This window comes from Rhyacophila brunnea, unplaced genomic scaffold (genome assembly GCF_057557595.1).
Source record: "Rhyacophila brunnea isolate RB1 unplaced genomic scaffold, BYU_Rbru_1.0 scaffold_10, whole genome shotgun sequence".
In the NCBI taxonomy this organism is placed as follows: Eukaryota; Metazoa; Arthropoda; class Insecta; order Trichoptera; family Rhyacophilidae; genus Rhyacophila; species Rhyacophila brunnea.
The window spans coordinates 14,521,459-14,665,637 of record NW_028232752.1 but is presented as its reverse complement, the minus strand read 5'-3'; the positions used below and the strand labels follow the sequence as shown (position 1 = coordinate 14,665,637).

The 144,179-nt window shown below is 33.4% G+C and overlaps 3 protein-coding genes and 1 non-coding gene across 5 annotated transcripts in view; 2 read left to right on the top strand and 2 right to left on the bottom strand.

Annotated features, from left to right (window-relative positions):
• Positions 1-67,612: 67,612 nt before the first annotated feature.
• On the bottom strand, positions 67,613-67,696 carry TRNAL-CAG (transfer RNA leucine (anticodon CAG)). Its single transcript has one exon. It is a non-coding gene; the product is annotated as a tRNA-Leu (tRNA).
• A 1,637-nt stretch (positions 67,697-69,333) lies between these two features.
• LOC147078906 (putative chitinase 2) lies at positions 69,334-80,937 on the bottom strand. The gene is made up of 7 exons (XM_085951352.1): positions 80,811-80,937; positions 76,467-76,753; positions 76,118-76,225; positions 73,715-73,975; positions 73,125-73,302; positions 71,149-71,297; positions 69,334-69,539 (listed from the first exon to the last, which is right to left on the bottom strand). Exons 1-7 carry the CDS (start codon positions 80,902-80,904, stop codon positions 69,405-69,407), a joined length of 1,212 nt encoding a protein of 403 aa, XP_085807478.1. The 5' UTR covers positions 80,905-80,937; the 3' UTR covers positions 69,334-69,404.
• On the top strand, positions 79,219-131,749 carry LOC147078905 (carcinine transporter). 2 transcript variants are annotated; one of them, XM_085951336.1, is made up of 9 exons: positions 79,219-79,268; positions 107,538-107,790; positions 116,277-116,383; positions 120,265-120,427; positions 121,267-121,593; positions 122,916-123,137; positions 126,202-126,416; positions 127,778-127,965; positions 131,489-131,749. In XM_085951336.1, exons 2-9 carry the CDS (start codon positions 107,561-107,563, stop codon positions 131,738-131,740), a joined length of 1,704 nt encoding a protein of 567 aa, XP_085807462.1. In that variant the 5' UTR covers positions 79,219-79,268; positions 107,538-107,560; the 3' UTR covers positions 131,741-131,749. The 2 variants fall into 2 exon arrangements, with proteins under 2 accessions (XP_085807462.1, XP_085807451.1); XM_085951325.1 differs by lacking the exon at positions 79,219-79,268 and adding an exon at positions 103,016-103,292.
• Positions 131,750-141,349: 9,600 nt separating this feature from the next.
• The window catches only part of LOC147078904 (uncharacterized), a 13,555-nt gene continuing 10,725 nt past the window's right edge, over positions 141,350-144,179 (top strand). Inside the window, exon 1 of the mRNA XM_085955387.1 lies at positions 141,350-142,760. Coding sequence (XP_085811513.1) covers positions 141,350-142,760 — 1,411 coding nt within the window. The remainder of the gene's footprint in view (positions 142,761-144,179) is intronic.

The following is a 144,179-nucleotide window of genomic DNA, read 5'->3' as shown; positions in this document are numbered from 1 at the left end:
TACTTCTTCAAAGATGATGAAGAGCGACCACTACAGCCAATATCGTCCGCTATAGGCAAATGATAACTGACCAGGATAACTGACTGTGCCCGGAAATGGAGTATTTCGATTTGGAAAACATCTGCCATATATCTCGCGAAATACTAGCTTTATTGAGTGTAAAAAACAAATTCGTACCAGAACTTAGATAACAATTTATATAAGGAGAACAGAGACAAGATAATGAATACGAGTACAAAATTCTAAAATGTTTAGCTCTGTAAACGCAAACCAAGGCATCAGTGGGATAAAATAACAGTAGGTGTAACTATTTAGACATCCCTGTTTTGAAACGAGTCACCCATATTGAGAAGGCATCCCTGACAAAGACGGTTCGAGGATCCTTTAACCCTCCCCCGGACCACCCTGTACCCTCAATAACCCTCACCCACTGCCTAGCTCGAGACCTCTTATTCAGTGGCGCAACGATGTTTTATTGAGTTTTTTTATTACATTGTTTTAAAACACGTTAGTATGTACCTATTACATAATATTTTTCTATTGATGAAATTAAATTTTCAATTTGTGTAAGTATTTAAAAAAATCAATTTCTTAAAAAAAAAAAAACCAAAAATAGTCCCAAAATAAAATGTATTCTTAAAACAGAAAAATTACTGAATTTTGTGTAAGTAATTCTATCTCCTTCTGTAAATCAAATTAGTAATATTATTACCATGACTTTAATTACGAAGAAGTTAACCATTTTCAATTGGATTTGAAATCACTTTTAATACCGTAGTCATTGCGTAATATCTGAAACTTTAGTAATTAGAACAGTACCTAGGTTAGTGGTGATACCTACCGATAACCGAAAGAAGTGTGTTCGAATCCCACTATGCCCAAGATTTTTTTAAATATTGTGTATTTCTGAAGATTTACGAAGCTATTGTATAATATAATATGTAATTACATTTTTGTAATCGTGATATAAACAAATATTACATTGAGTAATATTGGTTATTCTAGACAATGCTTGATGACGAAATGAACAATTCGATAATTGAGGGACGATGACTGCTCTGCCCTTCTTAGGAAGAAGGCAGTAACTCGCAAAATTTGTGAAATTGAGTTATGAATGCCATCCGTTAGGTAATTTTGAAAGCTATATATTCTGTTCACTTTAAAATCAGTATTATCACTAAAATACTGTTTAAATCCTTCGTGAAAAAATAGACACCTAAAATAATACATTTTTTTAGCAAAAAGGCAGTAATTGCACATATTCATTGCAGTTACTGCTTGTTTATTATTGATTTGTTTGTATTTTAACTTCCTACTCATAAAAATTAGAACCATTTTTTTATTAATTCACAGTATTAAAGTTTAAGATAAAACACATTATGTCATTTATCTCGAAAGTGTGTGAGAGTCAGTTACTGCCTTCTTCCTAAGAAGGGCAGTGCTGTCTATATCTCAAACTATGTCGTATGTCATCAACGACTGCCCAATACTATAAAGGAGCAGCGGACTCTCGGAACTCTATATAGACAACATAATCAAGAAGTTAACCTCCAAACACTTCACGAAATACTAAATAACAAAACAACACAAGAGCACTACACAAAATATTTGATTCTGGCCGTAAAAACTATAATCGATATAATCAAGCATTTTTTGAATATCATTATAGATACGAATATGTAAATGACTCAATTTAAATAACTCTCTCAACCACCGTGTACGAAAAAGCAAGAGCATGGTTATTAAAAAAAAAATCTCGTCGCGATGCATTGCACTCGCGGTGTGTTAAATGGAATAAAGGCGCCGGATGAAGTCTTTGAAGGATATCAAGAAAAAATGATTATCAAATTTTTGTATTTTTCGGCAACTATGCCCCTCTTCAATATGTTTGCCGCTGTTGAAATCGAGAGCGAGAACACCGGCGTAACGAGAAAAGAGCAACAACACTCGTTGTGCGAGAAGGGCGGCGGCGAAAGGGGGGTCAGGATAGACGCTACGAGATGATTCGGCGTAATAAACATGATAAATTCTTGGCCGGCGTCTTCTTGCGTCGACACCCTTCGCCTGATACCGACCCCCCCGATTGCCCGTCCTCGCACGCTACTGATATCAGGGGCTCTGAACCTTCAATTGATTAATAATTTATGTTTCATATTTAGACAACGTCCGATTGAAGGTGATAAAGTATAGATTGAAAAAATTAACAGGAAATGTAAACTACATCAGATGTACAACAGATTCTGTTATTTGTATCTAAAATGTATTTTAAATGCTAGTGGTACCCTTTAACAAATACATCATAATATTTAACTAGCAAAATGTGGCATTGATACTTCGAATTGGAGATTGGTAGTGTCACCTCCTAAAAGTATCTCCCATTAAGAAATAATCTCCGTCACCAGCTTCTGGCAGTCTTATAGCAAGTATAATCAGAGTTAGCTGAAATAATATTATAAAGAACATTAATTTTATACATATTTGTGTTAAGAAAATTTATTGTAAAAACGTTTAGAATTAGTTTTTTTGGATTTAATGTTATTTATTATAATAGCATGAAGTCCGGAATCGAAACTAATACTAACATTTAGTTGTCATCATTAGCTGTAAGTTTTATAGACACCAATGTTCATCTGGTAGGCGGCTCTCATGGTGCAGTGCGTAAAGAGCGGGCCTACCACTTGATGGTTCTGGGCTCGGTCCCGGTGAGGACACAATATTTATATGTTTTTCTCAAAGCCTGGGTGTTTGTGATTGTTCAAAAATTAATAACAACCACCTTGTACGAAAAAGCAAAGACATGGTTATTAATAATTCAAAAAAAATGTTCACCTGGTTGCGAAAATTCCGATAAATGAAGGCTCAGCAGGTAAGGTACGGTGCTCTGGCAACAGCAAGGAAACGCCTTCGTTCACCCGTAAATCAAGAGTGACGTGTGATGAATAAATTAGGAAGATATCCATCAATACGTATTTTATACACACAATTATGTTTTATTCGTTTTTCTTTTTTTAAATAAGTATTGATTAATTAAAACACTTTAATAGATTAGGTTGATTAAAATAAATTGTCTCAAATTCCACTTCCATAATATGTTTCTGCTAGGTACGATTGGTAGGTTGAGCGTTCGAATTAAGACATTTTCAATATTGTTATCTACCGTTTCATTAAAACAAATCATTTTGGTCGTCAATTTTGATATGAAAATATTTTTTTCGTAACACAAATATAATATCGCTAAATTTCAAAACCTACTATAACACTTTTTCATTATTTTGAGAAAATCATCAAAAACTTTTTGAACTAAAAAGGTTTTTGAGTGTTACACGTAGTGTTATAGCGGGAATTGATTGTCCCATAAATGACAGTCAATAGTAGAGGCGATAAAAGTTTCGTGTAGAGATTTTAAAAACGAATCCATTGATAATTATATATTATATAATATCTTAATTATTTCAAAAAAGTGTTAAGGATAGCGGGTTTTGAAATTTAGCGACACAATTATAATGTTTGCTCTGAGATCCAAATCCTCCAATGTATAACTATATATTAAAACGCAGTGACGTCCCTAGACCAAATGTCGCCCCTAGGCAGTGCCAAAATACCGCTCCATTTTTAAAACTTTTTATCATCCTTTCATGACTCCGATATCTAAAAAATGTGTTGATTGGATACGTCATTGCTATCAAAATAATATATACCCACCACTAAAGTATACAAAATTAAATTCATACTTAAAAAAGCGGGATTTTTTTTGACGTTGGTATTACAATGGCTTCTTATATGTAATTTTTGCGATACATTAATTAATTTGCTCTCTGTCTTGAGGAATTAAGGGCGATCCGTGTGGATTTGCTACTTCACAAAACTTGGCAACATTTGTAATAATATTTTTAGCTTGAGAGTGAGATCGTAAACTTTTAGGCGTTATTAAATCGATAATGACGGCGCGACGCTTTGATACAGAATAAAATCGTGGACCAGGAGCGGTAGGTGGGATGCTCTGTAAAAGAGGGGTGCATCTTTATTTCGACGGCCAACGCAACTTCTATGCGCACTGGTTAATCTAATTATTCGCAAATCTGTACGTGTCGTTTCTGGTTACCAAGGATGTCGAAGGGCAGCGGAAGTAAACTAGACACCGCGAACCCAACAAAAAAATTAGAGACCTGTTAAACTTTTTATGTTAATTAATACATTCTGTTTCCAACCAGTGAGCTGAATTTTTAATTTAAGATATTTTTGTTATTAGGTAGTAAGTTTAGGTAGCTATTTCTATATATACCAAATGAATCCCTTCATTTGCCGCCCTTCGAGTAAGTGCCACCCCCAAGCGACGCTCGATCTGCCTACCCCCACTGGACGCCACTGTTAAAACGATGTTACTTACATTTCGCGAGTTTTAACTGTGGTGGGAACGATGTTATAATGTATTATGTTTTATTATTTGTGAGGTTAACTTATTTCAAATATTTAATATTCTTTTGGACGAGCGTTTTGGTTGGACTAATAATTTTATATTATTATATTTCGATGTTTGCAGCCCGACATTTGAACATGACTGTTTTATGCGATAGTGATGACGGTCGGCCTTGAGTTGAACACGCCGGAACTGCGAAAAAGCCGTTACAATTCAAATAAGAAAGAAAATGTTTTCCGGTGGTCGGAAAACGCTCGGAAACGTTTTCAAAGATTTCCACTGATTCGGCTCTGATGCGATTGAAACATTAATTTCTTTCAACTCTAATTATGAAACAATTGTCATTATTTTCACTGCTATTGTTTCGATGCTTTTTGAAGGCATCGCTTGGCATTCATAATCTTCTACGCTACACAGTATCCAATACAATTGTAGCTTTAGTATATATTTGTATCCGAATCTTAATTGTATACTATCTAAAATCGTATTGATTATGTTCAAAAAACACAACAAAGCTCAATTATTTTTCATTAATAAACACTAATAATAAAAAACATATTTTAACCGGATTTTGTTCGCGGAAAATTGACCTTAGTCGATAAGTACGAGAATATTAATTATATAATTCCAAGATTTTACCATTTTATTTATTATTACAACGTTTTTTTAGCTCGTATTCTTATTTGTCCGGTACAAATCTTGCAATCGATTTTTAACTAACTTCCCGACTAGCTAGACATTTGAAACTTTTAATATATATTATCAGAACATGATGCCAATGCATTTTTTAAAATACTTTTAGCCATCTTTAAGTAGAATTGAATTAATTTTCAGTTAATTCTGTTTTGTATGAAAAGTTATTTCGACACCATTATTGGTTCCTAGGGGTCTGGGGTCCTAGCAACTAAATTATTAATATATACCTACGTGCATTACTATGGAAATCAATATGATATTTCAGTAGATATTATTTCTATCAAGTAAAAATTTTTTTGATCGTTTAAGCTAGTCAAGTCAAGTTTATATGATTCAGCAGAGAATTTAAAAACGTTGTATATAAAAAGTTGTTTTTATCTTGTAATTATTTTTATATTATTTTGTTTATTTTTTATTATTTAAAAAAAGTCTAATCTAATAAATATGTTTAATCACAATAACTATATTATCATGATGTGAAATAACCAGAGAGTTGGACATGACCCTGTCTTGCGTTGCTTCGCTCCGGAACCTAAGGCCCCGTCCAGCGTAGGCGCGTTCGGCGGAGGGTTGAGCCGCGCGCGCAACTCAAACGTATGTCTTTCATTATCTGCCTCTTCTGTTAAAAAAGTGAGGTTATTTATCACTCGAAGTGTTTCAAATAACTCCAGTGTAGCAAAGTGTCAAATTGTCAGCAGTTTTGTAGCACTAGAGAGTCGATGATGACAATTAATTCATGAAGTTGGCATATATGCCAATATGTATTACATTTTATATATTATTAATATTCTTTCTGACTACAACACAGTGCCTTGACTTCCTTTACCACCCAGTTCTGATAGTCATTGAGCCTATTATAACTTCTATAGTTTTCAATTACGATTACAATTACATTATCCACCCATCTTGTACTTGGCTAGCCAATACTTTTCTGTCAACTAGCCCATTTATCTTGAAACGTCCTAGTCTATTGGCTTTATGTCCCGTTTGTTTGAACGTGAATGGATTGACTGCTGACAGTACGTATTATCGCGGCAATAACAAAAAAGTGTACATGTAAATACGTAGTATCGTGCAAATTGCAAGATTTCATGCATAGATTAAAAAACTTCAATGAACTTTCACGCGACAAATGGATTGTGCGATATTTTCGCCTGCGCAGTAGACCGATAGTGGCGAGCCTGCCGGTACAAAAACAAACTACACCGCGCAGACTCATTACGAGGTTAACATATTTTCACGACCTGTCAAATAGTACCATACACTACAATGACCGTAGACAAAGAAACTTCTTTACGGTACAAATTAACCATGCAAATTTCAACAATCTCAATAGTTTTTAGGAATAAATTGCTTGTACACGTGCATAGAATAAAATAATTACTGGTTACAATAGCTTGTAAATTAAACTATCGCGACAATACCTGTTTATACACAAAAGTAATGACTCTAGCCAATCTCATTCTTTACAGGTTGTGAAAATCACTAAATGCATGCACAGATATATCACACAAGTTGCAACTATTGTGTAAAAATTAAGAAGTCGCTGAACTTGCTTTAATCCATGCATGCAGTCTTGCAACTTGCACGATAATAGGTACCTATGTATTTATACTTAAAATTTCTTGTATCCTAGATATACTTACAGAAGGTAATACAATAGTGCCAATAAAAAAATATTAATTTTAATTATTTTTATTCAAGATTTATTTAACAAGATTAAAGGGGGGACATGCTCAGCGTAGGTCAAAATGGAGCTTTTATTCTATTTTCAAAGCATGATCCTGGACATTTCTTAAACGTTGTAGATAAATTATTTATATAATTTTGAAGCCTTATTATCTTTTATATTTATTTTAAACATTTGATGATTGCATAAAGTATTTTTATTACATAAAATAGTATTCTTTTAAACCTCGCGCCCCAATGTTTTAGAATATAGTCATATTTCAGTACATCCATGTGCAGTGGTGTAAAGATTTTTTAGATTTATTAATTTTTAAACGCATTTACAAAACCATTAGTAAAATTAATGTTAACATTATAGAGCGATATATTTACGATAAAAATTATATTTTATAATCTTTTTATCCCAAATTTGACAAGAATTAGGCATTTTATTATTCAAAGATGGGCACGATTAACACATTTGAAGATAATTCTAAAGACACTGATTATAAGCTATGTCTTTGACCATTTAAATGTGATAAACATCCCATGAATAATGTTTGCTTTATAATAATAATTATTGCCCTAAGAATAAGGTAGTATTTTCTGAAATACGCCATTTCTATTGGTATTTCCCAGTGGCTAAGCTACAAGAAACGGCCGTAGCCATAAAGGATAATAAGGCTTCAAAATTATATAAATAGATTATCTACAACGTTTAAGGAATGTCCAGGGTTATGCTCTGAAAATACCATAAAATCTCCATTTTGACCTACGCTGAGCATGTGGGCCCTTAAACAAAACACAATCTGGCTAACAACCAATCGAACGAAAAGGTCTAGTAAGATATATCCCATAAAGTGAAATTTATATAATGTATATAATATTATATTATTATAGTTTATCTGAGAATTGTAATTTACCTTTTTGATAATGTAATTATATCCATTATACGAAGGTTCGTAGACTATATGCATAGCATAATATTTCATTAGTAAATAATACCACACTATAGTAATATTTGCGATTAAGTGAATTTATTAATTTAGTCGGAAAACTCGTGCCAATCATTGGCTTCGTTTCTTAAATAGCCTAGTAAGTACATAGTGAAGTGTAAACAAGTTCGTCTCATGATATGCCGGTAGGGTGAACCGAAACTATAGTCATTATGGAAACTATTAATTTTATGTTTTATGTTTAAACACATAAACCGTTTTTATACAGAATTATTACTAAATAATTTGAATCAAATCCAAGAATCGACAAAGCTGACCACATTGTGAAACCTACGATTTGTTTTCTAATGCGATGAACTATCTTACGACCTTGTCGAAGGCATGCTAAAAATTACGGGGTCTTAATTGATCTATGCTCTGGATATGTTTAACTGGATTAAATTAATAATTATCAAAATGCTATGAATAATTTAAATAATGCGTGTGCCACTTAGCTGTATTGGCCTCAAAATTTATAACTAACACAACCGGGTTGCGCCAAATATGGTGGGCGCCATTCCTTATTCCCCCACCTACCTAACATCCTTTTATTTTTTTCAAATACCAGACGACGAGCAATTACGGGTCATAAGACGGCCGTGATTGCGAATAACATTCAGTTAGCTGAAGACTACGAATCGGTGCGTGTTTCCGCAAAACTACTTAAAACATATATTTTAGACCTTCGTTGGACTAAGTATGTAACGGTTTGAATGAATGTCGCGTCCATCATTCATACAACCTATCATCATCACTCATCAACCACATATATCATCCATCATAGACCGAACCGGCCCCAGCACGCGCCAGCCCTCTCAACATAAAGGTAAATGTCTGGAATCCTGTGTAACCCACGCCTCCTAGATCCGTTATCCACCATCCACCATTACCTTCAATTTACAGTCCACTGCTAAAGGTGCCACCACCACCTATTTATTTATCTTCATTAACACTACAATAAAAAAAATGGATTTTCTGGTTAAGTCGACCACAAAATGTGGTCGTAAATGTCGTTCTCATAAGTATCTTGTGATCGATCATATTATGTTTTTTCCCCTCAAGATAAGTAGGTACGGAGGTCGCAGTTCATGGAAACGTAACTTTATTTTTAGTAAGCCTAGTATTATTGACCATACAGCGTGGTCCTTGTGATTTGGCCAAAGTCAAATCGAATTTCATATCTTCAAACTTTTGTTTTTCGGTAATATTATAATATGCTTTTAATATGAATATTATTTGAGCTTTCGCCATAGGTAAGATACACGTGAATATTGACGTAAAAAGGTAAAATATCAAATAGGCAAGTACGTTGATTAAGTTTGTATATTATATTATATCTTCGACATCTTTATTTCAATATATATAACTATTTTCCATTTGAAAATTTTTCAAACGAGTATTTTCCAACTAGCTGTCTTTTAATATCGTGAAGCTCCCAGGTCTCTTAAAGCATTTTTTCTTTCTCTCGCGTGATATAGTTTCCAATCCTGATATTCTGGAAAATTTTAATTTATATACACCCTATAATTACATGAGTAGTCGCATGACCTCTTTTGGATGAAAACTGTTTCCTCGTATCAGGGTCATCAGAAGCCCAATCCACGCCCTAGAGACGTACTTATACATTTTAAGTGATGCTCTCTCTATGTGTTTTGCTTAGAAAATTATCATTCATTGTTGTTTCTTATTTAATTTTTTTTTGGTAAAAGATTATTTGTTGGCTTGTTTTTGATTAAACTTCTTGTGAACGTCTTGAATTAATAATATGCTATGTATTGAATATTTAAAAAAAAATATTAGAATGTTCCCATCTATTAATATTAATTATCTATAACATACATATGTTCATTTAAATAACTTGTAGAGGTTATATTCAACCCTACTTTTGTCAAGTTTATGGTCATTGATAAACCATAGACAAAAAGAACAAACGGAAACAGCTGTGGTTATTAGCGCCTTCCAACGAATAATCGATACGTGGCACCTTTTCTTTGTCTCTCAATAATATATCAAAATTCAAAAATAGAATATAAACTTTTATATATAAGAAAACAAGCATGTCATTTGTTTTGGAAGAATACTTGTAATAAAAATGTATCGTCAGTCAAAATATATAAGTTGAATATAAAATAGTGTTTTCAAAACAACCTTATACTAACTAATATCACATACAATAAGCAACCTTCGTACAAACATTATAATATCGGGACTAACGTTATTACAACGAAGTACAATCTCGATAAACTATATTTAGATGTTTATAACTATGGACATGGCCCCAAGGCTTGCGCTGAAAGCTCTCTAGGCAGGGGCCAAGACTCAGGAGGGCCCGGTGTGACAGGTCAACTAGATAAGTGAAATATCATACGTTACGCATTTCCTCTAATAGTAAAAAAAAGTCGCCTGCGCCCTATTTTACTTCAAGAGTATTAAAAATTTAACATATGTGATTGTGGGATACAATTTTTGATTATTGTGTATCAATACTCACCAACTTATTTTATTCTTTACCTGACAACTAACCATAATTCAAGTGGGTATATTAAGCAATACAAAAAATGCTAAAAGTACAGTGAATACCATTCATTTTAACTCGAACACAATCCGGAAAACGCTACTGTAACGTACTACCCTTAACCTTAGCGGTAAATAGGGGGCCCAGCCAAAGTTACTGGCCTGGGAGTCCGCTTCAGGATGTGGGCCATGCCTAACCTAAAATTAATATAAAATGCATTTTTTCAATACAATACTATAAGTATACAACTTTAATTAAACAGTTACACCGCTTCTCGATCACCCTGTACTCGATCACTTGGGAAAGCCATAATGTGGCGTTTGAAAAGCAACTAGCGGAAATATTTTAATAATAGATTAGCGTCTCTGGTTTTCATTATTTTTAATAGTGTTTATAATAAGTGTCAAATCATTTTCATTATTGCGTTTTAACAGTATATCCAATTCCATAGATAGAAACCACATAACAAGTATTAGATTGAATATACGATATATACGACCAACATGTCTAGGCAATTCATAGTCCTAAATATAGTGTAACTGCAAAGGACAGAAGCGGGAGTCAGGATCACATGTATGTACGTAAAGGGTGGGAAATTTATAGTTCATTAGATCGCCGCTATGAGATCCGCAGTTCTGATAATAATTGTGTTATTATTATTTTCATCATTTCGAATATCGTCACTGTTCTGGCAGAAGACACTAATTCGAAAAAATGACATACTTATTGAGTTAGTTATACCAAAATGTTCCTTATTTCAAACTTTACCGTCTGGAAACCTTCTTAATAAATAAAGAGTCTTTATTTTAAAGTCATCCTTCTTACGATTACTTAATAAACTCACATGATAGACCATTTCAAATATTTTAACAACTTCAAAGTCAAATTACTCAAAGCTAGTATTCTCCAGTTAGTGTGTTCTGCCAGAACAGAGACGATATGCTTTAATAAATACCTAATATTTTTATTTAAGATTTTTTTGATGAGTATGAATCATAGGCTTTCCTAAGTCGGATAATTTCTGCGCCTTAAAAACAGGACATGTGTTATTACTATATCAACAGGAGAGAAAACATATTAATGACTTCCTTTTAAACTATGGACACTAAAAACGCCTGTGATAGCCGATCAGCTTAAGCGTCGGTTTATAACATCGTGGGTCCCAGGTTCGAATCCTGGGTCTGACAAATACACATATTGTTTTTCAATTCATGTTTGAGCCGGAGCATGGACCTAATATGTTGAGCAAGTGTCTAACATCCATTTCTCGTAAAAACAAAAATCCGTTAATACAAACCTCTCTAACGATCCATATGATCGTAATAGATCGGACATGGTCAAAAAAAAATTATGGACATATTTTTTAATATAATTCCAGCATATATTCTATCCTATAATAAGACTATTTTCATGTATTTTACTGTAATAGAATTAAAAAAATAATATTATGAAAAAAACTAAATCCTTGCACTCGAAAAAGAAATCACGATAATAAATATTTATCCCCAGCAAAAAAATATCGATAAGAAACCGCGATTACTTTGAATTTAGTAGACGATATTATGATAATCAGCATTCTGACATTCATACATTTGCGTAATCAGAAGATTACATATAATATTTTATTTTTTTTGAATTTGGAATTTGGAATTTAGTATTTGAAATTAACACTGTACTTTGTAAGCCTAAGTACCTTATTAAATAAAATATTGCACGAAAGCTTCATTGAAAGCTTTTGACAAACTTTCAGCGAATTAAATTTGTCGCAACGGCAGTGACCAGATGCAAGGAAAAGTATTCTTGATTCGTTTTCAAAGAAGAATGCATTCATCTCAGTCGCATATGATTTAATTTCAAGCTCGACAGACATCCCAGAAGGATATCGCCGTCCGTTATTTCTGTTTTAAATTAAATAAGTGATACACAATACAATTTACGATGAATTTTGTGAACTTTTCCGCAGTGATACACAAACTTTTTTATAAGACATGCTCATCAATCAATACCACTGGTGCAGATTGAACTATTATCATGGTAAAAAGATAAGTAATTTTGCAACTTTTGGTTAACTAATACAATGATATGGAATTACTAATTATTACTTATAACAGAAGAAAAAAAAATCAAAATAAGTGTATGCAATTGTATTAAATTTGAATACACAATCATAATATTTTGGATTATTTTTTGCCAACACCTAGGTTCTGCCGCAAATGGAAAATCCTATATTAATAGTCTTATTTTTAAATTAGTTGTACTACAACCATGCCAACAGGGGTAAGCATTCGATTTACGCACGTATCTTCTCACAGGCTTATTTCCTTTAGGGCCAGGAGAGCATGTTGTAATCTCGAGCCCCTTTCTATAGGTAAAAATCACTTCTATAACCGTGTATAATTAATTATCATATAAATTTGATTCGTCAAATGTGTTAATTAGTACTGAAATAAATGTATTTGGTCGGATTCGACCGTAAATGAGGCACCTACCTTTTATCAATTACCCACTCCTCGAATCGAAATCATGTAGAGTTTTCTGTTATTCACTGTAAAATACCAAAATCCCTAAGTGACTTACTGTAAAAATATATTTACTACTTCAATATCTCTTGACTCCATACAGTTTTTCTACGTTTAGCTACGTTATCTTGGCTTATTTAAAACTTCTTATTGCTAACTTGATCATACCTGGACATCTACATCATACACCGATACATAAATACCTTAAAAACCTTCAGTGTTCTGATGGTTCGTTTCTTTTACATTCAAATTTCGACTTCGTAAACCAATACGGATACAATTCTCAGATTTATACCTCAACTGTTAAACTTCGGAAGTTATTCTTACCATTTCAATTCTGTTATTGGTATCATGGTCCTGGGCTCCAGTCTTCTTGTAGACAACAATAATTGAAGTATTTTACGCAGTTCATTTTCAATACCAGCTTGCCTTCAAGTTACAGGGGTGGAGTCTCATTGATAACGTGCTTATGTCAGGGAATCTACATCTATCTATGTAATACACCGATACAACTACATTTCAAAAACCTCCAGTCTTCTGATGATCCGTTTTGTTCTACATAAAGATTTCGACTTCGTATACCAGTACGAATAGAATTTAGTACAAGATCACCCTCATTTGAGGGCCCAAACTTGTGTCTCAATTGTAAAACTTCGGAAGATCTTCTTATCATTTCAATTCTGTTCTTGGTCTCATGGTCTGGGCTTCAGTATTGTACTTAGTTTATTTTCTATAATTTATTTTATTTTGTTAACTGTCAATTCAAGGTAGAACTGCATTGTATTATTATTTTATTGAATAAAACGCATTTTTTTGTAGTACTTATTCCACTTTTAATCAATAAATTAGGACCAGTTTCGTCCGCCTCAGAGAGACATTTTTAACCCATGTTGAAAATGTCCCTCTGAGGCGGACGAAACCGGTCCTAATTTATTGATTAAAAATGAAATAAGTACTACCAAAAAATGCGTTTTATTAGATAAAACAATAATTCATTTTCTATACTGGCTTGTCTTCAAGTTTCAGGGGGAAATTAATTTCGATCATGCCTACGCAAATTATATGCATAAACAATATGGAACAAAAAAAATCTTACACAATATTATGTACCTAATAAATAATAAATAGGGTCATGAAGGACACGATCAAAACTATGTTAGAAATAGAAAGCATCAGTTGTTTATTCTCCCAAGGTGCATAACCAACCTGCCACTGGTAATGCCAATCGGGAGGGCGATAACTATGTTCAACGAAATTGCTTCGGGTGTTGATATATTCCACCTACGCGAGAATGAGTTTAGGTGGTCGAAGTTTTATAAATTCTTTAATTAAATAGGGTCTGCTTAACTCATCCGGTGTACTTCCTTATACCTATCTAATTTATCTACTGATCTATCTTTTTTTTATGTAGGTAATACTGTTTTAGAGTGGCGAAGGGTGGAGGTAAGCTGTTAATATCCGCCATAAATATTGCACACGAAACTTTGTCAGTCATACGTATTTGTTTTCATTGAAATAATACAACAATTTACAGATGGTATAGGTTAGTTTTTAAAATTCAATTAAACCTTGCGAAAACCAAGCCATAATAGACAATAGTGAAAAAATCCTCGTCTATCTATAAATTATTTAAAATTATGCAATTAAATCTTACGTAACTTTGGATATTTTATAGACAGAATAATATTTTTTATCTATTATAGTTTGGTTTAGACAGGGCTTAATGAATTTTAAAAATGAACCAACAATATGTGTAATAATATGTATTCTTAATTCAACGAAACGAATAGGTATGAATGAAAAAGTGTCCACAATTTTGTCATATCACCCAAAATATACCAATATTATTATGGTTTGGTTTAGGCAGGGCTTAATTGATTTTTAAAAACTAACCAACACCATCGGTAAATTGTAGTCTTAGTACAATAAATATAAATACGTATGACTAAGAAAGTTTAATGTGCACTATTTTTGTGCGGATCTTAACAGCCTACTTCCACCCTTCGCCGCTGCTGTTTTATATATCTTTGTTTCTAAATGTCATGTTGTGAACACCTTAAACTTATAATTTGTAATGTCCACAATAAGTTAAAAAAATAAATAAATTGAAATTGAAATTTAAAAATTTAAAAAAAAAGAAAAAACAGGTTGTGATCAACAATAAATTTTATTTAGTTTATTATCATTGTACCTACTCGTTTTTAAGCAATTTTTATAAAGGTTGCTTTTAACTGTACCGTACTGATAATAATGCGGAGTTGCTTTACTCGGGGAAAGGTTTATTTGGAACCATTCCAGAAGTCTCCGCATGTTAAGTTTTCGCATTGGTATAAGTAGGTACACCTTGGGAGTTTTAATGGTAAGATATGAGAATTATACTCTATTATATTTTAGGTACGCAGTTAATAAAATTTATACGTCTATATACTACGCACGTTTATTACTATAGTTACTGTGACACCCCCGTATGGTCCCCATTTGGGGATGTCTTTGTGTATCTGGAGACGCCCGAATCGGTATCAAAGCCAACAAATAATAAAGCGCTGATTACGAAAATTAAATAATAATAACAGAGCCGAGCCGGCAATGCCTTAGAATAGATTATAATATGTTGAATGGCAACAATGCCATAATAAAACCGTTGACGATTTGCAACGTCGCCTTCTTTCACCAACGGCTCTCGTTGAAAAAAATGAGAAGATGGCGCTGAGATCGCGACAAGCAGCAAAATCGCGAACGCGTACATTTCGCCCTCCGTAGAATTAAATTAAAAAAATGTAACCATATAGTATAATAAACGTAAATAAACTCGTCGCTTCCATCACAATTCCGGTGCCTCAATTATCCACCTTCATCCCAAATACAGACGATAAAAAAGAAAACAAAACACAAAGTGACAGTTGAGAAAATTTCACATACCAAAATGGAGGGGAGTGATAAGTGGCCCCAGTCAACGTGGGACTACGCTTCTTGATTTTGATCGTCTGGAATCAAGAAGCAGGTGAAATTTCTTTCACCCGAACACACCCTGAGATCCAAACACCGGAATAGGAAACGGCGAGGAAAAAAACGTCCAGAGGCTTGCCTCTGGTGGCGCTCAACAAAGTATAAAATAAAAAAGCAGTAGAAAGAGGATGCTGCCAAAGCCAAGCCAGTGAAGAAAAGAGCAGAAACACCCGGATTGCGAAGTCATGGCTCCCGATGTACTCCCGACCAACTGCATCCGCCAGCGAACTTGGCCCACGGACGAGTGTATCGGGCAAGACCCTGGCTCCAACGAGGGAAAACGGCATCAAACGCCCTGCATCATCAGCCGCTTGAGCCCTCTTCGTCAACAGCAGCGTGTCTGTGAGCCTTGCAATCAGCCCTGGCCCAGATGCACCAGGATGGAGAGAGCTACAAAGCGGCCTTCTTCAGCTGAGCAAAGCAGCCTCCATCAGCGGAAAGCAGCCAAGCAGCATCCTCAGCCATTAGCATCATAGATTAGTTAGTTTTAAGTGTTTTGTGTTTGGAAGCGATGTATAATAAGTTATTTCAGTGCTCGAAGTGGAAAATTTTACAAGCCGGAGCGGTTGTATGAGGCAGAATGGCGTTCCGGTCCATTTCGGGCCCTGATATATTTTTTAAATTATTTTTATGAACTTTAAAGCCATTTTAAGTATTAAATTAAGTTTTCTGCATATTATATTAGTATAATATCAGTGTAGTGCGTGTAATTCGATAGCCGCGGCAGGGCAAGCGAGCAAAAAAGGGGGTCGAGTAATGCGCCGGTATGCATTTTCGTGAGGGATCGACTAATTTTCGGACGGTCGCTGTTGGGAAGGCTAGGTGCGACGTCCTCTCTCAGCATCCGCCCGTACGGTAGACATGGGGAGCCGCGAACCACTACGCCCACAAAGCGGCGTAGTGCTGCATCCGAAACTCTCTGGTTGCCGACGGTCCGAGGGTGTTGAGAGGGCTGGGCGCGACGCCCTCCTCTCTCAGCAGCTTTACGGTAGGCCTGGGAACCGCGAACCACTATGCTACAGTGCTGCATCCGAGTCTCTCCAGCCGCCGACGTACCGGGAGGGCTTCGATCCTTCAACGTCTAGAGACGCAACCACCCCTTATCAAGCCGCCGCACTGTCCAGTTACACACGCTATCGTAATCAGCCCTTAGTTGGCCCGATCCCCATTCGGGCCTTTCCGGAGAGGTGCGCTTGTGACACCCCGTATGGTCTCCATTTGGGGATGTCTTTGTGTATCTGGAGACGCCCGAATCGGTATCAAAGCCAACAAATAATAAAGCGCTGATTACGAAAATTAAATAATAATAACAGAGCCGAGCCGGCAATGCCTTAGAATAGATTATAATATGTTGAATGGCAACAATGCCATAATATAACCGTTGACGATTTGCAACGTCGCCTTCTTTCACCAACGGCTCTCGTTGAAAAAAATGAGAAGATGGCGCTGAGATCGCGACAAGCAGCAAAATCGCGAACGCGTACATTTCGCCCTCCGTAGAATTAAATTAAAAAAATGTAACCATATAGTATAATAAACGTAAATAAACTCGTCGCTTCCATCACAATTCCGGTGCCTCAATTATCCACCTTCATCCCAAATACAGACGATAAAAAAGAAAACAAAACACAAAGTGACAGTTGAGAAAATTTCACATACCAAAATGGAGGGGAGTGATATTACAATATCAATAACCATTGTGCTAATTACAAATCATATCGCAATATATATTATCATATACCAGTGGCGAAGACTCCATACTAGGCGATTATTTAAAGCTTACCTTCTTAAGAAAAATAATTTTTATTTTCATGTTGCCGTATTTATAAAATCACAAATAATAATACATTCAATATGGCCAAAGACATCTATCGTATAATTGTCATAATTTTACGATCTTTTCCCATATTTCAATAACCACCATCTATGACATCTCTCGAAAGTTTAAAAAAATAGAACACACCGCGTTTCTCTTCACATATTATATATTATTTTCGCGTGAATCGACGGGTTTTTCAATATGAAGTTTTTTTCTCATTATTTCAAAATGTCTGGCGTCCCGCATACAAATGTACAAGCTGTTTCGTTAGCGCTTACGTCGCGAGAGCACATTTATTCAAAATAATTAATAAGATAATTTAAAAAATAATTTCTATGGGATTCAATCACATAAATATGTATTGATTGTTGTTAAAAATATAAAATAATTTATCTCGTGATTTTTATTTATTTATTAGTTCACTCATTAGACAACTTAGATATCGGATATTGTACCTACCTATGTCTGTGTTTTAAATATAATTTTAAAATGTCTAGTTTTACGGGTTCAATTATAAATTGTTATGAAACATAATACATATACAACAACGGATATTTTCATAGATGATAGGTAATATATTTTGAGCGTATGTTACGTTTATAAATCTTAAGGAAAATACATAAGTAATTCAAACTAATTGCTTATTTTTATGAACTAATTATAACAAACCAATTAAGCTTTTGAAATTTCTTCGTTGTAGCGTACCTATTCATCAGTAGTAATATTGGGTTATCTTCTTATTTTCCGCGAATATATCTGACAAGCATGGTTACTCCCACAGCCTACCTCTTTCAAAAAGTCACCCTTTGCCACTGTCATATACCACGTAGAGACCATTTAGTCTAATGATTAACAACTTTCTTTTCACGAAGGTTTAATTAAATATATAAAAACTTTTAATGGACCAAATTACAGGTAGGTACTAACTATCAGTGGCAAAGGGTGTTTTTGGAAAGGGGTAAGTTTTATAAATAAGAGAAAAAGAACACACTTGTTAGGTATACTATACGAGTAAAAAGAAAGATAATATATTATTACTGATGAATATGTACACACTAGTGACAATGACACACTAAATCGATGAAATTTCAATAGTTAACTGACGATATAAAATTGAGCGATGAGATTAAATATTATGTATCTTTCTAAAAATATTGGATAACATTTATTTTTATTTTTAAAAACAATCAAAATTTATATGTGATTGAATGCCATAGAAATATATTTTTTAATTACCTTTCTATTAATTATTTTGGACAAAGCTGCAGTCATAAACAATTAATAATACTATGCGCAAATGTATAAGGTTTAGCGTTTTGAGCCTACCGCATTGTATACATTTCGGTAGACGAGACTGAGGTCACGTGACCTGACGGTTATAAAAAATAAATCTGAATTCCTAACAAAATAATCGTAAAAATACAGACAGATGGCGCTGTCGCATATTTTTTACTTTTGATGTGAATTTAAAATTCAATACTTTAAAATTCTGTCAACAGATGGCACTGTTTATTTTTAACTTTATAATGACGTGTTTAGTATATTTTTCATAGAATGTATGAGTATAGAGCCATCAGCCATATACATTCGTGAGTATTGATTGCACACATTGGTTGAACACTTTCCGTTTAAGATACAATTGGACGTCACCTTTGAAGACACAAAATCATGCGTTCCAGCCACCTATCTATACATAACATAAAAAATATTATTCATTTTCCCAAATTCCCCATAAAAATATGTATTAGAGCGGTTTCACACGGAGGATTCACGTATCCGATACGGGTATGATGAATTCTGAATTTATTAACGTGCTTTGACATTTGGATACACACACAGCAACACACGTTTGCAATAATTTAAATAACTAATGAACAATGTGTACAGTACATTTATTATTATACACTGCTGCTTCTACTTCCGGTACAACACCTCACGGTGAACTGTGATACAGAGAACTGCATATGTACAATTTTCCGGACTCGGATACTAAAATTCTGTATGACGATACTGTATCGTGGAAGTATCAAACAATTTTTAAAAAATTAACTGTGAATTAATAATTATTTGAATTTATTCTGCAAATATAATTCACACTATAGGTATTAAGGTGAACAATTATTCGAGAATTTCAAATCTCGTATTCCCGCTTCCAAAACATTGGGTTCTTAGTAACCTATGTTTATGAATTATAAAATGAAGCTCTGATGAAAGGACGCCATAATGATAGCGGGATGTAGTGGCTACATAATTATTATGAAGTTTCCTTGCTGCCTAACAATAAATATCAAGGAAATAAAATATTAAAATTATAAACATTGCATTTAAAAAACATAATAATATAGTGTCTTATAAGCCAGTACAAGGTAATACAAAAATCATCATTTTAACTATACACTAATTTTATATTTATTTATGATAACATTACATCCAATTTTTATTTCTTAATACCTATATAAATATTGTATCGAATGTTGATTTAAAGATTAAATTCTGAGAAAATAAAAATGTAGCAGACTCATGATTTCCATCGGTAGTAAATTTTGACAGTCGTCAGTTTTTTTCGGGATTCGTATAAATAAAATCTTACAGGTAAAATGCCAATTGTTTTTACTATACCGGGATTCCTTTTATAAAATCCCGCATGTTATGATTTAATATTAATAATGTGCATTATGACAATCATTTAAAATAATTCTATTATGTGATGAGCGATTATTTCAGCGAAGTGAAATGGTGACAACGATATTTTAAATAAATTGTACCCCTGTACATTGAGACTTTTTTTGTGTACGCATTTTACTTGAATTAACAGTACTGCATTTACTGTTACGAAGTCTACGATCAGATGACAGCGCCAAAGTGTGTTTACACTTGACAGAAAAATGTATAATATAAACCTATTTATTACCGCTTAATAAAACATTAGATATAAAGTTTGTTTCATTGTGCATTTCAGTGTTAAAATTCGACATTTATAGTGCACAATAAACTTTATCAATCATACTTATTTGTTTTTATTGAACTAATAATATAATTGCAGATGGTGCCTAGACACAAACCATATTAGTTTGGGTTAAAATAATAGCCGATATTCTGGATTATTTGTTAGGTTAGGTTAGATTTTCATTCTTGAATTATTCCTGAATTTTATCAAAATCAGCTATAAAAATTGAATTAATTTTCATATTGAATCTAATCAAATTGGAGACCGTCTAATATACGGTCATCTCTTTTCGATAAGAATGCTCACGGTGAACTGTGCCACGGTGAAATGTTTTACGTACAATTTACATGTACCCAAATAGAACGGGATCCCGGAATCTGAAATTCGGTACCTATTCCCGGATCGCACACCCTAACAGTCTAACAACACTTACGTGAAATATTTACCGTCGAGCTTAAATTTAATCTGCCCCGATACATTCCCAATTATTTTATAAATACTTGCCAAACTTACGTAAAGCACTATTCGGAACGTTTTGTGTGAGTGATCGTTATTAGGTGTTATTAATAGTTCGGTTATTACGCAGTATTTTATAACTATGCTTCGTCGATATTGTTCTGATTTTGAAAGTTTGTTTCGTTATATTATTACAGTGATGCAAAACCCAAAATATTTCAAAAGTTTTCTTTTCTGTAAAGATATATTTAGCACTTGCAAGAAGTCATGCCTATTTAGTTGTTTTCATTTATTGGACGGTAAATATTATGGTTGCATGTAGATTGTACGTAAAAAATTTCACCGTGGCACAGTTCGCCGTGAGCTTTCTATCGGCAATAGATGACCGTATACTATACGGTCTCCAATTTTATTAAATTCAATATGAACAATTTTATTCAATTTTCTTAGCTGATTTTGGCAAAATTCATGAATTCAAGAATGAAAACCTAACCTAAAAAATAATAAAATATATCAGCTAATTAATTTGACAATTTGTTTGCTGCTGGCTTCCTGTAAAGTGTAAGCCAACAATAACCGTGTTTTTAGACATGAATTTTATGTCAGTACTATATGACCCAAAGAGGTTGGACGGTTTTTAATATACGGCCATATATTTCCGATTGAAATTCGAAATTCAAAATTCGAAATTCAAAATTCAAAAAGACTGGAAATTGTCTAAAGATTTTTCAATATAAATTATCTAGATCTTACCGTTTTTGGAGAACAAATATATTATAACATACATAATTTGAAAACATCTCATGATATATAGAAAAAATCTTTTTAGAAAAAAATACGACACCCGACTAGACATAAACCTATAACCGCTAAATTTGCGTCATTGTGCTTTTCCAATTAAGCTACGGTCATCCTATTTAATTACAACAATTTTAACGAGTAGTTCTTACATGCTTATCGAATTGCGTTACAATGTTGGCTGTCGGTTTTTGCATATTAAATTAAGGTAGAAATCAATTAATTCCTAAATTACTAACCGACGTCACGGATCACTCCAATATTTTATTTTGCGTACTTAGACTTGCTGATAATTTAATAAACTTTTATAACATACCTTTTGAATTATACTATTAGTAGTTTTGTATTCTATATTAATTATACTTAATTATATTTTGAAGTCTTATTTTTTGCCAGAATATTTTTACTACAATCATGTCAATAATTAATACCTGAATGTCATAGGTGCGCCATCGCTGTTATAGAATTAAAACCACAGTGGCGCTACGGTGTGAGCCTAGTCTAAGTGGGTCAACCGGAATCTCCCGTTGGATGCTTTGGATAATGATAGAGTGGCGTACGAAAATGGATAGAATATGGAGATACTCATATTGACACCATAATCGGGATGTAAGAAAACATATTTTATTACATCATATCAGTAGTAGACAAAAACATTTCATACGTGGTATGAATTCAAGCTATTTGACAGGAAAAACGCTAGATTTTGTAAAAATAAAATTTCAAGTAAATTTACTAAATATTCTACCAAGAATGAAGTCAATACCTTCGTTCTCGTGTATCGAAAAAAGTGCAAAATCGAACAGAACGTGTTTAACGGAAATATATTTCAAAATTGACAACAAAAACCGATATTACATCAATGGCGTTCGAGTTTTGTTTTACGTTTGAAGACTAGAGCTTCTTTCTTGTAGAACATACATAGAACATTAAAGAACATACCTTTTAGGTGAATAACAATGTTACATTATTATTTCATATACGCGGAAATTCGGAATAATATACGAAATCATTAAAATAATGCATGAAACTGTTTCATCGTGCTTTATTTCTCACGAAAATAGTTACCGATCTACCTATATTAAGTATCTAATAGTCAGAAATTTGATGCGCATGAAAATAAATAAACTAAATATCTAGCGTTTTCTTACAATGTTTCTCTGGGTATTCATTAGGCGATAACGCATTTAAATAAACCCCTATTAACGGCCCACATGCTCAGCGTAGGTCAAAATGGAGCTTTTATGCTATTTTCAAAGCATGATCCTGGACATTCCTTAAACGTTATAGATAATCTATTTACTTATTTAATTTTGACGCCTTATTATCCTTTATATTTATTTTAAACAGTTGATGACTGCATAAAGTATTTTTATTACAAAGAATATTATTCTTTTAAAGCTCTCGCTCTAATGTTTTAGAATATAGTCATATTTCAGTACATCCATGTGCAATGGTGTTAAGATTTTTTATAATTATTAATTTTTAAAAGCATTTATAGAACCATTGGTAAAATTTATGTCGACATTATTATAGTGAAATATTTACGATAAAAAATTATATTGATAATCTCCGTGATCCCAAATTTGACATGAATTAGGCATTTTATCATTCAAAAAATGAGCAAGATTTACACATTTAAAGATTATTCAAAAGATACTGATTATACGCTCTGTCTTTTACCATTCAAATGTAACAAACATTCTACGAATAATGTTTGCTTTATAATAATTATTGGCCTAAGAATAAGGTAGTATTTTTTTGAAATACGCGATTTCCTAGTGGCTAAGCTACAACATACGGCCGTAGCCATAAATTGACAAACGATAAATGAAGTAGAGAGTAAGATCATGTTAACGCGCGTGTTTGAATATGTACCTAACCGATTTTTTTTTTAAAAAGGCTTCAAAATTATGTAAATAGTTTATCTACAACGTTTAAGGAATGTCCAGGATCATGCTTTGAAAATAGCATAAAAGCTCCATTTTGACGTACGCTGAGCATGTCTCCCCTCAAGATTTCAGTCCACCGGGAAATGAACTATAGTATTTTGTTATCATGGTGGGCATATGGTTACTCTCGCGATTTGGGAAAAATTATATGTTATAATTTAGGTATTTTAATGACAGTTTAGGTCATGTTTTCCGTTTTATTCTTCATATGTATGAAAAGGAATGAAGTTAAATAATAGGTACCTAAGATTATCCACATTGTAGAAATCCATATTTGGATCTGAGATGGTGATTGCATAAGTATATCGACTTTCCAAGATACTTGTGATTATTATGGTTCTTATCTGCAAACAAATTCATCAATGGCCTGATCTGAATCCAGAAACAACTGGGGGAAAATCGTGTGAAAAATATGAATTACAAAGCAACGGTTAAAAATCATTAATAAGAACATTTATAACCTATATGTACTTTTATACTAGACTGATTACGGGTATAGTAACTAGCCATATTTTATATACTTATCCTTATTTAAACATCACTGACACTCCACTGACGTTATATTTAAGGGACTGCACTGCGTTAAAACTTACACTCAAAAGCTTTAGGCAGCCTTTAAAAACTTTTTGACATTTCTTCTGCATTACTGCACTAAGATTTGTAGAGTTTAAACCACTACATTGACTCCAGTACTAAAAACATTCAATTATAAAAATTTTAAAACTTTAACACGAGTTTAACTTTTCATTAAAGCTCATTTTATATATACATATATATTGCCATTGTTATTGAATATAATAAAGTAAATACTTTTTTTCAAAATACTTACGTAATTTAGAAAACCCATTAGAAACACACCTAAAAATTTGGAATAAGGGGGATTTGAACAAACATATTATTTCACCTTCCAGGTGATGGTTCTTATCAATTAAGCTGTCATTCTTTCGAATAATTACTACCAACTTGCATTTCTGTGTAAACATCTGCTGATTTTCCAGCAGTTTAGATGAATTTAGTGTTAAATTAAAAAAAATATTTAAGTATATAAAAAAACTATTTTTATTTGTAAACTGGCCGTCATATTCTCGACAGACCTTCCAAAAGATTGAGAGATAGCTGGCAATAGGAATAAAATAAACCTTTTTAGAGAACATGGAATACACATGGGTATAGATGGTGTTATATTCAGCCAATTCAGAGGTCAACGATGTATTCTGGGATGTCCAATGCCATTTAATGCAACACGTGCTAAGGTATTGCTGTGAGACGAGGCATTTTAGTGAAGTCCAAATTTTGTGTTTTGAGCTTTGAGACACTCTGCATCATCGTGGCACAGCGGCACGCATGCAGACAGTGTGGTTGACCCTCTCTCTCACTTACATCATTACTTGCATCGGTACTACAAAAGTGATACAAGGTTCAAATACATTATGATCACGCTATATGCTGTCACGTGATGTCACAATAAGCTACCACTACAGGAAAAGGTGTATAATGTCGTTTTTATTGGTGTTTAAAATGTTATCAGACTGATGCTCCCATCTTTAACCATTAAACGAACATTTCCAGTTAGCAAAATCTGCCGAAATCACCAGAACAACAATGAGGTCACCTCACACGTACCGACACATCGACACCCGTATGACTCAATGAACTTATTTATCATTTTCTACATGCCTACAAATTTTCGACTCATGACAAAATATTTTTGTTTTTAGTGGTTGGCACTATGTATTTATATAAGAATGTTGTCTGTTATCCATGATCTGCAGGTTGGGTTCTATTCAAAAGATTATCTATGAATACAACATCGCAATTAATTTTAACGCATGCACACGTAGAAACTGTTAAAATTAATATTTGTTAATTAGCATGAATAATGAATATTAATTCGAAATACTAATACTTACATTAACGTTGGCACTCTCCATCATTGAATTTATATAGATAATGATCGTTCAAAATATTCTGTGGAATGACGAAATAGACCAAATTTATCGCCGTGACAGCATATGACAGTACGCGACGTGCATCATAATGACGTGTAAGATCATGTGGAGTGCGATGAGTAAAGTATTTGCAATGACATTAATATGGACGAAGCATCTGGAACAAAAAAATGACACTCACTTTTTTGTCGGGTCTGCCGAATGGCATAATCTGTTCTAGCGCCATTACAATAAAGGTGATATTGTTATAAATTCCCGATGTTTTTTGTCGGGTCTGCCGAATGGTTCGGTTCAAACGGGTTCGCTCAAATGAACATTGACACTAGAAACACTGTTCTAAGGCCATTACAAAGTAGGTCATATTGCTATAAATTCCTGATGCGTGATATCGCATAATGGAAATTGCGTGAAGTCTACCGATACATGTGCGAATGTCGCTATGCGCGAATTTACTTGCTAGCTACTGTATTGAGTGCGTTGTCCATTAATAATGTCATTGAATATTTGTGATAACAAAAAAGAAGAAGAATTATTACATATCCAAAATAGTATTATTCATTATGTATATCATTTATGTGTATGGATAATATTACAAAATGAACTTCGTTTAATTTTAATGAAGGCAGCAAGCTAGGTAGGTATCTCCAAAAACATTTTCGCCAAGAACATTCTAATATTATTATTTTAAAAGTAAAGTTTTCGGATATCGCCGCACAGCGCCGCTGCGTACAAGTCGACTGATTTGTGAATCGACAAAAATCACGCAATGCGACTCCTCATAAATTGAAAAACTTACTTTCCTACTTTTACTTAGTAACAGTGTATTTTTTTTTGTTGTCACAAAGGTTAAAATAACAAGACCCGCGTAAATAATGCAACATGATACGATCTACATTTAAAATAAAATTATAATATTGTAGTACATTGAAATACGTAAATCAATTAACATGGCAAGGCCACTAAAAAGTTTTAACGTTGCTTATTCTTCTAGTAGAGAGCATAAAATTTTTGTAATCAAACAACAAAAATTATTTAATTACACATTTGAATATTATTTTATATTATTCGAGTGTTTCTTAAACTTACAATATACCAGTACCCTTTTTGAAATATAGATTTCTCTGGATAAACCCACTTACAAATTATGATGAATCCTATTTTTGTATCTACTGAACAGTTTTTAAGTAGTTTATTTTCATATCAGGCGTGAAAACTTTCTACTAACTACATAGACAATTTTTTATCAGATTCACTATAGTTATATGTACAGAATTTTGTATTCCGGTATCATTCATATCACTGAATTGTACTGGAACCGGCTTTTGGCAGTCTCATAACGAGGATTAGCTTAAATTTTGTAATAATAATATTAAGTTTTGTGTGTTTAACGTTAAGATTAACTTTAAGGATTGAAAATTGTAACCATCTAGCTGTTTAGGTGGACTAAGCTGGCCAAATTCCGAGAAGGCAGATGACAGCTGTGAAGCCGTTACACAGCGCTCTGAGAATGGTGAAATATCGTCAGTAGGATCTTGCCTACTACCTGGGAGGGTCGCTCGATTTTAACTCGTAAATATTTGTTGAAACCCAATTTTTAAAATTAATACCCTTTGGCCAAATTCCGAGAAGGCAGGTGACAGATGTGAAGCCGTGCTATTACACAGCGCTCTGAGAATGGCGAAATATCGTCAGTCGGACCTTGCCTACTACCTGGGAGGGTCGATCGATGTTAACTCGTAAATATTTGTTGTAACCCTATTTTTTTTAATTAATACCTTTTCCCGTTCGACAGACTTAGAACAGGCGTCAAATATCAAGACTGTATGACAAGGGCTTTGACCGGCATCTGTTTATTATGATGATAATGTGTATGGCAGGTCCAATAGTCAAAGTTGCGGCGTAGAACGATTTTTATTTTAAAGAAAATTTATAACTTGACACTGTCTCAATATTTTATGTAGTCTCACAGAAACTATCTCTGACGCAGAATAAATACAAAGGGTCGGGTATCGATACGCATAGGCTGACTGGTATGGCTTGTCTTTCCGGAATTAGTCAGAACAGGCCAGGCTAAGCAAGTAAAATGTTTGTTACAAACCTTACAGAATTAACATAAAATACAGAATAAAGCATATTTTTATTCTCTAATATATGTATGTCATATTTTTTTATAATCAGTATATCGAAGACGCCTCAAAAAGTAAGGAAAATAATGTTTTCATCCAAATAAAAAATTCCATCTTATAAATAATAATACAGTTCTTCAATTCTTCGGCCATCTAGTCAGAAGGGAAAAATACAATTTGGAGTGTCTCATCGTCAGCGAAAATATTAATAGTCGATATGGAAGAGAGGGGACCTCTACTAGATGGTCCAAACAAGCGATGGACACTATAAACATCTGAAAACGTTAATTTACGTAGACGACGGAATACAGGGGTCGATGTAAATGCAATCAATACGCACATGTGTGATTTATTTCCGTGCACACGAAGTTAGCGGATCTAATGTATTTATTGTATTAGGTTGTTATTGAGAGCTTTTTCAATATCGCACCTGTTGTATCATCTCGTCTTGTTTTAGTGCACCTCTCACTCTCTCTTGTTTCATATCCAGATTATCAAATATTACAGGTTATTCGGCACTTTTACAGTAGGTATCTATGTATCGTTTATTTTTATTCTCACAACAATATCAATTGAATGAATTTTTACATTTATTATGTTCTGTATTAATTGTACGTTGTATAAAAAGTTGACACCGCATTTTCCTATAACCCTATATAAAATTATTTAATTCACTGGAATCTATATAACTTTGCCGAGTTCATGATTATTTAATATTAATTTCACATAAAGTTATATTGAAAAATAATTCAAAGGTATTCACTGTAAATATTTGAATATGTTCTAGATAATAGTGAATAATCTAGCGTCATAATAGGGTATTACTTAATCACCGTTGAAAACGAGATTCCCAATAGTGGGCCACAATTCCCAAAAGAGTTACGACATTTCAATTTACCAAGGCAAGTGGAAAATGGAATTAGGATTGAGCGGGCAACACATAACGTAGAAAATATTCGTTATACATTACGGAAACAGCCGAACAAATCCGACCGCTCACGAAACCCTGTCGTATTGATTAGGTGCGGTGTGCCTGCCTACGAAATCGAGCGCTCCCGTGCGCCGAAGACCCAAACCAAAATCAACCTTTCTCTGTATCAATTTCCCTACGCAATAAGGCAGGTTTTTCCTGGAAACAGAGCGATGAGTTATAACTTCATTTCGCTTTAATGGCAACACATCCACTACCTAGTACCAAATTGAAGTTCCGAGGTATTCAAGAAGAATTTTAATCGGGGATGTTTTACACGTTTAAAGTTTTAATATATTCCATCCGCGGCGGCACACCGTAGCGGAAAAGCAGTAACAGATGGCGTTTTAATAGTCCGGGTTTATTTTTTCCACCGTGAATACGGCGGGAAAGCGCGCGAAAGGGGGCAGACAGGCGAATTTGCGATTCTAATCAACAGATTGCGTTTGTTTTTAAGGTCTATTTTTGCGCGTCGCAGGCAATGATTTGTGAGTTTATCGCCGTGGAGCGGTGTCGGCGGTTAATGGCTGGCGTTCCCTTTTCCCGCGCAAAACTTTATCGCGGCGCAAAAAACGCGGGAAAAGAGGCTGTAGGTGTTGCCATAACAATGAATAATATTTCCATTTGTAGGGAAATTCGCCGCGTTGACAGATATGAAAGAGTCACTATGGTTTTAGCATAATGCGTATACGCTCAATAAGTCACCTCACTTTGAAAACAACCAATATTATTAGCGTAATTTTCAGATCGGTAAACATTTTCATTCATACAGAAAATCTGTTTGAACCTTTTTCAATTTTCTCAAAACTTTTCTATTATTTATCGGAAATGTTTCGTATTTGAATTGTAAAAGAATTCATTTATTGTCTCAACGAGCAAAATAATAACATTATTATACCAATTGAGTTTAAAGACTTACTCACTATAATCGATCATATCGTTATTTCTTATAAGAACCGTATCGTATGAATCAGCGATATTCAACCTTTTTTATTGGCGCACCCTAAAACGCCCCGTTCTTTTATTTATATACCCATATATCATAAACAGTCTATTGTATGTTATTTTACTGCAAATTAAAATTGAATTCAAAATACTTAGAATATGTTTCAAGTTAATTATATTTAAATAATCAAACAGATTATTAATTATGACTCCTTTTATGCGCATGTGTGACAAATTATTGAATATTTTCCAGATTTTAGATCAATGAAAACAGAATAAGTATATAGTTAAAGCTAAGACAATAATATATCACTGATTCTACATGAAAATTTCTATTCCTAATTTGTTCTAAGGGATTCCAGTACCGATATTCTAAAAGCCGGAATCCCGTTATTTCCGACACAGAAAAACCGTTTTTTTTATTTATTTGAAATACCGGTACCTACCGATATCAAACTGCCGGTTTTTTTAAATTCTAAATACCGGTATTTTCGGTATTTAATAAATCAACCACATATTTTTATAAAATCATTCGCGAAGAATTAATATACTTCGAATAAGGGATTAAACGTAACTAATATTAATTGCAGTTTATCTATAATTATTTGACAACTATGCGTTTAACAATTGTTGAATCTCCGAGGGCTTTTTCTGCAGCAGAACTTTTTTGAAGATAAGATTAAATCAAAACTAACAGACTCCACTCTTCATAAACAAGTTAATCTTTTTAACAACATTTATCAACGATAAATACAAGATAACTATTCGTTAAGATCAGCATTTCTACTTCTATTACGATTTACATAATATTGTGTGGAGAAAGACAGATTCTTCTGGAATTGCAGCCATGACGAAATTATTTTGGCATGGTGTTAGGCCCGTTTCACACGGGACACCTGTCTCCAGCCACCGTTGTGTCGAGATCCGCATTTACATACAATATATATAAATGAACGCGACACTCGTGTGTCTCCGTCTGAACGCGCCCATTTATTTATGTGTAAATGCAGCCACTCGACACACCTTTGGCTGGACACATGTGTCCAGCGTGAAACGGCTCGTAGTGTCATTTGAAAGTAACGATACCAACACCTAAATGAGTTGCCTGTACTGCCATAAGAATTTGACACCTGTAGTTTTTTCTATAAAATAGTAATGTATCAAACATAATATATTTATAACTTAATTATTTATTTATTGATAGACATTTCTATTTTTTTTAATAATTCATGTTTTGAGATTTACCTTTTTTTATTATTTCTCGAGAATTCGAGACGAGAATTTTCTAGCGAAACATTTACTTTGTATGTCATATGTACCGTATGAATGACAGTAAATTACTAAGAAAAAAACAGGGCGAAGAAGAATTATAATATACATATGAACAATTCGCTTGATAGATGTAGCCACCGATAACTGCCGTATGCTCAGAGTATCAAATAAGAAAGCACTTCGAACTTGATGTTTCTATACATAGGTAATTTTTTTTATAAAGATACCAAGTGAAATATAATATGACTTTGTCATAATTATTATGAAAAAGTCAATACAAATTCTATTTGTAAAGTAATATAAAATTATCATTTGCCATACACCAGTTTGTCCAAATACTCTCGGTATTATAATAACTCAGTGAATGCTAACTCAATAAAACATATTTGAAACATATGTGACAGGCGAGATTAATTTGTATAAAATCAGATTTTGTATGGGTAAGTAGTCGCTGAGTTTAGTTATTTAACACCGCGCCGGGTTTGGGCTGGAAACCGATATTGGCACGGAAAAGTTAACTTGCCGACCCACATCTGTTCATGAATATTCAAACGCTTCGGGCTCGTACAAAATGCCTTTGCGATGTATATACAACAGCCAATTCGCCCCTGTATCTTCTGTACACTTTTCGCAAACTTAAACAAGTGAACTAGGTGAAAATTGGCCAAATAAATATGAAAAGTACAGAAGCACACTGTCTATGTCTAATAAATTTGGTTGCAGTAGACTACTTTACCACTGACGCTAGGCCTCACCGGTGAACAGTGCCTGTTGAAGCAAAGTAAGCGATGGATTTCCGAAAAAGTAGACACAGAATAGCAGTACCGATGGCTGGAGGTAGGCTGTTAAGATACGCCATAAATAGTGCACAATAAACTTTGTGACTAACTAAGACTACAATTTACGTACTATGTAGTATGTATGTATGTATGACTTTAGATATTTTATAGATAGATGAGTATTTTTTTACTAATGTGGCTTGGTTTTCGCAAGGCTTAATTAAATTTTACAAACTAATCAACGCTACTGTAAATTGTAGTCTTATTTCAATGAAAACAAATACGTATGACTGATAAAATTGTGTGTGCACTATTTATGGCGGATCTTAACAGCCTATCTCCACCCTTTGTCACTACTTGATAGTCATAATAATATATACGTTGAATTTTGTTTCACCTTTAGTTTACTGACTACTATTTCTACTCGGGGTCACCACTCAGGGGATGATGAGTGTAGAGAGAAAGTCTATTCGGAATTGCTCGGATGAATCGAGGAGAGAGTTTATTTACTGACACAATAATAAAAGAATACAATAATTGTTAGGCTAGAGTGCTTTAGCCGCCTGAATAATGTCTTCATATAAGTTACCTCCCAACGCGCCTAAAGCTCAAAGTTTTCAACTAGTGTGTGCTTCCCGTAGTCACATATGCGTATTAAACATGGACCCTAATGTAAAAGAGAGATCCATAAAATTAGAGAAGCATGCTGGGCACAACACGAAGAGACAAAAAGAGGAACGAGTGGATAAGGAAACAGACAAGAGTTAATAGTATGTAATATTACGATGTAATCGAGTTCGCTAAAAACCTCAAATGGAAATTTTATTTTATTTTATATATGCTCCTAATATTGAAGCTCGATTTGATATAAATAAAAAGCATTTCAAGTTATAAATATTTATATTTTTATAAAAATCGATATTTTTTTTAAATAAACACAAAAAAATATTAAAACTATGAATTAGTCAAAAATCTCTTAGATTAATTAAGCTTAGAAAACGTAATAAACCAAATTTTAATAAAAAATATGACCATAAAATATATGTAATAACAAATTCACATTTTATTACATTTTTTAACAATTATATCTAAGTTTATCTTTGACTTAAAATAAAAAATATTTTTCTTTTTAATGTTTTCAGATACATATTTATTAATTAATACAGTTGAGCAAGCTTCGTATTTTTCCGCTAGGTGCCTCTAGTAGGTAAAGCCTTATGTGGATGAAACCAGTCCTGACTAATAATAAAATAAGTCTAACTACATAATATTGTGTTTTATTTTATTAATGCAATGCAGTTCTACCAAGAATTGACGGTTAACACCTTAAAATAAAATATTTTTTTAATTATTACAGGCGAGTTTCAAACCAAACGTTTGCAACGGACGAACACGACCGCTGTCTGCAGATTAATTTTTCGTATAGTTTTGTTTATCTGGTTATATAAATAATGTGAATATGGCTAATTAGAAATAATTAGTAAATGATTTGATGCAAAAAAGACGATAACATTGCAAACTCCAAGAGAATAATTAATATACTCAAAAATCTTCATTGAAAAATTATCAACAATAAAATACATTTTTTTATTCCTCGATTATTAAAATTTATATTGTTAAGATAACATTTTTGGTATTATAATGCTAATTATACTGTAGCTGCATACTGTAGGTATACTATAAACCAGGGATGGCCAGTGCGTCGATCGCGGAGGTATTTTTGGTCGATCGCAGACATAATAATAATATATTGATTGAAGATACTATATTATCTTGTTCAAACTAGTCAAAACTACTCGACGTAAACACAACACAAACCACAAATTTGCTCGAAGAGTAAATAAGTCGCCTGCGGCGCTATTTTCCCCGAGGGATTTTTAAATTTTAAAATACATGGCTGTGCGATGCAATTTGGTGTGATATGATTAATGATGTAATTAAATTATAATTCATATTGTATAGAATTTATTTTAAGTATGTTTCCTGGCGAAGGGTTGCATGTTACTTGGCTACTACAAAATTTCTAATATTCGATATACAGGTAAATAGTGTAACTATGTCGAAATTAGATACAGTTAATGTGTACCTACTTCATTTTTTTAGAAGTGAAAGACATAATAATATTACTTAAATATATTATTGTCGTTAATTCGATGATTCTGTATCGTTATTTTTTATATATCTGTTTTTGAAATACATATTTGAATAATTATAAAAAAATGGGTTTTTATTGTTCTCGCATGATATAATTACAAGTGATATCAGTCGATCCTAGAAAAAAAAAGTGTGGCCACCCCTACTATAAACTAACGTTATACGCACGACATAACTCCGAATGTATTGCATAAGTGGGTACATAATAATACCCCGGCCGTCCAGCAGCAGTTCTCCCGGTCAGTATAGTTATCCCGCAGTGATCTCAAACATCCCTAGTGTTAACCACATCCGTCATCGATGGGGTGGGAGCCAACCCCCGTCATTAAATCCACGTGAATACGCTATGCCAATTAACTCGCAAACTGACAATCAGTGCCTACGATTAAATGTAGCTACCCCAACATGTACACGTGGTTGATTGGTTAGATCAATATGACATTGTATAATACAAATCCTCGTCATTATTGTCATAATGCTATAATTAAAGTATCATATGATAATATGTTTATATTTCACTTTATAATAAAACTAACGATATCCCGTAACTTGTGAGTAATTTTGAATAATCACAAACACCCAGACTTTGAGAGAAAAACATATAAATATTGTGTCCTCACTGGGAATCGAACCCTGAACTTTCGGGTGAAAAGCCAGCACCTTATGCACTGCACCACGAGAGCCGCCCGTATCTAAGTTTATCGTGAGTTTTTATACCGGAACAAATTCATGTCTAAATAAAACACTTAAAAATACGCAATTAAAACCACAGAAATACGAGGGAAAGATATGAAAATAGGAAATGTAATAATATCCTAATAACCTAACCTAACCTTAATGTCGTTCGCCTGTCTGGCTGGAGCAGGTCCCGGGTCATGCACTGACGCACTGGTAGATGGATGGTTCTGAGTGTCATTCTCGCTGTTACACTTATGAATATGAACGATGATGCAAGTTTGTATGAATGATGAGACGTATGGGTTATGTATGAGACTCCCTGTGCCGGTAACACGGCTTAAGAGGTGGTCTAATTGACTGACTTCTTAATGAGCCTCGAATTGAATGATTGCTTGGACGACGGTCACACTGTATCAAGTTGACCCGGTTGTCTTTGAATAACGACCTTTGTATCCATCACGTATAGTATAGTGTAGTTAAATAGTTAAGAGCCTGGATGACAACAATAATTTGAATTACAGGTAGGAGGGAAATATTGGGATGAAGGACAATAAGCGGCCCAACAAAATAGTATCATTAAGCGCATCGACAAACATATTGACAGGTGGCAGTGCCACTTCGTTATATTTTTAGCATTGTATATATTTATATAACTTTAATATTTATTTTAATTTAATTAATTAAGATAGGCGAGAAGAACCCATAAAATTTGGGAGTAAAATTGTAAAAGGTCATTTATTCTGCTTATGGGCAGCAGTTTGTCTCGTATCCGGAAATTTGTACGTAAACAGTTCACCGCAGGACACTTATTCGTGCGCAGCAGTACGTGAAACATGAGTTCGTGTAACATTTAATCAAATGACGAGTTCTTCGTTGAACATTTCACCGTGGAGTATATTTGTATGTATGCTACAACATGTGGCGAATTTTATGAGATGTCTTTACTAGGTTAGGTTAGGTTAGGGTTAATCTAATTGGAACAGTAATATTTGCAAACTATCGCAGCATTTTGTAAGATACGTACAAATGTATTCCACGGTGAAATATTCAACGAAGAACTCGTCATTTGATAAAATGTTATACGAACTCATGTTTCACGTACTGCGGCACACGAATAAGTGTCCCACAATGAACTGCATACGTACAACTTACGTCTAACCAGTTTGTCTAGGGACGTTACTAGTAAATAAATATTATGTAGGTAGATATTAATGATTAAATTTAATCATTGTAAATTTCTTTAGTCATTGCGTGAATTTCGATTAAACATAAGATAATAATATTATGGTAATTCGGTTGTGCCATTTTTCACACCAATTTCTCTTTTTTTGAGTTTCCTATAACTAAACTAAATCAGTAAATTAAAATATATGCAGATAATGATATAAGATTAAATGCGTTCCACATCTGAATAATATTCGCTATTTTGATCACAAAATATTTCACCCAGATTGTTTGCCAAACGAAATATTATTGGTTTCTAAGATCTGCTCAATGTCGGCTATGAAAATTGAAAATCAAACGATTCTAAATTTAATGAACGGTCTTTAATTATTGTGTTTGCGGTATTAGTGATTTTTATTTAAATTTAGAACACGTCTGTTTGCGCAACTTTAGAATGTGTTAGTATAGTGCACTCTTATGTAATTATGTTATGTATATGAGAATTCGTTTCTTAGTGATATTATTGTGAATATCTAATAATGTACTTACTGAAAGATTCAATCGAAAAAATCAAGGCTTTTATAATATTATACTTACTTACATTTTTTGTAAAATTATTTTTATAAGTAATTATTGAATCCGTCGCATACTGAATGTGACTGGGTATGACTTTAGGAGTAACGAGGAAATAAGAGAAAGCACCGAGCAGCCTCTCATCACGCTGAGAGTAAAGTGGTGACGTTGGACCTGGCTCAACCACGTGCTGCAAGAATTTCAACCTGTCTTTCAGCCTGTTCTTCAAGCCAACCGGATTCTGGCGTCCTGGAAGGCCGCTAAATACTATCTACGGCGGAGCTACGGGATACCCGCTGGATTGCGGCTGAGGCTGAGGCGCTTCGTGGTGTTCATATGCTCTAACTAAGGGACGGATATGGCTAAAGAAGAGGAATTGAATATAATTATATTTATAATTAATCGGTAATTTAAGTTTGTCCGCGTCTTTTTGACAACGACAACGTTGCTACAAGTGCGATCTACGCACTGGAGGTCTGCTATTGCAAAAGGTGTATGATATCACGATTGGCGTGGTATTTATTTATTTCATAAACTATTTTTTATTTTTTAAAACGATAATTCGCAAGATTTAAGAATGTCACATCCTTTTATTGAACATACACAATTTGAAAACACTTATATGAGAAATATATAACTGGAAAGATTTGTTTATTTATTTAAAACAAAACACTGTGGACATTACAAATCTGAATTCAGGACGTTCATAAAATTATATTTAAATTGAAAAAGAACTAGTTATAATCAAACGTAATAAATAACAATACACAGTAAATATTACCATGACAAGAGAGAAAAAACACAAAATATACAACATATCACTGAAAATTTCTATGTTTTTGGGGAGTGCATTGATTAGTCTCGCACTTCACGCAAATGGTACCTGATAAGCCTGACACTAGGAAACAGTTCTGATCTATAAGAGGCCATGGCTGCGACCACGTAGGTAATTGACCGGCGTATATAAATTCAAGTTTTTTATGATGTCAGGATTGGAAACCATTCCTCGTGAGAGCAGGCTAATATGTCTTAAGAGCAGACGGAACCTACGAGCTTCAAGAGAGTGAAAAGCGAGCATTCCTTCAGGAAAGGCAGTTGTCAAATGATCGTTAGACGAATTATTATCAAAAGGAAAATAGTTAATAAAGACATCGAACAAATTTCTTCTGGACCGAGGTAAAAGGCGCCAGCCTGTGCTTACCTTATTCTCCCATACTAAAGTGTGAAAAGATTCATTTTAATCAAAATATATTGTATAGTGATCTTTACAAATTACAAATTTAAGACGTTCACAAAATGACATTTAAAAACAAAGAAATAGGTAGGTGTAGAATTAGAAAAACAGTATAATGAGTAGTACAAAGGTACATACAAAAGTAGATACATGGAAGTCACCGAATAAGCTAAGTAGACCCTATTTGAATAATTTATAAAACAACGCCCACCAATCCTGATCCACACGTAGGTGGAATATATCAACACCCAAAGCGATTATTGACCTTCCAATTGGCATGACGAATGGCAGGTTAGTCCTGCACCTCTGGAGAACAGACAACTAATGCTCCCAATTTCTAAGATGGTTTCGAAGAAGTCAATAAGTACTTTCAAAGCAAGTATAGCTTTCAATCGAAAAATCTGACATTATTTTTGAATATATTTGACTAATCTTTTATTGTTAAACTTGGTTTAGCAGTCGGATTTGGAATCAGAGAATTTTTAATTAGGAATTGTGAAGTCGTGTCGTGGATAGTTTTTTTTCAAACGACTCAACAGTCCAAAAACACATCTACGATACACTATATTTTTATATCACTATAATTTAAAATGTTTTCCAAATTCTATCAAAACATTACTACCTACCACCTTTCTAATTTAAAATCAAGATAATAACTTAAATAACTTCATTTAATAGATGACATCAGGTGTTATCATTTTGTTTTAGTTTTAAAGTAATTATTTTTATTCTTAAATATTATGTATAAGTATTCAGTATTAAATAAAATAAAATAAGTAGGTATATGATTGTTTACTATAACTAATATTATAATTTTTTTTTTAGGTTTTACACAGATCCTGGAATTCCACGGAATTTCATTTGGGGAACACTACTGTATAACATTACACTCTCCTGAATCTTACATCATCGTAGCCTTGGGGCCCGCTTCATGATATGGTGTCCATGGGTATGACCGTACCACAAACGGTGGTGTTTCTTCACGAAATGTGATTTTTCACGAAAGGCTTTACATGACTGGCGCGCAAAGTAAACAAGGCTATCAAATTTCACAGCAACCTTAGACGATGAGTTACGTTTAAAAATGCCATGACTTCTGGCACTGTCAGCAAAAACCAATATCCGATCTGGTATCTCTGGTCGTCGCAACGCACTGATATCGTTTATTTACTCTGAGCAACAAACAGAACCCTTTTCGACACACTTCGAGCAGTGTTCGCACGTAGCAGTGCGCTTCAGTAAATTATCGTCCATTATGACATATGCTGCCCCCGTCTGGGGCTATAAACACTTTAAAACGCTACAGACTATATACAAAACAATTACAGATGCCCCATGGTTTGTACGTAATACCACTCTTCATAGATACTTGAACGTAGAAACCATTTACGACCACGTCTTGAAACTTTCTAAAAAAATCTACAGTTCCATAACAGCAGACTTCCCAAACCAGTCGAACAAAGGTCTCAACAATTACGATCCAGCCATCCCCACTGAATTTTCGATACCACGACCAATACTGCTCTTAAAGTCTTCTTAGTCTATATTATGGTTTTATTAACAGATTTTTATTTTTACGAGAAATGAATATCAGCCACTTGCTCAACTTATTAGGTCTATACTCTGATCCCAAACACACATTTAAAAACAATATTTGTAGTTACCAGACCCAAAATTCTAACCTGGGACTCACGACATTATAAGCCGACGCGTGAACCGCTCGGCCATCGTGGGCATTGAATAATATAATTTACTTTGGTATTTATATACTGCATCTAAATATTATTTTATGTGTATGAAAAAAAATACGGTGATGAATATAATTTTAAAATGGCTGACGATCATTGGTGTGTCAAGATTTATTTTGCCGAAGAAATGAGCATCATAGAGAGAAAGACAGAGAGAGGGAGACGAGAAGGTAGGATGGAATCTGGCAAAATGTCTGTGGCTTATATGCGCGATAGTGAGATATCATTTTTTGCACGTCTGGGCCAGTGCTTCTGAACCTAGTGTCGCAACAACAATTTTTGCCAATATGGCAACTTATTACCGGTGATCTGAAATAAAGTATTATAATGATTGTCTCATTATTTTATGATCAGTTTGCATATTTTTCGCGGGTTACCAGATTCCCAGTAAAAAAGTTTCACATAATTTTTATAGGTGCTAGTACACCCACTTTGATTTAATAAGTCAAAATGAACGGGGTACTGTCAGACAACCAACCAAGAGGCACCTATTCCTAAAACTACAATATGATTGTTCGCTATCTTATTGGAGCGAGGTACAAAATGAATAAATAAGATATAGATGCGAAAGCCATGCGCCATAGACCATGAAAGCGAGGTTTAGTTTATTACTTAATAACGGTCATTCTAGTATTCTAGGTCACTCAAGACATACAAATCCCGCTGAATGTTCCCAAAAATTACCAATATTGAATGCTCGTTTCGTTTACGTGATAACCTTTTATGTTTGAGGTGATCGGTGTTGTAGATGAAAGACCGGATAATGTTAAGTGGATCGAGGTAATAGTTTATTTACTGATAAATAAATACAATGACAGGGCGTCGCTATAGGATTTGTTTCCCGAATAGACCAAATGTCAATTTTTCAGGAGACGAAAAACAAATTTCATTGTCGTATTATGAGATATCAGTAGATGTATCAATCATTTTTTCTACACTGTATGATTGCAACATTATCTAAGAATAAATTCCAAGAATAATATACTGGTATAAATCAGTAAATGCACAGAAAATGCGTTTTATTTACAAGTACTCGTTGTGGATATTCGGGAATTTTTTAGCGCTCTCTCAGAATAATGGATATTCGGGACAAAACAAGGACGTTCGGGACTTAAGACCGTAGCATATTGCTGCACGGCCCACGGATTACTGAGTGGTCAAAAAGTACGCACCTCAAATGTTATATTTATTTACACGATAATTGTTAATGATTACTTTTACTATTTAAATACCTAATGATCGTAATAACCCAAGTTCGTAGGTAATAATAACATGCGGCATTCGCTTTTTTCGGTTTTTTTCGTAATAAGTAATAAAATAGTTTTTAATAATCTTTTTTTTTTATTCAACGAATAATTCACAAGATTTAAGAATGTACCATTCTAATTATTGAACATACATAATTTTTAAAATCACTTCTGAGAAAATATATTATAACCAATAGAAAAAATCTTTTTGAAAAAAGTAAGACACCCGGCAGGAATCGTCCCTGCATCTTCTGGGTTTACGACCCAGTCCACAAATTATCCACTATGCTACGAGGTGACATACTTATGACGACAAACTTTAACTATTGGCCTTTTAATACCTGCTCATCAGTATTCTTCAAAATCATGCGACTATCGGCGATCGGTTTTGGTTTATTAAATAAAAGTAGGTATCTACTACTTCAATTACTAACCGACGTCACGGATTTCTCCAATATTTTATGATGGTACTTACTCGTACTTGCTAACAATTTTATATTAATACTTTTTCCAAAAAAAAAAAAAATCTATGTATATATATCTGTATATTATTATATCTATATATTTCTATAATTAACAATTAAACTTATTACAAACCACCAAATAAATATTATATATTAATTATTGGAATGACAATACAAAATATTAGCATCTATAAATTAATTACCATTGGCTGCTAATATTAGGTAGGTACCAATATCCTAAGTATATAATATTTACCAAATATGTTATATATATATAGTTATGTTATTATATATATGTTATTATATATATATGTTATTATATATAGTTACTAACATACATATTAAATTAAATTAACTATCAGCGCATTCAAAATTAAATAATAGCATCGCCTTTATTTTCATAGAAATACCTAGATTAAAAGTAAAATAAAGACAAACAATGTTTAATTAATAATAATTTGAAGTAATAATTATTTTTTACGTCATAGTAGTTGCCGGGTCACACTGTAGAATTCATATAACCGTTGGGATTTTGTGTCATTTATCAAAACAAAATGCAGTTATTTAGGTTAAAATACTCACTTCCATAACTTTACTATAAGTTCAGGGCGAACTGGTGATGTATCAGCTATAAATGATCTCTTCAAATTTGATGAATTCACTATTAAAACAATAGTAACTTTAAAAACAATATCAATAAGACGAAATTTGAAAGAGCATTCCGGACGGTCGAAAAATATGAAAGTGGGCGTGATTGTTTTAGAGCTGGACAGCGTGAATGTGGGAGCGAGATGCACGGCGTCAGCGCGGTTTGATTGGCTAAAAGTCATATTCGGGAAATAAAAACTCAGCCAGAGATTTATTTCGACCGAAATTAACTTGGATATTCAGGTACGAATAGTTGGACATTCGGGAGAAAAACACGGAGTAATTGTAACTTAATATGGCGTATTCGGGTTTTTCAAAAAAATATCTCTGTTCCTAGATAAAAATATATTGTTTTTATAAACGATTTCGGTAGAGTTCGATAAAAGAAATTGAACTGCATTAAAATGTCGATTTCGACAAAAATGGATATTCGGGAAACAAATCCTATAGCGACGAGGGGTAAAGTTAACCATGCAAAGTAACACGCGGTGAGGTATGCTCAGTCCGAGGCGTTCTGATAGTGAGTACCACATCCAAGGCATGTTGATGGAGTGCCATCTTCCCAGGCGTGCTGATAGAGTACCATATCCCATCAACCGTGACTCATTATGTATTTAAATGAATATTCGATACATTGCGGCAAGCTATTATTGACGTAGGTCACAATTGGGTGATATGCTGACTGTCGGTCTCTACCTCGAAGCGATTCGCTGACAAGGCTTGGGGTTGTCGACCCTGGATGCAGACTAAGAGAATGAATCCCTTAGTCTGCATCAGTTATTAATTGTGTTTTATAATTAGTTTAAATGTTATGTGATTTTTTGATGTTACAAATTCTTGTATAAATAAAATTGAGCTCGCGGTAAACGTTTTTTTTTTTTTTAAATGCACCTAACATTAAAAAAAATATATCGCTTTGTGGCTCTCTGTCAAACAGTGGAAAGTAGCCAGGAATACTTCAGGTTATACACTACATACTAATAATTATAGTCTGGGCATTAATTCAATACAAACATCATGTTTCAGTGTCATTTAATATGAATAATTACGTGATAATTCATATTAAAGGTGATGATCAATGTATTACTTTTAGCTGTATATATACAATTAACGAGGGAGTATTTTACTACATTTTTCTTAGCTCGTATTCTTATTTGTCCGGTGGTTTTTTGTCCGGTACAAATCTTGCAATCGATTTTTAACTAACTTCCCGACTAGCTAGACATTTGAAACTTTTAGAATGTATCAGAACACGATGCCAATGCATTTTTTAAATACTTTTAGCCATCTTTAAGTAGATTGTTGTTTTTATTTAATAAAACGCATTTTTTGTAGTACTTATTCCACTTTTAATCAATAGATTAGGACCGGTTTCGTCCGCCTCAGAGGGACATTTTCAAATCTCTCTGAGGCAGACGAAACTAGTCCTAATCTATTGATTAAAAGTGGAATAAGTAATACAAAAAAATGCGTTTTATTAAATAAAAACAACAATACAATGCAGTTCCACCATGAATTGACAGTTAACAAAATAAAAGAACTTTAAGTAGAATTTGAATTCATTTTCAGTTAATTCTGTTTTGTATGAAAAGTTATTTCGACACCATTATTGGTTGCTAGGGGTCTGGGGTCGTAGCATCTAAATTATTAATATATACGTGCGTTATTATGGAAATCACTATGAATGTCAAAATTACATTTCAGTATTATTTCTATCAAGTACAAATTTTTTTGATCGTTTAAGATAGTGATGTCAAGTTTAATAATTCAACAGAAAATTTAATAACGTTGTATATAAAAAAATCTTTTTATCTTGTAATTATTTGGATATATTATGTTTTTAACTAAATTCTATATTCAAATATTTGCTTTGATAGAGCAATATGTAGATGCGTTAAATATTAAATTGTAGTAGAATTTAATTATATACTATCTAATTTCTAATACTACGAATTTAGATATTCAATGCTTATTTTGGCAGTATCTACACATAGTAATACGTATTTAATAAATTGGGTGAATCTGAAATTATAATGGAATGTCACAGTAGAAGTGTGAAGTTCTCTTTAAATGAACCTGCAATTCAAAATCGCTTGTAGCTAACTTAATTAGTATACCAAATGTTATTCTATAGAAGGTTTGTTTCAACATATTTGGTTTATAATATAAGTACACTATAATAAGTTTAACTAACCACCTGTACTCAGTTTACATAATATGTAAGTATATTTCACTTAATGTTTGAGAACCATAACGATAGACAACAGAGACGGTACGTGAAAAACGAGATACAAAACCAAATAAAACTAAAGGCGATCCTTGACTAATTTACCAGATAAAAAATTTAACAAAAAAAACTGCTTTTACAAGTAATTTATGTATGTTTGGGGAACGCTCGAGCGAGACTTTCTTTATGGTTACCAAATTGAGAATAAGGTTGATGGATCGTTAGTGGATAAATGGAAATAAATTGCCTTAATGTGTTAAGTTTTTCATTTACCTGTTGCCTTGTAGAAAAATAACTTTAAATGTCCATACAAACATAAACATGTTGCATATACTTTTTATTTTCCCATGAATCAACGACAGATAAAATTGTGATTCGGTGTGTTCATTCATTTGGCATTATAGCTGTGGAGAATGACCACCATGGCTGCAATATCCGGCGTATTTCTTGATCATTTCCCCAGGTTTTTTAATGACACTTGTTATTATATACTTAAAAAAACAATAGTAGGTATTTGAATATATTACACTTCAGAAAGGGATATTCTGTCACTAAAAATACTTAGAACTAACGACCTATTAGACTGTTCAGAGTTTGAATAAATGTTGTATTGTTCATTTAGCGATAAAGCTCAAAATGTCCGACAAAATTGACTGTTTCTCTAAATAACTCAGGAAAATCTTAATTAATCACAGACTTTATAATAAAATGGAGTCACCATAACAGCTTGCCTTTTTTCCACTTCAAGATTTAAGTATCTCCTTATTTAAATCTCTCCTCCTGATTCTGCGTCTCTCTCTCTCTCTCTCTCTCTCTCTCTCTCTCTCATCGATGTTGACCGAAAAAATTATAAAGCTCATCCACTTATTGCTCTCTCCTGACATTCCTTTAATATTTTGTAATGACATTCATTGTATTAAAAATTCATCCTGCCCATCAACATTAAAAATCAACTCCAAAAAATTTCTACTTTACTTTAGTATGCCAGTTTAAATTAAACCCGTGATCATCGTCTGCGCAAGAGAACTGAAATTTAGTAGGAATATAGTTGAATTTCCCGAGGCAATTTGTTTCATTATGTATCTATATGAAATCTCCCCTGGCTAGTTTTGTATTTTCCGACCATGTCCGATGCTAATAAGATCATATGGGCCTCCACAGACTGGAGGTTTGTTTTAACAGAATTTGTTTTTATGAGAAATGGATGTCAGCCACTTTCTCAACCTATTAGGTCCATACTCTGACTCATACACGAATTGAAAAACAATGTGTGTGCTTGCCAGACCCAGGATTAGAACCTTAGCCCCTCGACCTTATAGGACGATGCTTAAGCTTGTATTGTAATAAATTTGTCTTTAACTAAAATTTTTCATTTAAAAAAAAAGCTTTAAATAGTTTGGTTCTATAATATTATTACGGCCATATATTTGATTCAATCTCTGCATAGCGAATAGTGAAAATATTATATTGATGTTACAGACGGTAGATAAAAAATAAGCTTTGAACATTGAAAAGCTCTACAAAAAGCCAATTCCAAGGCGGTTAGCGACGAGCTTTTTGCACATCTGACGTCTAGCTGTCTTATGTATCTGTAATTCCCATTATTCCTCGTCACTTCGCCATAGTAAAACATTTTCAAATACAAATAAATAATTTAAATATATATATAAATAGACCAGACGAAACAAATTATAACACTCACATGCGTTGATTTTTTTTATTGCTTTCGAATTTAAATGTTTATAACGTACGCAGCTTTCAATATATAAAAATAAATTTTCCACTTTGTTTAAGCATAGTAGGTATATTATATGTAGGCTAATTTTATTTAACCTGCATTTATGGACAAAGTTTTAAATTTATTTATTTAGATATACATAATTAACTTTACAAATAATAAATTCAAGACGTTCACAACATGACATATAAATCAAAGAAATATAAGCAAAATAGTAAAACCGTAAGTACAAAAATTTATGAATTACTACAATTCATCGTCACGTAAGTGGAATATATCAATATCCGAATCGATTTGGTTGACCACAGCTGTTATTGCCCACCCAATTGGCATTACCAATGGCAGGTTAGTTATGTATATTGGGAGAACAAACAACTTATGTTCCCAATTTATAATATAGTTATTAGAGGCACACCGGTAAACACTACCAAGAATGGCAGAGTTCGCATTTCGTCGTCCCAATCTAAGCACCTTTACCGTTATATAAACACATAATATAAAAGTATGATACTAAAATTATGACTATAATAAATGAAAAGTTAATTACTATGTTCGCTCCTAAGCGGAATATATGTATATCCAAGGAGTGGATTATTTGTTATCCATTCGCTCAGACCATCTAGCTAGTCCTTGCACTGGATCAAATGTACAATATATGCATTTCTTTGACTAGTCGCGTGTTCATACTTTACAGGCGAAGGTGGCCGAAAATACTTACAATACTAAAAACATAGATACTATTATGGATTGCAATACCGGTATTTCAAAACCGGAATTCCAGTATTTATCAATACCGAAATACTGGTTTTAAAAATTCGAAATACCGGAATTTTCAGTATTAAGAAAGCTCACTCGTTTACGTTTTTGAAAATGATTTATAAGTTATGTGCTGCTAAAATGCAAATATATTGAGTGAATCCAACAGAGGTGAAAAAATAATAAAACAAATTTCATCAAATATATTTATATAAGTAATTTTAGCGATGAATTATCATAATATTATTTTGAAATAGAAAACATCCGTGATAAAAATGTTCAATTATTCTATAATTATTGATGACTGTATAAGCGTTGAATTTAAGAAGCTTTACCTGCAGCCGGATTTATTTGCACTTGATGAACTTTTGAGGGATTTAGTTAAAATTATCAAAATATTCAAATTATTTGTAAATAATTACTAGTTCTACAATTATGATCAATCCATATTTTTAAATGTCAACAAAATAAATGTAGGCATGTAGATTTTTGCTATAAAATAATATTTTAAAAAGATTTTAATAGCTGTATTTATTGATAAGCACATACTTCTATTTTTTTAAGGTTTAAGAAAAACTGGTATTAATACCGGTATTCAATAAAAAATACCGAAAAACCGGTTTTGAAATTTTCATTCGCTATTGCAATCCCTAGATACTATGTTAAAATTCAAATTGATTTATTTTATATATATAATGAACATGATTAATGTCCAAATATGACGAAAAACAGTCACGGTCAATTAAATGCCCTAAAATTTATATGCACGATTAATTTATTGAAGAATCAATTTTTAAAAAGTTCAATATTTTGTGTTGAACAACGTTCAGTTGTTTCAAGCATAAAGAGGTTGATTTCAATAATTTCCATTGTATTGTATTTTCAAATTAGAACGATATATAATTTTTTACAACGTTTTTATTAGGTCGTACCTACTCTTATTTTAAACTTTTAGAATATATCAGAACACGATGCTAATGCATTCTTTTAATACTTTTAGCCATCTTTAAGTAGAATTGAATTCATGTTCAGTTAATTCTGTTTTGTATGAAAAGTTATTTCGGAAGAAATCCGTAATCCAATCCACTATTATTGGTTGCTAGGGGTCTGGGGTCCTAGCAACAAAATTATTAATATATTGTGCGTTACTATGGAAATCAATATGAAATGTCAAAATGACATTTCAATATTATTTCTATCAAGTACAATTTTTTTTGATCGTTTAAGCTTGTCAAGTTTATACGATTCAACAGAAAATTTAAAAACGTTGTATATAAAAAGTTCTTGTAATTATTATTAATCAATAAATTCATTGCAATATTGAATGTTATATACAGGTCATTACATATTATGTGAAATTATACATACAATATTTACATAATTTTGTAAATTTTTCACTATAGTAAATAATATGTGAACTTTAATCTAGTGTCAATTTTCCACACGTGCAATAAAATTATCCACGGGTATAATTTTTCCGCGAATCCCACAATTCTGACTATACGTATTGCTTCCCATATATTATTATAAAATAAGGTAATGTATATTGTATAGTCGGACGGAAATTCACTGATTTTAATCAGACGTGCATGCAGTAGAGCGGTCAGAGGTGCGGACAGCTCGAAAATATTAATTATTAATTTGCTTGTTTGCAACAGTATAAACTTATTTATTTTGAAGGTATGTACCTACCTTCTTGGTCAGAGTAAAAACAGTTTGGATTTAAGTTTTGTATTATTCCATTTGAGTCTTTTTTACGACTCAGGTTTTGCCTTTCGGCATCTTCATACACTGTGTACACTCACCGAAAGGCAAATAAACACTGACAACGTATACTATTAACTCTAACTTATATAACAAATCAATACAATAAAATAGGTAAAAACTCCTATCAAGTCCAGGGTCACAGTAAAAAAATATATCAAACAAATTATGAATAGTTTATGTATTACGAGGGTGGGTCAATAATTCCTTAGAAAAAAGCATTAAAACACTTTTTATTTTTGTATTTTTTTTTATCTATTTCCTTTGCTGTTAACCCTTTTATATTAAAATGTTTAATAACAGCTCTAAACTCAATTTTCTCCATTTTCCATTTTTCCATTTTCCACAAGCAAATTATTTTTTTAAATGTACGAGAAACACACAACAACCCGACCAATCTGATTGAAACTTCGCAGCATACTGAATCGGTAGTGCCGCTGCATGAAAACAAACCGCTTACAGTACTAGTCGCGCCACCTGTCGGCTTTTCTAAGGACTTATTGACCCACCCTCGTATATTATGAATAAGTGTTTGTAAAAAACCCCCTATCTTATCGGTAATAATACACTCGATAAGCGTAAAAACCTAATAATAGATCGTTAGTATAAACAATTAAAATACGAGGGTGGGTCAATAATTCCTTAGAAAAAAGCATTAAAACAGTTTTTATTTTTGTATTTTTTTTTTATTTCTCAACATAATCTCCTTGAAGCTCAATACACTTGGTTAGACGTTTCTCAATTTTTTTAAACCGTCAGAAAAATAAGTTTTCGGAAGGTCCTCAAAATAAGCATTTGTCCGATCGATGACTTCTTCATTTGAAAAAAAACGATGTCCACTTAGCCATTTTTTTAAGTTTGGGAAAAGGAAAAAGTCACTGGGGGCTAAATCTGGCGAATACGGTGGGTGGTCGACCAATTCGAACTTCAATTCTTCAATTTCAGCCATTGATCGTAAACATGTGTGAACACGGGCATTGTCCTGATGAAAGAGGATTTTTTTCCTGTTTAAATGAGGCCGTTTTTCTTCAATTTTGTTTTTTAGCTGGTCCAATAAAGATGCATAATAATCCCCTGTTATTGTTCTTCCTTTTTCCAAATAGTCAACGAAAATAATTTCACATGCATCCCAAAATACAGTAGCCATAACCTTACCAGCTGATTTTACGGTTTTCGCCTTCTTTGGACATGGTTCGCCTTTCGCAATCCACTGCTTTTACTGTTCTTTCGTCTCGGGAGTATAGTGGTGTATCCATGTTTCATCTACAGTCACAAAGCGACGAAAAAATTCATCCGGATTGCGTTGCATGAGCGACAACAGGGCTTTAGAGGCCACCACCCTATTGCGTTTATTGTCGACTGTGAGCAAACGCGGCACCCATCTTGCAGAAATATTTTTCATGCCCAATTTGTCATGTAAAATAGAAATGACGCTACCTTTTGAGATCCCTGTAACCTCAATTATCTCACTCAACTTTAATCTTCGGTCACTTAACACCATATCGTGGATTTTATTGATCATTTCTGGTGTAGTCACCTCTACAGGACGTCCTGAGCGTGGTTAATCCTTTGTTGATGTACGACCACGTTTAAATTCATTTAACCAGTTATAAATAGTTGCAAGTGAAGGAGCAGATATGCCGTGAACTAAATCCAACTCATTTTTTATTTCCTTTGCTGTTAACCTTTTTATATTAAAATGTTTAATAACAGCTTTAAACTCAATTTTCTCCATTTTCCATTTTTCCATTTTCCACAAGCAAATTTTTTTTTTAAATGTACGAGAAACACACAACAACCCTACCAATCTGATTGAAACTTCGCAGCATACTGAATCGGTAGTGCCGCTGCATGAAAACAAACCGCTTACAGTACTAGTCGCGCCACCTGTCGGCTTTTCTAAGGACTTATTGACCCACCCTCGTACTACACTCAAGAGGTGTAAAATCGTCCATTCTGGGAACAATGGTAACGTATTGGGAATTAATGGAGCTAACTAATGATATATATCTACTATATCAGTCTTTAAAAGCTGTTAGTTGAACAATTAATATTCAATAATATTGTTTACATGATACCTACTTTTTAGCATGGAACATGCTTATGTCTTGACTTCCCAGGTGGATTCATTACGAAAAATCGTACAGGCGCAGCGGCAACGAAAAATAAAGTCACGATAGTGGCGCGGCGCGGGCCGCGAGAGACTTTACAGCAGTGTTGCCATGTCTACTGAAATTTCAGTAGATCTACTGATATTTTTGGATATTTTTGGCAATATACTGAATCTACTGATATTTTATGAAATCTACTGATATTTTTTCATTCCACAAAATTTCCACCATCCACGAAAAAACGAGTCGTCTTTGAAAATTTGGGTACCTGCGGCCCGCGGTGAAATATTTCTCTTAAAAAAAACAAGCCGATCATGAAAAATTGTGAACCTGCGGCCTAAAAACAGAAATCTACTGATATTTTGTCGAATCTACTGATTTTTTTTACACATTTTACTGAAATTAAAAAAATTGACTTGGCAACACTGCTTTACAGTTCAGTTGGCCGCGAACGGCGCTTCGGGAATGACGTGTGAACCGGCTCCCCGCAGTTCATTTTATTTTCTTTCGAATTTTGACAACCAGCATTCAGAGAATCAGTATGCAAAGCATGTTCCATGTTTAATAATTTTAGCCGTCAGGGCTTAAGTAACTATCATCTGACGCGCCCAGGGGGGTGGATCCCCCCCGCGAGGCACAAAGCGCCGAGTTTCATTTATGATCATAGATCATCATTGTTTATTACAACACTATAACCGAATGTTTCTTTTTTATAATATTATTTTTTTAAATATAACAAATCCACAAATAAACCCATCTATAATTTGAGAATCGGTTTTAAGTATTTATATTTTATTGTGAATTCAAATTAATAAATAAATCAGCTAATGATATTAAAAAAAGTTTCTGGATTTTTAAAAACCAATTTAAAAGTAAAATAAAAACAAATACCATGTTTTGTTTTCCGTTAAATATAAATACTTTATTATAAGGTTATACGAATTATATATTTTTCCCTAGTGGTGTAATTTCATGTATTATATTATATCATTTTATATAATAAGTTAATTTACTATAGAAGATGCGCTGAACACATAGGTGCAATAGCAGACAACCTAGCTAAGGAATAATGAGACGCAAACGAGGTTGACAAGTGAAGCCGCGGGGCGCCGGCGTCGGCACCGCGGCCAATCGTGCGCTGCCGTGTCGACGTGAAATTGGCGCGGCCACTTACTTGCCCACTATCAATACTATCCAATTAGGATACGGAAATGGCAAATTGTTATTTTGACGCATACACATATTATTTTAAAGATAACATATAAATTACTTAGGTAGGTAATGTTTTTACTGTTTTTGTTCGCATAATTTCGTTCGCAAGTTCGCACATTGTTGTTTCTCATCAATTAATTTTAAAGGATCACAGCAAACTCTAGGGAGGCTAAAACTAGAATACAATATTATAATAAATTATATAAAAACCAATGAAAACAATTAATTCATTTAACAAGTCTGGGATAGGAGGTGGGTAATTTATATTGTATTGCATTTTCCACAATATTGTAGAATCTAGATTTATTCCAGTTATTTATATTTGATCTCAAAAGCTTGTTACCGTCTTGATGTCGTCAATAGAGGAAAATTCGTTTGCCATTGATACCATTATACACCAGGCATTAAAAAACGTGCTAGTTTGCATCAATCGAGCATAATGAGACCATACCTAAATAATATTTCATATAAATAAAAAGGATTTCAAGTTATACACATTTATATTTTCATAAAAATCGATGTTTTTAAATAAATATAAAAAAATATTAAAACTATAAATTAGTCAAAAATCTGTCCGATCCTAATAGGATCGTAATTATGGGCCTCCACAGAGTAGAGGTTTGTATTAACAGATTTTGTTTTTTACGAGAAATGGATGTCAGCCACTTGCTCAACCTATTTGGTCCATACCCTGACAGACACAAATTGAAAAACAATATGTGTACTTGCCAGACCCAGAATTCGAACCTGAGACCCACGGCGTGATAGTCCAAGGCTTAAGCCGCGTGGCCACCGTGGGTGTCAAAAAATATTATGTAATGCCATAAAATATAATGAAATAATAAGATATGGTCCTGTGACAAATTCACATTTTATAACATTTTTTACAATTGTTATCTTTGACTTAATGTTTTCAGAACATTATCAAAAAAATGTCTCAAATTGCAAGCTTCGTATTTTCTCGCTAGGTGCCTCTGCTGGTATGCTTCTCCCCCTTAAACACCTTGTTTATTAGAAATCGAAAAGAAAAACTTTTTTTGCGGTGTACTTTTCTCACAATAATATTATAAACAAGGCCGGATTAATGCTAATGGTAATTTTAAATTACGTTAAGACTAAACAAATAGGTACATAAATACTAAATAATATATTAATGATTTTTAACTGTGGCATGGAGTTACAATGGTTAATAATTACTAATATGACAGTTATTATATAATTAATAGAATTATGTATTTAAAGTAATCAAATTAATGCTAAATATTTGGCATTTTCATGGTGTACAAGTAGGTACCTATATAACGACATAATTTGAATGCGTCCATCGGTAGAACAGGCAACTAAAATGGTATGAATCTTCGCTAAATGGAAAACCATTTAGCGAAGTACCCATTTTCTTTGCGTTGAATTCTTTTTTTGTAGCCTCGTTATTTAACATCTAAACAAAATTCGAAATCAAGATAATATCAATGAGTATTAATTTGTTTTATCTTCATTCGAAGACCATTCTCAGTATCTTTTTTATAATGATGTCCTGTTTCCTATCATATTCTTTTTCAATATGTGCCTGATGAGGGTTTGTGTAACATCATTTTATTTGAGAGATATCTTTATCTACGTTAGGCAAATAGGCTATGATTTACTACACCCTCTCATTATCATCCACCAACTTGAACAAATGTCTTATATTTGGCCAATAAGTTTTATTTCACCATCACAAGGAAATACTAATTTTCCATTTATCGTGAAAATGATTTTTGATACTCATTGCAATTAAAAGAAAACTATTATCCTACTGTGCAAAGAGCCTGCTGCGCGACGGTAAAGTTTAAAGCGCGGGATTCACATTTTTTCTTTCTCTCACTACTGCGGCAGACCGTGTGAGTGATGCAATACGAATCACGTGATATGATAATGTGACGTTGGCTTCCACATGGTTAATTTTAAAACAATATTTACGTTAAAGAAATGAAAATGGGAATTTTTAATACTTCCCTTTCAAAATCGTTATGAAATATTTTTATAATAACTAAATGTACATGCTTTTTACGTTTTCACGCCTCAGATACTACGGCCCGGCCGTTTGGTGCCAAAATCCTTTGGGTTGCGGAGCCGCGTTGGACACGTTGGACATGCCTGGTCAACGTAAACCGCGGTAGGATTTGTTTCAAAAATACTTCTTAAGTTTAAGATCCGACATAAATAGTGCATACTAAACTTTATCAGTCAAACATTTGTTTTTATTAAACTACGTAATAAGTTTTCAAAATTCAGTGAAACCCTGTCTAATCCAAGCCATGTAGATTATGTAGTTTATCTATAAATATTTAAAATTATGCCATTAAGGGGGATCATAATATAAAAGGATTTTAAGTTATATATTATATTTATATCTTTTATAAAAATCGATGTTTTTTTAAATAGATATAAAAACATTAAAACTATAAATTAGTCAAAAATCTACACGCTGAAAACTTATTTATAAAATATGAATAAACTATATTTTAAAATTAAATATAATTATAAAAATAATATAATAATAACGTAACCTATGTACCAAATATTTGACAAATTCACATTTTTTTATAATTGTAAATTTATCTTTGACTTAATAAAAATTATCAAAAAAAAATCTCAAATTGCAAGCTTCGTATTTTTCCGCCAGGTTCCTCTATATGATGCCCCTTAAAGGATACATAGTTTTAGAATATTTTTTATCGATTACGATAAGGTTTAAAAAAAATAGCCACACCATCTGTAATAATAAATGACGTATTCTTAATTCAACGAAAACATATTATAAGTATGACTGAAAAAGTGTACACAATTATTTTTGTTGGATCGCCCATCGCCTACATAAAGTATTATGGTTTGGTATAGGCAGGATTTAATTGAATTTTAAAAAACTAACCAGCAGAATCTGTAATAATTAATTGGATTCAAATTGTATTCGTAGTTCAATGAAAACAATAATTAATAAGTATGACTGACAAAGATTTTGTGTGGACTACATTCACGTCAAATCTTAACAGTTTACCTCCACCCCTCGCCACTGGTAGGTAGTTTATTTTATAAAATATAGGGTATATTAATACAATAGGATAAACTGTTAAGTATATCAATGGAAAGATTGTGATGAAAGTTTTATCTTTGTGTCTTAGACAAAAAAAAAATGATTAATTAAATCTGAAGAAAAATTTTACGAGTAAGTCAAAAAAAAATCCAATATGGTTGCCGCAAAATTCAAACAAAAAAAATCCTCATAATAAGAAGGTAATAAATAATAATAATAATAATGTACGAGAACATTAAATTCATTTGATAACGTGTGTGTTTTTATTTACGTTTGTGTGCGCGCGGCGTTCGCGCCTTTTTTGTTTGTTATTTATTTGTCGTTTTCTGTTTCGCCATAACCCCCCCTCCCAGTCCCCCCATCGGCCTTTCCAGGTCACCCCCCTCCCCTTTGCCGCCCCTCAGTCGTTCGGAGTCACCCTCTGCGAAGGCTTCATCCACCCCCCCTCCATCGCCCCCCTTCTCGTCCACTCAACCCGAATGAAAATGCGAATGTGAAAAAATGGGAATAGCTTTGATCGTGTGCTTACACTTCTACAAGCTTTTAGCGGGAAATTCAAAATCTTTCAGGCTATATTATGTACTTAGCATGTTTCAGAAATAAGACTACTGCAGTGCTACAATAACACGTCATTTCCCGGATGTCGCTGCAGTCATGCAGACGTAGCAGTGTTGTGGCTACATTGTATTTTGACATAGTTTCCGTTAACTACTCGTTAGAGAGTATTTATTATCCAAATATTGCAATACGTTCTCCATTAAAAAGTTTGATGTTTGTGTCTCACAATTAGAGTTGGGTATTTCCCGAGAAAATCTCAATCTCGAGATTCGGGATTTCCTGAAATGTTGAAATTTTGAATTCTCGAGATTTGCGATTTCCAGAAAAGAATTCTCGAAAATTCTCGAGATATCGAGAAAATTAAAAAAAACCTGTAAAAGTCTTAAAATCAGTGTAAAAACAGACGAATTCTAAAAAATATGTTTTTTTTTTATTTAAGTACGTAAACAAATAAAATAGAAGTAGGAAAACAAAAATAATTCATAACATTACTTATTAAAATAGAATTTCTATAAACACAGACTGTCAATGGCTGCATCTGACAATCGCGTACACTTTTGAGACACAAAATTCCCTGATGTTGAAATTGATGAAAAATTACGCTCATTTTGAGTCGACTTCGGCTTAACTGTGTTAATCGCCCGATCAGTCTTTGAACGTTTTGTATTTTCTGTCTACTTTTTTTCAATAATTAATATTTGATAATAAAGAAATCCCGAATCCCGAAAAAAGATTCTCAAGATCCAGGATTTCCCGAAATGTTAAAAATTTTTATTCTCGAGATTCGGAATTGAGAATCTCGAAAATTTTTCAAGAATTCCCGAAACCCAACTCTACTCATTATCATCACACAAGGATGGGGCTGACAGAGCTCTAGCCTTAGGGCCCGTGTATAGGAGGAATATCTAGAAGCTCGACCAGGTAAATGAAATTAACACAAATAGTACTGACAACTCAATAATTAAAGTGGATTTATTTAAAAATACAAAAAATCGCTGAAAATACACGGAATAACCATAATTTTACCTCGCGAAACCATTGTGTTCCACATAATACTATTTGGAATTTGCTGATTTAGAGCATCGTATTGCCCTTCACCTTATCGATATGTATGGGGGCACTTCAGGAAGTGGTGGCTACGCTTACAATATCTAGATTTTCTATCCAGGAATTCCGGGTTTGGACAAAAAAGCTAAAATTACGCACAAAAAAATATCATTCTTCCAAGTATCATGAACATGAAACATTGTAAGAAATTTCAGATATAACATTATACCACCAGTAACCTAAATGCAATTTCTTACCCTACGTTGATAAAAAAAAATGCCAAATATTCATTGCTAGTTTAAATTAATACAGATTCTATACGCATACTTACTGTAAACTTCCAACTTCCGATGTATCTTCCAATGGACGACAGAGAGCTATGAGCTATGATTTCGTTTCAAGCAGGAGTGGTGAATGAAAACGAATTCATAATAATACGGTTGAGAAATTTTCACGAAGATTTTTACATGAACTTAATAACAAAATGGACGCATGGTTATGTTGGAATTTACTTTCCTCACGCCGCCACTCCACTCCAATAAAACAAATGACGCGGTTTACATTATCGCAATAAATCTGTATTCTGGTTTTTACCCTTGATATTGCTTTGTGCATGTTGACTGCCGAAAGAAATTTTCTGGAGTACTTGAGTGGATTTCCACTCTGTGATCTGGAAGGTATCTGTTGACTAATGTTTCGTCTAATCATAATTGCCTCGAAACTGCGCAAAATATAAAATTAAAAATCAAGTCGTTTTCTTCAAGTACTCCCCAAACACATTTAAACGCTTCACACTAGAGGTGAATACTGTCACTAGTTTGTGTACTCAAGTCTCGGCATGAAACTAGCCTTACTCAGTACGTGTGGCCCAATAAACTTGTTCCAAAAAACTTGTTCGAACGCATGCGATGAGGTCGTCGCGACTCACTAGTTGGTGTTGGTACTGTTGGTAGACTTTCAATACTATTAACATTAAATGCGCGCGAGGGAGATAGCATATTACACGTATGTCGAACCGTGATACACTCAACTGCCATTGGCGTCATTGCTCTCTCTTTCTCCTCAGTTGTAAAATTTGTATAGTGAAAGACAGAAATGGTGACAAGTTCGCGTGACGCCAAACGCTATATAATATCCCAAATACTAGTAAGTATTTTGGAATAAGTTTCGATACTAAGTATTTTTTATACTGGTAGTAAGTATACTTAGTCTTCAAAATCAACGAGTTTTCCTACTTCTATTCACACCACTATGATTAATATTGTGTTGGTAGCACTACTTATAATATGTAAAGATCAAGTGAAGTTAGTAATAATAAAAATGTATCAAATGTCGTTTAAGTATTACTAGGTGAAATATATAAAAATAAGACGTAATCCGGTCCCGATGAAACAATTCAAAATGTTGCTCATCGTACAGTGGCGGCACAAAAATGTAAGAGAAAGATCATCCACCTCTGTCGGGCGCGCAGTGGCGGCGCGGGGCTCGAGGGTCGGAGGGTTAAGCGGGGGCGGGCTGCGCGGGGGCAGGGGGGCGGTTGCTGATTTATGTATACGTGTCGCCTAACAGACTAGAGGCGAAACTTGCGTCGACAAAGCTCAACAACAAACAATCGGAATTGATACAGTGATATTATCTGAGCACCTACCTACTCAACCAATCGTGTATTCGTTTGTACCGAATATAAAAGTTCCTCAAGTCTTTGGAAACGAAGCGAAAGCATGATAGGTAATTATGGAATGAAGGACATAATTAACCTTTTATTACTGTGCTAATAAATACCATTCCGTCTTGTGCTGTCACATTATGTTACCGTATCAGTTTCAGAATACATACGACAATATTTTTTAATGAAAATGATATTTTTGGCAACGTACGTGGAATTTTAAATATTTCATCATCATTTTCTAGGATAATTAAAACATGAAATGTGCATAGAACATATTGACTGAAATGCCTATATGCTATTTAAGTAACTATGTAACGTGACTTGACATCACAGAACCGGAAAGGTTAATGAAATATCACTACATTGTAAAAATACGCCTAATAAGATAACATATTATAATACCGAAGTAAAAAAAATCTAAACATTATTATGTTAAGGAACACAGCGAAAATGTTTGTTGTGAGATTTTATAACGATGTGACAATACTTTATTCTATCTGCAGTGGTAGCATTGTTTGTAAACAACAAAAAAATAATTGGCGTCATTGTGTTAATGTCTTAGGCATTGTCCACATGGCGCGTGTCTCGCCGCGATTCGCTGCGAGTTCATGTGGACACCTCAATGAGGTCACATGTACCTGGAGTACGCGCCATGTGGACAAGGCCTTTTTTTGATAACAATTATATTTGCTCGATTACGCGATTTTCCATTTAAATAAATGGTGGCTCATTGCAAAACAATACAACATAGGTACATATTTTTAACCCAGTATAATAGCCATTTTAAATAGATCTCACACAAGTTAAACTACTGATTTAATAAATCAGCTATATTTTCAGTATATATCTACACATACAAAAGCTCCGTATATATATCAACAAGAAGGCTTTTCCTTAACATCTTTAATTCCACTAATAGAATTTTCCAAAAGAGTAAAACTATTTTAATCAAAAAATACCTAAATAATGGCAAAAACTTAAACAAGACTATTTAGGTCAAATATTATTATAGTCAATATTTTTGTAAGGGAGACTCTAAAAGTCACCTCTCAGTTCCTCGAGCCTTCATATACACGAAAACCACCACTTTTAACAACTCAGTATTGTATTTTTTTTTAATTTAACCGTCATTTTCAATTTAAGGTCATCTTTTTATTTTTAAATTATTAGTATTTTTATTAGGTAATTAAATAATTATGTTGAAGAGTTTGCGGATTAAGTATTAAGAATTTGGTAACGTATATAGGCAAAGTGCACCCTTAGGCAGACTTAGAATGCCGTCCCCTTTTATTTTAATTCCAAATTGTATGCGAACGAATGTATTTTATTATTTTAAACATACAAAATCTTGAAAAGAATTGAACAAATTTCATCTACGGAGGATTAAACTTTTTTACGAAACATATGTTAAAACAGCGTTGGTTTTATGTACGTGGAGGCATGAGGCACTGACGAATTTGGAGACCACTTAGTGATTTTTAAAAACTAGCATGTCGGTACTTTCTAACTAAGCAACGCATTACCCGCCTACCCCCACGGGACGTCACTGAGTGAATGTGGCAACTTTTAAGTCATATCAGATCACGTATAAATCTTTCCCCACGTCAGTTTGTTAATTTTTCTCGTGGAAGACTGTTGCGTGGTCCATTAAGTCAAGCACGACACCAGCTAAGGGAAGTGCCACAAAATCAACAAGTTAAAACGATGATTTATCGCGTTTCGGCGCACGGGCAAGCGGCAAGGCTGATGTCGCCGGTTGCCATAGCAACTAGTAACAGTATGCCGTCCACCCATACTGACTGCCCCAAAAGGCGGCGGGAGGTGATTTAGGACACTGCGCCGATTAACGTAAATCTGACACACATTTTTTTATCAATGATAAACGGGTGGTCAATGGAATTACAGTGCGACACCCATATCAAGTTTTCTACGTCACTACGGTCGTTTCTGGAACTAAAACCTTCCCCCCGCATTTTCCTTCCCGTGCCCATTATTTAGTGTATTTTCGATATCGCGACGAATTTTATTAACATTTAAATGCCTAAAATTATGCAGAAGGTGGCGAAGAGCATTATTTTGAATGTAGAAGTATTATAAGGTGGAGAAACAGAAAAAATGCTTTTAATTCATGCCAATAGTGCTATGACAAGTCAACACGCAAAGAGCACGTGACGTAGTAGTATCAGTGCATAAAAACCATTTGACGTAACAGTCTCAACGCATGCAGCGCTGTGACATATATACTTAATAAGCTAGAATATACATACTGTCTCATTTTGCTGTTTCTCACGTAGTGGCCAATAGAATTTAGCATAGTAACACGTGGTAAGTAATATCTACATTTGTCAATACGATGTAACATTTTATAAATATTTTTAGAAGAATTTTAATTTATGATGTGTTGTGCTTTTGAGCCGTGTTCTGACAATGACATAAATTTGTAAAAAAAAAAAAACAATTCAATTAAGGTTAATGTTGTGAATTTATACTTAGTTAAACTACTTGACTGATTTATGGATGTTGTATGCGTCAAAACATAGAGTGTCAGATTTAGTTAACTGATTTCTTACGGCGGATGAACTGTAAACACTATAAATGGTAAATTGCCACTTTCAGTTCATACTGATATCAATATTTATTATAATAATTATAATATATGATAATTATATGCTTCCATTAAAAATCTTAACTAAATATATCCTATTTAAAAGTATGCATCAAGCGAGTTCGAATCTTCCTCACTCTAAAGTATGCTACTACGACGATCCACGCGCCGTTAAATAGAGATCGTAGATAAACACGAAGTTACACCAAGTATAATTCAAGGTTGTTATAGAGTAAAGTAACTAATAGGTATAACCCCCCCCCCCCCCCCCCTAGTGATATATGTGCTGCAGCGCATCTATTCTATACTCAAGACTTCTTTCGGCCGCTATCGAGGGTAGTTTTTCATATTCTTGTATTTTAGTATATTATAATTTTTAAAATAAGTTAGTTGTAATTGTTACAATAACTGCTATGTTTTAATAGCAACTCTCTTGGCTGTGCTAAATTTTAGAGCGAGATAATATACAGTATTGACTGTTTAAACGGTTAACTTATTGTAACAAGTGTAATACCTCAATACAAACATATGATAAACTACCCTCGATAACCGCCGGTAGTAGTCTTGTGTATAGAATAGATGAGCAGGTCTGGCATAGCGGGAGGCACGACAGTTGGTCTGAAAGCTCTATGCCCCAATTCTGGGGTGTGACAGGGTGAAAGAAGAAGAATAATAAATAATATAATTATGTGTTAATACTATGTAAATTAATGTTTTTAATTATTAAATGAAGATAAAAATAGGCACAATAAATAATTTCAATTATCATTTAGAAGTGATATTAATATAACGTCTCTGTTCTGGCAGAACATACTAACTGGAGAATACTAGTTTTGAGTAATTTGACTTTGAAGTTGTTAAAATGTTTGAAATAATGATCTATCATGTGAGCTTATTAAGTAATCGTAAAAAGGATGACGTTAAAATAAAGACTGTTTATTTATTAAGAAGGTTTCCAGGAGGTAAAGTTTGAAATAAGGAACGTTTTGGTACTAACTCAATATGTAATTTTTTCGAATTAGTGTCTTCTGCCAGAACAGTGACGATAATATAATAACAATAGCATAGTACTATGTCATGTTTTAATAATTAATGCATCAAGAAAAAAAAATCAGTTTATTTTTGAAGAATCAAAACTGTGTGAATATGTTTTATGTGAAACATGTGTACTGGTCCTTAATAGCCCGTGATTTAACTTGAAAACTCGTGACACAAGACGCATGTCTCTAGCTAGCAACACACAGTCTGTCCACATAATCTGCGCACAATCCGAAATCTACTTACTTACAAGTGAAGACCTTTATTCCGGCTCCCTCTTACCACCCTTAAACGTACACCCCCCAAACGCACGGCACTGTGCTACTGTAGCGCTGTCTTCTTCACTCGTGCAGGAATTAATCGGTGGGAAAATGTCTCCCGTCTCGCTCTCACGTCGTATTTGGCGTCACTGGCAGGGGGGGAGAATAAGGGTTTGAGGATATTTCAGTTATTATGAGTATTATTCGGTCTGTACGCTATACATTACCGCAGGGGTGGTGAAACTTTTTGTTGTCTCGGTTAACTCTTTGAGTGCTAAACGCGGTATTCCGTCACTTTTTTTAATTGGTTTCTTCGGAAATATTATCACTGGAATTTAAACTAATTACTTTTATATATACTTATCAATACTTTTGAATTACAAAGACAGCCTTTGACCTTTTAATAATAAACTTGAGCGTAGATTATTTTCAGAATTAAGCATGTTATTGTACGACAACATCTTCTTGGCTACGTGAAGGAAGGCGCTGTTGTCGACTAAATGGGAGGAGCTTGACAGTTTATAATGGAAGTGCGGTTAAAAATGGGAGGAGCATGTTAGTTCACAGCTTAAACACCTAGCCAAGAAGATGTTGTCATAGAGTACACGCACACCTTTTGGCTGTAATGTGTAATGTTAACTTACTTAAAGTATATGACAATGTACGTACATTACCGTGTTCCACTCTTGCCACGTCAGACCTGCAACGCGTAGATCGCTTTTTTAGGATCGTTGCAGGATGATAGAGGGTCGGCCACGGCGTGTAACGTATATTCCTATATTATTTTAAATTATGTTCTACGAAACACGTGAAACGCTATACACGCTACATAGGTACATACATATAAATAATAAAATTGTATTTCCAATTTACATACATAACTTTTTTTCTTATGTCTTTCTCTTGTATCCCGGTGGTTTTATTACATACTAAGTGTTTTCTTTAGATATAAATTTGATCTCAATGCTATATGGCTAATATCTCACGGTGAATTATGATACGACGAACTGCATACATACAATTTTCCGGACATGCAGAAATGTATGTATTGGAACGGACAAACATGCTGTTAAAAATGCGTATATCTACAAATTTTATGTTTCATAATAATATCAATCGTTTACTTTCTTATTTAATATATTATATGTGTATTAATAATGATAACAGATCTAAGGGTGACCATAATTTGAGTTTTTATTGTTTAATTAACTATTTAATTTTCAGTCACGCCTATTTATTTTTCAAAAAATCATATAGGCTGTGTTTTTCTACATACGGTACCTAATTAATACATTTTACAATAAATTATACACTAAAATTTAATTCAGTTCTATTGCAAACAGACCACCTGCACTGGATTGGCTACGAATGCATTGAATGCTGAATGAGTTACCAGCAAGCCTTGATGTGCACACATCCCTTGAGAACAAGACATCCCTGGACAACCGAAACTGAGATGTCTGGACTACACTCAGGAGATTTAGGACGCTTAGCTAAACCAACTAAAAAGCGGCAATAATGGATCACCCGGAAAGGAGAAAGTTGTTGAAGATTTCTACGACCCTTGACTCCAAAAAATACCCAAAAATATTTCTAATAATCGGAAAAAAAATATATAATAAAGTCGAACTTGGTTATTACGATCACGGAAATAGCGAGATCTGGAATGTAATGAGGAAACATTCGTTGACATTTTAGTTTATAATTTTCTCCATACCTACATTTATTCACTTTTATAACGAGCTACTTCTCGGGTCTACCGAGAAAAACTGTTAATGTGTCGATCGTTTAAAAACAACATTTTCGACCCTAAGCAATAAAATCCGACCGGGCAGTTAACTAGACCGATGCCGCCAGGATTGGATTACGTTTATGATACTTTCTAGTTAAGTGTCTAAGTATCTGATTGATGTTTTCTCCGACAACATTGAAAAAGTATCCACGCATATGGTTGAAATTGCATGTAAAAAAATCCAGTCAGTGAGTACCTACCAGCGCCGGCGGCTCAGCACTTCATTGTAATATACAACTTATTTTGTAGTTTATGAATGCCATGCCTGTTTCGTGGATTTTTACAATGGTTTTCAGATTTTCTATGTTCTATGCTTAAATAGAATATTATATAACGATTTCACGAGTAATCCTTATAACGAGCAAATTCAGTCGGTCCCATCTTCCTCGTAATAACCAAGTTCGACTGTACTTCAAAATACTGCAAAAATCATAACCTAATTTATTTATCCCTACTTACAAATTTCCTTATTCGAAATATTTATTGTAGATCATTTGATTTCGGTAAAACAAATAATAAAAATATTTACGACCCCTGAAAACTAACATGTTAATTTCAATGTTTTCCGTCTTTCAATATCACGCGTTTGTCATCTCTGGATTATAGCGCGAAGTTACGCTATATGAATTTCGCAATCCACCGGTGTGACGTTCTTGTTAACTCGCGTAAATTCACAATTATTATCATACTCTCGTAGGGCCGAATCAGCAGATGGGCCCACAGTTAGACATTCGGGCGCAGTTAACCGGTGGGGCCCAGCAGCTGCCACTGCACGGGTTAAATCCCACGGGAGAAAATCCTGGATGCGGTAGTATTACATATTCTCATTTTCGTACGCACGCTAACACATTTTCCCACGTCAATAAGTGCGATGGGTACGTACCCAAGCGTACCTTTACCGGCGTATACTGTGCCATGTTATTATTGCGTAGTGTCCTGATCAGGTCCTGGTGATGGGGCCTACTTTGGCTACGACCCGGAAGACTGTACTTAGGCATCTAAAAATAGAAACCAGAACATGTTACATTGAATCGAGGGTTCAGAAACAAAAACGGCAGTTTCCGTTTCCGTAAAAAATTCAATAATAATGTTATATTTCTTTCTTTTATGTTAAAATTTTGAAAAAGTATTCTAAGGTGTTGTTTATTTAGAGATAACAATTAATTAATAATTTAATAAGATTACGAAAGATGCACTCCAACATTAAAATACCTAAGTTTTTTTAATTGCAAGTTTGCCACTCCAGTAAAATAGTATTGTACATAATAAGTGTGTCAATAATGCCACTTCCCACGTAAGTCATTTAAAGTTTCAAATATTTTTTAATATTCTTTCTAAATATAGGAAAAGTCTGGATGCATAAATTAGTACCTACCTACTTACATAATTATTTTTATGCAAAAACATTTCGCTGCATTTTTTATATTTCTTAAAAAAAACGATAGAAAATGGAGATAGTTTATTAGGAGATTTGTATATTGTAGAAATCGCTACATACTAATTACCCCATTATAACTATTGAAAATTTGACAGATTTGACTTATTTAATAATATAACATTTTGAATTAAAGTTAATTTTATATAATGAATAACATAGTTATATTTTTAATAATATAATTAAATTTCGTACCTTTGCTGCCCGGGTGTTTCGCACCCTTAGCATCCCCGCTTGGCACGTCCACGCAGATAAATATAGATGAATGTAATGGAAAAATACAATGTGTTTACAACCTGTCGGCATATTCTATTGCAAGAATACATAATATTTTGGTATGTACTCAGTTAAAAAAATAATTATATCTACATAATATATATATTATTGTAGAGGTTCAAGTCACTGACTTTAATGTACTAATAATATGTCCAATTGAATATTAAAATTTTCATTTTGTATCAGTACTTAGGATTTCTGTATAAATTAATGATAATAAAAAAATAATGATAGTGAATAGTAGACCATCTCTGAACCGTTTAAAAAAGTTTTTGTGCAAAAACTACAGTTTGAGAACTATTTTTATTTATTCGTTGCCTAATAATTGAATTACTATAGATTCCTTTAACAAAATAATATTATAATAATTCGTTAAGTTATAATATTAAGAATGTTATGTAGTAGAAAAATATTCAAAGTGTGCAATATCCAGATAATAAATATACCTACCTAATGCTTATAATATTGTAAATACGTGTTTTCAACCTTCGCTGTGTTATTTTGAAACAAAAACTTTGAAATGGAGTTAATTTCGAAAGTTTTATTTGAAATTACGCAGCCGAATATAATATTATGAAGTGTGAAGTTGGGAAGTCTGGCGGAAAATTTGTTTTTATTACCTGCCTGTTTGGTGTGTGGGAGTCTACAAAATAAATAATATAATACCGAACGAAGCAAGCTAACATTCAAAGGTTACAAATTAATTTTGATTTATAAAAATAAATACATGCATAGTAGTTATAATGATGTAATCTGTTAGTAGTACAGCTTGACAATATGCATCATGCAATACTACTATAGATTTACTGGAGACATCTAGCTACAGAATGCGGAAGACGTAATTTAATACATTTAATTGATAATTAATTATATTTAAAGTGTTTTAATAATCAATACGACGACGGTAAGTAATAACATAATGCAGAAAAGATAAATTTTAAAACTGTTTATTTAATTATTTTTTTTACGTGTTGAACTATTGTTTACGAATAATGCCCAGCTTACTAAGGGCATCTAGCAACAAAAAACGAACCATGCTATTTATTATTTTGCAGTTACGTATGGTCCCAATATTGAAGCTCGATTTGATATAAATAAAAAGGATTTCAAGTTATACACATTTATATTTTTATTAAATCGATGTTTTTTTAAATTAAATATAAAAAATAATAAAACTATGAATTAGTCAAAGGTACAACATATAAAACTTAATATAAGTACTTACTAAATTTTAATAATAAATATGACCATAAAATATAAAAAATATTTTTATTTTTAATGTTTTCAGATACATATTTATTAATTAATACAGTTTAATTAAATTATCTATAAATGTCTCAAATTGCAAGCTTCATATTTTTCCGCTAGGTGCCTATGGTAGGTAGAGGTATCGCCTTAAAGGGTCTCATATTATTGTTACAATGAATACTTTTATTCTCTAAATTTGTATGTATATTAAATTATATAATAATCTAAATAATAGAAATGTGTATAACTTAACATCATTTTTATTTATATCCAATCAAGTCTCAATCGTGTGACCATGTCGAAACAATAACGAGCACCTGAATATAATATTATCTAGAAATAATCTAAGAAATCTTTTTTATTTACGGGCATATTGTATTTGTTACGTATTTTTCCTGAATTTGGTGAAAATTAAGCTTAAAAATATATAAATTTAACAATAATTTTTGTATCCTTATACGAATTTTTCTACTAACTTTACAGACCTACTATTGCCATCTAGTGACAGAGCTTACAACCAATTATTCAAAAATATCATTTCAGCAACATAAGCTTTTAGTTTTTCACGACTTTGGCGCTATAAGCTTTTCAGTTCGTTTCAAATTTTCCAGTACAATTTTATTAATTTTAGTGAGTGTGATATTATTCAAAAGTTGATTTAATTTATATACAATAAATTAAAGACAGCCGTTACACTGTATTTTACAAGGTTGAGAATTTAGCACATGACGAAATATTTATTTCTTATCTACGAGACATTAGCTTTATCTTATCAATGAATTTAGTACATTCACAAAACATTGTCAAATAAATGCTATTTAATTCAATAATTTTGATGAAATCTTATTATTTTGGTAGGTACCTCTACCTATTTTAGGAGATTTTATTATTTTTTCTTGACTAATTAATTTTATTTATACTGTAGAATTAATTATATTGCTATCATTATTGCATCACAATGTTAATTTTAACATTATTTATTTCGTCACCAAATCTAATGTGTAGATAAGTATTATTTTAATTTATTTTCAAGGATTGTTGACAATAAAATCGAAAAAAAGTTTTGTCAGAAGTGGGATTCGAACCCACGCCCACAGAAGTGGACTGCGACCTGAACGCAGCGCCTTAGACCGCTCGGCCATCCTGACGTTAGGAAACAGGGACAAAAATACATATTAAAGTTAAGGATACTTAATTAACTATTTTAGTACCAGGATATTTTTTAATATTAAATTTACATAAATTATTATAATTGATTTATTTCAAATAGCTACCTAAAAGCTATATAGATTCTTAAAAATACACTCAAGTTTGTCAGTGAAGGTTTTGTAACTGCTTTATTGGGATTGGTAGTTAGCCATTCACACAAATACAAAAATCGCATATAACCTTAAGTTGACTTATTTAAATGATCGGCAGCGCATTTCTTTGACGCAAATAACGCAACATATTCGTCAGAAAATTTAAAAGGGGGGCTCCGAAGAGTTAAAACTAGTCACCAAGTGAAAGTGAAAAAAAATGCGTATTTCCTCACAAGCAAGAGTGTTAATTATTACCCAAAGCATTATAAAATTCCTGCATTCATAATTTAGTAAATTAATAATATAAAACCAGTGACGTCACGTGGGAGTAGGCAAGAATGCGTTGTGCTGTTCAGAGACAGAAAATAATTAAGTCAAAAATTACAAATATTACACAAATTTTTGATCATTGATCATCCCCCACACCCTGAAGCGGTCCCCCAAGCCATGATCTTTGGTAGACCCCCTATCTATCACTAAGATTTAAGGCAGTATGGCACTCTACAGTAACGTTTTTCAAATGGTGTTCGAGGTAAAATTAAAAGTAAGTATTTAGTATGGTTTTTAGCGAATTTTAGTATTTTTTAATAAATCTACTTGAATTATTGAATTGATTGTTTTAAAACCATATTCAAAATTAACATTTGAAGTAAATTTGCGCTATTAGGGTCAATTTATGATGTGTGTTTATTTCACTTATCTGGTTGACCCACCACGCCGGTCACCCAGGCTAGAGTCCTGTAAGCCCCCCTCCTTCTCCCTTTTGGTGGCCATGATGTAGGAATATATTTTAAAAGGTTTCGATTAAAAAATGTACCTTTATTATTGTAATTCACGTACTTCTGTTCTCATGAAAACTATTTTTCAAAAATACTAAATTGTTAGGTAGTTAGTATGTATTCGGCTGTATGTAATAATGTATTGCATAATTTATAAGATTGGAGACTCTTTGAATTAAATTCATTAATTAATTTTGTATAGTTTATACAAAATTAAAATAATGAATATTGTTTGAATGCATGGATTTATTTGCAAAATTAAGATTGGATTGCTTGTATGGGACGTCAAAGTTAGTCAGTGCGTTGGGCCTCTACGCCACTGCCAATGATGCCAGATCAGAAGCTACTATCTGAATACAGACCAAATTAAAATTAATAAGAGTGGGTCCACAAAAAAGATTAATAAAATAGAAATCGCCATGAAGCAGGGTACACCTTATTACTTTAGGACCCTTAGGCCATAAAATTGAAGGAACTCGAAGTGTGTTACACATACACTATCTAAGTCAGCACAAAAGTCCCGACAAAACTCCAGACAGGGTTGCTAAGTACAGACAATCCAGACAAAATCCGGATGTATTGAAAACCTATATATGAAACATCTTTCTAACTGCCCCTAACTGATTTATATTTCAGAAAAAAAACAACATTTATTTATTTAGTTAAATTTATTAATTTAAACTTTTACATTTTTTTTTAATTTTTGTGGTGACATTGACAAGCTGAATTCTATTTGTCAAACTTTAGATTACATATTATAAAGGTATTATATTCTTTTATAATAGTCCAACTCCTTTCATTATGGCCTTCTGCATAGGGTTTGTGTCGACGGAACAGAATCCACGAAAGTCATCGGTGTCAATTGAATAAAACATGACACCAGCCAATTTTTCTGACATTGCGTATTCAGTCTAAAAACAAAATAACACATTAAATAGGTATGTAGATGGTAAAGTTTTACATCATTAACAAGTTGTTTAGAAATCCATTATATTATTAGTTACCTAAGCACTTATCATTGTACAAGGATGGTAGAAAATAAATGGAATGTTTATAAAAAACAATATAATTGATAGATGCTAGAATCTTAAAACAAATAATTACAAGTTAAAAAGAACTTTTTATATACCATGTTTTTAAATTTTCTGTTGAATCATTTGACAATTCTATGTATTAATAAATGCTTTTTTTGTAGTTGGTAGAAATACTGAATAAATATAGAATAAGTAGGTACCCACTGAAATGTCATTTTGATATTTCATACATATTGATTTCCATAGTAACACACACATATATATTAATAATAGTGTTTTATTTTTTATGAATTTTTTCCGAAATAACTTTCCATACAAAACAGAATTAACTGAAATTGAATTCAATTCTGCTTAAAGATGGCTAAAAGAATGCATTGTCGTCGTGTTCTGATATATTCTAAAAGTTTCAAATGTCTAGCTAGTCGGGAAGTTAGTTAAAAATCTTCAATCGCCCAATACAAATCTTGGACAAACAAGAAATAATTTGTACTGGACAAACAAGAATATGAGCTAATAAAAACGTGGTAAAATACCCTGATAACTCTGACAACAAGGGATTATCCATTCCATCAGAGTGCCCGTTGGACAGAGTTAAATGATAAGTAATAATCATGCCATACACAAATTTAATGCGTATACAGAGAAATTCGTTCAGATAAACAATATTGGTAATTAGCTTATCTCAAGTATTTTTTAAGAGGGTAGATAAGTGAAATACAACAATTTGCAATTTCATAACAAACGTCTTCTGAATAAAATATATTAATATTTTTATTTATGCAACTTTTAGAGGTTATTTTATAACCCAACCCCATTAAAATACTAAAAGTTTGCGTGAAAATATCATAGAAATAACAGCGGCAATAATCTAGGTTTTTATACCTACTATATTGCTGTGGCAATTACCACCCTTCACCACTGCAATGTAGTAGGTATCAAACCCAGATTATTACTGCTTTTATTTCTTCGATATTTTCACGCAAGCTTTTGGTGTTTTCTTTGCGTTTGGTTGTAAAATAACTTCTGAAAGTTACTCTCCAACCTTTATGCAATTTCCACACTCTAGCCGAAATCACTCGAGGGGAGCTGAATACAAGAGTGTAGTAGGCCTGCTCAGATGCCTCATGTACAAAATAATAACAGGGAAAGTGTCGCCGATTGGCTCGGCAAAACTTTAAGCGAGAGTGTGGATATGGTATTACAAGTGTCTCTCTACAGAATGTCACAAGCAGTGTTGCCATGTCTACTGAAATTTCAGTAGGTCTACTGAAATTTGGTCAGGAAAAGAAGAAATTATGATATTTGTGATGAATAAAAGTCACTTTTATATGATATTTTAAAAGACACTTGTGAGATTATGTCAATATGCACGCTTTCACCAAACACAATCGTTGAATTTCATACATTTTTGTCAATCTACTGATATTTTGAAAATTTTAGTTGACAACACTGGTCACAAGTCACAATGACTGCAAAACAAACTTACCTTGGCGGCAACGGTTGCGGCGTCTTCATAAGTAATCCATTGATCATCTTTAGTTGCATAGCTGCTGGCATAGTCTGGATCATTGGAAACTACGTGCCAGTCCTTTTCTTCATTAATTAAATCACAAACTTCGTAGAAAGAGATAAAACCTGAAAAAGAAAAATAAATTTGTAAAGGTTAACAATTAAGGGGCATCTTTATACCAGCAGAGGCACCTAGCGGAAAAATAGGAAGCTTGCAATTTGAGACATCTTATTGATAATTTTGCAATTTCAAATGTATAATAATGTATATAAATATGTATCTGAAAACATTAAAAAGTTTTAAAAAAATGTGAATTTGTTACATATTTATGTCACGAGTAAGGTCATTATTACATTATATTTATGGTCATATTTATTATTAAAATTTAGTTTATTAAGATTTCAATTTGATTTTTATAAAAATATATGTGTATAACTTGAAATCCTTTTTATTTAAATTTCGTTATCAGACAAATAGTCAATAAATAATGTTATTAGATTGTCGAGATATGATCTTATGACTGATAACTTTGTTTTTATGTATGTTGTTTCTTCTTCCTTGCTATCTTCACTCTTCATTTTCCAAGATCATAACCTCATCTGTTATTTCACTTTCAGTCGTGACCCAGGGTCACCTTGATCTACTAACCATTGTAAATTTATTGATTGGAGTAATAAATGTATTCATTCACTTTGAGTAAACAAATTAAACCGCTGTGCAGCTGTGTGAATTAGCGGCCAGCGTTGCAAACGCCAGTGCTACGTTCAGTCTACGAGCAGGATGGCATTATGCCTTGAATTCGAGTGCGAGAGGTATTACTTGATTCTCATATGCAGAACATTGTTTACAAGTGACGACACTTGGATTTAAACATGTCTAACAGTAACAGGATGTACCTATTTAACAATTTCCACATCTGACCGGATATTTTATCCATTATATTCGTAATCTGTTATATTGAGGTTCCACTGTAGTTATATTTCGTTTGTTTTGTGATATTACATTTTTCCAACCCCCACCCTTATCTCTTTTATCACAAATTATCACATTATATCAGACCCCTTCTCCGCGATCAGGGCACAACAGCATACAATGGATGATCACTAACACACGTAAGTCTTCAATGATTTTGTGACACAATGAGTGTCCGGAAATTTATACGTATGCAGTTCGCCATATCACACTTCACCGTGAAATGTTGTATTAGAAATATTTGGTCGTATATTAAAGACCGTCTCTTTAGGTCATATAGTACTAGGATAAAATTCACGTCTAAATAAATCACAGTTCTTGACGGTTAACAGGAACCCAGTGGCAAACAAGTTTTGAAAATAGCCGATATACTGGATTATTTCTTAGATTAGGTTAGGGTTTCATTCTTGAATTTATGAATTTTGCACAAAATCGGCTATGTAAATAGAGATGAGCATAAAGTATGGCCTACGATGGCCGCGCAGTTTAAGCGTCTGCCTATAGCTTTGTGGGTCCTAGGTTCGAATCCTGGATCTGCCAAGTTCACATATTGTTTTTTAATTTGCGTATGAGTCAGAGTATGGAACTAATAGGCTGAGCAAGAGGCTGACATCCATTTCTCGTAAAATCTAAATCTGTTAATACAAACCTGCACTTTGTGGAGGCCCATATGATCTTATTAGATCGGACATGGTCAAAGAAAAGAAGAAGAGTGTAGTATATGGTAATCTCTTTCCGATTAGAAAGCTCATGGCCATCTGTGCTACGGTGAAATGTAATACGTACAATTTACATGTAACCTTTGAATAGTATCTACCTACACATTTATTATTATTATAAATAACCTCCCCATATTTGTATATTGAATATATATTAATTGAGGGTACACATGCTCATTTGGTATACATAAGTAACCACCACTGCTCACGCCTCACAGTCCAAGTTCAGTAGGTTATAAGTAGGTAACAGTGACATCTTACCACTGATATTAGTGAATGGCCCTCCTTCTCCCGGACCAACAACTGGTAAACCGAGTCCATTTTCTGCAGGATTATCGCTGGGGCTCTTCAATGTGTAGGTACGTCCTGATGCAACCATTCCAAGAACCAGCTTGGAGGGAGGACACCCAAGAGAAAGCCACTTCTGCACACTTTCAGCCTGATAAAAATGAGAAAGAGTAATGCATTGCCATCTAACATATTGGTATATAACTAATAACATAAAAAAATATACTTATTATATTATTGTAGCATGCAATTATTTAAAACATTGGCTATTAATTGTAGTTACCTTATTATTGATTTCTTAATAATTTCTCGATATGTCAAAATAAACGAAAATTAATCCACATTCTCTAAATGAGAGAAAGTGATAAAACAGGAATTTCTATAACAGAAATTCTGATATTGAAGCATAGATGTCACTAGTAAAAAAAAATATTTATAATAATTCAAATTTTTAAATTTTATATCTTACTTACACAAATATAATTATTAGATCAAAAGCTGTGATAAGACTACAATATCTAAATAAATAGTATAAAAATGTCTTTCTTATTCAATAAACCTACCACAGATCCACCATTGCTATCTCCTTCTTTCCTCCTCAGAGGGGCTAAAAAGCTGGTTGTGTCTGGTCGATTGTAGTCATAAGCCATCAGTAAAATGTAATCAACCGCCTCTGCAATGCCTTTTACATCGTATCCTTTCTCGATAACATCCATTGAGGCTCCAACAGCTGTGCAGACGAGTTTGTTCCTTGTCGCTAGACGAGCTTTGGCTTCTTTCAATAAGAGGACAAAGTTGGCCTTGTCTACTTCAATGCCCCCTCTCTAAGACAAATAATGGAAATATTAAAATAATTAAATATGGATATTTTAATAAATACAATATTATAATATTATAATGCAACTATCAGTGAGTACCTATATAAAGAAATAGATGTTTGCAATATTTGATGTTATGCAGGTAACCCTTCATAGTGACTACATAGTGACGAAATGGAACAATTGGACTTCATTGTTAAAACACGTTATTGTAAATTCTACATAATTAACTCTTCACCTCAATACTAGAACTAGATAACTTGATTTTTGCGTCGGCTTATAGCGTCGTGGGTCCCAGGTTCGAATCTTAGGTCTGGCAAGTACACATATTGTTTTAAATTTGTGTAAGAGTCAGAGAATGGACCTAATAGGTTGGGCAAGTGGCTGACATCCATTTCCCGTAAAAACAAAATCTGTTAATACAATCCTCCACTCTGTGGAGGCCTATATGATCCTATTAGGATCGGACATGGCCGTAAGAAAAGAAGATTGAATATGATTCTACATTTTTTACTTCTCTACGAAATCATGAAACTATGTAAGTCAGAAGTTAATGGGAACTGTATTAATTTTGTGTTTGAAAATATTAGATAACTTTAAAACCATAAATGCATTAAATAAATAAAAAAAAAATTCTACAAAATTCTGTTCCCAATTAGACAAAGCACAATTTTTGATTTTTATTTTAAATAATAATTATACCCTAGATTTATGTTAATCCAGTTTAGTTCAAATTTCATATTTGAAATCAGAGTTATCTAGTTGTAGTATTGAGGTGACAAACTGTTTTCAGCAATCTGTAAATGTGGTCTTACTCTCAAAATGATCCATTACTGTTATTCTACGAAACAAATTGATATTTCTCATGTGTATTAAATGTTTTTAGTATTTGAAGGAGGATAAGTCAGGTCAAGACATTTAAATTTTATACATATTTAGCTATATAAATATTTAGAACATTATTTATTTTATAGTCCATCATGCACATGGAATATATTCTAATACTAGGAATATTATATTGTTTCATACAAAGCCGTTACATATTTGAAACTGGTTTCATTTTGTAAATAGGCACCTATGTGGTGGTGTGATAAAACTGCTACTAATTCATATTTTAATTATGTCAAATGTAAGTACTCATTTAACCATCAGGACCTCAATTGTTTTTCTGTATAAATACCAGGATGCCATGATATTAAAAATAATTATTGATAGGTGTTGTCTTTAAGTACGCCTGTACACGTGTATGGATTTACTGGCAGCAATAGCGTGTATTTTAAACTATCGCGATAATAACTGCTTACACGTATAAGTGACATATTTGACAGGTAGGGAGTGAAAATAAGTTAACCTCAAAATGAGTGTCTGGGCGGTGTAATCTGTTTTTTTACCTGCAGATTCGCCACTAGTAATCTACTGCGCAGGCACAGATATGGAACAAATCCAACTATCACATGAAAATTCAGAAGCTTCCGAACGTTTTTGTTTCATGCATGCAATCTTGGAACTCGCATGATACTTAATACATGTTTACAAGTGCATTTTTTTGTTATGGCCGTGATAATACATATTATTATCGTGGCTATAACAAGAAAATGTACGTGTAAACATGTATTATCCAGGATTGTATGCATGAATCAAAGAAGTTCGGAAGCTTCTGAATTTTCATGCAACAGTTGAGAATTTTTCGATCTGTGCCTGCGCAGTAGAACGATAGTGGCAAATCTGCCGGACAGCGTAGACACTCATTTTGAGGTTAACCGATTATCACTACCTGTCAAATAGTACCATAAAATGACAACATCGTGTCTCGCTCCCTCTTAAAGAATGAGATTGGAGAGACAGTCAGGACTTTTACGTGTAAACAGTTATCGTCACGATAGTTTAAAATATGCACTATTGCTCCCAGTAAATCCATGCACGTATACAGGTGCTATTAAGCTATGTAAAAATAATGTTGTCATCAGCAAACTATATCTATAGCAATATTTGCCTGCATTAGTTTATTGTCACCTATGTTTCATTGCAATGAATCGTTATTTTTTTAAATTTGAAGATAACTGAATTACATATATTACAACACTGCCACCTAGTAAAAATGAACTGAAATAAATGAAATTAAAATCTAATAACACACTAATAATTTACCTGTGTAGGATACTCCCAATCAATGTCGATACCGTCAAAGCCATAGTAGACCAAAAATCTGAGCAGATGTTCGATGAATTTCTTTCTAGATTCAGCAGACTCTGCCATCTGTAAAAAAACATATGAAGCTTTACAATTAATTATCAAAAAATATCAAAACATAATGAATATTCTATAGCTTACCAGCGATGTCCGAGCAGTAACATAATATTGTCTTATAACGCCGTAGGTCTATAGTTCGAATCGATGATCTGCCAAATTCAGAAATCGTTTTTCAATGTGTGTTTTGTCCCATAGCTTGGACCTTATAAATAGCTACTTATCTTCTAACTATCCTCTAATAACTTACAATCGAGTATTTTTCTGATCCTTCATTCCAGCCGCCGATCGAAAGCAAAGTCTTGAGGCAAGGGTTTTTGTCTCTCAAGTGGTTGAACTTGTAGAATTGTTGATGTCCACCGTTTTCAGGCAAGTCATTGTAAGGATCCAATGAGAATATGTTTCCGTCCAAACTCAGACCGGCAAAGCCATAAACAAGATGTGTGCACAATGTTGGATCGATATCTTCAACTGCAAATATTCCAAACTTTGGACGGTAGATGGCCCAGCTTGCAAAATAGCAGAACACTACTTTATCTGCAAAGGAAAAGAGAATCTTTAATTTATTTATTTAACATTGCATACAGCGGAATCTCTGTATTTTTTTAGAAACATTTACGTATGTGTTTTGGTTTGATTATAATAAAATAATGGTTCTGTTCTGGGCTATATTTAAAAATTCCAATTTTATCAGCTTCAACAAATTTAATAAATTATATGATGATACATAATAAGTATGGTGTATGAATAAAATTAAACAAGAAGAATGTATATACCGCCATTTAATATAGGCAGACTCTACACATTCTACAGGGGCTTAGCTTAGTTTAGCAAGACAAATTGAAGTATTTTAAATAATGACAAATTAATTCTTGATTAAAATTATGTTAGGAGCTGTTTTAACACCGCATACCTATGTATACATAAAGATGTATTGAAATATAATATTTATTATGTAACGCAGTCTTTTTCAAAGTGGGTGATAACGCCCCCTTGTGGGCGCTGGAGACTTTAAGGGGGCACTAAAAGGCTCAAAGAAAATTAGGGGGCGTTAAGGAAATCTAAAGGAGCGACGGCAAACAAATTCTATCTATAAAAATCCGATGGAATCTAGACATGATACCACTTGAGATGCGATTTACTACTCGAATGCTTGGAGTCCCGTATAGACGGTTAAATTAGAGTCGCTTACGCATGTAATAATGTGGATGGAGCTTTATATTTCATGTATGTAGTCCATGGTTAAGTTAATTAAATAAAATTGTCTGTGATTTCCGATATTTTTTTTCATACAAAAATTTTCAGTCGATCGCATTAGATAAGTTTTAAATTCAAAACCTTCTTTTAATGTCGATAAAAATACTTATTATGATTAGGTATTAGTTTTATTTCCCCTCATTGAAACATTCATTGATGTCAGAAACAGGATATGGGTCACACCCTATCTATCCTATCTATATAATAATGCATGTTTAAAAATTATATTTGCAATAACTGTTTTTAAGATACGCAACAGATGGTAATATAAAAATATGGGGGGACTAGATTTTTTTAAAATCTCAAAGTGGGCGGTGGTCGAAATAAGTTTGAGAACCTGTGATGTAACGCTTAGTATTACAAGTTATAGGTACCTACCTAAGAATTTGTGTAAGAAGGTGTGCAACATGTTATTATATTATTCAAAGTGACATACTACATTATATAATTGGAATGTTTTAGCTTGACCTATAGACACAATAACATTAATGCACTTAAAGAGGTGTAATGCTACTAGGGGCATCTAGCGACAGAATATGAAAGGTGGAATTTAACCCTTAATTCCATTATGTTCCTTTCAGCAACAAACTGTAGTAGTTTTTTACATTTTTTTTGTTTAAATGAAATTTTATTTAAAAGCTTGCAGTTCTCTGCAGTGGACAAAGCTTGCAAACGAAATAGTTATAGTTTTGATTCACAGGTGCCATTGTTACAATTAGAAAAGTAATACACAAGGAAATAATGGGAACTGAAATACCTAACGGGTGTGGAGAAGCAAGCAACCGATCTCGAGTGCAGAAGAATACGGGATAAACTTAAAAACGTGTCAAGAATACGTCATACGTTGAATACTGACAAATGCTCTCGGTTTATGCATCGACGCACATTTAATATTGGTGTATTACACACACCATTGCACGTCCATAATGCGTGGTTAATTTTCGTAGGAAAACCCTGCGTCAAAATGTAGTATATTGAATATAGCCTATCGGAATTATAATTAATCTGTTCTATGGTAATATATAAAATATCATAGTTTTAAGACAAAGGTTTTTATTAATTCTTCAATAATGAAATTATTTATATTGAAAGCTATTTATAGGACCCTATGAAGTCTACAAAAAACTTTATTTTGAACCCATAGGCATGAACATAAACCATTTCGAATAATGAAAAATAAATATATTTTTACTCGAAGTTTTCGAATAACTTAAAAAGATATCCAATCCCGAGCCAAAATCATGATCCTGATCATGATCAACGAAAGAGTTGAGATTTTAATGCATTTTACATCCATTAAAACATTATTTATCACCTTTAATGAGATCTACTTTTTTCTTTTTAATAATAAAATAAGTAAATTAATCAAACTTCATTCAAACTCTATTTATTTCTAATGTAGTTTATGTTATTAAAAGTATGTTTTCTGTTATATTTTCGTTTTCATTTTATTTTCTATAAAAAATGATTAAAAAAATCAATCCCGAAATTTTCGGGATTATGTTTACCAATCCCGGGATTCATAGGTATCGAAAATAGTTCGGGATCCCTAGTCATAACAAAAGCCAGACTGTCCAAATAAAAGCATTATTTACGGAAATGTGCACATGTTCTGAGTTTCAAAACCGCTGAAAATTTAAAAACAATTGTACAAATATTTATTAGCGGGAAATATGTCATAATAATAAGATGTTAGTCTGTACTGCAGTGTGCTGTAGTCTATCTGTCTACATACTATGCTAATCTAGTCACAGTGCCTACCACACAACAACTCGAAAGTACTTTATCATTCACGGTAAGCTAGAAACATGATGACAACTTTTTTTTAATTTCATGCTCTATTTTATATCTATTGAAACATTCATTATCAAATCTTCATATTCAATGAGTATAATTGATTTTTGATGTTTATATTATTATCTGAAGAATAGAATCAATAGATTTATTAATCTCAAGAGGCTTTTGGTACCTATAATGAGAACAGTATAAAATGATCCAAATGAATTCATTATCATTTTATTCGACCTTGTAAATGATGATTGTACTAATTACTCCAATACAATAATGAATAGTTAGTATAATATGCTACGTCTAATGCTTTGGTAGGTAGGTAATAAAATTATAAATAATATTAAGGCTTATAAAGTAAGTATTGCTTGAGACTTTTGGTGGTTGTTTGCTAGTGACGTAACAAGGGATATGCGAGTGGGGCAACCGCCTTGGGTGCAGCACAGGTATGGGCGCAAAAGTGGAGTTTTGTTGAATGTCCAAGAATAAAAAGTGTATGAAAAATTTCATTCGAAAATGAACAAATTATGCGGAAAAAACCTTCTTATGATTTTGATGTACACAATATTATATCGTAAAAAAACTGTGGTTATGTAATAATAAATGTTAGGTTGTTGATAATTTTTTTATCGATTGGTTAGTCTTTCGTCTGGTTAATTATAAGTAATGTTAAAATTTACTGTTTTTTCCTTAAGTTACTGATAAGTTAGGAGTTCTACTTCTATGATTTGTTTACCTACTAAAGAAAATACAGGGTTATCGAATCTTTTCAGGTTATACTTTTATTACGTAGTTATTTAATCCATGCTATTTAATTATGTCAATGGTAATCTGACATTATAGTACTTATTAGTACTATAATGTCAGATAGTAGTAAATGGGCAGTAAGTGTGCATAGGTATATACGAGTTTTGTATTGGGTAAGGGCGCATTTTTCGTTACTACCCCGGGCATTACAATACATTGCTATGCCCCTGGCCCTTTTTACGCGTCTATAAAAGATTGATGAATGCGTTTTTATATTTAATATTTATTTTATGGTATTTTTAACCTCATCTAAAGTACGTCACATTTTTATTACCCCTCCCCCCAACGCGCCCATGTGCAACTACCAATTAAACTCGTCCTATCTAATTGCGACGAAATTAATTAGTAGTAAGCTTATTCTAAATTGCGTTAATTATGGCAGTCGGATTTTGTATTTTAAAATCAATTACTAACCGGTATTATCATCTCTTCAAATTTTAGTTATAACCTACTTGCACTTGCTAATAATTTAATAAACTGTTTTTTTATTCAACAAATAATTCAAAAGATTTAAGAAAAGGTGTTTTCAAATTATTTATGTTACATTCTTAAATCTTGTGAATTATTCGATGAATAAAAAAAAATCGTTGAAAATTGGTGATTTTACCATAATTCCAACAGAACATTTTATTGTGAGTTTGCCCTTGTGTCCTTCGTCAGAAAATATCACATTATATCAGACACCTGACGAAATACCTTCAACCACATCTTCCAGTCATCAATATTAATTGATTGTATTTACCATTTTTGCATGCAACATCTTCCGCAGCAGTATGGATGAATCCTTGTAAAAAGACAGTGGCACATAAAACCGAAAGGAGGATTTTATTCACCATGACAGTATAGTTATGATATACTGGACTTAACACAAAACTGAATGAAAAAAATACTATTGAGTCTTTTATAAACTTTTAACAAAGTGTTTTAATCGATGAAATCTCTCTTATCAATCCATTTAACGATTATCTTATCGTACATTTTATTGAGACTTGTTTGAACAGATACAAATCAATGTGATTTTAATCGAATTAAATATTTACCTGAAACTCTCTTGATATCAGCGGGAAATACGTATTTAAATGAATCAGATTTATATTAAAAATATTAATAATGTGCTTAGGTATTTACGTTTTAATCAAAGATAATTATTAATTCTAGAGTAGCTGTAGGACCATCCATGCAGGGACGCACACAAGGGGGGGTTTGCGGTCCGGACCCCCCTCGGGAAGGAAACATATAATGTAGGTATTTAGGTGAATTGAATATTCTTCTTTGTCATGACCATATGGATCGTTGACTGTCAAACAGCCTTCTCAATGGGTTGGCCCCTCTTCTTTGGATATCTACAATAATTACCTAAGGCTACAACACTTAAGAGTAGGGATTGCAATACCGAATGAATATATCAATACCGGTATTTATTATTGAATACCGGTATTAATACCGGTATTCGTCAAAACTAATAAAAAAATAAGTACCTATCAATAAATATAAGTGATAAACATCCTACGAATAATGATTGCTTTATAATAATTATTGACCTAAGAATAAGGTAGTGTTTTTTTTAAATACGCCATTTCTTTTGGCATTCCCCAGTGGTTAACCAAAAAAAAAAAAACCTTTTTTTTAAACGGTACATGTTCAAACACGCGCGTTTGATCTTACTCCCTACTTCGGTTTTAGTTTATCAATTTATGGCTACGGCCGTATGTTGTAGCTTAGCCAGTGGGGAATACCAAAAGAAATGGCGTATTTAAAATAAAAACACTACCTTATTCTTAGGTCAATAATTATTATAAAGCAATCATTATTCGTACGATGTTTATCACACTTGAATGGTCAAAGACATAGCATTTAATTAATATCTTTAGAATTATCTTCAAATGTGTTAATCTTGCCCATTTTCTGAATAATAAAATGCCTAATTCTTGTCAAATTTGGGATCACAGAGATTATCAATATAATTTTTTATCGTAAATATTTCACTATAATAACGTCGACATAAATTATATTAATGGTTTTATAAATGCGTTTAAAAATTAATAAATGTAAAAAAACTTAAAAAAAAGAAGTACCTATCAATAAATATAACTATTAAAACTATTTGAAATACTATTTTTTTGCGATCTACCCACATTTAGTATGTTGACCTTTATAAATATGTATATAATATTTTGGAACTGTTAATTTTTACAAAATACTAGTCCGGGTACATAAAAATCCCTCTGAAATACAACGTTTATTGGATGTACCTACTATCAACGTTGGATCAATAGTTATAGAATAATTGGAGACATTTGCCACGAATGTCTTCTTTTTCGAAATATGTTAATAATTCATTGCGACATTTCTATAAGTATATTTGAGGGATTTTGCTTTAATATTATGTAACTTTTGTTGGTTATATATATATTTTGTTTGTACTATAATGTACCAAAACGCAAAGTAAATAATGAAAAAATAACAATAATTCATTTTCGAAAACATAAACGTGTATGATTTTTTTAATGCCGAAAATACAGGTATTGAAACCGGTATTTCAGTATCAATAAATATTTTTTAATACCGGTTTTAAAATACCGGTATTGCAATCCCTACTTAATGGGGATCCTTATGCCAACAGAGAACCTAGCGGAAAAATACGAAGCTTGAAATTTGAGTTTTTTTAAATAATTTACAATTTCAACTGTATTAATTAATAAATATTGTATCTGAAAACATATAGTCAGAATTCGGAGCTTGATTGCTTCCCAGGTGTAGACGCTTCCTCAAACAAATTTTTAAAAAATCCAGAAGTGCAGAGGATATTAGAACTCCTTTCTGCATAATTTACCACAAGTATTTTCCATCACTTGATTATCAAACGGACCAGTGGGTCATCAATCCATTCGCAAGATTCGGCTGTCCACACCTGACAGTAATAGAGGAGGAAATTTTAAATTAAAAAAACGACCCTATGCACAAACTCTCATTTTCTGAGCTAGAGTTGTCAGCATTTGTTTCATCGCTTTGGAGTCAATATCTTCGATTGGCTACAACATCAATTAAATCTCTGTTGCCGTTTGTATCGTCGTATTTTTGCGAATTTGGTTCTTCAGCGCTCGTGGAAATGAAATTAAAAAAAACGAGAACGTTTACAGATGCAAAGTTACGTGTTTGTTTATCTAATTTTAAGCCGCGTTTCGACAGAATTCTTTCTAAAAATCAATTACATACTTCTCACTAATAAAATTATTACCACCTATGTACATATTTATGTTGATAAAATATTTAAAAAAATTGTTACCTTAACTATGATTTCCTTTATTCATATTAATAAGGTACATTTCCTTTTTTAAGACAATTTTATTTGGTGCGCCGCGGAACAAACCTATTCACCAATCACCAGTGTGTCGTGAAGTAAAAAATTTTGGCATATAGGTACCTACTCATCTAAGGCATCAAATATTCTCTTTACGAATTTGACCCGGCATGTCTAAAAAACAAAACCGCAGACGATACAAACGAACACTAAAGTGCAAAATAGATTATGGTGCATGTCGCGGAATATCACGCTGTCACGGCGATAAATTTAGTCTACGGTTTCGTCATTCTGCAGAATATTTTAACGACCACCACCTCTGTAAACTCAATGATGGATAGTGCCAACTCTAATGTCTTAGTATTTTGAATAACTATTCATTATTCATGCTGATTTCAATTAATTTCAGTATAACAGTTTCTACTTGTGCGTACGTTAAAATTACTTGCGATATTATATTCATAGATAATTTATTTTGAACAGAACCTAACCTGCAGACCGTAGAGAATAAACATTCTTATAGAAAATGCATAGTGCCAACCGCTTAAAACAAAAAAAAAAACACGCGATTTTGACGTAATGTCGAAAATGTGTATGCATGTAAAAATGATAAAAAAAAACGTTCAAAACGTCATGCAGGTATAGATGCAATGCGGTTGAGACATGAGATGACCTCATTGTTATTGTAGTGATTTCGTCAGATTTTGTCAACTGACAATGTTCGTTTAAAGGTTCAAAATGTGCTACGGGATAGGAGCATCAATCTGATAACATTTAAAACACCAATAAAAACGACATTACACACTTTTTTCCCGTAGCGGAAACTTGGTATGGCGTCACGTGATAGTCCGCGACATGCACCTCAATTTGGTTCGCGCTTAATGATCTTAATAATTATGACGTTATTTTCGATAGCCATTTGTAGCAATAACTTGTAAGTGAGCATCTGTAGTTATAACTGCAAGCCAGTTGTCCATCGCTAAATATTAAAGTACGGTATATCTGGATATGAAGAACATACCCGGAAATATATACGTAGTAAGCGTTCGTAGATTTTGTTGGTCGGCTCCCTCCCGCCGCCTTTGAAAAACAATAATAAATTATCATAGTAATTTTTTAGATGTGGACCTTCTCCCATATCACTTTTCTGTGCGCGCAGCTGTATGCAGGTGTATGTTTAGCTGGTTAACATGTTACTTAACGTTACTATCTGTGATGAAATTTTGTTGTCTACCTATTTTGGCATTAAATGAATAAATAATAAAACTGAAAAATAAATCGTAAATCTTGCAAATATCATTTATAGATTTGGTTTATTTCAGGGTTATGGAACCTACAGCGATAATTCCATACGCGGCATTAGTGTGGCCTTTTGATTGAATCCAAATTTTCTCATTTATTATGATAATGTAATGAATCAAATATTCAAATTACTTCTTACAAAAAACAGTCGTGAAAAGGTTATTTAACTTAAAAAATAACAACAATTTTTTGTTACTTACCTATAACTAGGGAATCCAATCCCGAGCCAAAATTCTGATCCCGGGATTTCGGGATTACAATTTGACAATCCTGGGATTAGCATTTTTTTCCATTGTTAATATATTTTTTTTTTATATTTACAAATAAAATTGATAAAATCGGTCAAAAATAAATCTAGTATAATTTATTGTTAATATTGTATACATTCAATATTGGAAAGTTTAATGTAGTAAATAATATTGTAATATAATTAATAATAATGTGAATTTAATTTGATATTGCTGTTTCTGATAGTAAAGAATTAATGAATGGGTTAACGAGATTTAAAATAGTAACGCAAATCATGGTGTACCTACTTATGGCCTTTTCGCTTCATAAATCTAATTAGTCATACAAATAATATGAAACTGCTGTAAAATGTATGAGATCATGGTGGAATTACGAGTACTTTGTTAATAGTGCTAAGCATTGTTTGTTTCAATCTTTCTCATTTTTATTTATTTATGTGAAAACATAAAAAGAATCGGCAACTTACACATGGGTATAAATCAAACTTCATTCAAACTCAGTTTATTTCTAATGTAGTTATTTGTTAATAAAAGTATTTTTTCTGTTATATTTTCGTTTTTATTTTATTTTCCATAAAAATTGATAAAAAAATCAATCCCGAAAGTTTCGGGATTATGTTTATCAATCCCGAGATTCATAGGTATCGAAAATAGCTCGGGATCCCGGGATTGGAATCCTTACCTATAACGTACTTAGTATATTGAAGATTGTAGACAAAGAACATTAACGCGTTACAAATTAAACAATAACAATAATTAGTAGGCTATTAAGGTCCGACATAAATAGTGCATACTAAACTTTGTCAGTTAAACGTATTAATTTTGTTTTCATTGAACTATGTATAATTATATAGTATTTGTTAGTTTTTAAAATTCAATTAAACCCTGCCTAAACCAAACAATACATATACATAACTTGAAAACATCTCAGTAATACCTACCAGAAAAAAACACTTCATCGCAATATCGCGAGAATGTGCTTTAATTTTATCTGAGGTGTTTTTTTTAGTTAAGTTATGTATGTATGTTCAATATATATAATGTTACATTCTCAAATCAGTTAAATCTTGTGAATTATTCGTTGAATAAAAGAAATGGTTTATCAAACCTTAATAGTTTAGTTATGCTATGGGCAATCCGACAAAATAGTGCACACTTTTTCAGTTTACGTTGAATTAATATTATTACAGGTGATGTTGTTCTTTTTTGTTTTATTCATTTCATCATACAACTAATGCAGTCAGCGCACGAAATAGAAGATTTTACACACCGGAGCGCTCGATAATTTTCTGAAAATATTTACATAACATGATAATTTTATGCATGTATTATATAGACAATAGAAAGATATCTGCTAAGTCAAGTGGAGTAATTGTCTTTAAACTTGTGGCATGCCAGATTAAGGCATACTGCTGTTGGCGCCGCTGACGAACATTGAGGTTTATGTCACGTCATAAATATTATTTTTTTACTATGATTCCGACAAGTTTCATATAATATTTCTTTTAAATATATAAATAATTTTATTTTATTAACTTTTAATAATTCACGAACCGGAGCAATAATCTTGAAGATTTCACGAACAGGAGCTGCGCTCCGGTGCGTTCCGGTTCATTTCGAGCGCTGCTAATGTTGAATCATATTTTATGGTTTAATGTCATAATTTTAGATGATGGAATATTTTGTCTACTATGGCTTAGATTAGGCAGGGTTTAATTGAAATCTAAAAACACACTCTATTTACACATTGTTGTCTTAGTTCAGTGAAAACAAATATGTTTGACTGACAAAGTTTAGTGTGCACTATTTATGATGGATCTTTACAGCCTACCTCCACCCTTCGCCACTGTGATACCAACACCTAAATGAGTCGCCTACACTACAGAAGAATCTGACAACATTATAGTTTAAATTTGATCAGTAAAAGCTACCAAATATTTAATGCAAGAAAAATCACTAATTTATCTCTCTTGAAAAGTTGTCAAAATGCGCGTCTATTCTACAGAAGACCGCTTTTCGTCCTCTACGGCAGCTATATAGGGTAGATTTGTATCGAAATATTAGCACTTATTATAACAATTACAATAAATTAGTTGTGTTACAATAAGTGATATGTTTTAACAGCACCTTGGCTGTGTTAACTTTAGAGCGAGGTAGACAGTTTTGACTATTTAGACGGCTAATTTATTGTAACAATTATTATAATACCTCAATACATAAATATGATAAAGTGATAATATTTATAACTTTAGCGGTCGATAAGTATAGCATAGACCCAATGGACTTACAGTCAGTAATTTAACTCTCCCATAGGGATTGCAATACCGGTATCCCAGTATTTTTCTATACCAAAATACCAGTTTTAAAAATCAGACTATACGGTAGTGAAAGTGTAAACAAAATGTATTAATTATTAATATAAAAGATTTAATGGGACTGTATTTTTTTGTCGGGTTACGCGATGTCTGGTTTACTTTCGTTGCCCTTGAACATCCTTGGCATGGCCCCACAAGGGGTGGGCTGACAGGGTTCTAGCTTGGGGGCCTGGGCTCAGGAGGGGCCCGGCGAGGCGAGTCAAACTGGTTAGTGAGATAAACACACATTACAAATTTGCTTTATTAGTAAAAAAAAAATATTTTTCGCGCTATTTTTCTTCAATAATATTCTTATTTAAAGTGATGTGGTTGTAGGATACAATTTTTAATTGTGTATCAATACTCGATATCTCCATAATTCAAATGGGTGTATTAAAATCCTTATAAGTACAATAAAACACTAAACATACACATTAATTTTACCGCGTAAACCATTTGGAAAACGCTACTGTAGAGCTTTAAACTGCCTTTATCCTTAGCGATAGGTAGGGGGGGCATCAAAAATCCAAGCCTGGGGGCCCGCTTCACGATGTGGGGCCCATGATCCTTGGTGACCAGCAATGATACGTAGAAATTTTCTAAATATATTTGCATTATAGGTAGGCACCTACATCTCTAATTTTAAATTTATCCAAATGTTTTCGCCAGTCGTTCGCGGGTTTTAGAAGTTATCAGTTGTATTTTAATATATATATAAAACCGCGATTAAAAACTGTTGTATTATCATTAGTAACCTCAGCCCTAGTAGTAAATATTTCACGACGGTATAATAATTATACACTATAATGTATATAATGAACTTGCCTGTGTCTAATTATTTGATTTTTCTAGTAGATACTTCTGTTTTTATCATATATTTAACGAATACCGGTATTTATACCGGTATTCAATAAAAAATACCGGTACTTGTGTTTTTATTCGTTATTGCAATCCCTTGTGGACGATCTCTTACCTTGTATTTGTATTACATAGTAAAGCTGTATTATATATTGCAAAATTAATGCAACATTTACCTACTATGACTTTAATAGTTTTGTTTTAGAGCGAGTAGACAGGTATTCACATATTATATTTATGCATTATAATAATCGACTATTATATATAATAATCACGTTAATGGCATATTCATGACATCTTACTGCAATTCTTCCGATGTTTATGTTAAAAGATCAAAATAATGGCAATGAGGTAATTTAGGTAACTACTTACTTGATTATATTAACATAGGTGCACCGGTGACCAAGTAGAGTACCTATGTGTGTATATAGAATGATATATAATGCGATTATAGATTTTAATTAGCAATTCCAATTTACATGCATAATATAATATCATTCTTTATTCCATACAGTTTAGTGTGTTAATTGGAATTATACAACGGTTAATGGAAAGACCAGATAAGATAATATAATAACCAGGGCTCGAAATGCATCGGAACGCACCGGAGCGCCGTTTTGGTTCCTAAAATCAATAAAATTATCCGTCCTGTCCGTCATATCGAAAAAAATAATTTGACCGTCTGAGCCAGATTAGATAAGCCAAATACTTAAAAATATCTAACACACTTATTTTTTTATAAAATATACACAAAATTTCATAACTACAGTGCGAAAATGATATGTTGTCATGGCCGCCGTCGTGGCGCTGCGATTTGTGTATTGTAGTTCTCGAAACGGCCACCCTTCACGTTAAACTTGCCGCAGACTATGTTAATATCTTTATGAAATTGTCGAGCGCTCGGGTTCGTAAACTTTTCCATTTCGAGCGCGATAATAACCAAAAACCAAAAACAGGACCACCCCTGAAATACACTTCACATACACTTGGTTCAATTAATACTTATTTTTTGTAATAAGAAGGTCAAAACCTAAATTGTACCAAATTTTAAATTCCTACATGGAATATGAATTAAGAAACTACCCTTACTTTGCCAAGTGTCCCTAACTTCACCTAAATCAATTAAACACAAGAAACTCATGTTTTTACTATGGCACTTCTTTAAGCCACTAGGCGGTTTTAAAGATAAAATTTGTCCTATCACCACAAAATTTTCAAACCGCCATTATTTTCGCCGTGTTTGTGTTAGTACCATAGACTATAGATACATCTAGACGCCACCCGTTGCATTACTAAATGAAGCCGCGTGCCGTGCGTTTGATTTGTGGGCGAGTGAACGCATTCGTCTACAAATGTTCGAGACTATAGACCATTTCGTTAGTGCTCGCCCAAAGTGCTCGCACTAGACGCTCAGAATTAAAATATAATTTTCTTTTTTTTTACGTTATATAGTATTTTTAAGCGGTCAAAATGCAACCATTAGATAAAGATATCCATAATTTAAGGTATTTTAAAGAAACACTAGGTCCCTGATAATAAAATATATAATAATTTATACAAATAAATTATCACGAACATGTATCAACTTACCTATGAAACGTAATACTTGCTTATCAGTACGGCTACCATATTTTAATACAACACACAAAACCATCTTTTCTACTTAATTAACTAAAAATATTTACCACTGACTTTATGTTTAACACAAAAAATAACAATTTTAGCAACGCGAGCTCGCAGGTTATCGACGCTAAGTGAAGCGATTCGCCACGATTTTCCGGCGACTCTTTGGGAAACTAACTCACACATATGAAGACCTTTTATCTTACTCTAGCGCGTGTCGCAGAGATTATAAAGGTGCCGAATACTTTCTCACTCGTACTCATGCATCGTTTTTGTTCAGGCCTTGGTTAGTACCGTTTTTTAGAGTCCGGTTTAAAGAGAGTTTTTCGGAATACCTCTGAACTTTTGCTGATTTCTACGAATCATGTAGAGGTAGGTTCTTCATATTTTTAATATGATATAGTGATATTGTCTGCTTGCCAAATGTAACGTGCGATTTCAGATATTTATAATAAAACATCAATTATTTGAGTATGCAATGTCAGGTTATGTTTTGTAAACTACTTGTTCCTACACTTCCCCTGGCTTTAGGGCTGTCACAAAAAATGCTTTTCTTGAAATAGATGTGTTTTTTTTTTAATTTTTATTGTATTTAGACTAAAAACTATTCATCACTTTGAATCAACAGTTAACAATTTTTCTCACATTTCCTTTATTAAAAATTTACTATCTAAATCAATACATAAAAATGATACTATAATGCTTTGCCCTAGCGTAAATTGGTAGGTTGTATGAAACAGTCATTGAAATGATTCCTATTTTCGCCAACGTAGATATTTCTTTAAAATATGTCAAAAAGTTGTCTCTAGCATAAGACCTAAATTTGCTTAACGTAATTTTTTAATAGATTTCGTGAGTATCCATAGACAATAATTTTGTACTACTAAAATGCATTAGGCGAAGTTGGGGAAGCCTCAACTTCGCCTATATATATATTTAGTGATTTATTGTATTATTTAGTATGAAAATGGTGTTACTTCAATATAAATAAAAATAAACGCTATCATTGTGCATTGCAATTGCATTATATTAAGTCTACAAGACTTCATATTGGTGGATATTTTGGTGGCAAAACGACTTTCTGTTAAAAAACCGGGCGAAGTTAATGGGTTTGACGGTATCGTGTGTAAAAGTCGCAAAATTCAAACGGCCGACATTCTTATTTTTTAAATATTTTTTTTTTGTATTCACACTAAAAAACCCACGACGACGGAGCGGCTTGGGCGTCGGTTTATAATGTCGTGGGTCTGGCAAATACACGTATTGTTTATCATTTTGTGTTTGGAGTCAGGGTATGGACCTAGGTTGAGCTAACATTCATTGCATTCATTAACATAACTCATCATTGTGGCTAACATTCATCCCTCGTAAAAACAAAAATCTGTTAATACAAACCTACACTCCACCCAATAGAGGCCCATATGGTCCTATCAGGATCGGACTTGGTTTAATAAAACACAAACTAAACAGTTAAATAATAAAATATAATTGAGTAATTTTAATAAAATATAAAATAAATTAATATTTGTGTATTTTATTGCGAAAATTACGGCAGAAAACAATATTTTGTTGGAAAAAACATTTATTTTTGAAAATAAGTAGGTGTTCATTTTTAATTCATTCATCTTTTATGTTTATATGAGGTTTGGTTTAAAATTTGTTAAGACGGTACTTCATTGAAACGGAAAATAATTTTCAACAATAGGTGCGACGAAATTCCAGACTGGCTGGCAATCGGAGAGCGATAGTCGAGCTGTGAACACGTCAATTTGTTTCGTGATGGCGACGGGGGAATGAATTCTTAAATCATGTAAAGATAACTAAAAAACGTTACCCATTTACTAGAAAATGAACTAGAAAACATGTCAATGAATATATTATTATTAGTAGTAGTAATAGAATAATAAACATAACATTAAATGGACGCATGTTGACTTTTTATGACAAATTATGTTTTGTTCTGCACGCGTCATTTGCATAATCTGCGCGTCGCGTAGTCACGATCGTTTTAGACCGTGCCCCAGCTGAAGTATAGCCCCTTAATTTGATAATATATTGATGGTCAGTACAGAATAAAAATAAGCCGAGCCAGGCAAGATTTCGTAAACAGCGTGATACGGACCGCCCCATAAAAACCCCACGCCACTCGGATCGCCGGAGACTTTTTTGTCAATAAGGAGATTCAGTGTTGCATTCCTGCCAAATTTTAGCTTCCTAACTCGAAGGACCACAATGTGTACAACCTTTACTGTACTATAAAGGCATATCCGGAAACTTGTACGTATGCGGTTCGCCGTATCACACTTCATCGTGAAATGTTGTATCGGAAATATGTGGCCGTATATTGAAGACCGTCCATCCTCTTTGGGTCGTATAAATAGTACTGACATAAAATGCATGTCTAAATAAAACACGGTTCTTGTCGGTTTACAACACTTTACAGGAAGCCAGCAGCAATTTTTTTTTGAAAATAGTCGATATAGTGGATCGTTTTTGTTAGGTTAGGTTAGGTTGTCATTCTTGAATTCATGAATTTTGCCAAAATCAGCTATGAAAATTGAATTAATATTCATATTGAATCTAATAAAATTAGGGACCGTATAGTATACGGTCATCTCTTTCCGTTAGAAAGCTCACAGCGAACTCTGCCAGGGTGAAATGTATTACGTGCAATTTACATGTAACCCTATAAGCAGTGACGTCCCATGGGGGTAGGCAGATTGAGCGTCGCTTGAAGGCGGAATTTACTCGAAGGGCGGCAAATCTAAGAGAATCATTTGGTATAATATATAGAAATAGCTACGAGTACCTAAACTTAGTAATAACGAACATATTTTTACATTAAAAAATTCAGCTCACTGGTTGGAAACAAAATGTATTAATTAACATAAAAGGTTTAACAGGATTGTAATTTTGTTGTCGAGTTTGCGATGTCTAGTTTACTACCGATACCCTTCGACGTCCATGGTGACCACAAACGATACGTGCACGGATGATACAAAATACTGTATACAAAAATTGGGTGACATTTTCGTGATGCCCAGGGGCGGCATTTTGTCTAGAGACGTCACTGCCTATAAGGGCTGACGTGTCGTGAAAAGCTCGAAAATTAAAAAAAATGTACAGTGTATCTTTGAGAGCTAAGTCTAAACAATCTATCTATATGTTATGGTTTTAGTTTTTCAGAGTTCATCATTCCCCAATTGACCGTATTTCTGCAAACATGACCCACTCTTGTAACACTAGGAGAAAATTCAATATTTGAGTCAAAATTGATTTAAAATGGTTATTTAATTTTATTCAATCAGATTTTACCGATTGCCGACTGATGGCCGATGAAAAAATCGTATGCTATTTTAAAATCATAATATTACTTTATAATGAAAAAATAAATGAAAAATAGTTTTTAAAAATATTGAACAGGAAAGAGTGCACATCGAAATAATAATATATTAAGCCAAAATAAATATATTATTATATCATGGGAAATACATACAAAAAACAAAAATGTTAGGTAAGTATTTCTTTTTCCTAAATTTCCAAATTGAAAAGTTTGCCGAAAACATTTTACAAAATAACTACTAATAAACTATTTTTGATAATATTAATACTATCGACCAAAGGTATTTGATGAAATTAGAATTTATATTCTAATGGATTCACGATCTGTAATATTCCATTTAAGTCGTTTTTTGCGACCCGGGTTTCGCCTTTCAGCATCTTCAGGCGTCGCGACTTTATATGTATAGTTTTTTTTTTAAATAATGTTATAAAAGTAGGTACCTTTTATAAGAGTGTTATTAAAGACTAATATCTCATTAGTTAACTCCATTAATTATTTTTCTTAGAATTAACGATTTACACCTCTTGAATGTAGTATTTTTATTGTTTATGAAGAATAATGATCTATTATTAGGTTTTGTTGGTTGTGTATTGTTATTAATAAGATAGGGTTTTTACTAATTACGTTTTTTACTGACACTTCAACTATTCATAATTTGTTTATTGTGTTTTTTATGACCTCTGATTAGATAGGTAGGTAATGGAGTTTTTACCTACTTTATTGTATTGATTTACTATATAAGGTAGAGTTAAGAGTGTTCGTTGTCAGTGTAAGTTTACCTTTGGTGAGTGTATACGACGCCTGAAGATGCGTAAAGGCGAAACCCGGGTCGCAAAAAACGACTTAAATGGAATAGTACAGAGCTTGAATCTATTAGAATTTTTATTATCGACAAAATTAAATGTATAACGCATGTATTTATAAAAAGAATATTTAATTTAAATGTGTATAATTTCGAAGTGCGTAATGTGACCAAAATATGACTTTATTGTAAAATCAAACGATGATGTTAACGTATGAAATGCTGATTTTATGGATAAAATTTTTCATAATAATGACATATATTTCCCACAAAGTCAGCAGATCTCTTAAAGTGACCCAATCTCTTAATTTTCAACCTTTACACAACACTTCGGCTCTTAAATTATCTTTTATTACTATTCCAAGAACACATAACTTGGTATTAATTTATATGTATTCATGTGTTTAGTGTTTACAGGAGGACAATTCAGGCTAAAACATTTAAATTATATATTGCGTATATTATGTTGCCATGAAATTAACGACCATGTCCATGGGATATAATCAAATGTTGTGAATTTATTAAACGTGTAGTGTTCGATGTGTGGGTTATCACTTTGGGAGTCGTCGATGTGTCGCAGGTTATGGTGTTGAGGATGATGATGAAGAAGTCGAAGATGTATGCAGGAGCGAATTTTATTAGGCGAAACTGTTGGTACAATAGTATGTTACAGCAGTTATGTTACAATACTAAACTTAATATGATAGATACGGATCCGAGGTCCGCATTTCGGTACAATCAGATGTTGGGCGAAGCGATATAGAGACTGCGATGGTAACAGACTGGTAACGTATATTCGAGTGGCATTTTGATAAATCATTATTCGTAATTTATACAGTCAAAAGTAATACCTAAACATTATATTCTAGTATGTAATTATACTAAACGAGTCAGCGGTTTAAATACGAGTAGCTGTGAATTTTATTTATTATTACAGTCATAATATAATATGATACTATGGGAATGAATAATAGACTTACTTTTCATTGCGGTAACGTATTTAATATCGCCAATCAATCTGCTGACACAGGTAATAAGTTGTTTACCGGCATACGAGTCGCTGGAAATTTATTATTGCGGTCGAATAATTTGATACATTAAAAATAGATATTTGATCAATAATATACTGACAGCTACAAACGTATATAAGTTTTCATTCAATGTAATAAATTATATACCTAATATTATGTGAATCCTTTTTCACAGATAAATATTTATATGTACAGGAGCGAATTTAAACACCCAGTGTTCCTACAAGGAACAATAATTAATTAATGCCCATTGAACAAAATTCTACTAACTAAAATGGCGCGAAACCTCACATTGAAGTATATTTAATAACTTAAAAATATATGTACCTACCTACCTACATTCACAAGTGATATGGAATCATTCTCTCCCCGGATTCTACGTCTATCTCAGAAATCGAGTCCCCATATATAGACCATCTTGTTACAAACTGTTAATAATTGGGCCCTGAATATTTTTATTGTTTCCTTTAAAAAAGTCAGTAGTCACTATCTTTGAATAAGACTGTTGAGTGGACTGCAACTCAAACGTAAAACCGTATGTGAAATTACCAAAAAAAGACATTGTCTACGAAAATTTCACACACGGTTATACGTAGAGTGCCTCTTTTTCAACAATCAAAAGATATTTTCGTAAATTGATCATATATGTTTTCATACATTATAATAATTCTACTGTTATATTCAACATTTTATTGGTACCACAGCAATGTAGGTATTTTCTACTCTCAATCTTGGATATAAACGTTTCCATCATGTTGTAAAAATAACATTTTCATGTCTTTGTAACGTCACTGTCGTTACAGTTTCTCGTGTAAACGAAACGCGCGTTCAATATTGGTAATATTGACGTAAATTCAGAGGACTTTGCATTTATTGTATTTCAATTTATTTAAATTATTATTTTAAAAATCAAAACTGGCTCCAAAGTCTTGGTTTATTTGACTATTTTTTTTTAATAGTGTTTTTAATTTGGGGGGCTCTTATCAGCGCGGTACTCTAATTATACATCAATCGCTTGTACTTGTTTAATCCACAATACCCCATCATTATCAACGGGGATTTTAACAATAAAACTAATAGTACATAGTTAACATACTTAGTAGATACATATTAATAAAGATAATGCGCTAAGTATATCTATTTTAAAATGTACAATTCAATGGCCATATGTAGGTGGATAACATGGCTGGATGTAACTAATCGATAACAATAATTATTGTAATACATATTGTATTACTTATTACCCTTACCTTATAGGGCAATTATAATTAAAATTTTATTTAATTATACCTAAGTACTTATTTTTATAATTTTAATTATAATTTTCCTATCATTCAATTAGTAAGGTTAGGGCAGAGATTCTACCTCTATCTAGCCGACAGTTAGGAAAATTAATATTAAAATATACATATTTATAGCAGTTAGAAGTGACATGCCGCTTAGCCGTATGAAAACGCCGCCTCTTACTATTTTAGGTTACTTTTAAGATGAGTCTACACCAGAAACTTTTGTTCTCAACCTCATAAAATTTAACGGATATGTCTTGGAATATTGTAATAAAATCGAAGGTGTTGCTACTTGTTGACGTTGCTCAATTGTCCACACAGAGAGGCAACGTGTTGCGGCAACGGTCATTTTGTCTTGTAAGCCACGGAACGTTCGCCTGAGTATTATTATTTATTCGCATTTGTCACGAGTCGGGACACCTGCTACACCTACCTATCAAAAGGCGCTCGATATTTGCGGCTGGGACTCGTGCACTCTTTAATGTAGGTATATATAACAGTGGACAATATTATAGGTACTTATATATTGGTAGATGTAGGTAAGTAGGTACCTACTTCAATTTGGTACCAAAATTGTTATTTTACTTTACTATAAATTCTTAATAAAAAGATAAACTATACCAATACGATAATAACCAATATCATTGTCTTCATCTTTGGCATATTATTTTTAATCAAACATCGATGTAGGTGTAGGTATGTACATGTAAACACTTACATGTAGGTTATCATTCTTACCTATCAGAGAATTATCGTTATATTTTTTATTGCTCGCGTGTTATAATAATGATGCAATTAGGGATTTCAATACCGGTACATATTTCAAAACCGGTATTCAATTATTTATCGATACTGAAATACCGGTTTCAAAAATCAATCAATGAGTCACCTGTACCTCGACCGCGCGTGAAAAGTGACACACGGCGATTACATCGATGGCTCAGTTCCATAGATAGGTCAAAAATTTCAAGTTTTGAGCTATGCTGGCCATTATAGTGGTATATTGCTCCTCTTCTGTTCCACAAAATTACAACTCAAAAAAATTACAAGATGTCATCGAAGGGTCCATGTTTTTGAGTCAAAACTGTGATCAGCTAATACGCCCATTACAGCCATCGACATGCAAACGACTCAATTCACTTTTACGTGGAATGCGCACAAGTTTTTACGTGCTAGTCAAATCGCGCCATCTGAACAAGCCCAAAGTTACAATAGAAAGAAGTTACAGTTATATACCACTAACTAATACACGGGGAAATAAAGAGTAAAAAACACATAGTCGATATCACTAAATTCCAGTACCTACCTACGTAGCACTTCGTATTAAAATCAACTGGTATATGAATGTTATTAAAAATAATTATTAATGCTCCATTATTAAGAGTTGCTTGTTCGTTCATTATTTACCGACAGTCCTCGAAACAAGTAGCGACATGGACTTGCGACTGAAATACGATCCGCAATACGATAAAAGTAATTACAATTCTCGGACTAACGTGATTATTTTTATGATGGCTGACCTCATTTTAACATGTCGCCATTTGTTTATCTCAATGTGTACGGTTTTGGCAACTCCAACATTTGTCAACTTAGTGCAACAAACGATTAATGTAATTTATGGTCCAATAAAATATGATAATTATCGTCAAATTTTATGAGGTTGAGAACAAAAGTTGCTGGTGTATTCGCAGCTTTAGTTTCAAAGTATATTGCTTATTATGGCCGCAGGTGAAAATTTTGGTAGGGTAGTTATTTTAACATATCTTTTGTCCATAACTATTGGGAAAACCAATAAATACACAGGCAACAATAAATACTATAGCAATAAATCAAAACTACGCCGTAACTGTGTTCCTATAACGTTACCTATCGTGAAATTTTTAAACGGATTGAAAGAAACAAAATGGAACGTACGTAGATGGTAGATGTTTACACCTGACAACTAGATTTCTCGCGACTCGCTGGCAGTCTGAGAGCAAACGTCGAGGTGTTAATACGTCATTTTGTTTCGTGATGGCGACGGGGGTATTAATTCTTTAATCGTGTAAAGATGACTAAAAACGTTACCCATTTACTTTAAAAAGAAAAAATGTCAATGAATATATTATTATTGTTACTAATAGAACATACGTTAAAGTGCCCACCACCACCCGTCATATATGCACAACCGTGGATATGCACGGCCGCTTTCTATGACGCTTTAAACGTGTCTGAAAGAAGTGATTTTAAGTGCTCATTCCGTCTCGAGACGGAGCCGCACGGGACTGATGCTGCAACCATGCACCGTAGTGCTTAAAGAAGAAAGTTAAGAAAGAAAATGTTTGTTTTTGGACTGGCTCTGCTGTCCGCTGACGTTAAGCGCTTTGTGTACCCGCATACTGAGTGTCACGAATTGAAATGGATGAGTCTACAGAAGAGTCGGGACTATCCCGCTCCCCATACGACGCTGCAAATTTCTCAAATGCCGCAAAATTGGCCTCGGTTGCTACCAGATCTCCGTGACCAATTGGGCCCGTGTGAAGACGGACCCTGGCAAACAGCTCCGCTCATTCGAATTCCATAAGCGGGCAATCCCAGAGGATGTGTTCAACATCTTGGTGGTCATGCCCGCAGGAGTTAAGTAGAACATGGTGTGTAAAATTTCCACCTCCGCTCCCGTTATGTATATGCAGCCACGTCATACGCGGCCGGCTAACATAACCCTTACGTGTGCCAGATCAAAGAATTTTAGCCCTCATTTTGTCCCGAGCAGAGCCGCACGGGACTGGTGATGCAACCTTGCACCGAAGTGCGAATGTATGATGTTAATTTATATGGCAACTATCAGAGTGACTTTAATTTGAAGAGTCGCAAGGGGAGTCGAGAGTGTCCCGCCCCCCGTACGCTCTGGCGAATTTAGTAAAGGCCGCAAAATTGGCCTCGGTTGACACCATGTCCGCGTGTCCTATTGGGCCCGAATGGGGTCGGATCCGGGCAAACAACTCCGCTCGTTCGGGGCCCATAAGTGGACAGTCCCACAGGACGTGCTCTGCGTCCTGCTGGTCGTGTCCACATGAGCAACCCGACCCATGACCCGCCAAACCAAACCCCTGCAGTTTGGCCGCAAAGTAGTTAAGTAGAACAATAAACAGAACAGTAAATGGACGCATGTTGGATTTATATGACAAATTATGTTTCGTTCGGCATTTGTCATTTGCACCCGCGACCCGCAATCCGCGCATCGCCTAGCCATGATCTTTTTAGACCATGCCTCGACTGAGGTATAGCCTTAATATTAAAGAATGCAATCCATAATCATAGTTGCACAGTCATCGAAAAGGATCCCTTAACCATAGACTACTTTAACACTTATATCTTATGACCGCGTCGCCTTCAGTATCCATACATAACGAGCTGTCATGTGAGAGTAAATTTTACGGAAAAAAAATAATATAAAAGACAGTGACCCCTGACAACTGTCAAAATATTGACGGATTTGGTTGAAAATATTCGCTGTGAGAAATAAATCTAATATTATGTTTGATTACTTTTTAGGTTATAATATTTGGGAAGCGGTAGAGACTATAATATATTATTAAATAACTGTTTTAGTAGTTATTGTATATTGTATGTGAATATGTAAAAATGAATTGATTAGATGGAATAATAATTAGCGATCACATACTCGGACAACCTCACAAATAGAGAAAAGAGATTTTTTGTTTTCGATTGAAACACAATACTTAATATACTAATAATTTCAATAATTATTGTCTACAGTCATGACTAGTGATTCCAATCCCAAGCCAAAATCTTGATCCCGGAATTTCGGAATTATTACGATTTGACGATCCCGGGATTGGCATTTTTTTCAATAGTTAATATAAAATTTCTATATAAGTATACAAAGAACGTTGATAAAATCGGTCAAAAATAAATTTTGTATAATTTATACTATTTATTGTTAATATTGTGTGCGTAAAATCTTGGAAATACATAAATTTAATCAAAGAGGTTGAAAGATGGGAGGAGTCCAATCTCTTTGGATTTAATGGAGTAAATAATATTGTAATGTGTATAAATAATATTGTGAAAGTAAAACAATTTTATTTATTTATGAAAAGATAACAAATACAAGTAAAAATGACAAATGCATTAAAAAATAAGGTGGAATTACTTTGTTAAAAGTGCGAAGCATTGTTTTTTCAAATCTTTCTTATTTTTATTAATTTATGTGAAAAAATAAAATGAATTGGCAACACATGGGTAATAAATCAAACTTCATCCAAAATCAGTTTATTTATAATGTATTGTTGTGTTATTTAAAGTATTTTTTCTGTTATATTTTCGTTTTTATTTTATTTTCGATAAAAATTGATAAAAAAAACTCAACCCGAAAGTTTCGGGATTATGTTTACCAATCCCGGGATTCATAGATATCGAAAATAGTTCGGGATCCCGGGTTTGGATTCCCTAGTCATGACCATGAGGTAGTACATATTATTAGTATGATTATACGAGTACAATGTTACATATAATGTGTCGACAAAAACCCTTGAATAATATGATTACGTAGGTAGGTATGCGATATTTTTAATCAATGCACAATAAAACTGTTGCACAACTGTAAAATTTTAATGCCCGTGAAATTTAATACCTACATACTTTCCTTTACCTTCGTTGATTCTTGTGTCTTATTTTGTAAAACCGAATGTGGGGAACGAAACGTCAGTGTAAATAATTAGGTATGTATGAAATAACTTTTATTATTTTTATTTTATTTTATTTTTATTTTAAATCCAATTGTTAATTCAAATAATATATAAGTAGTTACAACACACCAAAATGGTAATATTAGTTTTAATCATTTTATATAATATAATTTCTAATGCATCTTTCATCATGGCATATCTGTAAAATTTAAACAATGACATCTGAGTCATCTGACTTTAGTGGAGAAATTTAAGGGGGATGCTTCGATCTACCAGAGGCACCTAGCGGAAAAATACAAAGCTTGCAATTTGAGACATTTTTTTTGATAATTTACAATTTCAACTGTATTAATAAATATGTACCTATCTGAAAACAGTAAAAAGAAAATTATTTTTTATTTTAAGTCAATGATAAACTTTACATATTTACGTACACAGTTATGATATTATTACATTATATTTTATGGTCATATTTATTATTAAAATTTAGTTTATTAAGTTTTGATTTTTTTTACTGTGTAGATTTTTGACTAATTCATCGTTTTAAAAATTTTAATATTTATTTTAAAAAACATCGATTTTTATAAAAATATAAATGTGTATAACTTGAAATCCTTTTTATTTATATCAAATCGAGCTTCAATATTGGGACCATACCTAAAATAAAATTTGATATAAATCGAAAATTTTGCACCGACGCTATGTGCGGCAGTACATTAAATTACGTGTGTTTTGTGAATGGCAAGAAAATCACAACTACAAATTCGACCTGTTAAACCTCTGCATATTACGATATTATGACAGCTAGTCATTTTATGCAACTTCTGATTGCCGGGATAACCACCAGACGTTTTCGATGCACAGTGATCCCTTCTTATCCCCGTGTGACCTTAACTCACGTTATTACTTCCGCAGCGATACTCTGCTTTATCCTACTTAATTTATTGTCATTATGCTCACCCATCAGCCGTTGGATCGAGTTGCAGCGACAGGCCGTCGTAATGTGCGAAGGCTCTAACACTAGTTTCATACTAAAGGGACTTCTTTGGCTTACAGTACAGAGATATTAGATCTCTGAGATTACGGCAATGGTGACTTCGCCGGAATGCACATACGGGAACGACCATCAAGACGCTGAACACGTCCTCTGGGACTGCCCGCTGATGGGATCCGACCGAGAGGAACTGAGCGGATCCGTCCACACACGGGCCCGATTGATCACGCCGACTTAATATCGATCAAGGCCAACTTTGAGGCATTTGACAAATTTGCTGCATCATATTATGGAGGACGGAATAATTCCGATCCCTCTTTATATTCATAATTTTCAACTTCTGACTCCTCTGATTCGGCAGAGTTTCAGTACACGGGTACAGAGGAAACTTCATGTCATTAAATTTAACTTTCATCTTTATGACCGTATACACAAGGAAACAAAAAAGCTGTTTTTCTTCTTTTCATCCATAGTGGACATGGCTGATTTTGAAATGTAGCGACAAATGACGGCAGAGTAACTTTCTTTTTATTTTCTAAAACTCTTTCTTTAAACACTAAGGTGCATGGTTGCTACATCAGTCCCATGCAGCATCGATTTGGGTCAAGGAAGTATGGCACTAAATTTTTTTCATTCTGGCACGTTGTTATAGCGACATGTAAGGCGACCGTGCACAAACCGCGGCTGCATATACATGGCGGGTGGAGATGGGGTAACTCAAATCAAAGTGCTGATATCGTCTGCCTCCGTTATCAGTTTCAATTATAGTTTTATTCTGTTGGAAACCAGTGCATTAAATGTAAATCAATGGTCGAAACGTTCAACTTTTAATATAGCACAATTCAATTTCGAGCCGGTTGCTATACATTTCAAATAGTCCCATTAGAGTAAGGCCTTACCAGTGGTCGTCAATATTTTATTTCAATGCCGACATGATGGCGAAAAAATTAAAAAAATTAGTTAACATATTATTATAATTACGATAATAATGTGTAACACACAATATTTGTATGACTGTATTAAAGTAAAACTTTTATTGCTTACCTACGATTTCAGCACACACCGTGATTAATTCTTATCAGGCAGTATCTCAGTGACTTACCAACAAACAAGATGAAACATCATTCTCTAAGACATAAAGATAAAAAAAAGATTTTTCCTGTGCGACGTGCATAATGCTACCTGATTACTGTGTCGAAGCAAAAAAACAACAAAAACAGTTCGTAATAAATCGCCATTTCGCTGAATAACCTGTTCTTATTAAATTTAAATAGTGGTGTTTTATTGTTTGTTCAGAATGAATGTTGGATATCGATTTTATGAACAGTTTAATAAAAGTGAATGTGTAGTTTGTACGTATACAAATTGAGCAGGACAATTAGCAAAAAAAGGTATTTTCCGGCAGATTTTTTTAAAGAATTATCAACAATTCCAATGATTTTTATATAAATTATAAAATAATTCCTTTTCCTCACAATAACATAATTATTACATTGATTTTAAATAATATGATGATATTTATGAATTCAAACTATAATACCTTACTAATTACAATAATAATTTGTTAGATAAAATTAAACAAATAAAAAATTCAAAGTAGGTATATTTTTTAATAATTTGCCCATTTCAAAATGACATTTAATAATTACAAGATAAAAAGAACTTTTTATATACCCCGTTTTTTAATTTTCTGTTGAATCATATAAACTTGACAATTCTATGTATTAATAAATACTTTTTTTTGTAAGTACTTGATAGAAATACTGAATAAATATAGAATACTAAAATGTCATTTTGACATTTCATATTGATTTCCATAGTAACGCACGAATATATTAATAATTTAGCTGCTAGGACTGGACACACAAGAAAAAATATTTACTGGACAAACAAGAATACGAGCTAATAAAAACGTGGTAAAAAGTAGGTAATATTGTCTAAATTATTACGATTTTTTTCAAAGATTTTACATTTTATACGACCTGTATGAACAAATATATACAAAACAAGAAATTATACCCGAAATATTCAATTTCACATTAAGGTTTTTCAATAACTTTACAATATAATTTAATTTTAAAAGTTTATTCACAAAATACTTCCATAATAATATATTATGTAAATATCGATTCGATTCATGTAGGTGATAAAAATAAATTCTTTAAAAAATATCGATTCTTTAATAAAATCATTTTTTGATAATATTATAGACTGGCACAAATCATTTTTCAAATAAAATTTTGTGATTTCAATTTTTTTCGGTACGTTTTTGATCGGTTTTAGAACAATTAAAAAGATAATAAATTAAAATATTCAGACAATAATAAATTATTATTCGTACTTGCCAGGAAAATCCTGCTGAAAAACGTTCGAAATACATATATCTATCGGCATCACAATTGTTAATAGCTGTGTTGTCTTATTCTTTTTTACGTGAAATAACAAATACTTACCCTAAGGTGAAAGACGTATCCTAATTTCGGTTTTTTTAAAAATCTGTTTATAAACTAAGTACAGTTTTTTGTTACTCGTAGGTACGGAATACGAAAATATTATATTCATCAAATTGAATTAGTAGAATTAAAAAATAGTAAAATCCGGAAATCATCGGTGACTAAATTTCAGTAACATGGTCGTTTTGTTCGTCATTGAATATTAAGTATGTACTTATCATTATGCACTGTTTTTTTTTAATGTACATTTATATTAAAAATATGTAAAAATAGAAAGAGGAATCCATTATTCTATTACTATGTGGAAAATATAAATAACAATTATATTCTAGATAATTAAATATCTGCGAAGCCCAGTTTAAAAAAAATCGTAATTGTATTCTATATATCAGTGCTCCGCAACCGGTGTGCCGCGAGACTATACTAGGTGTGCCGCGGTGCAATAGCCAAATTTGCGTACATGGCTGGTAATATATTTGAGCACTGTCGTGAACCTAATAAAACAATGTAAGGTCAGACTGAAAATATATTGACGTGCTCTGATAAATTAGAAGAATTCAAAAATAAACTCGAACTTTGGCAGAAGGAGTTTAGACAAGGATATCCACAAATGTTCCAAAGGAACTACCAGACCGCCATTGAAATCAAGCAATCAATTTTGGTTCCGTCTCAAAAACATTTAACTTTGCTGCAAAAGAAATTTCGTCAGTACTTTTATACAAATAATGCGACTGGATACGAAACCCTTTTGCAACCAATGCCGAAAATTTTATAGAAGCACTTTTCCTATAAATTCGAGAGGAATTTGTTGAATTGATGAAGGACGGGATGCTAAAACTGAACTTCGCCGATGTTCCATTGGCTATTTTCTGGATTTCGGTTAATAAAAAAGTCCTCGGATATCCGAAAAAGGCTATCGCAGATCAGCTTCCATTTTCGTTCCAAAAAAAGTCGCCTGCGGCGCTATTTTACTACGTTAGTATTAATATTTTAAAACATCTCATTGTAGGATACAATTTATTATCTATTATTGTGTCAATACTAGACTAATAATTATTCCTAACCCGACAACTAACCATAATTATATTAATATGATATTATAACCATACGAAAAATCGCTAAACATAAATCAATACCATTAATTTTACCTCGAACACTATTTGAAAAAACGCTATTTTAGAGTATCACGCTGTCTTTAACCTTAGTGACAGGCAGGGGGGCCCACCAAGGATCTTGGTCTGGGGTCCCCCTTCAGGATGTGGGGTCCATGTTTTGGTGTATAAATTGTTTTACGTGTGGTGTGCCGCGGAATTCTGGGAAGACCTTTGGTGTGCCGTAGGTGTGAAAAGGTTGCGGAGCACTGCTATATATCAGTTACTTGTTACAGTATTTTGTTTGTGAAATATAAATAATACACAAGTTATTAATGAAATAAAACTATTTAAAATACTCGTATGTTTACATTTTCATTAATAAAATATATCGTCGTATCAGAAGTAAAATACGTTGTAAAAGTGCAATAGTTTTCCATTGCACTTGAGAGGGAACAAAATAGCGCCTGTACACGTGCATGGATTTACTGACAGCAATAGTGCGTATTTTAAACTATCGTGACAATAACTCGCTGCCCTATTTCCAGGTTGTTCTATATCCCATTTTTACGCAAAATGACTTTTTAATGCGATTTTGTTCTATTTCCAAAACTTTATTTAACCTATTAGTCAGAATAACAAAATTATGAATGGATTTGTCGATATCTGCGATTCTTTTTTATTCTATCTCCGATTTAAACAATATTTTCAATTCCAGACTGTTCTTATTCCACTGTTTAAAAAATGTTCATTCCATGTTGTTCTATTGTATGATATTGTCATTTCTGACTAACAAACAGTTACTGTTCACACGTAAAAATGTTGACTGTCTCTCTAATCTTATTCTTCAAGAGTAAGCGAGACGCGAAGTTGTCATTTTATGGTATTATTTGACAGGTAGTGAAAATCGGTTAACCTCAAATGAGTAGGTATATTCTGTTTTTTGCCGGCAGGTTCGCCACTATTGTTCTACTGCGTAGATCGAAAAAATCTCTACTGTCGTATGAAAATTCAGAAGTTTCCAAACTTTTTGATTCATGCATGCAAGCTTGCATCTATACTTGATTACCCATACATTTTCTTGTTATGGCCTCGATAATACTTACTGTCAACAGTAAATCCATGCACGTGTAAACGGGGTATTACATAATGCTACTTGCGTACGCTACCAAAAGACGCACGCAATTTAATACAAATTTCCGATCTTGCACCGTGAGTGTGATGTAAAACCAAGGCATCTGCAAAAGACATATTTTGGATATATTAGGGTTTGAAGTCTTCGTTTTGTAAGGAGAAATAGAGTTTTTAAAAAAACATGATATTTGGTCTATATCTGCATTATATTGCATGTTTTTTCAGTTACTTCACTTTTACATTATCAAGTTCATGACTTTTGCAGTTGTTTTGCATTTAATCTCGAAATTGAAAAATTTGCAGATGCCTTGGTTTTACACTCACTTTGCGTTTATTTGTGCTGTTCAAATACGTCAAAACAAGCAAAAATTTATATATATTTTTAAAATCAAACATATACTTAATTTAAAAAAGAAATCTTTATATAAATATCGTTCGTTGAAAACTCGCTTTTTATAACCTACTAAATAATATGTTGTGGTTATTTGTACCAATTAAATGGTGTTTAATTAGTTCTTTAAAAGATCACATATAGAATTTTTTAATGTAATATGTATTTGATTAAAAACGTCGATTTCTAAAAATGTGTGTAACTTGTTTTTTTCTCCTTTATATTAAATTTAATATAGTACATACGTGTCCAGGGAATTCAGAAATAAGGGGAACAGAAATACCTAACGGGTAAGGAGAAGCAGGCAACCGATCTTGAGTAAGGAAGAATACGGGATAAATTTTAACACGTGTTAAGAATACGTCATACGTCGAATACTGCCAACTGCTCTCGGTTTATGCATTGACGCTCACTTAATATAGGTGTATTACACATACTATTGCATGACTATAACGGATGGTTCATTTTCGTAGAACACTCAAACATTCAAAACCCTTCTTCAAAATTTACTGTATTGGAATAGGTATATATAGCCTAATGCTAATCAATGGATAATGTACCTAATAGGCAAAGGGGATCTTCGACACATAATGGAAGACAGCGATACAGTGTTTGACCGAGTGCTTCATTCAGTTGGCGACGATGGCAAATACCAGAAGAGAACGAACGTCATCTTCACCTTCTTCCTGGGCATGTTTTCAACCATGGGCTACGTGAGCATACTCCTGGCCGTAGCCATGCCAGAGCACTGGTGCCATGTACCAGGGAAAGACAAAGGAAACTACACGGTAAAGCAATGGAAGAATATGACCATACCGAGGTAAAAGATTTAAAAATATTCCGCATTTTTTTATTACTTAGATATTCTTATAGATACAGCGGTACATGTGGCACTAAACGACCCCTAAAGGGCCTCATTGTTTTAAGGTGTGCGCCCTTACCCTTGTAAAAATAAGTCCTTTTAAATGTTTCCAACATAAATGCACACAGAAATATGGTAGGAAGCAACCGGTAGCAAGATATGATTTAGGTGTTTTAATTGTGTGACCTAGCGAAAGCCTACCACAGTGTTTCATTGTCAGTGTCAATTGGACATTATATTATCAATAATTATACTAACTATATTTCATTTAAAAAATTGCGGCGTCTTATTGCGGGCCCGAAGATCTCTTCACATAGTTTGGTTGTTGTATTACATTATTATACATGTTATGTATAATTAAATTAATTTTCTTTTATGTTAGTTCTTCGTGATTTTCTCTCCTATTAACTTAAGTCAACTCAGTAAACTCAGTGAAAGCTCACTTAAAAGCGTGGCGATCTCAGCTGATCTGGGAGCAGCCGTTTTATCCGCCACTTTTATTGATATTATTTAACTGACATCTTGACAATTTGCGTGTACAATAGTGACAGTTCATTATACCATTATACCCTTCGAAAAATAATAAAAAATATTCCTTCTGAATTAAGATTATATAAATATATCAGATGGTGGCAGGAGTTAGTTTTTCTTTTAATTCATTAAGCTCTTCCTAAGCCAAACCATAATAGATAAAAATATTCTTTTATCCATACTTATAATATTATTTTTATGGCTTAGATTAGGCAGAGTTTAATTGAAAATTGAATTGAAAAGTAACAAACACTATTTACACATTGTTTACACGTTTGACTGACAGAGTTTACTGTGCACCATTTATGTCGGATATTAACAGTCTAATCAAATCAAATCAAATTTATTTATTTTACATATAACGAACATAACAAATTATAAATTCAAGGCGTTCACGACATGACATAAAATAAGTGATAATAATTTTTAAAAATAAAAATACAGAGAATAAGTAGGTAATAAAATAAGAAAATAAATTTTAAAAAAAGTAACAAAATAAAAGTAGATGGAAGCATACAGAGTGAACTTTGATAGACCCTATCTTAAAAACTTATAAAACAACGTCCACCTAAATTCACCTTCACGTAAGTGGAATATATCAATATCCGAAGCGATTTCATTAAACATGGTTACTGCCCTCCCAATTGGCATTACTAATGGCAGGTTAGTTCTGCACCGTGGGAGAACAAACAACGGATGCCCTCGATTCCTAAGGTAATTATCAGAGACACACAAGCCAACACCACCAAGAATGGCAGAGTTCACATTTACGCCGCGTATATGCGGGGCCCAAACGAAAGACCCACTCTCAAGTCTGCTTCTAACTAAGGAGTTATAGAGAATGTTTAGTACCGTAACATCCGAAAAGACCCGGGAAGTACGCAAGACAAAGCCCAACATCTTTAGCGCCTTTTTACAAATGGTATCTATATGACCACTAAACGTCAGTTTGCCGTCAAACGTAATTCCAAGATCTCTTACAGATGATATTCACGAGAGAACTCTGCCATGCATCGAGTACTGGAAAAACAATACTCGTGAGCCTTCGCCACTGCGCTTAGTTCATGCACAAGGGTTTGTATGACGAAGTAACACAGCTAGATAAGGTGGATAAATTGGGGTTGATCAATAATATAATATTGAGTACGGACATTGCAATAGTCGAAATACTCTAAATCACACCTTTCGAATTTTCTTAACAATTACACATAATTAGTAACTTAGGCTGTCGATGAATTAAACAAAAGACAGTTTGTTGTCATTTGAGAGATATCATAGAGGGGAGTTATGGATACAAAACACTGTTTTACGAATATATATATATTATAATTAAGTTGGCTTATAATCAAATCAAATGTTATAGTACCTATGATAAAAGATTTTTTATTGCTAGATACTAGTAGGTTACTCTTTTATAGGTTTTTTTTTTCAAATGTCAAATGAATTATAATAAACGTATTAGTTTGCAATCTCGCGGACTATGTTCATGTTTCCTTTTGTCAAAAACAGCGTAAACCAAATTCCAAATAAAATTTGATGGCCATATGGAAATCGCTGTTTATGCTATAGTAATTTAAGATAATTTTATTGCTAAGCGTCGTCGATTTTGTCATATTATCTTAAATTTTCATCACACATGAGGTATATTATTAATCTCATGAAGGCAAGGCGGTCCTTTACTTAAGTGTGTTCGTCATTAATTTAGATATAATTTGTAATTAATTTATCACTTTGTTCTTTATTTTGACTTTAGGCTTTTAAAGTAGTTTAGAGCAAAAAAAATGGATATATCTGGTTTTACTGGTGTACATCGGTACGCACATTTTCACGTCGGTAAAACTATTTTAAAGTTTTGATAATATTAATATTATGTTATGATCATTTTTAAATGAATTTTCCATGGAGGTATAAATTTTTTTGCTGCAATTTACCCCAGTAGGTATGTGGTATTTAGTTAAGTAGTAGTAAGAATGGACGTAGGCTGTTAAGATCCGACATAAATAGTGCACACTAAACTTTGTCAGTCGAACGTATTTGTTTTCATTGAACTAATACTACAATATGTAGAAAGTGTTTGTTAGTTTTTGAAATTCAATTAAACTCGGCTTAATCCAAGCCATAGTAGGTAATAGTCAAAAAATATTCGTTTATCTATAAAATATTTAAAATTCTGTCATTATACCATACATAATTTTATATATTTTATAATATTTGTATCGATTGTATTTTGGAATAGGCATGGCTTAATGAATTCAAAAAAAAACTACCCAGTTCTATTCTTAATTCAACGAAGACAAAAAATAGAATGAATGAAAAAATGTGCACTATTTTTGTCGTATCGTCCACACTCCACACAGCATACTTAATTATTATAGTTTGGTTAGGCAGGGCTTAATCGAATTTTAAACACTAACAAGCAACATCTGAAAATTGTATTCTTTGTTTAATGAAAACAAAAATAAGTATAAAGTTTAGTTCTAACTATTTTATGTCGAATCTTAACAGCCTACCCTCACCCCTCGCCACTGGTACCTACTGTATGTCAGTAAGCATTGCATTTAAAGTGATTTTCGCCAAATGAAACATTTTACGTAGGTAGGTAGGAACACATTTTAAATATTTTTCATTTTAATTAAGTATGTAAAGTTGTCCTACCTTGTGAATGTGTATAAGAATTCTATGCATTTATTTTTTTGTTCACATTGAAAGTTGTATGCTATTTTAATTGGTCAAACCTTTAACGACCCGCGTGCTCCGCGTAGGTCAAAATGGAGCTTTTATGGTGTTTTCAAAGCGTGATCCTGGACATTCCTTAAACATTGTAGATAATCTGTTTATATTATTATTTCGAAGCCTTATTATCCTTTATATTTATTTTAAACATTTAACGACTGCATAAAGTATTTTTATTACATAAAATAGTATTCTTTTAAACCTATCGATCTAATGTTTTAGTATATAGTCATATTTCAGTACATCCATGTGCAGTGGTGTTAAGATTTTTTACATTTATTAATTTTTAAACGCATTTATAAAACCATTAGTAATATATATGTCGACATTATTATAGTGAAATATTTACGATAAAAAAATATATTGATAATCTCTGTGATTCCAAATTTGACAAGAATTAGGTATTTTATTATTCAAAAAAATGGGCAAGATTAACCTAACCCAGAGGTCGGCAAGCTGCGGCTCGGGAGCCGCATGTGGCTCTTTGGGCATTGGCGTGCGGCTCTTTGCCAAATTCCCAATTTTTACAAAAACTTTTGCAAAATTCATATTTTTTATTTTTGTCATTGATTTGTACACTTATTATAATTATATATAATGAAATTATCGCGAGCCTAATATTTCCTCCGTGATAGTTGATGCAAAAATGTATGATTGTTGTTGTTTTAAATCCGCCCATTGCAAAAGTTGACTAATTAAAATTTTCTCCATTTGATAATGACACGAGAAGCACTTTTAAAATACAATTTCATTGGTGGATTTAACAAGCAAAAAGTTATAGAACTCAAAATTTGTAGGTCTTGCCACCAAAATTGAGGATTTGGAGAGAGAAAAATGCAATTTGATTTCACAACACAAGTGGAGCGCTTTAAAAGATCTACTTAATATAGATACTACGGTTTTTAATACACTGAATAGCTTTCCGAACTCATATTTGAGTCTACATAATAATATGTATGTGAACAATCATCTTCAAACATGAACAATGTAAATAGCATTTAGAGAAGCCAAATAACCGATGAGAATTTGGAGTCGCGCCTAAAATTAAAAACTACAAGTTACGTACCAAACATACAGAAAATCTCCAAAGAAATGCAAGAAAGGTCATTGTTCACATTAGGTTTAAGGAATGCGTGAAAATTGTATGTGATTCATATTCTGTAAAAATAATATTTATAATTTCAACAATAAAAACCATATATTTACGTTAGTTTTATTCGTGAAATCTTCATCACTTAATAAATAAACTATTATAAAATGTAATTAATTCATTTAAATAAATCATATTTATAAAAATATACGTATGGCTCTCGAATTTAACCGTTGTGTCACTCATATTTGGCTCCTTTCGTCCAAGAGTTTGCCTGCCCCTGACCTAACCTAACCGAAAAAAAACTTTTTTTTAAACGGTACATGTTCAAACACGCGCGTTAACATGATATTACTCCCTACTTCAGTTATAATTTGTCGATTCATGGCTACGGCCGTATGTTGTAGCTTAACCATTGGGAAATGCCAAAAGAAATCGCTTATTTCAAAAAAATACTACCTTATTCTTAGTTTAATAATTATTATAAAACAATCATTATTCGTCGGATGTTTATCACACTTGAATGGTCAAAGACGTAGCTTATAATCAGTATCTTTAGAATTATCTTCAAATGTGTTAATCTTGCCCATTTTTTGAATAATAAAATGCCTAATTCTTGTCAAATTTGGGATCACAGAGATTATCAATATAATTTTTTAACATAACAACATAAATTTTACTAATGGTATTATAAATGCGTTTAAAAATTAATAAATGTAAAAAATCTTAACGCCACTGCACATGGATGTACTGAAATTGACTATATTCTAAAACATTAGATCAAGAGGTTTAAAAGAATACTATTTTATGTAATAAAAATACTTTATGCAGCCATCATATATTTAAAATAAATATAAAGGATCATAAGGCTTCAAAATTATATAAATAGATTATCTACAACGTTTAAGGAATGTTCAGGATCACACTTTGAAACTACCATATAATCTCTATTTTGACCTACGCGGCGTAAACTGTAGTTCAAGTTTATTTATGGAAAAGCTCATCTGATCCACTATTTGAGCCTATTGATTTCCTACAACTTGGTTATGAGTTACGAGAAAATAATTTGTATCCTAGACAAACGACGATTGAACTTCTACCAAATTATTTAGTTAAACCATGCAAATGTAATTCTAACTGCCGTACATTATCATGTAGTTATAAGAAATCGGCTTTGACATCTATATCATTGTGCAAATCTGTAAGTAGTGTTTGTAAAAACTGTGATCATGATACTTAAAGCAGTTTGAACACTTGACTTGTTTCTTTTTTTTTTTAATAAAGTGCACTTAGTGTGGTTAGTGGTTATCGTTATTTCCTATACCTATATGTGCAACCTACACTGTTTCTGGATTGACCATTATACTAAAACTAATGTCAAATGCATATATTTGGTAAAGAAACCAATCTGAGTGATTCTATACAAAAATATTACTAATTAAAATAATTTAAGCCAAGGAGGATCCTAGGAACACATTGCACTGCCCGCTATTTTTATTTTTTCAAATGGGACGAACCGTTCTACGACCATGCCGATGGCATAGTACAATTATTGCATTTTCAATCAACCCCTGATTCGGTCTTGGTTTTATTGAGGAACACAGAACAATTTTCGGTCGGTTATAAGAAAAAAAATTAAAACCTCAATAAAAAAAAAATACCACTAATATCGCCTGGCAACATCAACATTATATATCTTTGTGACCCCTAAAACCTATTCCAATTGTCAGAATGCGTTCCGCATATTATGTATACGAAAAGTCTATGGGATCCTGCACTACAGCAGCGAAAAAAACGCACCGGTGGGCGGCTAGCTTAAGCCTTGTGAAATTAAAATTTTATTACGTGATACCTAATATTATAAATAAACAATACCTATATATTTTATTGGACCACACACATACTTTAATCTTGGCGGGTAGTCAGCACTCGAAATAGAAAATTTTACGAACCGGAGCGCTCGATAATTTTTCGAAAATATTAACATAGTTATCTAAATTTTATAATTTAAGTGTGTTATATTTTTGTTTTTATGGCCTATCTATTATTTTTATTTTTATCAATTTTTCCACGAGGCGGAGCGATAACTTTACCGATTTCATGAACCGAAACGGCGCTCCGGTGCGCTCCAGTCATTTCGAGCCCTGCGGGTAGTATGCTATGGATGGTGGTATTGCGCAGTGTTTGGTCTACGACGTTTTAAAAGTATTTAAGTATATACCTACATCATTTGAAAACATCTCATGCTTAATTATTATACACACTAGAAAAAATCATTTTGTAGAAAAAAATACGACACCCGACGGGACTTGAACCTGTATCTGCTGGATTCACGCCAGTGTGTTTTTCCAATAAAGCTACGGGAATTTGATTAAATCACAACATTTTTTACTAGTAGAAGTTACATGAAATGCTTATCGAATTGCGGTATAATAATTATTATAATGTTGTTACGTTATAATGTTATAATTCAGTATATAGAATGTTGCACCCACGGTGGCCGTGCGGCATAAGCGTTGGACTATCACGCCGTGGGTCTCAGGTTCGAATCCGGGGTCTGGCAAGAACACATATTGTTTTTCAATTTGTGTGTGAGTCAGGGTATGGACCTAATAGGTTGTTGAGCGAGTGGCTGACATCCATTTCTCGTAAAAAAACAAAACCTGTTAATACAAACCTCTATCCTGTGGAGGCCCATATGATCCTATTAGGATCGGACATGGTCGAAAAAGGAAAAAAAAATATAGAATGTTACCTTCTAAAATCTTGTATCTTACATATTACATACAGTAGCGTAGAGTGGAGGAACTTTGCCAGTCATACATATTTCTTTCATTGAACTAAAAATATAAATTGCAGATACTGTTGGTATAGTTTTTAAAATATAAATAAGCCCTGCCTAACCAAACCACCCTTCGCCACTGCCAAATAACATTGGATATATTGACACAAAGAAAAAAACCTTACAATCAAAGATTTTGCATATTATTTAATAATACAAAATAAGGTTTCATTCAACTTCTTAGGCTTATATATAGACAAACACGAAAAAAACTTAAATTGGTGTGGCATAATGTAGGTACTTACTGACAAAAAAATAGCATGTACAATAATTTCTTTTTCAATTCATTAATTTTATTTAGGTTTTTAAGCCGATTGACCTATTCAGCTAATAATTAGTTTCTAATGTGCGCTCATCCTCAACTAGGGAATCCAATCCCGGGATCCCGAGCTATTTTCGATACCTATGAATCCCGGGATTGATAAACATAATCCCGGGATTTCGGGATTGATTTTTTTATCAATTTTTATGGAAAATATAACAGAAAAAATACTTTTAATACAAAATAACTACATAAGAAATAAACTAAGTTTGAATGAAGTTTGATGTGTAGGTTGCCGATTCATTTTATTTTTTCACATAGATTATTAAAAATGAGAAAGATTGGTAAAAAAACAATGCTTCGTACTTTTAACAAAGTAATTCCACCATGATATCATACGTTTTACGGCAGTTTCATATTTGGCTGACTAATTAGATTTATGAATCGGAAAGGCCATAAGTACGCCATGATTATTTGCTTTACTATTTTAAATCTCGCTGATCTATTCATTATGTCTTTACTATCAGAAATAGCAATCTCATATTAAATTCACATTATTATTTATATTACAATATTATTTACTCCATTAAACTTGTGTATTTCCAAGATTTAACGTATACAATATTAACAATAAATGTCTTAAATAGTATAAATTATACTAGATTTATTTTTGACCGATTTTATCAATGTTATTTGTAAATATAAAAATTTTATATTAACAATGGAAAAAAATCCCAATCCCGGGACCAGTCCCGGGATCCCGGGATTGTCAAATTGTAATCCCGAAATCCCGGGATCAGAATTTTGGCTCGGGATTGGATTCCCTATCCTCAACATCTTGTGTGCCTACATACAACTGAACAACTTAAAATTAATAATAATGACCAATAGCTAATTTTAAGAAAAAGGTTCTCCACACTGTAATGTCCATGTGCGCCATCTGGGAGAAGACATTAATTATTAATTCTGATTAAATTTCTTGATAGGTTTACTGATTCTTTGGGAATAGAAAAATATAGTTCCTGTGAGATGTACGAGTACACTAACGCAACAATAGGACCGGAGGTGAGAGAGCTGCCTGACAACACAACGGGTATGTATGTTTGCTTTTTCAATTGATTTGCTTCTTTTAAGTTCAATTTAATACCTGAATAATGACTATTATAGCGGGCATGTCCAACTTCAAGTAAGTTGTGGCCGCCCATATACGCCATATCGATGGTGACTACTCGTAACCAGTGGCGGCCGGTAGTCTTCAGAATAGCATTTTCTGGTAGTGCGCAATGGTTTACCTTCTATATATAGAAGATCTTCTTCTTTCACCCTGTCACTATCCAGCATTGGAGCATAGGGCAAGCACAAGTTCGCGCCACTTCCCTTGGTCCATCGCCAACTCTTGCGCCTCCCACCATGTCAGACCTGCATCACGTAGGTCGCTTTTGTGGCACCGCTGCAGGGTGAGTGAGGGCAGGCCATGGCGACGGAACCCTTGAGGCTGTGCCACAAGGGTACGACATGTCACACTTTTTGGCGGCATCCGGAGCACGTGTCCTAGCCACGTAAGGTCGTAAAGCGTCTTTTGATGATTACCTTAATCACCGAAGGCTACCGTGTTCTCTTACCGACTTCTCAGAAGGTAAATTAAATATGTCTTTGTTTATGTATACTATTTCTCAAAAACGATTTGAACAGCAAGAATGATTTAATATCAATAAAGAAATATAAATGTCACAGTTTATGGCTTACGCTCTGAGCGAACAATGCTTTAGCGCGTTAGCCAAATAAATAACCGCTGAGGTATTTTTTATTAATTTGAATGAATTTGAGTGGTTCAGAAATAAACGCGGCAGGTGTGTATTTTAAATATTGGCGATTCATTAAATATGTTAACTGTAAGAATATTCAAAATTAACTCCCCAACATTGTTATAAAACAGAAACTGGCGTTTTTGTTTCTAGAGTCCTTCGTTTCGTGCGCCGATTAATGACCTCATTGTAATCCTGTGCAAACTTAAAATCTATTTGGATGCAATCGCTTTGCGCTCATGGACGGAGAATTTTTAATAATACTGCTACATGTACTGAAGTGAGTGATACACGTATGAATAACAATGAGAAGTTGAGCGATGTCTTCAAAAATGCAGGCAGTGCGTTGCACTTGCACGGTATTAGAGGAGCCGCCGCTGTTATGAGTAGTCAATTTCTCACCATCGACATGCAATTTTAATAAATTTCACGTTAATCAATCTTTGTTCATATCTACCTGCTCAATTAACCCATGTTTACTTCTAATCAGGAGTTTTGTTATGCTTTGGGAAATACCTATTTTTCACTCAGCTTGTGAGAACTATGCATCTTTTTCAAATTTAAATATAATTTAATAACTGAGTGGCAGGTTTTAACTTTTCGGAGGCCCTCTTTTAAATTTTCTAAATTTTCATTGCGTCACGTTGAGTTAGGGAAACGTGCCTCTGATTTTATGTCTGAACACCAGTGGCATTACAAGAATAATAATATTTGTATGTTTCATTTTTTATTTGCTTGGAATTTTTTGCATAATATGCACTTTAAAATGGGTAACAATACTATTAGTAGACTGGCAGAAATTTCCTGTGGACTGGCACCAGTCCACAGACCCGCGGTTGGGAAACACTGGTTTAAATCAAAATTTGGCTATCGTTGGACATCTGTAATGGTCATGTTAATAATGTAATTTTACCATAATTGATTACAAAGCTGATTACTTCTTGATTAGTGGAACCTTAATGAAAACTTAGTTATAAGAAATAATTTGCGTGAATCGTAAATAGCTTAGAGGTATAAACACTCCTCCGGAATGTGAAAAACGCAGTACAAGTTCCATTTGGCATAACTTTTTTTTTACAGTATCTGTTCCTATACTTTTATACTTCTAATATACTTTTACCAATACAGTCCAATTAAAAATGTTTTTAGAGGACAGCTGAATATAATTATATTCATAATATGCATGCAAGTTTTCTCCAACTGAAACTATCCATTTGTTCAAATGAGGAAACATAATATTAATATGTATTTTGTAATGTTATATAATGGTGTTAATTTTAATACAAAGTATTCTGCTATGATAATAAGTCCTATTATTTCAATTCCTTACAAAAATTAACATTCAAAACAACTTTTATTTTTATTAGAATCTACATTCTGCATACTAATTTAACATAATTTGTAATATTGAGCAAGGAACTCATTATGAACAGCTGTTAATGCACAGGACAACACTGACAATATTCGATGAATGGAACAAAACCATAGAGATCTCGGCTTCGATCAGTTCATATTAGGAACAGAACAGTCCAAATGCTTCCCTGAGAATAAAATTTGTTCTGCTCGAACATCCGTTAGGAACAGTTTCATTCAGTTTGTATGTCTAGGGATTTCATATTAAAGAATAAGTACATAATTATGAACTCAGTGGCGGCTTTATGACTTTCTAAGTGGTGGGGTTTAGCCAGTGGCGGCTCGTCCATATGCACTGCGGTACTGTAGCACCCCCAAGCAAATTGAGACAAACGTAATATTATAATACACATAAATTTATGTATATTATATGAAAATATCAATATTATTAAGCGTGTCATCAGCTCGCCAGCGCATCGATACATCCAATAGTATTATCATACACCGCGGTAGGTACTTGATTTGCACAATACCGATTTTAATAGAATATTCTCGAGTGGGTGACGGAGGGGCGCGGGTAGCGGTGCTCGCAGCTTCGTACTGCCGATCAGACAGTCCGATTTCAGTATATCTCCGTTTCTGCGTCGCGCGTCAGCATGCGCGCCACAGCGAGAAAAGAAATATAGCTATAATGGTTTATTAACATTGTTAAAATTTATTTCTGCAAGCAATTTATGCAAAGTTCTTTCTTTTAATTATCAATATAATTATTTATTTATATTTAATTTTGATGTTAATAGTAAAATATAATCCAAATAAACATTTATTTTTATTTTTAATCAACCGCAGCACCCCCAAATATCTTATCTAGAAGCCCCCACTGGGTTTAGCCATTCGTTATTAAAATATACCTACCTATCTATTTACTCATATATTATTATCTACCAAGCTACATGCATTTTATAAAAGGGGATGCTGTTTCAGAATAAAATATAATATCACTATTTTTAAATTGTAAAATTAATACGACAATGTAATTAAAACACCAGAGGAATATTACTATCTACTTCCCTAAAAGCAAAATAGTATACATAATATAACCAATAATAATAATTATAATATTATACATTATCGGTTTTGAACAGTGACATCTAGCAAGCATCTAAGAAGCTCTTTTTACTCATTTCATGGTTATTTGAATCACTTCTGAGTAACTATATGACATTATGGTATATGAATACCAACAATAATGTATTTGAATCCTTTGTAGAACGAGATTTGTACCGCATCTACTGAATGGGAGATTTTGCCATTCCGGTCAGCGAGAAATAGACGCCATAGCTTTCTTAATTTGTACAAAGGTGTCACTGTACAAATGATTTTGTAACTACGTATATCTTGCATATTACATTTTTTATGCTAGTTTGCTTATTTTTTGGTAGTTTCACTTTGTTTTTTGGAATCCCGAACTTACTTCAATTTGAATCAACCACAATATTTCTATTACTTACATAATCACAGATAATATCACTTTTAAAATCCGTTTTCTATCCGTCACCTTTTATGTCTTGCCATACATCTACCATCAATTAATTATGATAGGAAAATAGAGAGATTGAATTATGTTATAATTTATAATACTTTCATTCAGGATTTCTTTATTCACATTTATAAATATGCATTCTTACAAAACACAAATTATTTTTTGTTCCATGGAGCACATTAACTACTGGATTACCTGTTTATTTTCTACAGTGACCTAATTATATACAATTCATTCAATTTCATATTATATTTTGTATTCTGTTTTCCACAGCATGCCAGTTTGGATATGAATATGATACCACGTGGTATGTTAATACTGTACCATCGTTACAAAACTGGGTCTGTGATAAGAATCTCTACACTAGTAATATATTGGCAGCTGGCAAATTGGGAGAGGTTTTTGGTGTTCTGATATTTGGCTACATCGGTGACATGTGAGTATTCTACTTGTCATTGCATATGACATTGATTCAAAGAAACTTGGATATAGAATTCATTTAGTATTATAAATAATAAAGTGTTAAAAACTTTTATAAGTTATTGTATTTCATACAGCGCCATCTTTTGGTAGGTATAAATTGTACTTTATACTGCCATCTATGTATAATCATGTAAAATATTTTTCAACAATATGTAGAAAATCTTTTGTAGCGTACCATAGTAAATTATAGTTTATTGTGGGTAATAAATTAATTGTATTAAAAATAAGTGTGTAATAAACTTGATAAATATAAATTAGATGATCATAATTATTTACAGTTTTTAGTATATTATATATGTATACAGTTAAATTGAAATGATAATTTGTGCAAAATTTTCTAACACAGATTTTTGAATTGTTTCTGTATAGAATTAGAACTAAATTATTGAAAACTCACTGTACAAGCCCTCCGCATGAGCCGATTTTAGTGAGTAATGTTTTACCAAGTGCATAGCCAACACGCCAGTGTTGCTATAATATAATTTATAAAAATATCGCTTGTAAAATTATAACATTGGAATAAATATTCAATATCTGGCAACACTATGACACGCACACTGTCACACATATTTTCGAATAACCCAGGAAGGGTCGCAGAGGAAGCGTGAAGGGGGTGAGGCAAGTGCATGAAAAAGTTCGTCATGTTTTGAAGGACAAACACATGCAATAGCTCTATCTATATTTTTCTATAATCCAAGTCACTGTAAAAATATGTAGTCTGTTCTATTGCATTCATGTTGGTGTAGTGATGTCAGAAATCCTGCAGAATTATAACATGTTTAATTGTTTCAGTTTAGGTAGGCGGCCTGCGTTTCTTATATCGTTGGCAACGGTGTTCGTAGGCCGGTTCGTCTCAGCTTTCGTCACCGACTGGTACCTTCTGTTCTTGGCAGCGTCAGCACTCGCAACAATGTCATGCACCACACCTGCCCAAGCTTGTATTGTCATCATGATGGAAATATCTCCGGCCGAAGACCGAGCATTCTTGGTCCAGCTTCAGAATATTGCATGGATGACAGGACTATGTATGCTGCCGCTCTTCGGTTGGCTGTCAGGGGATACAGTGGTTTATATTATTGCCACAACAGTGCCTTTGTTGGCATTCTTTCCATTATCTTTGTGAGTACCTACCTAACTCTCATTTATATTATTTTACATTTTCCAAAAAATTAAGCTTCAAATATACGCGGGTCTTCTGGACAGTTCCAATGTTAAAAATATTATTTTGAAGTCGATGACAGATGAACAAAACAAATGAAAATGGCGTCATTCACATTCTGCACTGTATATAGTAAAATTATTAATTGAATTGAAGGTACATGCCAGTGGCGAAGGCTGAATGTAGGCTGCTAAAATCTGACATAAAAATATTGCATACGAAACTTTGTCAGTCAAACGTATTAGTTTTTATTGAACTAATTCTACAAAATGTCGATAGTGTTTGTTAGTTGACAGTTTGAAATACTAACTAGGTTGGTGCATCACATATTTTAATATTAATATTAGCATAATACAATAATCATCTGCTGTATATTAAAATGAGTTTACTGTAATATTGATATTACATGAACATTTAGTATAGTCCAACACTCGAAATAGACCAGAACACAGCTCCGGTTAGTGAAATCCTTGAGACTTCCGCTCTGTTTCATAGAAAAATAAAAACGGCGCTCCGGTTCGGGCATTATTATGAAAATCATTACATGAATTTACATCTTTTCAACAAAGTTTTATAAAAAACTTGACATGTCGTATACACTTATTTTTACAGTGTTGTTTTGTAACCAAGTTTTCAGGCGATCTTAATATACTTAACATAAATTCTAGATAATGAGAGTTTTGTACCATTCGATAGGATTTGGGTTTAGTATTCCAGGATTAGTCTTCTGACATCTTCAATACCTGTGGATGTTATGAGAGATTGCTATAATTAAACAATCGTAGCTACTTAATACGTTATTTATAAATATAAAACAAGTGCATCTTGCGGAGGTAGAAATAGCATGCACTGCTTATATGCGGCAGATAATGGAAGGAAAAATAATGTATCCGGAAATTTGTACGTATGCAGTCCGCCGTATCACACTTCACAGTGAAATATTGTATCAGAAATATGTGGTCGAATATTACAGACCGTCCAACTTCTTTGGGTCGTATAATACTGAGATAAAATTCATGTCTAAATAAAACACGGTTCTTGTCGATTTACAGGAAGCCAGCGGCAAACAAATTTTGAAAATAGCCGATATACTTGATTATTTGTTAGGTTAGGTTAGTTATCCGATATTTGAAACCAATCATTATCAAATTAATGTTCATATTAAATCTAATAATATTGGAACATTATTGTCTGTTTCTAACTATTTCGAGCACTGTCTTATTACCCAATATCAACATTTCAATACTAATGAAGTCTAATTTATTTATTTATTGTTTTGCAGGTATCTAGTTGAATCTCCAAGATGGTTGTTGAGCCGTGGAAGGGTGGCAGAAAGTCTCAAACAACTCAAAATAATTGCAAAAGTCAACGGAACACGCTTGTCTCCGGATTCCGCACTGATGCTACAAAATTCATTCACCGCTCCTGAGAAAATTTACGGAGTCGCCAGTCTCTTCTCAAGCTGGCGTTTGGCAAAGAATACATGTCTCATGACCCTTTCATGGTGAGAAATATTTTATATTTTGAAATTACAAGCCTGAATGTAGGGGACTCATACGTCATTATCTTCTTCATATTGATACACGAGCTACGTTTTATTCATCATATTTAATCTGTCACCATCACAATCTGACACCCACTGTGGCCGCGCGGTTTAAGCGTTGGACTATAACGCCGTGGGTCCCAGGTTCGAATCCTGGGTCTGGCAAGTACACATATTGTTTTTCAATTTGTGTCTGTCAGGGTATGGACCTAATAGGTTGAGCAAGTGGCTGACATCCATTTCTCGTAAAAAAAACAAAATCTGTTTATACAAACCTCTACTCTGTGGAGGCCCATATGATCCTATTAGGATCGGACATGGTCGAAGAAGAAAGAAGATATAATCTGTCTGTATACATACAAATCAAGACATCATCTAGGGTCAGAATATATAAATATACAAATAATGTATTATCAACAGACCTCTGAAGTAATGCTCAATATTTTAGTGTTTTAATTTATTTTATTCAACGTTGGTACAACTTTACCAGTACGGTTAATTCTAAATTCGCCATAAATCAAAATTTTTGGAAAAATATATAAGTGTTGTATTTTTGTCATATATTTAGTATTTCGATTTAACGGGGTTTTACTCTAATATTATTTTCTAAATATTAAATTATACCCGAGTGAATTAGATCATGCAATAAAAATATAATATGTTTATTTTTACACCCCGTTTACACATGCATGGATTTATTGCTAATAGTACGTATTATCGTGGAAGTTGCAAGATTGCATGCACGTATCAAAAAAGTTCACAAGCTTCTGAATATTCATGCAATAATAAAATTGGTACTTGCATTTCGGTGCGATTATCTATGAACTTGCCCGAACCTGTCAAATAGCACCAATATGATGCCGGGAAAAAATGAATTACACCGCGCAGACTCATTTTGAGGTTAACCGATTTTCATGACTGTCAAATAGTACCATAAAATGACAACATCCTGTCTCGCCTACGCTTGAAGAATAAGATTGAAGAGACAGTCAGCACTTTTACATGCAAACAGTTATAATCGCGATAGATTAAAATAAACACTACTATTGGTGCAAGTAAATAATAAAATATAACGCACATCTACAGGCGCTATTAGCTTGACAATTTACTGCACTTATGTAAAAAGATAAGATTTTTGTAATTGTTTTAATTAATTTAGAAAGACACGCATCCTATTTTACCACGTTTTTCTTAGCTCGTATTCTTGTTTGTCTGGTGGTTGTTTATCCAGTACAAATCTTGCAATCGATTTTTAACTAATTTCCCGACTAGCTAGACCTAGGGACGGCAGGTTATATGAAAGTATGGTGAGGCAGGCTGGTAATCAAGTTATGGTAGCACTTCAACGTGCGTCACATTGACGCTCAGTTTGCATTGGTAAGTCAACGTGAAAGGTTCACCTGAGGTAGGTAATATTCAGTAAAAATGGTTGTGTGTAGCGTGTTAAATTGTAAAACCGACAGCAATGAAAAGAATAAACGCTTAGGAGCCGTGACGTATCAAAAATGAGTATGTTTAATTAAATTTATACATGTTAAAATAATAATCTTAAATAATTTCGACTCCATAACGCATGCTGAAATTCGTTTCGTATTACTCTGTTTACACAGCACCCGTGTATGTATTGCTCAGGACCGCATTAAGTGAAAGGATTGATTATTAATATTATAATTGAATATAAGAAACACGTTTTGATTTTATCGTATATTTGAGTATTGTTATATCATTGTATGCGTTGATACTTTGATATTATTTTTTGTTAATTCTTCATGGAATCCCAGTACACAAGATTTTTTAAGATATATAGGTATATATATTTATTTTGTTTACCAAATTAGTCGATTATGAGACGTGTTTGTGTTCAGATATTTATAATCCATATACCTATATATATGTACGTACTACTTATATTATGTTTTTGTATATCCGAGTTTCTTATTTTTAAATGATTCGTTGATGTTATTAATTCGAAAATTACTTATTAATTCTCTTAATATTTATCATAACAGAAATATTGGAAAGTTGGTTAGTATAACCTAATTAAACCCGAACTAATTACAAATATGTAAATTAAAATTAATTAAGGCTGAATTAATTACAGTGATGGGATATTTGCAAGAATTTCATAATATTTTTCAATGTGTATATCTTTATGTAAACTTTATTTTTGATTATTATAATAATATGATGACATACTATATCCTTTTATAATTTTATTTACTTTAATTTTTTTATTGCTATTATTATAATTACTTTATTACTTGTATTACTTTTGAAAGACATGTAGGCAAGCACCTAAATAACCTACCAATCTTTTCATAAATTCCCAACTTTCAAATATAATTATACTAAAATCCCAGTTAATTAATTAATTATACTAAACAGTGTTATTATTTTAAACCTTTCTTCGCTGAACATTATTATATTATTATACGAGTACGTTTTAACTACGGTCAAAGGGCCAACGTAAATCCTCCGTGATGCCCTGCATTTTTTTATCCCGTCGCTTTTTCTCGTAAGTTGTCGGCTATTGTCGGCATGCTTCATTCGATTGCATGAGTGAACCATTTCTTTGCCTATCTCTATATTTATACATATATGAGCTAGACATTTGAAACTTTTAGAATATATCAGAACACGATGCCAATGCATTCTTTTAATACTTTTAGCCATCTTTAAGTAGAATTGAATTCATTTTCAGTTAATTCTGTTTTGTATGAATAGTTATTTCGACACCATTATTGGTTGCTAGTGGTCTGGGGTCCTAGCAACCAAATTATTAATATATACGTGCATTACTACGGAAATCAATATGACATGTCAAGTACAATTTTTTTTGATCGCTTAAGCTAGTCAAGTCAAGTTTATATGGTTCAACATAATTTAAAAATGTTGTACATAAAAAGTTCTTTTTATCTTGCAATTATTTAAAGATAATTATCATTACCTACCGTATATTAGCACCACTATACCTACGTATATTACTCAACTGTGGTGATGCCTATATCTATTTATATTTTTCCAGGGCATGCTGTTATCTCAGCTATAATACGTTAATATTGAATATAACGAACATGGGTGGAAATCCCTTTTTGAACTTTTTTCTTCAATCTGTTGCTGAGCTGCCGGCGTATCTCATCGGCAAAGTTCTCTGTGACTGGTTAGGACGTCGGTTCACGGGTGCAGTTGGTTTTCTACTAAGTGCTTTGGGATTGATACCGATTATTATGATGTTAGATGGTGAGTATAGTCCACAATGGATGTATTATATATTATATTACGTTAAAAGCAATGGCCATTTATTCTACAGATCCAGGAGGTGAATATAATATTGTTAAGGAACGACTTCATCGGGAAGCCTTACGCTGAGGTGAAGGGAGCGCCACATGTCAACTACCGCAGCAATAGTGAACTCACAATCACACGGTTCACTAGGTCCCATCTTCCTCGTAATAACCAAGTTCGACTGTATTTAATTATACGGCATTACGGAAATCATCACGAGAGCTCCGGCAGTCCTGTTTTCGCCAACTGGATATCAAGTCCCGAACAAAGGGCTCACAACATAATATTAATTATATTTTTACTTACATCTCATGAGAGCCTTACTGGCTGGAGTATATTATATAGCTGATAAAATGGTTTGGCGCAGCCTTTATTAATTATATAATCATACATATAAATTGATATTGATAATAATATTCCATGGCAATATTCTACCCCCTTACTATTACATATTTTTGGACTAATATGTAAAAAAAATTACTTCTGTATAGCATCCCTATAGGTATATCCGGAATCCATTTCTCTTCGTCACAAAAATCTAGCTTGCGCTCTAAATTGTACTACATATGTATTAAGTAGGTAGGTATAGGCCATATAGACCCTTAAAATTAGTTTGTGTATGGAGCCTCCAACCACTGTCAAAATAACATTACTTCTTGATGGATTATATTATCAATTACTATCGATATTTTTTTGTTTTGATACCGATAAGTGAAACATGTTTTTTAGTCTAATGCGTCAATTACATTGAGCTACTTTACGAGCTGTTTGTTGGTGAATTTAATAGCGGGCTATTCAGCTACTGCGATTGTGATGATGACACACAAAACTTTCCATTCGCTTAGAAGCCACAAGCCAGCGACTATTTTGACAGAACGTAGTTCGTTTTTTTTACCGGGAGGTTGCTACTGCGCAGACGCAGTAGGCCCACACGCCGGAGTGTAGCGTGTAAAGTTGACCGGGTTTCAACTTTTCTCGGTAGATTGTTTACAATCTGCTTGTTAGCTTGTTCAATGATGACACTGGGCGACTTTACAGGCAGATTGTAAATTCGCCGACAAACAGCTCGTAAAGTAGCTCAATGTAATTAACGCTTAAAGATGATAAATTTAATAATAATAATTGCTAATGAGAATAGCATAAACCAAGATAGATTTAATTCGGTATTTGTGTTAATCTTAAAACTTATAGTACTTAGTAATTTCATTCTTTTTCTTTTTAAAAAAGTCAAGTTTTTAGAGCATCCCTACCAAATGCTAGTTTTTCTCTCTGTTACTTAATATTTCTGAAAATAAACTTATTTTATTCTTTTCCAGATACAAATACAGTATGGATACAATCAATACTTCTAGTCGGTGTAAAGTCACTGGTTTCGGTGACATATTTTGTGTGTTCACTTCAATCTCTTGAAATCTACCCGACAAATGTTAGGCAGAGTGGAGTATCTTTAGGGATGTGGTCTGGAAACATAGCAAGTATAATTGCACCATACATAGTTTTTGTGGTTAGTATACATTTTAACTCATTATACTGATTAATAAAAGTGCTTCCCAAGCTTTTAGGTCGTGACTTACTGCGCAATCTGCGGGCATTAATTTAATAGTGTAATATAAACAATGACATTAATATGGACGAAGCATCTGGACAAAAAAAATGTCACTCACTTTTTTGTCAGGTCTGCCGAATGGCATAATCTGTTCTAACGCCATTAAAATAAAGGTGATATTGGTATAAATTCCCGATGGTTTTTGTCGGGTCTACCGAATGGTTCGGTTCGAACGGGTTCGCTCAAATGAACATTGACACTAGAAATACTGTTCTAATGCCATTACAATAAAGGTGATATTGCTATAAATTCCCGATGCGTGATATCGCATAATGGAAATTGCATGACGTCTACCTATAAATGTGCTTGCTAGCTACTGTACTGAGTGCATTGTCCATTAATAATGTCATGGAATATAAAGTATTTTGTTAATTGAGGGGTTTGTGAGTAAATAATACAATGGGATAAAAGAGTCTCATATAATTTAAAAAGTGGTAATTATTTGTCAGCACTTCCTGTTAGATTGATGATTTCATTAATGTCCTATGTGTAGCCAGAAGATTTCATAATAAATGTTTATCGCTTGCTGTTATGCTGCGCAGCCAAAAACCCAACGATCGTCATCATATTAATGTTGATTCTGTAACAATAATTTAAAAATGTAATGTCAAAACATAAAATGATAATGGTCACCATTTCCAATTTTGTAAGAATGCGAAAATATAATATAGACATTTTATATATTACCTAATTTACTCAAACGTAAACTTCTTTATATATTTATGCTTGTGTTGGTAGATTTGCAAACTTGAAAATTACAATACATACCATCATTATCTCGATACCAAGACTGCAAAGAATTTTCAAAGGACATACAAGCATATAATATAAACATAATAATATTATAAAAGTAGACTTACCCATTAATTTATTTTATAAGCTATCAAATTACAAAACCTAACACACTTATTACAAAATATTATTTTTATTTTATTTACACAAATGTCAACTCAAAAAATAAAGCACGATTGCTTTTGTTTTGAAAATATCATTTAGAATTATTGACATTAAATTTGAAAAGAATAACATGACAGCAGTGTTCCATCTCGCAGCTTGAGTTTTGATTGGCTGGGCCATGGGTGAGTTCTGATTGGTCATTGAGCTGGCCTTGGGCTTTGTGTCATTGTGACTTTGTGTGTGATCGTACTGTCATCTATTAACGCAACTGAGTATTTCTGATATATTAAGTGGTCACGATCACTGTATGAAAGATACATCCCCTAGTTGGAAGTCAGAGTATGGACCTAATAGTTTGAGCAAGTGGGTAACATCCATTTCTTGTAAAAAAAACTGTTATGTAATACGACCTCTACTCTGTGAAAGCAAAATATCACAGTGTTCTCCATATTTTTGTACGGTGCTGAGTCATAGACCTTGAGGTCAAGGGAGCGGAAGGCAAATAATGATGCCATTGAAATGTGATTTTGACAACAAATTCCACGTATTTCTTGGACAGAGCACAAGACAAACCAGTCAATCATCTAGAGCAGCGCTGTCCTACTTCCTTTAAAGCGCGTTGCCACGGTCCAAGTACACTTGGACCGAGTGCCATCCAAGTGCACTCGTATGAGACATCTTCATACTAATTATTCCTATCCAAGCTACTTGGACCGCGTCCTACTCATCCAAGTTAGCTTGGATAGGAATAATTAGTATGAAGCTGTCACTTGGATGGCACTCGGTCCAAGTGTACTTGGACCGTGTCAACGTGACATTTTTTCTTTAGCAAACATTTCTTTCCATCGATCGGGCCGACAAAGATGACGTTTGGCAAAATGTTGCCCGACGAATAAAACTAATTAGTCATATTTATTTATTTGGTATGCAATATTTTAATTCTCATCAAAAAAATTATGTTTTTTTCAAGCTGGTAAAATTAAGCAGTATATTTCTTTGTTTTGAAAAAGTATTTTTAATATATAGAATTATAATTAAATGTTTTCATATTTTAATGTATGATAGGTAATTCTCTCCCCAATGTCTGATGAAAAATTTGCTGTTCAGCTCGTGGCCCGCAAAAAAAAATTGACGCCAATTGGACAGCGGTTATCTAGAGACTACATATTATACAGTGGCGAAGGGTGATGGTCCAACATAAATAGTGCACACTAAACTTTGTCAGTCATACATATTTGTTTTCATGAAACTAAGTGTTGGTTAGTTTTTAAAAATTAATTAAACCCTGCCTAAGGCAAACCATAATAGTTTTGGTATGCTATGGGCGGTCTGACAAAAATAGTTCACAGTTTTTCAGTCAAACTTGTTTGTTTTCGTTGAATTAAAAATACACATTACAGATGGTGTTGGTTAATTTTTAAAAATTCATTAACCGTGGATAAACAGAACCATAATAGATACAAAATATTATTGTATCTATAAAAAATCCAAAGTTATGTATGATTTAATGGTATAATTTTAGATATATTATATATCTAGTTTTTGAGTTTAGTTATTTATTATGGCTTGGTTTACGCTGGGTTTAATAAAATTGTAATATGTAAGAAAATGGCTCTCGACAATATGTTTGATGAAACGCATTCTGTGTTTTGTTGGGCTGGTGATATTATAGAAAAATCGGTGTGTGTACTTACGTACGCGGGTTAGAAGTTATACTTCTTTGGCGTAACAAAATAAAATAAATTCACATCAACCAAAAATATTCAAACAGTTTTCAACTTATTCAACAAAATTTTCAACAGAAAATAGTTTTCACATAAACTAAATATGTAATACCAAACAAGAGTAGCGTACCTATCACACTTAAAATATTAAGCTTAGTTTTGACAGCTAATCACAAATAAAAAGGTGTAGGTACAATTCACAACGCGAAAGAATATTTTTTACCAAGCAAAATGGTCACTATGGTCGGCTATGATCACATCATTGCGCGAGACGTCATGTTTCAGATCTGTCAAATAATAAAGTGTGATATAAGATAGAATTGACGTTTCAATAGCCCCATAACAATAAAAACTAGAATAAAGAAGGGCCACTTATTGGAGTGCTGGTGGTTTATTTCTAGACACGTTAACTTATATCACTAAATAAATTATTTAATTATCTCTCGTTGTTTTTATTTTATTTTGGCCAACAATAATAAATTCGTTTCCTAGGCAATGGAAAAATTCTTCGTACATAACGTAACGGATCAATTTTAAACTATAATATTATACTGTATAATCGTCACGATTGCATTATAATACTATGTCGTAAAGGCAGTGCGTTCGGTTGATAACCGAACAATCGTGGTTCGAATCCGATCGAGTACAATTTTTTTTGTGTGAAACAATAAATTATGTGTTACATGTCACACGCCAAAAATACACGCTGATCTGATTTTCCAAACGCGCCTAAAGAAGTATAACTTCAATAAATGTAGAATTTATATGACACAAACTGTAACTGATTTTTCTTTTTACAGGGTGTGTCCCATAATGCGAGATTCCCTTACATAGTTATAATGGTTATTTGTGTGTTGGGAATAATCATGGAACTATTTCTGCCAGAAACATTGCACGAGAGACTTCCGGAAACCTTGCAAGAAGCGGAAACATTCGGAAAAGATCAGCAATACTGGAGAATACCAAGAAAACATAAAGATCTCTATGTGCTTGCCAATATGAAAATGCCGAAACGGCATAATATAGAACATTATGATCCTGAAGACAATTAATAATAATATGATACTAGATTCAAGTAAATAGTGTTCATTAGTTGGAAACCCCATCCAAAGATACGCTACGATAATCTAAATACTCAATTGAATCAACATTTAAATCTTACAAATTGTTTGTGTAACAAACTTTGAATGCAAATGACAGCAGCATGTTTTTCATTTGTTTTGTGAATCTGTCATCGAGTTTTTACTATAAATAACAATGGCGAAGACTCCATACTAGGCGATTATTTGAAGCCTACCTTCTTAAGAAAGATATTTTTTAATTGCATATTGACTTATTTATATAATCACTTGATTATAATATTATATACTAAAAAATAATTTATTTTGCCAACGAGAGATACCGTATGTGTAGGAATGTATTACACAGATAATTACAAAACAATCTGGAAAGGTTTTAAAAAATATACCACAGCGTGCCATCTGTCTTGACGTAAATAAAGGTCGGATTATGTGTCAAATAATTCTCAATTTTTTTCATATGGTCTTTACGTCACGTAGCCCCGCCCAGTCTATCGAATTGTATGAACTAAGGTAAGCTCCGATACCAGAGCCTAAAACCGTAAAAAAATAATTTCTACGTTGTTTAATCGAATATTAATAAATGTTTTTAAAAATAAAAAGAACTTTTATGTAATGATTTATGATGTGTATAAATGTTTTGAAAAAATACGTAATTTAAACTGATCGCTTAATTATTTTATGTCGTCAGTGAGTTTTTGAAGTTTCATTAAATTAGTGTGTACCTATTCATTAGTAGTAATATCGTATTATCTTCTTATTTCTAGTAAGTATACCTGACAAGTGTGTTCTTTTTATCAGATCTCCACAGCTTACCTCTTTCCAATAGTCACCCTTCGCCACTGATAAATAATGTCATTCAAAATTGGAATGTTACGCAGTAGACCAGGAGCCCAATTTTTGAACAAAGCAGTATCATAAAATTTGAAAACTTGCTTGAAAATGCGAAATAGCCTGCTTGAAAAGTAAGTGTGATTCTTTGAACAGTATCCGAAAATGCCATGAAAATATTGACGTACATTTATGATCACGTAAGAGTTTGCATTATATTTTAGTTTATGGACTCCATTACAACCAATGTAAACAAAAAAATAACCTAAAACATGGTAATGACATTGTCATATTTTATTAGTAACCATAATAGTAGCATTAATAAAACGACTTATTTTTAAAGTACGTAGCTACTTTATTATTACAGAAACTACTTATGTCAATTATTTACCTTATAGGTAGGTACATAATATTGATATTACAATGGTAAATATGAGAATGTAAACAGAACCCCCGTTGTATTTTACTAATATTAATAAAATATGTATGTACCTACCTATATTACAAAATAAATACTTTAATAAGAATTTAAATATAAAATAACACTTCCAACGATAATATTTAAAAGTAAAATAACAGAGCCTTACGACGTGACGTAAAGACATTCAATCTGTTTTCGATCTGTCAAAATTAAAATGGACGACCATCAGCACACACTAATGCGTCTAGCGCCGATGCATGTGAAACTGAAAAGACTCTGTGACATCGAAGCAGGTTGCTTGAATAGCTTAGATACTGCTTGGTTCTAAAATTGTCCTCTCCTGTCTGCATTATTTGATTTAAAGCGATGTCTTGGCCTTAATAGCGATAAAATATGACTTTAACGCCATCTATTTATATTTAAAGGCATCTACCATGAATTTCTGAAAATCTATTACTAAAAACTTTGGTCAATCGCTACTAGATGGCAGTAAGATAAGTTACCAGTGGAATGGAATTGCCAGATAAAAAAAATCCACAATAAGAATTCATTTACATAATATTATTATTTGATAAGAATATAATATATATTTATTTATATATTATTTATATTCAAATATTTATTATTTTTTTTAAATAAGCACAATATTTTATTAAATCGTTTTGACGTTTTTATGATTTAAAAAAACAGTTTGTTTTTTTTTTATATACTTGCCTACTTCTTTTTTCATTTTGAATAGAAATTTAGAATACAAAAAGGCCACTATCGACCGCTAAAGTGATAGTATTTATTACAAATATGTATTGAGGTATTATATTGTTACAATAAATTAGCCGTCTAATCAGTCAAAACTGGCTCTCTCTCGCTCTAAATTTTATCACACCCAAGAGAGGTGCCGTTAAAATATAGCACTTATTGCAACAATTACAACTAACTATTGTTGAAGTGCCAATACTTCGATACAAACCTTCTTTAGATAGCGTCTTGCGTATAGAATAGACGCGCTGGATCCAAACACATGTTATTTTGACATATTGTTTACATGTTTAGGTTTAGGACTCAGGTTATAGAAAGAATTGAGAATACTAGACCGATTGCTGTCATCCGAGGAAATCTGTTATGCTAAAAGTCAATTGTATTATATCATCAATTATTCACAAAAAAAATTAAATCGTTAAACTTTGTAGTGTAGTTAAAAAAATACAAGATGATTTACTAACTTTTAAATGGATTATAACTACACAATTCAATTGGATGAACTTACTTATCTCTTCAGATCATAATTGAGCGGTACGGGTATTATGGGTGGATATGTGAAACTGTTGGCTTCTGGGCCATACGGCGGTGGGTTGATGCAGGGTACAAACCACTATAGTCAAATTGCAGGCATATTTAACGTCCATCTTAATAGGGGATGGGGGCTGATATTGTGTGATGGTTGGTGACGAAAGGGTCAGGAGGGTTATAAAAAATGTAACATCACAAAACTAATTATAAACTTTTTTTCCGACAATAAAATCAACCATTTTCTTCCAAATAAATCAGACATTAATTATGGATGACCCCTTATAATAATGTACTATTTTACTTTAGAAACTTCTCTACTGCAGTAGTGTTTTATGCAGTACATTGCAAGATACATCAGTTTGGTGAAGAAATAAATGAACATTGTGTAGGTACAGACTGTTTCCCAGTGGCGAAGGGTGGAGGTAGGCTGTTAAGATTCGCTATAAATAGTGCACACTAAACTTTGTTAGTCATATGTATTTGTTTTTATTGAACTAAGACTACAATTTACAGATGGTGTTAGTTAGTTTTTTAAAATCAATTAAACCCTGCCTAAACGAAACCATAATAGTTTTGGCCTAATTTGGGCGATGCGACAAAATTGTGCACACTTTTTCATTCATAGTTATTTGTTTTCGTTGGATTAAAGATACATATTACACATATTGTTGGTTCATTTTTTAAATTCATTAAGCCCTGCCTGAACTAAACTATAATAAATAAAAAATATTATTCTATCTATAAAATATTCAAAGTTATGTATGATTTAATTGCATAATTTTAAATATTTTATAGATAGACATGTATTTTTTGACTATTATCTATTATGGCTTGGTTTCTCAGGGTTTAATTGAATTTTAAAAACTAACCAACACTTTCTGTAAATTGTAGTCTTATTTCAATGAAAACATATACGTATGTCTGAAAAAGTTTAATGTGCACTATTTATGGCGGATCTTAACAGCCTACCTCCACCCTTCGCCACTGCTGTTTCCGAACATTTTTATACGAAAATTAGCATAGGTATAGTTACGAGGACTTAAGACTTAAGTACTTACCTATGTTCTGATACAAATGTTCATGTTTTTTTTTTGTTTACATCATAGATGGAAAACATTGTTAAAATGTTCTTAGTCTGGATATTTTTTTATAAAATGTAGTGAAATAATAAATTTTTATGAAAAGTGTGTTTATTTATCTACCTCCTTAAATTGTTGGTGTTTTCACAATTCTCTCCAACCTTTAATTATTTATCTTTACAAAAATGTTGTTTTTTAATTAATATTTAATGTACCTACCTAGATAAGGTTTTTTTAACCCCACTAATTTGTAGAAGTGATCAAAGTACAGATAGGGTAGAATGTTTTGAATTTTTCAAAGGTAATTTAAAGAACTTTTGGTAAAGATGCAATAGGTAGGTACTTCATATCGTTTTTGTGGTTTTGGTCGAGTTTTATTCATATTAATAATATGCTACCCACTGGTTGAGACAATATAATTAGTTATAATTTATTGTTCTACATTTTGAAAAATTGACATTCTTTTATTAATGTCAACATGACAGCTAAAAGCCATAGACAATAATGAACAATGGAGACAGCTGAGAGCCATAGGCAATAATTTAGTTCTACTAATAATTATTTGCCAAAGAAAAGTATAATGAGTATAGGATACTCTATCATACTATCTCGAAAAATCGAAACATTATCAATTTATTAAGTTTGTATTAAATAATAACGAATTTATAATAATATTTATCTTCGTCATATTATAGAACATTACAGCAGTATTTTATTATATTTGTAAGTGACAAACAATTTGGAGAAGAAATAGCTGGTGCTAAGTGTAAAATTTTTAAGTGTCAGTTATATTATTAATAACAAAATTAATTTAATACAGACAAAAAAATATAATCTCGCAATATACAAATTAGTATTCTATAAAATTATGTAAGTACTTGTGTAAATTTCCGATAATTTTATTATTTGTAAAGGGTGGGGTCGACAGTCAATTATTGTTTCCCTGTATTGGTGACCCTTACCAATATTAATTGTGACCCTTACAGCTAATTTTGACATTTTTTATAAAAAAAATCTTAATATTATTATGTAGCTTAAATTGCAGACAGCTCCTAATTATATGACCATCAGAAGTCGGTTTCGGCTATATTCCCGAAGGGTGTCAATTTACTAAATATATCATATTATTGAAAATAATACTGGAAATACTAATACTAAAGAATACTGGAAATGGGAGTTCCATCACATCTTAACTGTCTTATCAAAAACTTATATAACAATAGCCACACAAAGGTAAGAGAAAATAGTGCATTTTCTGAGAGTTTCCGAACCGAGAAGGGAGTTCGTCAGGGATGTGTTTTATCTCCCCAGTTATTCAATATATATGGAGAGCATATAATGCGAAGAGACCTAGATCATTGGCAAGGCGGAATAACAATTGGTGGCCAGAAAATAAACAACTTAAGATTCGCAGATGATATCACACTAATCGCTGCTGATGAAAGAGAACTCACAGAGTTGCTACACCGGGTAGAGGAAGAGAGTCGCAAATACGGCCTCCTTATTGATAGGAACAAGACCAAGTTAATGTTTGTTGATCGGGGCAACCTTCTACCAACACCAAGTACCTACACTCCAAAACCTCGAAACAGTCGACGAGTTTGTATATCTGGGATCAAACATCAGTGGAAAGGGCGGATGCGAAGCGGAAATAAGAAGGCGCACACAGATTGCAAAAATGCGATGACACGCCTAACCACTATATGGAAGGATCGGGGAATTTCGATTGCCACAAAAATTATGCTTGTGCAAACATTAGTGTTCTCGGTATTTCTATACGGAGTCGAGTCGTGGACCCTGAAGTCAAGAGAACGGAGGGCAATTGATGCCTTTGAGATGTGGTGTTGGCGCTGAATGCTTCGCATTTCTTGAACGGAGCGCAGGATGAACCAGTCAATCATCCAGAGACTGAAGATAAAGGAACGGCTCTCGACGATATGTCTGAGAAGAATTCTGCAGTTTTTTAGACATATTGTTAGGCGCGGACCAGACAACCTCGAGAGACTGGTAGTTTTGAGTAGCCTCCAGTGAAGGCGAAGCAGAGGAAAAGCGTCTGCGCGATGGAGCGACCAAGTGAAAGAGCTGACTGAGGGCACCATCCATTCTGCCCTGAGAGAAGCGGAAGATCGAGAAGGATGGAAAGTCTTGGTCGCTCAAAAGATGGCGAAATTTAAATGTGGTCACGATCCTCAGCCATGAGTGCACAACCAAGAAGATCATATTATTATAATATCGTCCAATCTATTTGTAAAATACAGTGTTCATCATAAAACGGAATTAGTTATGAGGATTGCTTGTTACTTGTTAGCCATTCAGTCAACAAGATATTATTTTTGTTCAATTTAGGAGCCCGACCTTTATTCAATCCTTTGTTTTATAAAGATTTTTTCATGTTTTAAATTATATAGGTATTGACGTTACATTTGACCAAAGATTAAAAAAAAAAAATATATTATGTACCATATCGCTACTTTTCCATATAATGTTGATCTGTTACCAGTGACGTCCCTAGACAAAATGCCGCCCCTAGGCAGCGCCAAAATGCCGCCACATTTTTTTATACAATATTTTTATCCAGCTTTCATGACTCAAATATCTAAGAAATGTGTTGTATGAATACATTACTAACAAGATGTATACCACTAAATGCCATCCCTGCTTCAATAGACAATATTGTGAGTCCACAGTTTCAGATACATTTAAAAATACGCATGACAACTTCCAAAACTCGCGAGTGACTGGCAAACATTTTACACAAAATTGAATAAGTATGTATCTAACTATAATTCAAATATAATTCGCAAATCTGCACGTGGCATTGCTGTTCACCAAGGTCGTGACGTCCAAGGAAAACGGAAGTAAACTAGACATCGCGAACCCAACAAAACATTATAGTCCTATTACAATTTTTACAGTAATTAATACATTTTGTTTCCAGCCAGTGAGATGAACTTGTTAATGGAAAGATATTTCCGTTACTACTTAGTTTAGGTGGCTATTTCTATTATATAACTAATGATTCTCCTCGATTTGCCGCCCTTCGGGTAACTGCCGCCACCAAGCGATGCTCAATCTGCCTACCCCCAGGGGACGTCACTGTCTGTTACTACATAATATTATTATGTATCAATATATAATTTGCATTTTTATTGTATTTAGGTACGTTATTCATTGAGAAAGATACATACTTAGTTAAAATCTTTGGTTAAAAGGAAAATATAGTATAATAATTATTATTTTTAACATTGCGAGTTTTAAACGGATTTTGTGGTAAGTAGGTATTTTTGTATATTTGTTTCTCTTATTAGTCCAGTACGTAAGGCACTGGCCTTTCATTCGGGGGCACCGGGTTCGATGAGGTAACACAATATAAATTTATGTGATTCACTTATACTATTGTCATTTTGCCCCATGGCCTGATGTACTCTTTAAAAAAATTGAATGGCCAAAATTAGATATTTTGTTTAGTGTTTTTGTGTTATTTTGTTGTTTAGTATGTCAGGTTTTTGAAGGTTATTTTCATTTTTGAGAAGTGTTGCCGTCACATGGACAGCAGTCGTCGTCCCATAGTTAGAGTGTCTACTATCTATATGATATTAAAAAAAAAGATCAATGATTATTGAATTACCGTTGAACCACGTGTTTTTTTTTAATATGTAAGGGAGGAAGGGAGTAATATTTTTTTATGACAGTGACATAAATTACGTTTTAATTATTTATTTTAAGATGTTATCTTGGTTCATGTCGTATTTCATTTTAAAATCTGGGTCACAAGATAATGCAGATAGTATTATGCAAAACACTACCAATATCACAGAAGCGTTCATTTTTCAAGTTTTATTCCCGCCAAAAGCGCCGAGTGAATTACTATATTATTCTTATGCTGCAAAAAGTAGGGGCAATAATTCATTTCGCGTATAAAGAAGCGGGGGAGGGTGGAGATGGGGGCATTCAAAATTAAGTCTAGTACAAAGTTTTACACAGCATAAAATAAAGTGAGTCATAAATATATTTTGCCGGAGCTTTTCTTTAAATTCTCTTAACTGGCTCATATATTAGGTATCTTGTCTCATTTCTTGTTCTTAATGCCTCTTTCAGGAGGGAAGATATATATGGCCAGGGGTGGACTCGGTTCTTCGATTTACAACATATTGTCACACACTAAATATTTTTTCACCAAATTCAACGATCGTCGAATTTAAATAGCAATTTTTAGACGAAACGATTCTGCTACCAACTCAATCGTGTTGGTGCTTTACTTGATTAGTTCGCAATAAATACGCTCAGTTGCTAGTGTGAACAATTTTATTATAAGTAAAGCAGCAAATTAAATTTAGACAAGTAACGAGTTGCTGAGTGTATTTACTAGGGTACATATTATTATTGTTTTGTATTATTTGTGTCTGTTAAAATAATGAATTCAAATTCAATTCAGGTCAAGCAGCCTTCATCACGTAAACGTAAAATTTGTGAAATTTGTCAAACGCAAGACATATTATCGATGCAATCGTATCCAAGAAAACTAGCTATTGTAATGAATCTCTGTCCTGGATATAGAATCACATAATATTAATTATTAAAAAAAAAACAACACACAAATTTAATCCAGCCGGTGAATACGAATAAGTTATTCATGGACGGCGTCGATCATGCTAAGATATACTCTACTTCTGCTTCTTCTTCTTTGACCATATTTCCGCTACTCAGTGAGAGCTTAATTTGATCATCACACGGTGCCTCCAAGGTATCACTGTCACTCGACAGTCATATTGCATCTTCCAGGTCATGCCAGCATCTCGTAAATCCACCGTGTACAGGTCGATGCTATTGAGCGTCCTTTCACGACACCGGAACTCGGTCGACTTGAAGTACAGGCGAGGCTGGTCGAAATTCTTATGAGACATCTGTCCTAATAATATGTATCCTAGCCAAATCCATTGTCGCCTTTTATTTCCCAGCATAGAGGCTGCATGGGTACTCTCGTAAATTGTTAATAATTAAAAAATGTTTTTATTGTCGTGTACGACTCTGTTTAAACTACAAATCTAACCAAGCTGCCCTTACATACCCATCAGTGACGTCCCGTGGAGGTGGGCAGGTCATGCATTACACAGGGGCAGCATATTAAAAAGGACGATTAAAGAAGGGACGAATGCATTACCGGTATTCGTCAAAACATATGAAAGGAAAAAATAAGTAGGTACATATCAATAAATATAACTATTGAAATCTATTTAGAACACTGTTTTATGTGCAACCTAATGTTGACCTTTATAAATATGTAAGTAGGTAGATATATTATATCATAATATTTTAGAACTGCTAATTTTTACAAATACTATAAGTCTGGGTTGGGCCAAAGATTGGTATGATTTCAGTGGGGTATGCCTTGATGCCAGATCAGGTGTGCTTCCATTTGAAATGCTGAGTATGTCGACTATCCATGATAGCTCTGCCAACAAATCCTACCTCTAACCTCTCCGTGGGGGTTCCTAGGCAATGCAGCATGCTGTAGCAGATAGAGGAGGGTGCAAGGCGAATCACCAGCGCCTAAAAACTGGTACATTCTGGCTACGGGAAGGAAAACCCCTACAGAAAACCAGGGCATGTTCACGGGCCCTAAGGTGGCAGCCCCACCAGTGAACTCGGGTGCTGTGGGATGACCACCTGCACACCCTAAAACAACAGATTAATCCAAGCACAGGGAAACCTCGGACCCCCGTTTCCATCTTGACGACCTCGCCTGATTTCGGTAAACGATTTTGTTTTGGAACCTACAATATCCGTACTCTAAATGTCCCTGGAAAGGCCGAGCATCTAACAGAAATACTTTCTCAATACAAGTTAGATGTTCTCGGGATCAGTGAGTGTCGACTCACTGGCATTGGCGAGAAGTTTATTCGTGGGTTTCGTCTATTGTACTCCGGACACGCCACATTGCGACGTAGTGGAGTCGGATTGCTGATGTCCAAGGAAGCTTGCAAGTGCCTCACCAGCTGGGAACCTATCTCCGAACGTCTACTCCGTGCTACTTTCAAGACCAAGTCGGGCTCCATCACTTTTCTGCAGTGCTATGCTCCCACAGAGGCTGCTAGCGATGCAGATAAGGATACATTCTACGAAAGTTTGGCGGAAGCCGCTGGAAATATCCCCAGCTGTGATCATGCAGTTATCCTTGGTGATCTAAATGCCAAAGTAGGATCTGACCCCTCGCGTGGACCCTTTGTGCTGGGAAAACATGGCCTTGGCCAAATGAACGATAATGGTTCCCGTCTGGTAGATTTTGCCTCAATGAATGGTCTTGTGATTGGTGGTAGTCTTTTCCCTCATAAGACCATCCACAAATATACATGGACATCGCCAGACAGTAATACAAGAAACCAGATCGACCACATTTTGGTCAAAGCGAAATACCGGCATGAACTGCTAGACGTGCGGACATATAGAGGTGCAGACATCCACAGTGACCACGAACTCTTGGTCGGGAAATCCCGTATAGACCTCAAACGAGTCCCAAAACCCAAAAGGACGGTCAGACTCGATGTGGAAAAACTGAAAAGTACCCGTGTGCGTGCAACCTATGAGCTGGAGCTGCAGAAGCGCTTATATGATGCTAGAACTCTCACGTCCTCCATCGACTCGGATCCCTTGGAAGGAAAATGGATATTATTCCGGGATGCTATAATGAGCTCCGCAACTACTGCCTTAGGAGAGCGGCATACGCACAGGCCGGACTGGATGTCACCTCATACATGGGAGATGATTGAGAAGAGGAAGCTCCTGAAAGAATTGCGAGACAATGGTACATACGACTCACAGCGCAGCGCGGAATACCAGACAATGGACCACGTGGTAAAGCGTTCTGCCCGCCGCGATAAACGCCGACGCCTGGATGACCTCATTCGGGATGCGGAATCTGCTGCCTGCAAGAATAATCCAAGTGCTCTCTTCCGCATCACCAGAGCAATTTGCGGTAAGAAACGTCCAGAGGTCACTGCATTACGGAACTCTGACGGAGTGACAGTCACTGAACCTGCAAAGGTCCAGGAGCTATGGCGCCAACATTTCAGTAATGTCCTGAATCGCCCACCTCCATTGCATCCCTTCGATATTCCGTCAGAGATCACCGCCCTCGGAATCACTACTGCATCGGGATTCTGCGAATATCCTCCGACAACTGCTGAAGTTAAAGAGGCTGTCAAAAGACTGAAGCGCAGGAAAGCTCCTGGAGATGATGGCATCCATGCAGAATTTCTGCTCTGCGGACTGAGCGCTGTATTGCCGTCCTTGTGTGACCTTCTGCACGAGGTGTGGGAAAGGGAGCAGTGCCCCAAAGCCTGGAGGGATGGTACCGTTGTTACTCTGCTCAAAAAAGGTAACCCACAAGACTGTAATAATTACAGAGGAATCACTCTCCTCAGCGTTCCCGGGAAGGTGTTGGCGCATCTCCTGTACAGGATTAGAAGTCCCATGCTGGACATTTTGCGTGCGCAGCAGAGTGGATTTGTCCCGGGGAAGTCCTGCTCAGAGCATATTTCAACTCTCCGATGCCTTCTGCGACAGTACCAAGAGATGAATATACCTGTCGCCTGCTGCTTCGTGGACTATGAAAAGGCATTTGACAGTCCTCATCGTGAATCTCTGTGGCAAATTCTGCTAGGATATGGTGTCCCACGGAAACTGGTCGCCGTGATAAGTGCTCTCTACACCAATACAGAGTGTTGCGTGAGAGCAGCCGGAACATCCTCTGACCTCTTTGAAATCACGTCAGGAGTTAAGCAAGGATGTGTACTTGCGCCCTTTCTTTTTATCATCATGATGGATTTCATAATGCGTAAGACGGTTTGCCCCGACAGTGGGATACGCCTACATCATGATGACACAAGCGATCTATGCGAAGAAAGACTGTGCGACTTGGAGTATGCAGACGACGCAGTCGTGTTTGACTCGACGATCGAGAGGTTGGAGGTGACCGTGAACAGGCTAGCCGCGAACTCGATGCGTGTGGGTCTTCATCTGAATGCCGCTAAGACCAAATCCATGTGCAGTGCTGCTTGCATCGACGCCGACACTCCTCTGCGGGTTTCTGGTCTTCCCGTCGAGCTGGTGTCCAGATTCAGGTACTTGGGTGCCACGGTTGCCGATGATGGTGGTATTTCTAGTGAGCTTGGAATCCGCATGGGTGTGGCGGGCTCTTCGTTCAACCAACTTGGAGTCGCATGGAGGTCAAGGCTGTATTCTGTGAGGACCAAATGTCGTTTGTTTAACGCGTGCGTGCTACCTGTGCTCCTGTATGGCTGTGAGACATGGCATCTTACTAAGCTTCAAGAGTCTCGGCTTTTGAGCTTTGAGAATTGATGTCTCCGAAGAATCTTAGGGGTACATTGGTACGACCGCGTTACAAACATCCGAGTTCGTGAGCAGACACAACAGCCTTCGGTGATTGAAGTTATCACGAAGAGACGATTCACGTGGCTGGGACATGTATTCCGGATGCCGCCAAAGAGTGCGGCACTTCGTACCCTTGTGGCACAGCCTCAAGGGTTCCGTCGCCGTGGCCGGCCCTCCCTCACCCTGCAGCGATGCTACAAAAGCGACCTACGTGCTGCAGGTCTGACATGGCGGGAGGCACAGGAGTTGGCGATGGACCGAGGGAAGTGGCGCCAACTTGTGCTTGCCCTATGCCCCAATGTTGGGACGTGACAGGGTGAAAGAAGAAGAAGAAGATAAGTCTGGGTACAAGAAAATCTCTTTCAAGTTAAACGTTGGATTAATAGTTATAATATAATAATTG

Bases quoted from the DNA above. Each gene is read 5' to 3' on its own strand.
- LOC147078906 (XM_085951352.1), bottom strand. From the start codon at position 80,904: ATGGTGAATAAAATCCTCCTTTCGGTTTTATGTGCCACTGTCTTTTTA. The intron at 73,976-76,117 runs GTAAATTATTAG...TATTTGTCTTAG, and splicing joins ATTGGGAGTATCCTACACAG to AGAGGGGGCATTGAAGTAGA. The intron at 73,303-73,714 runs GTAGGTTTATTG...CATTTTTATCAG, and splicing joins ATAGCAATGGTGGATCTGTG to GCTGAAAGTGTGCAGAAGTG.
- LOC147078905 (XM_085951336.1), top strand. From the start codon at position 107,561: ATGGAAGACAGCGATACAGTGTTTGACCGAGTGCTTCATTCAGTTGGC. The intron at 107,791-116,276 runs GTAAAAGATTTA...ATTTCTTGATAG, and splicing joins AAGAATATGACCATACCGAG to GTTTACTGATTCTTTGGGAA. The intron at 123,138-126,201 runs GTGAGAAATATT...ATATTTTTCCAG, and splicing joins TGTCTCATGACCCTTTCATG to GGCATGCTGTTATCTCAGCT.